This window comes from Talpa europaea (genome assembly GCF_964194135.1).
Source record: "Talpa europaea genome assembly, chromosome: 8".
NCBI lineage: Eukaryota > Metazoa > Chordata > Mammalia > Eulipotyphla > Talpidae > Talpa > Talpa europaea.
This window is the reverse complement of record NC_140075.1, coordinates 46566276-46710454: the sequence shown is the minus strand read 5'-3', so window position 1 is coordinate 46710454 and position 144179 is coordinate 46566276. Positions and strand designations below refer to the sequence as shown.

At 38.7% G+C, this 144179-nt stretch overlaps 2 protein-coding genes across 7 annotated transcripts; both read left to right on the top strand.

Moving 5' to 3' along the window:
* Positions 1–98294: 98294 nt before the first annotated feature.
* On the top strand, positions 98295–111153 carry BNIP2 (BCL2 interacting protein 2; the record flags this gene model as incomplete). Of its 6 annotated transcripts, none has more annotated exons than XM_084240997.1 (10): positions 98295–98362; positions 99575–99642; positions 100123–100299; positions 101936–102112; positions 103862–103964; positions 105275–105406; positions 107332–107418; positions 107535–107633; positions 108333–108368; positions 111102–111153. In XM_084240997.1, the coding sequence occupies 10 exons, from the start codon at positions 98313–98315 to the stop codon at positions 111151–111153; spliced, it is 981 nt and encodes a 326-aa protein (XP_084097123.1). The 6 variants fall into 6 exon arrangements, with proteins under 6 accessions (XP_084097123.1, XP_084097118.1, XP_084097120.1 ...); XM_084240992.1 differs by having other exon boundaries at positions 98313–98362; positions 100132–100299; XM_084240994.1 differs by lacking the exon at positions 105275–105406 and having other exon boundaries at positions 98313–98362.
* A 5465-nt stretch (positions 111154–116618) lies between these two features.
* GTF2A2 (general transcription factor IIA subunit 2) lies at positions 116619–141084 on the top strand (the record flags this gene model as incomplete). The annotated part of the gene is made up of 5 exons (XM_084241277.1): positions 116619–116649; positions 136030–136150; positions 136783–136887; positions 139403–139529; positions 141059–141084. Exons 2-5 carry the CDS (start codon positions 136079–136081, stop codon positions 141082–141084), a joined length of 330 nt encoding a protein of 109 aa, XP_084097403.1. The 5' UTR covers positions 116619–116649; positions 136030–136078.
* Positions 141085–144179: the final 3095 nt, after the last annotated feature.

Below are 144179 nucleotides of genomic sequence, written 5' to 3'. Positions count from 1 at the left end.
AAAAATACCAGCCAGCCAGCCCTACAGGCTTAATTATGGAAGGAGAGTATGATGGGTGCAAAAATCCTGTTTCAAAATTTTACCACATGCAATATAAATAAAAGATTATCTCATCTACTGGTAACCTTACAGATCAAAAGGAAAACAAGAAAGCGACTTCACTGGCATTTATAATTATTTGTCTTGCCTGAACAGTAGGTCTACTTTGTCTATCTTAGACCTAGGTTCAGGAAGTCACACAAATTAAAAGAACACACTTTCAACTGAGAAAGGTTTCCACATGTCAGGTAAGACCACATAGATCTATTCTTCAGCAGACATCTGTTGAGAAGCTACTATGTACAAGTATTATACAGGTGCTTTATTAAAAAGTGTCTTATAATGCCTCCAGCAGAGTTTATATTCCTGATATACCCTCAGTTTTATGCTTATTTTTTCCTCTCCAAAACCAACCACTATTGTAGTGTGTCTGGTTTCACTCTGTATTTTTTTTATTGAGGTAATACTGGTTTACAACACTGTTTCAGTTGTACAGCTTCACACCTCAACAACCATATATGTCACGCCACCACCACCAGAAGTTTAGTTACCATCCACCACCGTCCAATTGACCCCCTCCTCCTGTTCGCACTAGATTTTTTTTTATCTCATCAATACACAAACAAGGAATCAGTTTAGACCTCAACCTTGATGCTCAGTTCCACTGCCCAGCGCTGTTCACCCAAGTAGCTGCCATTAGAAATTCTTCCTTAAATCTTTCATCGTTTTGGATATTGCATGCTATCTCATAGGACGAAGCTGATCAGATGATCTGATCCACCCAGAGATTCTTGATCTCCTCCTATTGTCCCCCATAATTACTAATAATCCTCAACAGTGTCCCATATAACAATAGATTGTCTTTTACCCTACATCTCATGTGCCTTTATTCCTGTTAAAGCTAGGAAGTACTGAATGAGTATGTGTGGCGTGAATGAATATATGTAGACATGTAGATGAAGATTGTTAAGAGAATTAAGACTCTTCGAAATTTTTAGGTTCAGTTCACCTCCTCCCTAAAGTTTGCTGCCAAAGGGAAAATTGACTTGAACTGAGAATAAAATCTCTTTCAGATTAGAGCAACATTGTTTTTTTTTTAAAAAAAGATTTATTTATTTATACAAGAACTGCGTACAGGTCAGATGAGTGGGAGGGTGAGAGAATTCACCAGAGACAGAGCTGGAAACAGAACAGGCAGACTGACTGAAATACACTGCTGAGGGGAGCAGTGGGCAAGACAGGAGAGGTCTGCCCCGCCATGTGGGTATCTCCGTGGCTGGCAGGGATGGAACTGGCACTGCAGAGGTTGCGGACAGCTTCACAGTGCTCCGCTCAACTGCCTGCGCTACCAGGAAGGCCCAAAATTTCTTAATCTCAGACTTGACATTTTGGATCCCATTCTTCTCTGGTGTGAGATTCTTGTTTGTTGTTCTAAACATTGTAGGATGTATAGAAGAATCCCTGGCCTTTGCCCATGAAATGCCCACCAGCATGTCTTTATTCTTTTATAAAATCACTCTACCTCACTGGCTCAAGAATATTGGTGTCTTCGCATTGCTGCCTTGAAGTCCAATAACTTTATTAGGATATGTGGCCGTGTTGGCTCTCTGTGAATCAATTTTCCCTGAAAAATGATATGTTCTCCTTATTTAGATACAAGTTTTCTTTTATTTCAGGAATGTTTTCTTTAATCATATTTTAAGTATTTGGGTATGATTCAGTATTTTCTTCAGCAACCTAAAATATACGTATGTTTAATCCCTTTTGTCAATCCCTTGTGTCTCTTTTTAATCCTTTTAAGTCCTCATTTTTGCTTCATTTGTCTTCCTTCCCTCTTCGACTCCCAGCTCCCATTTCTATTCTGTGTTTTCTCTGTGTTTCAACCATATGTAATCTCCCTGGTGCTTCTTGCAATTTCACTTCAATTTTTATGATGATTTTATTATTTTCCTTTCAACTTTTCCTTTATTTCTGCCATTGTATTTCTCCACTTCTCCCCCCACCCCCACCTACACCCCCCAGTTGCTCTGTGTTCTCTGAGCTCTTGCATTTCTGCCTTGGGCTCTTCCCTCATGGGACAATTGCTTCACCAAGTGTTTAAAACTTTTTGCAGATTTTTCCATCATAGTTTTTATCTACCCAGTGGCAATATTTTTTTGGTGGTTGTGCGCCATTTGTTTAATTCTTTTCTGTACTTCCATTGATCCTCTGATTGTTGCTTTTTGGTTTTCCATCTTTGCAATATGAGTTTTTCTATGTCCAGATATTTGCAAGCATTCACAACATATGTATACTTGGGGTAGCTGAAGAAAATACTGAATCATAACCAAATACTTAAAATATGATTCAAGATTCCCTCTTGCCAGCATCTGTACCCTGTTTCTTGTTGCATATAAGGTATTAACTTTCATGCCTCAGCCTAAACCTCTACCTTTAAAAGTATGTTTGGTCTTCCTCCAAAATCTATACTGCAGCAGTGTCCTCTCTCTGTAGGCTTCCTAAATAATCTCCACTGCTTTTGGTAGCCCTTCCACTTTTTTTAGAGTTTGGGGTCCAAGTTATCTCTTGATTTTGACTCAAGTGAAATTTACCTTTCTCCCATTTTCCTTACGCCCAGGAAGAGATGGAAGAAGTGCTGACTTTATGATACATATATAAACCCCAAGTCTCATACATTGTTTCATTTATTTTATTTATTTTTTTAATAGAGGCATGTTTTATTTATTTGTTTGTTTGTTTGTTTGTTTGTTTTGTTTATACATGCACTGGGTACAGTCAGAAGCGCAGGAGGGTGAGAGAATTCAGCAGAGTCAGAGCGGGGAGCAGAGCAGGCAGAAGGACCGAAGGACACTGCTGAGGGGAGCAGCGGGCGGCAGGAGAGGTCTGCGCGCCATGTGGGACCCTTGCCTGGTGGCCTGGGAGCAGCCGGGGATCAAACCACGGGGCAGAGGCTGTGGGCAGCTTCGCAGCCCAGCGCTCAACCGCTGCGCCACCGGGGAGGCCCTGTTTTAAAACTACTATTATCGGGATATGTTTTATAATGCTTACAATATATAAAATATGTATAAATACATATAAATGTATCACATTTTTCTTTGTGAGATAGCTGACCATAAAGAAAGAATATTAAAGTTAAGAAAATTATGGGTATTAAATGTTATTATAAAGGTAAATGTATATCTGGTCCATAGACATATTGCCTCCCTCCGAAGCATAGATAGACATCACACACAATATGGGCAGTGTGCAATGAGGGAAAAATATTTTGAAGAATAAAATCTGATAGAAATGTAATAATAGTACCTCACTTTTCATAGTTTTGCAGTTTGATAGTGTATTTTGCAACACTCACGTACATTATTTTGTGTGGTCCTCCACCGAAGGTAATATTAGATTTTCCTTTTCACAAGTATGGAAAATGATGCCCACAGAGGTTAAATGACTTATTTAAGCCCACACAACTGAATGCGAACTCTGTTGTCCTCAGTAGTGGTGGGGGAATGATAATGTCCCTTTGTGGGGTATGAATCTATACAAATGAGAGTCCTGTAGTTTAAGAAGTTGCAAGTCACAGAATTTTCCTAACCAAAACACATTAATGAGATTTTTAAAAAAAAATTTTAATGAGATTAAAAACAGAGAGATGATTGTTCTTCTGATGCTTGAAGTAATCTTTTCAAAACATCTTAGGTTTGGCTCCATAGCCCAAAAAAAAAAGGTGAGATATATTCATTCTTCAGTTTGTTCAATCAAGACAGGTAACACAACACAAAAACAAATTCAAAATGAGAGCTGGAAAACAGTCTGATACTCTATTACCTTGGACATTCAATTTTCAATTTATTCAGTGTTCAGATGACCAGTGTCTTGATATCAAGTCAGTTACTATTTGAGAGTACATCAAATAATCATCAGTTAAAATGTCAGAATAGCTTCATTCTTTTGAAATAAACTGCCTCATCCGTAATTTATCCTAATGCTTCATCACCAGATGCTATGCAATCAAATAATTGAAACTTTTATCACTTCTAAATGCAGTTTAGGCACAGCCAAGTATGTGTGGTATTTTATTGATTTATTAGTGCTGTGTGTGTGTGTGTGTGTGTGAATAGATTGGCCAGGCTCAAAGACTTCAAAAGACATATAAATAACATTTTGAGTTAGGCATCATCTAGCGGCCACAACCAATTGCTGTCACAAATTTATGAACTCATAACTCTCTGAGTAAGATTGCCTTTACTATCATTAAAGAAACCATATCACAGATAGCTGAGAAATTTGTCCAATGAACATTTTAAATATAATGTTGAAATTTAGCAAGGACTGATTTTCTAAATAAATTCTAGGCTTTGGAATAGTTGGCAATGTAGCCTTTAAAAAAAAGCTTGTCTGGAAAGTGTTTAGTTTTCACTATTAAAAGATAAACTGCAAAACTACAAAAAGAAAGAAAAGAGGAAATGAAGAGAGGAAGATTTCTTTGGGAGGTATGTATTTACAATTTCATGTGAAACTTAAAGTTGGGAAGAGGCTTTTTTATGGGAAATTAGCACCCTGCTTGCTGCACCTAATTCTACAGGCCCTAAAATGGCTAATTAAAACCTAACCGTATTGCTTAGTTAATTCAGTTGACAGTTAACCCTAGGGAATATTTTGGCAGTTAATTATATACATTGACGATTTTTATACGGTGGGCATAAATTTATAGTGATACAGCTATAAAATCCCACCCCGGCAACCAAATTTTTGTTCATATGAAGGTCCAGATTAATCTTAATCAGACTAAGAAATGTAATTGGGCTAGTTTGACTGGTGATTGTTCCCCTAGTGCCTCAAAGAGGTTGTCATTCTTGTGAATTGTTTCTGTGCTGCAGTGCAAGCTGCAAAGAGCACACCTTGGTGAATAAATAAGAATCAATCTCTCTCTCTCTGTCTCCCGTTCCCCCACCCCCACCTTCTCTCTCTTACACACAGAGACACAACCAAATATATTTCAGTTAGATTTTTACTCGCTTTCACGTTTTGTTCCATTTCAGACATTAATAAATGGCTATTCTGAGTCCAAGAACATGCTAGGTGAAAAATATGATAGCAACTCACAGCAAGGGAATTTGTGATCCACTTAGGAGACAAGACTTTGAAGATACAAAGTAATCAGAGAAATAAGAACAATTGAATACCAAAACACACTGAATTTGGAGGCGCAAAGCACCCCGAGTTCTCGGGTTTTGAGGAGGACATGGAGATAGAGGTAGACACTGAGGGGTTCGCAGGAGTGGTGAAGAGAGCTCAGGCAGCCTTGGGTCCTGAGCGGTGAGGACACAGAGCAGATGAAGTCACCTCATGCTGGGGAAAAGGGAACAGCTTCAAGTAGGAGTATGTCCCAGGTAAGTGCCTAGAAACAAGAGTTTCTTGGGAAAAAGGAGAGCTGAGTACAGAAATAAAAGCAGAGCATGTTAAAAAATGCTAAGCAATTGAGGCTCCACCTATAAGTTGTTGTGGGTCTTGGGAGTTTTAAAGTAGAAAGACATGGTCAGAACTGGGTTTCGGAAAGACTCTGGAATCCAGAGGAGTATGATACAGCTGACTCCAGAGTTGGCACACTTGATAGGACCTGATCAGAAGGAGTTGCTGAGCTGAGGTTGAGGAGAGCAGCTCACCTATGGACCAGTGATTGTTTTGAAAAAAACAAACAAACAAACAAAAAAAAAACCTACTGTTGAAATTGTTTGGGAAGGTATAGTCAAAGACAGATCATAAGTGGTGGTTTTCTTCAGAATTAAAGGTTACTCCCCATCACCACCCACTTGTGGGGTCTGTGGCCTTAAAAATCGACTGATGTTTAAGGAGAAAAATTGTGCTCTGCTCTGGGAAGATTCTTTTCCGTGCTGCAAACGTCTCCCTGCAGCCGACTGAAACGGGGATCAGAAGCTGTTGGTGCCAGTAAGCACCCTGCAGTATGCAAAGCAGTCATTTATGTAGACAGTGTGGGAGAGAAGAAAAAAATTACTGTGTTTTTCATTACCCAGTGAGTTCCATCCATCCGCCCCTTATCAGTGAGTTAAGTGTAAATAAATAAATACAGCCAACTTCACTGGTAACCTTTAGTGCCTTCCATTAATCAGAGTAATAAGGGGTTCTTCCTGGGGTCTTCACTGATGCTGTAGGAAGAAAAATGGTGACATGAGGTCAGTTTAGTGCCAGCACTATGATGCTTCGTCAATACCATATTGGCACTTCAGTTATGGTGAAAAATAAGGGCATTATTTAGCTGTTAGGAGTTAGTAAATAGATTATTTATTATGTTGTCTGTCATCAATCAGAACCCAAAGCCAGCAAGACACCAGCTGCCTGAATAATTTTCCTGCGAAGGCCTAAAACAGTTGACTTGCTCATTCTCTCTCTCTCTCTCCCCCCACTCCCTCCTCCTCCCTCCCCCTCCCCCTCTCTCCCTCCCCACCCTCCTCCCTCCCTCTTCACTGCACTCCTCTCCTACCCCCCCTTCCCTCTCTGCCCCTTTCCTTTCACCCCCTCCCTCCCTTTGCCACTGTGCACATATTAGAAAATGCTATAATATTTGAGGCTGATGAATGTGGAAATTTATTAACAGGAAATGAAAACTGATAGGTATTTAGCATTTAATGTGATATAATCTACTATAACATAAAAAACTCAAAATAATACTAACTGTTCTAATTGTCCATGGCAATTAAACTGTCACTGTGATAATTAAAAAGATAGGTGGATAGTAAGTTATTGACACAAGCTCTTCAAATAAGTGGGTTAATTTGAAAACTAGATTTAACTTAAATTGAGTGATTGCCTGCTTCGCTCTCACTTACTTTCCCCTTTTCTGTTTATTTTTTTAGTGGCAGCAGCAAAATCTGTTTTTATCAGTTTATCAGGGATAAACCCAAAGTACCTGAGGCAGCACATGTTTATAAAATTCCTGGTAATAAGCTCTTCACTTTGACTAAAGAGAAAGGTTTAATTAATAGATAGTGAGAGAGTTGTAGATAATTTGAGAAATGTATGTGATGTGTTTGTATTTCATGTCCCATATCTAAATAAATTCTGGATGCATTCAAATTTTAAATCAAACACAGACAAAATTTTATGAACATAATTATGTATATATCAAATCTCCTAAGAAAAAAAAGTCTGGATTTGAAATTATGTAAAAATCCTATAATCTTTCATTTTCAATCTGCCCTTGTCTTTTTTTGGTATAAGGTTATATTGGTCTTATAAAATTAGTTGGGAAGTATTTCCTCTTTCTGCATTTTCTTTGTTTAGAAAAGCCTGTGTAAAACTGGTTTGGTCTGTTAGAACTCAACTAGTGTTTTCTTTATAGGGAGATTATTAAATGTTGTGATTTCTTTTATAAATAAGGAACAATTCAAGTTTTCTTATTTCTTATTGAGTCAATTTTGCTATTATTTTTCTAGGAATTTCATTACATCTAATTGTTTAAATCAGTTGGCATAATTGTATTTTAAATTTTCAACTGTATATACAGTAATACCCTTTTATTCTTTATATTGATAATTTCTATTTTTCTTGGTTATTATCAAAAATTTCCCTATTTGATTAGTCTTTCAAAAGAAGCAATCTGTTCTATCATATTTTCTTTTTCATTGGTTACTCTTTGACCTCTATTAGCTCCCTCTGTCTGCATGTTGTAGTTATTCTGTTCTACTCTTTAAAATTTTTAATTGGACACTATTCATTAATTTTCATCTTCTATCTTTTTCTAATGTAAGTGCTTAAAGATAGAAAATACTGGTTTCACTGCATCCTAGTGAAAGGTTTGACATGTAAAAATTTCACAATTCATGTAATAGGCATTTTTAAAATATCTAATATAATTTCATCTTTCACCCAGGAGATGCTATTGATCTAACCTGGCCACTTCAGTTCCCCTTGTACAAGTCTGTCCCTAATATGTGTAGTTGCTGTGGGGCAAAAGTAAAACTGGCGTGTCCATTAATTCATGTTTTATGACATAAATTAAAAATTATGAATAAAGTCTACAAACTGATATATAAAATATATTCTATTCCATTCCTTTAATTTAAAAATATGCCTTCACACAACTAAATAGAAAGTTAGGTATTAAAAACTATGGCTTTTGTATGACTGAACATTGGCAAAATAGTAAAAACAACTGAAGTAAATCATTATTGCACATATCTGAGTACTTGTATTATACAAAAGTATTTGTAATCCTAGCGTTCAGTGTCTGTCTAGTTTCTGATGGAAAGAATCAGTAGCTATCACATTTCACACATGGTGTATTAAATCTGCAGATCTGTGAATTTAAGTGCAATATGAATTGTTTAATAGTCAAAATTTTCTCTGCAGTCATGGGCATCTGTTGCAAATCCTGTGCTAATTTGTGAGTCCCTCCAGAACTACAGATTGGACACACAGAAGAAAAATTGTAAAAGGACCCGGAGACTAGAGCAGTACTTTATTATATGAGAACCTGTTGCATTCATTCTGAAAGAAAGGATTTAGCAAGTTGATTTATCTCTTCTTTTATCTAAGGGTCTCCTCCCTGTCTTCCAAAGCTGTATCCATCTCTAGCATCCATCTCCAGCAACCCAAACCTATCACATGTAGACGATCTTCCTCTGCTTAGATAACACCTGACACAAGGGTTTGTTTCCCTGGGCCTGTCATGGAATTAGCATGAGAGTGCTATGCAGGGTACATATGTGCTTTCCCAGTACTGAGCACGGGTCTCTAATACATTTGTTTGTGTTTATTGTGTGAGAATCTAGAAAAGTCTTCTCAAAAGCCTGGGCCAAGGGCAGGGTTGGCGCCAGGTCAGCTTTCCACCCTGCATAGTGCTATAGGGTTGCTGTCAGCAGGTGTCTCGGGTCTCCACTTCCTCCTTGCTGCCCGCCATACTGCTTCATTCCCACCACAGCTTGCATTTGTGTTGCTATTTTCTATGAGAAAGACAGGGATCCTTACAGACCTCTAGCTCTTATAGAACTAGCAATATCTCCACAGGCGTGTCCTTTCTAGGGTTTAGTTCTAGAAACCTGGCTCTGTTCTGCAGTCAAAGGGTTCCTTTGAGTAGCTAGCCAGCCATAATTCCAGAATTAAAAGTCCCCCCAATTCAATATGTTGAAATTTTTTGTGCTGTCATATCCTCATATAGATTGCAAGCTCTTAGAGGCCAGCGTCATGAGTTATTTATATTTAAGTTCACCAGAGTGCCTGGCATATCATTTATGTTAGTATATATTTACTTACTAAGTATTTATTTAAATGACCAAGTAAGTCACAAAAGAGAGGACAGATTTGATTTCATGAGAACAAGAAGTCCTAGACATCAAGAAAATTCACAATATCCTTAGGAAAATATTTGTAGAAAGATTGCAGAGAACTATCACCTTTAGTATGTAAAGAGTTCACAAGTAGAGGAGAAAAACTAAAACCATTTTTGATTAAGTGGGCAAAGTACCTAAAAGTCAATTCTCAGAGGAGGAAGTAGTACAACAAGTAAATTCCAAACCTAACTTAATATTTTGGAGACTATTTGCAAGTCAAAAGCCTCAAAATATTCACTTTATTTGACCTGATGAGTCCACTGCTAAAAAATCTAAGAGAATTATAAATGTTAGAGAAGTGCCTTTTTCTTTGTTTTTTGTTTTTTTTTTAAGATTCATTTTTATTTATTTATGCACATTCACAGGATTTTCTCTAGCATCCTTGCTGGGGCCTACAGTAGAAAGAGGATCAGAACCAGACATTGAGAGTCAACAGGAAACTACTAGAACATTCTAGAACCTTCAATGTTTGCTCACATTGATTGTCATGCTGCTCACTGGGTATAAGTAGCCTGCATCCCTGTAACAGTCATCAAACACCTCTACCTGATTGAAACACAGAAAGAGATGCTCAGGTGATCACACAGGTTGCAATGCAGAAGGTCTTTGTTCTATTATATGTAAATTTAAATTTCTGCCAACCAACTTTGAACAATAGCGTTACAACTCAGAAATAGTTACTCATATAGAGTGTTGGCTCTAAGTGGCCTTGAACCCCTTGGCTATGTGAAATTTCAATTCAAGTGGAATGGCCAAGCTTAATATCAGAAGGGTCAGAACATCTCAGTTTACCCAGCCAGCTGGTCAGGCCACTGTATGGAGCAAAAACTCTCTGCCAGGTAGCCCCTCCTTGATGTAAATTAACTGATAATTATTATGATTTTTCTTGGAACTATGATGACCAGAATTAGAGACTGACAAGGGACCCTAGCTGTCCATCAAGAAGCACTAATTTGCCATGCGGCCACCCACCATTAGGAGAGCCTTTTACCCCCACCAGGCCACTTGTCATTTCTCTGCAGAATGCACTCAGCTGGATCAACCTCTAATACACTAACGTGATTTCAACTAAACGACAGAGCTAAATACCAGAGGAGTAGGGCACTTGGAGCAGAAAAGAAAGGCAATGAAATAACTGTCATTACCTCCCTAAACTTCAACAACCATGAAAGAGCCCTCTTCCCGAGAAGTCCAGATCCCCAATTTCAGACGGTGTAATGGCAGCCAGCTTTGCAGAACAGAAGCTGAAGCACTTGTCTGCTGATAAGCTCTCCTGACTCTCCCATCGAACAGGTGGAGATGATCCTCCAACATCATCCCAGCCCCAGACTTGGGCCTCTGACCTCACAGTCCATTTGATCCTAAAGCAGTGTTTGTGGACTCCATTTAGAATCTTGCTGAAAATCAGTAATAACTATGGATTCCCGTTCTGAGGAATGTGCACACACACACACACATCCTACCTTATATGCAATATTGGGGGAGCATAAGGAACCCCAGAGGCACATCTGTGGAGACCCCTAACTCACTGCCTAGTCCTCTCTGTGTTTGTGCCAGCATGCCCCGTGCCCATCTTTGTAATAGGACTCCTGGTGGAACATAGAGCTCTGCCCTGCTGAACTAGGAAGCAACATTGCAATCTTCCCAGCACAGAGCCCCAGTCAAGACCACCTGGGCCTAATTTTGGGAGGCCCATGGATAAAATACCCCTGTCACTCTGTCTGTAAATGTCCATGGTAAAGAATGTCTGCTCTAAAAGACCCTTCCTAGGCTGGATTCCCTCTCAGTGGATTTATATGTAGTTCTCTAACAATGTGGAAAGCAGTTTGGTACTAAGGAAAAACAAAACCACTTAGGGTAAGATGTTAAGAGCAGAATTACATAAGCCTTTTTTTAAAAATGGTATTCTAGCTGCATTTTTCAACTAAGAGTCATAAAATCATTTCCCAAGCCAGAAGTATCATTATCCTCATTTCACAGGTGGAAAACTGGGAATTACAGAGAGGTTAATGGCTGTGTCTAAGAGCACACAGCACGCCCTCATCAGAAGGAGCTGGAAATACAGGTATAGTCAAGGCTCACACTGTTCTGTGCTAACCCAAACTTTATGAACAAGTTGGGCTTAGCCCTAATTGGCATTCAATTTTAAAAAATGTCCTTCATTAAAAAATATAATTTGAAGAACTGGGTAATTGACTCACATTTGATTAAGGCAGAGTCTATTGGATTAACATGATGAATAGATAAAATTATAATCAAACAGAAAGCGTTACAAAAGGTGACTAAGTCATGGATCATATTCGGACACTAAATTTTTAAAAGATGGATATGCTAGGGTTTTTTTTACGTTAGTAATATTCATTTCACAGTGGATCTCACACTGTTCAGCTCTCACTAGTAGTATAATTAGAATGAAGTTTGTGTTCAGGATTAAAAGAAGAAGTGTTTGGGAGGTGTTTTGATTTCACAGTAAGGAAATCCCCAGCTGTCCTCATTCTGATTCTCCCCAAATCATTTGTTTTGATGGTAATTCCTCAAACTGATAGTGAAGTCGAACTAAATATACTGCCCAGAACTAAATACAGTTAATGCCACATCAGGTTCCAAAGCCCCTTTCAGGGATTGTAATGTCCACCAGCTTGTACTAGAATAACATATTCTACAATTTTTTCTATAAATTCAGAATTGTATCCCTAGTTGAAACTTAGTTTATGAATATGAAACTGCTCCAGCACCAGCCACTTCCAGGCAGCCAGTTCCAAGGAAGTGCAGTGAAAGATCAGATGCTTGGGTTCTTCACTTGTCACACAGTTTTCAATTCTTTTGCCCAAGAACAGGACCTGCTGTGGTATAAATGGAGGGGGATGTGAAAGTAACATTCTTTTCACCACTAAGGCTTTCTCATTTACAGATGGATTGGGTAGCGGCGGCGTTCTTCCCCAAACTTTTATGTCTGCATTAACTGGGAGGAAGGAAGGAACTAGTGGAGATTTTAGCCATCCATATCTTCATCAGTGTCCTACAAGTCAACTCACATTACAAACATTACCGAGAAAAAAATGGCCTCCTTTGCAAACATAACTAGTGTGATCTCCTAGCCAACACCCCACCCCAACTAACTTCAGGATTTTCCTCTATTTTCCAAAAAATCTGCAGCCACCATGGTAGTCTCTGTTCTTACCATGTTTTTCCTTCCAGAAGCAATTCTGATCAAGCAAAGGTCTAGGGATTCAGGTGTGAAAAACAATTTTGCTTTCTTTGCCTGTAAGAATGACAACAAAATATTTAAGAACTGATGATATTTCCTATTGGTAGGCATTTAGAGAACAAGGAATCTCATGTCAATCTACATTGTTAGAATGTAACTGGGAAGGCAATTTGGTAGTATCTATCAAAATATCAATAAAATGTACATCCCCATTGACCAAGCTACCTCATGTATACCCATGAACAATGATATGGATTCAAGGCTGTTCCTGTAGCATTTGTCATATAGCAAAATATTGAAGACAACTGCATTACAAATAGGAAAATGGCCAAACAAGTCTTGGAATGGCTACATGATGGAATACATATCAATCTCTTTTATACAAAGTAGATCCAATCACAATGTCAAGGGGAAAAAATCATGGTATAATTTTGAATGAAAAAAATAAGTGATAGAATTATATATTTATATAATACAATCATATTGCATATTTCTAAATAGTACATATGTATTCTGTGTTTTTAACTAGATTTAAAAAAGATTGGCGTGGAACCTTCCCCAAATGTTACAAGGTGGACCTCTGAAGAGTAGCAGTGAGCTGGGAGATGGAGAGGGGTGAAGAGATGAAGGATAAATTTCACTTTCTGCTCAATAAACCTCAGTAATCTAATCCCATAAGGCATTGGCATCTCCTCGCAAGGCATTAGATAGTCGATTGTGAATACGTGGAAATCCCACCTGATCCATTCAAGCCAAGCAAGTCACTCAAATTCTCTAAAGCCTCAAGTTCTCTAATCTGTAAAATGAGAACAAAAATGCCTGCCTCGTGGTATTCTATAAATTCGATAAAATACTTCTGTTTATATTAAACACAAGTGATTATGAAATGTTCAGTGAAAATCATTCCAAGATCAAGAAGAAAGAGCTGATAGATAGTAAGATGACCATGAACAGGACTCAATTACTCTGTAACTTTGAGAAATAGTGCGTGAATTTGTGATGGTTTTAGGTTGATGACAGAAATCAAAGCCATGCAGGTGGGCATGGAGTCTCCCCTTAGAGGGATGGATACTCCAAGTTACATAATCCTGGGAAGAAGTTGCCCTGGAGCAGGGGCTGAGCATGAAGGGGGTTAGGGTGTAATGCTCTTTCTGAGACTAGGGAGTAGTCTGGAACAGATCCAAGTCCCCAGGAACCCTGAAAGAAGCCCCAGAGGAAAGTGGATTTTCCCCAACCTTGGGGAGGTTGAGAGTAAGTCTGGGGATTAACCCCATCTGACACTCAAGGCAGGTTTGACCTATATTGTGGTTATAAGTGATTTTCTATGTAAAATTTTTCTTCTGTTACCACTAAACCTTCAAGTATTTCTCATTAAAAGTTAGTCTTGTATCAACTGTTTAGTGGAGAAGTAGCGAAGGGCCTGGCCTACTGCTCTGTGACTAAGATTCCTCTCCTGTTGGCTTCTGAAAAATATAGATCTGCCAGACAATCCAGTAACTCCACTCCTGGGTTTCTTACTGAAGAATTGCAAAGACACTAATTTGAAGGGATGTATACAGGCCTGTGTTCATTACAGCACTATTTGCAACAGCCAAGTTATAGAAACAACCTAAAGGCCCAACAGATGAGTAGATTAAGAAGATGTGGTATAATCACACAGTGGAATACTACTACTCAGCTATTATTTTTAAAAAAAAAATTAAATCTTTGTGACAACATGGATGGAATGGAGAAGGGAAGGATTATGTAAAGAAACAAAACAAAGGAACCAACAAAACAAACCAAAAGAAGCCCTAAAAATTCTGTAGAATTGAGGCTACTAGAGGCAGAAAGCACTGGGGGGCTGGGGAGGAGGAGGATTGGGAGCACAGTGGGGAAGGGGCCCAATGGACTATGCTAGAAGTACTCTGGTAGTGGGGGGCATGGTGTGGTAACATATATCTGAAGAGGTATGAACCTATACCCCTAAATATGCTGTATTGTAAACCAATGCCACCTCAATAAAAAAAAATTAATAAAATTAAAAGGAAAAAGATTCCTCTCTTGGAATGAGGATTTTGGGGGACTAGGGGCATCTGAATCTCCCTTCTCTCCATGTCATGGCCTGGAACCCTTTGACTATGGCCACTTTGGAGAATAGATGGGTCCTGTTCAGGATAGGCTGGTGGTCTCATCTCGGTGTACAACGATGAAGGTCCCCAGCTCAGATGCATGGAAGTTCTGCATCCTACCCCTGATTTGGTTCTCTGTCAGACAGCTTGGATTATCATTTTTCATGTTGTCAAGATATAATGTTGTCTCAGGAGGTATGGCTTTCCTTTGGGTGATCTTTTAGCATTTATTGATTCTCCTAATTATCCCTCATAGCGTTAACTCTGTCTAAATACCTAAACCCCAGAAATGGTGGCAGACTCAAAGGAGCAGTTATACAATGTGTAGATTGCTTCTCTGGGGACCAGACTTTCAGATATCAGAACTTAAATAGGCAATAGCTTCCAAGAAATGATCTTATGAGCAGAACCTGGTGTTGCTGAATATTAAGATGTGGGGAAAATACAGGGAGAATGTTTCCCCTATGTTCATTCTAGAGCCCAGAATCATCAATTACATCATAGTAGATTCTTTGTACTTATTTTTGTAAGCTTCCTCAAATCACCTCAGGACTCACAATAGGGACACATGGAAACAAGCAAATAAACAAATAGCATTTTTCTGAGTACCTACTATGTGCCATCTAATAGGCTATGTGCCATCTAATAGAGTGTTTTTCACATAACTGTTTTCTTTAATCCTCACAATGATCTATATCAGAAGTTCTGTACCCTGTGATTTGACATGTATTTGCCCTAAGAGATGGAGAAGCAGCAGGAGAGATGGAACAGCGTTGCCCCAGGAGAACCTCTAAAATGAGGAGAAAGAGGTGCTTACAAGTGCTCTGGACACTCTAGCTTGGGAGCCAAGGCTTGACTTTCTTATTAGAACAGGGTGGGGTGGGGGAGGTGTGGGGGGTGTGTGTGTGTGTGTGTGTGTGTGTTGGCCTGCACATGCAAAGTCAGAGAGCCTAAATAACAACAGAAACAGCCTGACATCTAGTCTTAATGACAGCTTATACCTGAAAAAGCAGGTTGCAACTTACATAAACAGCAGCGTTCTTAGCTGTTCATTGGTCCAATAACCATTAGGAGAGGCCTTTCTGCCTAAACAAAAATTACGCCATTTTTGTGAACATAATATAGTTACATGCAGATGTTGATTCATAAGGCTGGATACCTGAAACCCTTATAATGTTACGAACTAAAATTAAAAAACTAGGCAGACAAGGATTAAATATGCATTGTCCCTAAAAAGCTAGTCCTTTCTATTTGTTCATTGAATTCACTGGAAAAAGGTAGTATAATAATGTGATATATTCTACAGAAAATTTTTTTCAGCCTAATAACATTCATGGTCATTTATGCTATGTCCCATACAATCCCTAGCACTCTAGTATGTGCAACAGGAATGCATGAAATTACCAATTTTAATACATTAATTCACAGTCTTGTGTGACAGGTAATAACTGACATACCTAACAGGTAACTTCTCAAGACAAGAATAAAATTTCCTCGGTACCAAATGGCATTTCCAGGATATTTCAAATTCCACTATTGCCTCCAGTGGTCAATTCCATGGCCTAAGAGATGTCAAGTGTTCTGATTTCTTCTTTTTTGGCAGAGTTTGGCAGCTTCATCCATGCCCCTTACTAGCAAGTCCTTCTGAAGTCAGTCGATAAAGTTGCAGGGCATCAGGACCTGATGTGGAAGAAGGGGTGAGGCAGGCAAGGTAGAAGAGGCCATGTAAATGCCAGGCTCTCTACCACATACAAAGAAGCCTGTTATGAGAAGTTGATTATAAAAAAGAGATTTATTCACAAAAGTAATTATCCTCATTTAATGTGCACCCTCACTTCTGCCCTGCCATATAGAAGGAAAGAAATTACCCTGTATTAGATTTGGGGACATTTTTAGGGACCAGGTAGGTTGGTTGTTGTTTTAAAAGAAGGTAGTCAAGTGTAGACAACTTTTAAACATTGCTACTACATCCGTGCATCTAATTGAGGCACTCCCGGGTCGTCAGGCTCGAGAGTATAAGGATTTGTCAGCACAGGACACAGAGTGGACCAATTTAATACTTGCTGCAGGGGTTAGAATTTCCACAGCCTTTGATCAGATTTCTTTTTTTTTTTTTAGGTCAGTAACACTTAGAGGTAGATAAAAACATCGAATAATTGGTGAGAAACTAGATGGTTTGTGGCTAATTTGCAAAAGCACAGATTACATTGTTATTTGAATTTTAGACACTTAATGAAAAAGTCTTGAGATTTGGGGGAACAACACATTTCTGTTGACACCGTGATTGGCAGCCTGCTCTGTGTGTACAAACACCTGCCATCTCTGTCCCCTGATGACACCCTCTTATTTGCTTGCTCACTGGAGGCTCTGAATCTGCAATGACTGTGTTCTGCCAGATAATAAGATTGTGTGACACCATTTCCTCCTTTACTACCTCGTTTTTAAAAACCCTCTGTTTTTTCTTTAAGGGCAGAGCAGGATAAAGAAAATTCAAGTCTGATATATAATCATTTAAATACCTATCTGTTATTTTTAGAGATTTCTAAGTAAGAGACTTTCCAAGAGAATCTTAGAATCTTAGAGGTGGCAGAGAATGCCAGAGGTGTTATATCCTCAAGACACTGTTCCCTCTCCACCCCATCAGCCCAGATATTGTTTCTAAAAAAGCCTTCACAGACCTAGTTAATCTCCTCTGAATGTGTTCCTGAGTCGCTGACCTACTATTAAAATCAGGTACCAACACAGAACATGAGACTCCAGGAGTCGGGCAGCCACACCCCAGTAGCCCACCTTGGGTTTATGCTCTAGCAGAAGCTTTGGGATTTGTTCCCATGACCTGCAATTCATCACCTGTCAGTCCACTACCCTCCTGTTGTGTTTAGAAACAGGTCAGGGAGGAAGAGATCCACCAGACATTACTCTTTGGAGTGTTTCCTTTCATTTAAAAAAAAAAAAAAAGACTAATTTTTAAATTTTATTATATGTATTTTTCATCATTCTTCATTTTTGTACAGTATTTGCTTTCTCCTCTCAGGTGTAGTCCCGGGAAAATTCCCACCACCAATTCACCTGTGCCCCATCCCCATAGTGCCTTGTGCTCTTCCCTCCCCTGTTGATCCCTCTCCCTCCCACTCCCCTGCAGAATGTCTCTGATTTATATAGTTGCCTCTTAATTTTGTTTTTTTTTATTTATTGTAATTTTTTTCCTGATCCCTTATTTGGTTCCCCTACATGCCTCCTATAAGTGAAACCACCGATATTTTTCTTTTTCCTTCTGGCTTATTTCAATAAGCATAACCCCTTCCAGCTCCATCTAGCTGCCAATAGCATGAGTTTATCTAAAAAAACTAATTATTTAGTTTTTTAGTTTTTAGTTTTTAACTAAAAGGACTAATTATTTTTTAACCTAGTGTATGAGTCTGCTTGGGCTGCCATAGACTCAGTGATTTAAGCAAAAGACATTGATTCTGGAGACTAGAGTCCAAGGTCAAGATCCTGGCCATTTCAGATTCCGCTGAGACCTCTTTCCGTGCCTCGAAGGCGGCCACCTTCCTCAGTGTGTGCTCAGGATAAAAAGAGAAAGAATAAACTCCGGGGTCCTTTCTTATAAGCACACTAATCCTATCAGATCAGGGCCCACCCTCATGACCTCATTTAACTTGAATTACTTTGCTAGAGTCACCATCTTCAGTTGCTGCACAGTAAGGTTTAGGGCTTCACAGTCTGTAATATGGAGTGTACCCCTCATTGCATCTTGTACTTCATCCTTCATCAAGTATAATCTTCCTGTTGCTGCACATCTTCACAACCACCCATTCACTTTTTACAACTATATTATTTCCATGTATTCCTATTTAAAATTTTGGTGGGGCGGGGCCTTCCCGGTAGTGCAGCGGTTGAGCGCTGGGTTGCGAAGCTGCCCGCAGCCTCCGCAGCGCCGGTTTGATCCCTGGCTGCACCGGGCCACGTGGCGCGCAGACCTCTCCTGCCGCCCGCTGCTCCCCTCAGCAGTGTACTTCGGTCCTTCTGCCTGCTCTGCTCCCCGCTCTGGCTCTGGTGAATTCTCTCACCCTCCCGCGCTTCTGACTGTACCCAGTTCTTGTATAAATAAATAAATCTTAATTAAAAAAAAAAAAAGACTCTGCTACACTCTTTAAAAAAAAAAAGAAATAAAAAAAAATAAAATAAAACTTTGGGTAAATTCAGGAAATATAGTAAAGAAAACTGAAAATCACCTAGTGCATTCTCCTTCTGTATTTTTTCAATGCACTTATGTATATTCTATATAGAATATACATTTACAGAATGGATTATATCAATTGTTTTCGCTTAAAACAATAGAAATTCATTGTCTTATTCTTGGGAGGCTCTAAGTCTGAAATCTGGATGTTGGCGGGGCCATGCTCTCTCTTGAAGGTTTTAAGAGAGGCTCCTTCCTTGTCTCTTCCTGCTTTCTAGTTGTTGCTGGCAATTTTGGTCTTCATTGATATAGTACTCCACTCATACCATTTTTCTGTGTGTCTTCAGGTCATCTTCCCTCTGCGTTTGTCTGTTTGTCTTTTCATCTTATAAGTAGACCAGTCATTGGATTAGGACCCACCTAATGGTATATAACTTCATCTTAAACTTGATGGCATTTGTAAAGAACCTATATCCAAACAAGGTGATATTCACAGGTGCCAAGGGTTAAGACTTCAACATGTACTTTGCAGGGACAGAATGAAACCCATAACAGTAGATCTTATATATGTTAAAATTATATATGTTAATTTTCATTCCTGGTTTAGTCTTGACTTTTGAGATGCAGTATAGCTGTGTGCTTTTGACAGGAACCAGAATTAGCTCCATATAACTCAAACTAAATAAATGTTATAGCCTACTTTAGTCTCTCAGCATTATATCATAAATATTTCCCCAGTGTTGTTTAGAATTATTTGACCATATGTTTTAACCACTGCATAATGTTTTATTTATATGACAGTACTGTGATTTTTAAAATCAGACTTATATTGTTGAAATTTTGGATTATTTCCAATTTTCCTCTATTGTAAGTAATATTTTAAGTAATATGATGCTTATAAACACTTCTTTACATTTTATATTTGTTACAGCCAGGTTGCTGACAGAACAAATAATAGAAATGCTTTAATGCTCTTATATTTATCATAAAATTGTTTAGCAGAATCTCAACAATGAATATTCATGGTTTTAAAAAATTCTATTTGAAAAATGGAAATAAGCACAACACAAAAAATAGTTTTATTTGGTCACCTAAAATGGCCATTGCTTCGTTTTCAAAATTAAGTAGAATCATATTGTTTTAAATCTTATTTTTCATTACCATGTGTATGGATTTGTTTTCATGGCATTATGTGTTCTGTAATCTTTTTATTGAAGTAACATCGCCTTATAATATTATATAAGTGTCAGGAGTACATCATTAAAAAGCAACATCTGTATATACTACATAAAATTCACCACTAAAGACTAATTCTGTCCTTCACTGTACAATTGATCCCTTAATATTTTAAAAGCTGCATTGTATTCTATCATATGAACGTATCATAATTTAAAATTTTTCTACTTTTGAATTTTTGTTTGTTTCTTCATTATAAGTGAGACAAAACTGAAATTCCTTTAGCTAAATCTTTAAGCACATAGCAGATGCAGAGTTCTTGTGCCTAAATGTTTACATACGTTTAATGGCTTTAACATGTACTGTTACATTGTACTCTAAAAATTTGTGCTGATTTACTTTTTTATCAACAGTGTATATGCAGTGCCTTTGCTCATGGGGAGAGCAACAGACAATCATTATCTATTTTTTAACAAGTGGAAAATTCCTGTTGCTTCAGTAATAAGAGACAATTTGATGGCTAGATTTGCCCCCTCCTCTTGAATGCTCTGCTTTTCTATAGGTTCTCATACATATGGGCTCGTCTGCTTTATGAGTTAAGATCAGTCTAACTTGTTGATATCTCTATTCAAACTTTCTATTCCAAATAAATGGCAGAGAAAACTTAATTTTGCTGTGGTTAAGTCTGGAAGTCAGTGGGAAATAGTGAATGAGCAAAAGCAGGAGTAGTCAAAGCAGGGTGCTTCATCCCTGTGCGTCTCAGCATTGTCTACATCCAGTTAGAGCAGCCAGGCTACTCCAGCCAGCACCCCAGGTCTCAGGTGGTCCTCATAAATTGTCAGCAGTGCCCAGTATTTGTTCAACTTGTCTAGTTACATCAACTGTAAGAACAGCAATCAAAATAGCTAACATTTTTGAGTGCTTATAATGTGTGAGCCACTGTTCTGACCTAAGTGTAAATTGGGTGTAAACACTACAGAAAGACTTAATGTTTGTGATCTCCTCTTACAGGATGTTTCCCAGAGAAATGACTGAGATTGAGATTTTATCCCTTTACCTCTGGCCAACTAAAGATAGCTAGAGTGACCATATAATTTATCATCTAAACTTTTCAAAGCAAAAAAAAAGGAGATTTATAATTATAAGACAACACGGGTAAAGTAGGACTGTCCCAAATAAACTGGGTTATGTGGTCACAAATTATATCATGCCCTTGTTTTTAGCTGTTGTTGCTGTGAGTTAGATATAATGTGTGTGCTCAGATTGCCCCCTTTACTAGGCAGTCCTCAGCCAATCTTTTTGGTAACTGCCTAATTATCTCTCTCCTTATTGATGGGCAATTAGGTTGCTTCCTAATTGTCATCTATTAAATATAATGCTGAAATGAAGATCTTAATTCATAAAACTATATCCTTAATTTAGATTTTTCTTTTGGATTAGGTTTCAGAATTAAAATTGCCTAGTAATCTCTTCTTTTTCCTATTCTATTATTGTTTTTTTCCTTTCCTTTCCCTCTTCTTTTCCTTTTCTAGAAGCCACCATAGAAATGGGTTATAATAGTTTATCAGCTCCCTCTTTAATAATGTAATTAACAAATTTTGACATAGGATCTTTTTGTATTTATATGTGAGTCTTGACTTTCTTTTTAATTATATTTTAACAGGTTCGAAGTCAAGATGCCCTGACAGAGCCAGGTAAACTGCAATGCCAGAAAGGTACACCTAAGTGGGCTTAGGAACATACAGGTACATCTTTTCTTAACTTCTAACAATAGAACTTGAACTTTTCTGCCTCTGTTTTTGTTTTGATTTCTATGAGGGATCCATCCTTGTATATTTATGTTTTTGAGGAGTGAGAATTAGTTTGAAATCTGAATCTAAAGCACTTTAACAGGGCCTCCCCGGTGGCGCAGCGGTTGAGCGCTGGGTTGCGAAGCTGACTGAAGCCTCTGCAGCGCCTGTTCAATCCCCGGCTGCTCCCCGGCCACCAGAGGAGGGTCCCGCATGGCGCGCAGACCTCTCCTGCCGCCCGCTGCTCCCCTCAGCAGTGTACTTTGGTCCTTCTGCCTGCTCTGCTCCCCGCTCTGGCTCTGGTGAATTCTCTCACCCTCCCGCGCTTCTGACTGTACCCAGTGCATGTATAAACAAAACAAACAAACAAACCAGCAAACAAATAAATAAAACATGCCTCTATAAAAAAAAAAAATAAAGCACTTTAACATGTGCACATACATGGAATCATTCCTGAATTTAGTCCTTCAGGTCAGTTGACCAAATCCTGTTGAGGAAAACCAAGGTCTCTCCACTTTTGGATAAACTTTTCTTGTTTTTGTTTTGTTTTGTTTTGTTTTTTGCCTAATAGCAAGAGGACTACATTGTTGGACTTATATATCTAATTAATGATCAGCTATAGAGAGTATAGTAATTGTATGTAAGTGATAATATGGGTTTATAATTTTATTTTCAAAAAGGGAAAGTTTTGTTCTATATATTGTGGTACTTCCTATAGAATAATAAAAGAATTACATGTTTTTTAAAAAAAAAGATGATGGAGGCATGTCCAAATAACACAAAAATCAACTTGGAATTCCCTACTGGTGAAATCTAGGACAAAATTGAGCAGCAAATTAAGTAATGATGTAATAGATTAAAGCCCATTGAATAAAACAGGAATATGTGAGTTTGTCCTAATCTAAATAAACAAATAATATTACATAAATAGATGAATAAACAAAAAGCTTGATGAGGTATTGGGTATTTATATCATCTCAAAGTTAATAGCTATTAATTATGAAAGGAAATAATAATTTTGCTGTGGGAAAACCTGACGGATACCACCTGGATGAAGTGATTAAAGTACATACAACTAATAATGCAATGAATCAAAATTATATGCCACCTCTTAGAATTCAATGAGGAGAATACTATCACTTCTGTAATATATTTACCAAAGTCAGGTAACCAAATCTGAAGGGAACATAGGACTAACAAAAACTGAGGTATAAAATAACTGGCCTCTAATCTGCCAAAGTGGCATAATGATAAAAAGTCAGGGAGAAAGTAGAACCGTTCCATATGGAAGGAAACTACAGAGCCATGGCAACTCAAAGCAACCAGATTCTGAACTCGATCCCCTTATTATATAGACATTATCGACACCTTCTCAACTAGATCCTTTTACTATGAAAACATTATTGAGACCATGGTGAAACCTGAATAGGGTGTGAGGGCAAGAGGTAGCAAGGTATCAGTGCTAATTTCCTAACTTTGATGGTTGCATTGCTGTTATGTGGGAGAACATATTTGTTTGTAGGAAATTCTCCCTAAAGTATTCAAAGACAATAGTGTATCCTATCAGCAACTTATTCTCAAATGGTACAGAAAAAGTTCTGTGTGCTCCAGTTGCAATTTATGAAAGTTTGGTATTGTTTTAAACTTTAAAAAATTGTGTGGTACAGAAGTGTGAACATTTTAATGATTCTTGATACAAATTGCTAAGTTGCTTTCCAAAGGGTTGTACCTCATCTTATATTCTGCAGTTCCATTTTTTCCTATTAAATTGTTGTCAGGTATGCCAGGCACTAACTGCATTCAAAGACCTATTTTCAGTCCTACCTGTCACACTTTATAATAGAAGTGCTGATTTTCATGAACTCACTTATTATCTCAATGTGGGGGTAATCACTCATTGTATCATTAGCTGATAATGACTAGATGAGTTGATTGAGCTGTAAATGACTATGGTTAGAGATTGCAGCTCTAGCTGATTAGATAAATATGCCACATATTTCATTTTGATCATATCAATTTCACTATCATTTTACTGAAATGTCTTCCTTCAACCTAAAGTTCTCATTAAGGCATGGTAATTTCTCTGAAATATGACTATATGCATGACTTCTATCATCCAAAACCAATAGTTACAGAAAAGGAAGGTTATTTAACATTTTAGCAACTGCCTGGCCCTAAGATTTTACACAACTCTCAAAATCCAAGGATGCTTTATTAGAAAGTGAATAATGTATTGTACTTGAAGTGCTGCATGTGTGTGGTAGGATGGAGACCATTGCTTCATTACTCGAATATGTTGTCTAGCTCAAGAATTTTGGTGAAGGGATTTGTGGGTTTTCCCCAGCAAATACTAAAAAAAAAAAAAAAAGGCTCCCTTTGGCACCTGGTGTCAGGCGTTATTTAAACCTTATAGCACAAAGTTTGCCTTGCACACTTTCAAGTGCATGTGAATCTTACTGAAATGTAAATCTGATTCAGTGGGTCTGTGAATATTGAATGTGGCCCTGAGAGTCTGCATTTCTAACAAGATCTCAGTAATGCCAGAGCAGCTGGTGCAAAAATCACACTCAATGTGAAAGCAAGGGGTGTTCCATCAAGATCAGAACTCAGAGGTTATCTGTGCTCCGAGAATCTGCTTCTCTCTGGAAGCCTAGCTCACCATCCTGCTCCAGAATGGAATTTGTCCATTGGCCAGCTGCATAGTCTGAGACAGTGACCAGAGTGAGCAATTTCATTGGGCCAGGATTGGGTGTTTAAGAAAACAGCCCCCAAATGTGAGTGTTTTGTCCATGTAGTGTTAGCGTCTTTATTGGAATGTGGCCCCTATCTCTTTTATTTTTCTTCTAAAACTTCTTTTATACAATTATGGTGATTTTGAGCCATTGTCATTCCATGAAAAGAAAAGAGAAAAGGAGAATGAGGAAGCACAAGAAGGTCTCATGTCCTTCAGGTAAATAGGAATCTTGTCTGTTCTGGAGTTTCACAAGTCAACCCAAGTTTGAGGATAAAGTTTATTCAGCATTTTCTCTATGTCTGGATGAGAGAGGGGATCCCTTTAAAAGTAGCTTAGTGTTACTGAGACTTTTCTATGAATAACTTGGATTCAAAATTTTTAGAGATAAAATTTGCTCTGTGATGAACAAATATGTTATCATTTCAAAGGCATAGTAAGTCAACACTTTCACATCAAGTAGTCTCTTCACCTTGGGAAATGGGCAGTATTGTCCCCATTATATTGATCTGGAAATTGAGAGTCCAGAAGATTAATGAACATACCCAAGATCACACATCTAATTAAGTGGTAGAGGTGGGTTTTGAATTCTACCTATATCATTTCAAAGCTTAATGACCTTGTAGCATGCCAGGCTTCTCCTCTAAGAACATTTGGATAAAAAAAAGTATTCTATATTAAATTTTGAGGAATTGGCAATATGCTAGGATTGGTTGCTTGCCCAACATTATGCAACTATTAAGTGATGGAGAAAAAATTCAAACCCAGGTCTAATCAGCTGCAAAGACTTTGCATTACACCCAGTTTCTCTAATGATCCAAAAATCAGACTGCTAACAGCAATAACATGAATATCACATCGTATTTGTACAGCACTTTGAAATCCTGAGTTGCCATTTTGGTTCCACAATATCCAGAGAAATGAGGAGGATAAGTGTTCCATGCAGTTTACAGGTTAGGAAAACAACACAGTAAAAGTTAAACCTAAGGGCTCATAACCAAGAAGCACTGACCCAAAAGTTTAGGTCATGGGCAGCAAATTCCATGAATCTACAACTCCAGTGTTATCAAAGAAATTAGCATGTTTCTGAAATATTTTAAAGCTGAATATATAACCAGGTGTGCACAGAGCTTTATCTCCATTTTAAAGCAGTTATTTAGAAGCTAGCCAATGCTGTGATCTGCTTTTAGATTCCTAAAATAACGGCAGCTCTCTCAATAAAAATTCATGCATAAACATGACTGGACCCTGCCTTCAAGGAGCTTACAATCAACCAGACATGCAAAGACTTAAATATAATTGACTTGAACAAAATGAAAAATTCATCTGAGTCTACATATAATGAGGTAGGTAAAAGCTAAGGCAAGGATATAAATGAGTAAGAAATACAACTACCCTTCTGTATGGCATAAAACCTGTAATAGCCTGTATAAGTTTGGCTATGCTGTAATAATAAGCATTTTCCAAATATCAGTGCCTTAAAAAAAAAGCAATAAAGGCATATTGGTAATCATATTATGCATAACTGCAGGATAGTTGGGGATTCTGTTTCATGTCACCCTCCCTCATGATCTAAGGTCAGTGAAGCCTCTACCTTCTGGAACACTACCAGTCACTGTGAAGGAAAGAGGCTCCACCAAGATCTGACTGTTACTATTTCCATTCATAGTTCATTAACCAAAATAAGCCATGCCTAATTTTAAAGAGATGAAAAGGCACAGTTCTACCATAAGCCAAGAAAAGGAACCAGAATCTCATTGAATATCCTTAATAACCAGCACAGAGATTTTCCTTCTTGCTCTGAAATCCCAAACCTGATTATAGCTAGTTTCCTCCACTCTCAACACCAAGCTTCTTAACAGGCCCTTGACCTTTTATATCTAATACCTGCCACAGCATATGGCACACACATATATCCAGTGAAAATAATTTGAATGAAGACAATGCCCTCCTTTTCAAAAAATGCAAGTCTGTATCTTTAAATTTATGATTCAAAATAATTATAATTCAAAATGCTATTTATGTCTTATGTTCCTTAGGAAACATATACATATAGCCTTGAGCTATACTTCTGACTTTGCTTTTGAATGCAAATATTTTAACTAGTATAACACACAGACGCTTGAACTATCAATTATTCCTAGCAATGTACTAAAATATCTTGTTTATCCAGAGATCCTAAATTAGGCTGAAGAAAAGAACTCTAAAAATACATCTCTGAGATTTTGGATGTGTCCTCAACTTGTCTTGAAAATGAATCAAAACTCAGAGCTGCTTAATATTTATGAAAGAAAAGTAATATTTTGTTTTCCTACTTGCAAGTGGACTTTGATGACTAAACAGGACAAATAAATTAAAAAGATGAATTATCCATCACCAGTTTCTATGTTTATAATTAGAAATTAATTTTATAATGTACTTCATGGCTTTAAAAAATAGCAACTGAATTTCTACTGAAATTGGTTTAGAAAATAACCCACCAATGTGTTGTTGAATTCAGTCAAAACAATAAATTCTTTAAAGTATCCAACTACTAATCATGTAACTTGAATAAATTAAGTGGCATAAGTCAGAAGGAGAAAAACAAATACCAGATGGTGTCACTTATAAATGGAATATCGAGAAATCAAAGGTTCAGATAAAAGCAAACTTTAAAACTAACCTTTGAAGACTGATTATAGAAGCGAGGGGCTCAGATGTGGGGGGGAGAGGAGCAAGACCAAAGTTGGGGGAGCACAGTAGACTATGGTGATGGACATAGGTGCTTCGGTGGACGGAGCAGTACGGTTATAACACATGAACAGGGAATTCTCTACTCCCAAAATACAGCCATCAGTGTAAGCCAACATTAACTCAATTTTAAAACTTAAATAAATAATGAAATGGCATATAACCGTAAGGTACTTTTGGAGAAAACATAATATATAGGTTTGTAATGAAAATTAGAGTCCCCTGATATCCCACATTTCCTTAATTATAAATTTGTTTTTAACAAAACCATGTCATTTTTTTTCAGTGCCACTATGTTTTAAGTGTAACTAATAATGTAATTATTAGATTTAGTTCAGTTATTAGATTTAGCATGAAGAATATGCTTACCATGTTTAGCTTCTTTAGTTTGGCAAGCTTTCTATCAGATTTGCCCTAAGAAAAATCTATAGAATATTTTATGTTTATTTGCATGACATTTTTATGTCATAACATTTTCATTTTGATCAACATGATACTTTTTTTGAGGAGGGTGAGTCTCAGATACTTTTGACAGTCTTCCTACTGTAGTTCAGTTACCTCTTCTCAATACACTTTTCAGTAGTTACATTTTAATAGGGAAATTTTCATTACTCCTCTCAGCAAACTGACATTGAGTCAGCTCTCCTCTATTGGGTCAATGAAATCTATTTTTCCTAAAAAGGGCTTCTGTCTATAGAACTTTCTCCTTTTACTGATGACAGAAACCTAACTTGATGACCTTTGAAGTATAGTTGAATGTCAACTAAAGAGAAAGATGATTTCTAATAAACAGATGTTTATTTTTAGGATTATATCACCTTGTTTGTTTTATGTTAAATGGTACTTAAAACCAAAATGGAAATTACTCTTTAAGACCTATAAAGTATGAAATAGATGATATTAACTCTCCCTGAAAATCTATAGCATAGGTAAAGTAGTGAAACGCATTGTTGATCGTGTCACTACTTAACTCTTATTCAGTCTCTCAACAAATATTTACTGAGCACCTACTACATACTAGATCCTGTATTTGTAGTTAATGTTAAGATGTTGGGCAGAACCAAACCTAGAATGTATAGCAGGAGATATACATTAATCAAATAATCTTGTCAGGAATGCATAGTGACAAACTGAGATAACCATTCATTTGGAAACAGACAAAACCAAAGGAACTTGACTTAGGGTGGGAGGCAGGAGGGTCAGGGGAGCCTTGCATGAGATAATCACCTTTGATTTAAGATCTGACAAATGAAAAGATGTAGATAAGGGCCTGGGCCAAAGAAAGAATGAATAGTGTTAAAATACATATGAGTTGAGACTGAGGCCCAGGGACTGAGCTGGTATAAAATGAGGCTAGAAAAGTTGTCAGGGCCCAAACCGTAAGGAACCTTGTTAAGTTATGCTAAAGATTTTAGTCCTCATCACAAGGACTGTGGAAGGACAAGCAATGAACATAACCAGATTCACAGTCTGAAAAAATTCCTCATTGTGGAAATTAATAAGAAACCCAGTAGTAGAGGGAGAATACTGAAAAAGAGGTGATGGGGACTTAGATTTAATGTAGCATCAGTGGAAAAAGTGGGAAAATTTGAGAGATATTTAGGCTGAGACAACTTGGTGATGAACTAGCTCTAGTGAGGAAGAGAAAAACATTGAGGATGAGTCGAAGGTCTCTGGCTTGAATGACACTGGATGCTGGCACTCTTCACCAAGGTAGAAAACATGAAAGCACACCACTTGAGTCAAGGTCTTGGTCGTGCTGTCGCTGAGGTCCCTTGCAGAGAACCAACTGGAGATGTTGAGTAGGTGTCTGCCAGGGCCTGGAGCTCAGAAGAGAGTTCTAGGCAGAGATTTAAATTTGCAAATCACTGGCTTTTAAAACAGTTGACACGATGGAATGAGAGCAGGAAAAGGAGCAGAAAAGCTAAGAGGACAAGGAGGAGCTTCTCCATATGACGATTAGGTTGATTAAATAAGTTGTATGAGAGACTCAGGACAGGATAGCCAGAAGCTTGAGGAAAGACAGGAAAGTGTGGTATCTCAGTGTGAGGGGGGTTGGGGTGAAGCGAAGTTTTAAGAAGGAGGGAATGATCAGTGGGGTCCATTTCTGTTGCGAGTTCAAGAGAATTGTGACTGAAACAGGCCCATTGGACTTAACAACAGAGTAAGTGAAGGCAGAGGTTTGAGTTTGTTTCAGTTTCCATAAGAAACAACTGCCTGGGCGGGCAGGGCCATATATACACAAGAAAGACGAGAAGACTGTCCCCCTGACTCTCCAATGTCACCCTGGTGGGCTGACTGCATGTGTGTTTCTGTGCAGGGTTAGCCAAGTCAGAGCAACTCCCTCAACTGCATTTTATGTTGTACAAAATAGGAATAGTGCTATAGAGCTACTGCTGCATCACGCAGGATTGCTAGGAAGATTAAAATAAGAAAAGTGAACAGAGGCTCTAATGTATAAAAGGAAATAAAAAGGTTAGCAATTATTATTTCTGCTCAATCTCTAGTGCAAAGTGTGCTTTTTCTTAGTCTGTTTCCTTCGGGGCCCTGCAACGTAGGTAACACATCCAGTTCTTATCTGTGCTGGTAAAAGCTTACTCTTGCTACTCCTGGAAGTCAAGGGGGAGGCTCCCATAGTCTCAGTAAGAGGACAGAGAGTCTCAAAATCCCACTGCGTGCCGTCCGACTGCCCAGCAGGCAGAGATCATTGCAGGCAAAGGCCTTTCTCCATAGCATACCGACAGTCCGATCCGTAGGCGTCTCAGAAAGCTCTGATTATTAGGTTAAAAAAAAAAAGTCACTTTCTCCTTCTACTACACCTCCCCCTGGCCCTGCAATCAAAACTCCCAACCCAGTGTGGATTGCAGAGCAGAGCAGTTCATTTTTTGTTTTTGAACCAAAGAAAAATAAGGCAAGAATGCCATCTTGGGGTTTCCGCTGACAGCACAGGCTACCTGAGCAGCAGATGGGAAAATCATTGTTCCTGAAGGTGGTTCAGTGTCGCTGCAGTGATGTGTTTTGACCCATAAGAGCTTTTTCCGGTTGACTAAATTTAACTGTTGGGATCCTACAGTTAAACTATTATAATTTTTAAGGTCTGTCTCATTCACAACTTTAGGGTTTAGGGCTTCGCACATACTGATCTTCTAGCTAGTTCCCTCTCAGCTCTCGCCTACTGTCTGCAGTCTCATCTGTCCATGACCTGCTTGACAAGATGCTCCAAGGTAGCAGGCCTGGTTGAACAACTTTCCTCCTCACCCATATTTCCTGCTTATCTTAGGACAGATGACTAGAAGGGGGTAACAGAATTGCTCTGGTTTGGCATTAGTTTATTTTGACGGGCATGGCTTATGGTTTATAGAACCGATGCCCAAGACTTAACAGGCGGGACTAAAGAGTAACAGATTACTCAAAAGAGAGTTGAGTTTTGTTCCCGAATGAGTCATCCTTTGTGATCTTTTACAAAACACTTGATTTTTTCCTCATAGGTTTATTTTATAAAGACAATATGCTATGATTGGCATGTTGCATTAATCTTTCCACTTCTCACTCTCTTTACTAAAAAGAAGTAAATGCAAGGTTGCAAAACTGCTAGTCAATAGTTTGGAACCTCAAGTTTGTGTGTTTTCCCTTCTCAAGTTCTTCCTGTTTAAAGGGAAATCTTATTTGAATAAGGTTTCCTGTGGGAGTCTGTGCATGAGAGACACGGTACAGGGTCTGAAGAGGGATTGACAAGATGCAGACACTTGTTTCCTTTGTGATCTCTACCATATGACTGCTCCCACCCAAGCCCAGTGGGTTTCTTTTCAGTCCCTAAAAATAAGAACATGGGCCATTATCAGTCTGGCATGGGCTAGAGTTCAGTAAACATTTCTTGCATCCATCACTATCACTGTATACCTGAAGTGTAAGATTTATGCTTTGCTCTTCCTTTCTGTCAAATTTCAGAATCTCTTATTATCTCCCCCAAGAGTTTAGAAATAGTTTTGTGATTATACCTTGGAGACATGGAGATGAAGGTACAAAAGAGAAAGTTGAGCACAAATTAAGGCAAGCATTGGATTTTTTTTTTGAAGTAACTTTTCATTATAACATTATGTAAGTTTCAGGTATACATTATTGAAAATTATTATGTGTCTATCACTATTAAGTCCCCCACTGAAAGTTCAACTCTGTCTTTCACCACACAATTGTCTCCTTTGTCCCAATTTACCCCATCTCTTTCCCTTCAGGTAACAGTATTTTATTCTTGTAGTCAAGGTTTGGTTTGGGTTTATTTAGTATATCTGTTTGTTTGTTTTCTCTATATACCTCATATGAGTGAAACCATTGGTAATTGTCTTTCTCTGTCTAGCTAATATCACTAAGCAATACACCCTCTAGATCTACCTATGCTGTTGCAAAAGGCAAGATTTCACCTTTCTATAATAAAATAGTATTTCATATATTTATATATCATATATATGATACATATATCACATCTTCTTTTCCTCATCAGTTGATGTATTTAGGTTGTTACCAACCAGTTCTTAGTTATTATAAATAACACTGCAATAGCTGTGGGCAGTTGGGGGGGGTATATATGTCCCTTTGAATTAGTGTTGTATGTTTTTTGGGTAACTACCCAGAAATGGGATTGATAACTAGATCATATGAAATGTCTATTTTTAATTTTTGATGAATCTCCTTACTGCTTTCTATAATGGCTGCCCCAATTTACATTCCCGCCAAAAATGTATAGGGGTTCCTTTCTCCCCACATCCTCTCCAATACTTGTTATGTCTTCTCTTTTGGGTAATAGTCATTCTCACAGGTGTCAGGTGATCGCTCATTGTTGTTTTGATTTGCATTTCTCTAGTAATAAGAGATAACATATATTTTCATTTGCCTGTTGGCCATCTATATATTTTCTTTGCAGAATTGACTGTTCAGATCCTCTGCCCATTTTTTAACTGGGCTGTTAGGTTTTTTTTATTGTTGAGGTTTGAGTCTTTTGTATATTTTGGATATTAACCCCTTATGAGACAGGTGATGTGCAAATATCTTCTCCCATTCAGTAGGCTATCTTTTCATTTTGATGCAAGTTTCTTTCACTGTGTGGGAAATTTTAGTTTGATACAGTCCCATTTGTCTATTTTTGCCTCGGTCTCCAAGGCAAGCACTGATTGCTTGTTCCTTTGACTTGTCTACTATAGAGAATCAGGTGATAGTTATTTTGAAACAAAAGAAGAGGGAGAGAAATCTCCCCAAGAAATTATAAGCTTTTCTTTTTCTTTAACCAATGTGGAAGGGAGAAAGTATATCAAGAACTGAGGGGGTGGGAAACTTCAGATGTGACTATCTTGATATTTAGTCAAATCTCCCCTTAAGTTCCCAGAAATAGGTTGGAACTGGACTTTGAGTTTGGGCTATCTGAGCTGTATGACTTTGAGTAAGTTAAACCCTGTGCCTCAAATTTGTTGTCTGTAAAATAGGATTAATAACAGCATCTCCTGCATGTACTGATCAATAGAAAGATAGTGACCGCTACATTATAAAAATATCAGCCAGTGCTATCAAATTCCAAACACCAAACCACCAGACACCCTAGTTAACTCTAGAGACTCCATTCCTGGGGCAACAACCACTCACAGTACTACCTTGGAGGGAACCCCTTCGTAGCACATATATACTCCTGGTTGAGGAAAGAATGACTACATGTAAGTATGATTTATTGAGATTTACTAAAATCTATTAAGCAAGAATGACTAGGTCAGCTTACAAAATTCAACCTCAGACAAATGAACTGAGCAAGGGTTAAAATTCTGGAAAAGTAAGGAGGGCAGGTTAAAATAACTCCAAGGATCTAATGACAATGAGAGGAAAACCAGTGAGAAAGAATTGAAAAAGGGACGAGTCATGATAGGAATTTGAACAGGCAGAGACAAGGTCCCAAAAGAAATAGTTCTGGGAGAGAGAGAGGAAGGCAGGGTTCATTACACGTGATGTCAGGGAAGCTCACTCAAGTGCAGCCCATCCAGATACACTGCAGAGAGGGCCTCCTTTCCTAGCAGTCAGAGTCACTGAGAAACACATTTGTTGATCCACAAAGGAAGAGAAAAGAAACATCAGGAGCCTGCGAGTTTAGTCTTTGGCAGAGAAACCTCTGAATCCAGACAATAAGGATAGACATTTAACCTATGGGCTCAAATTATACAGTATTCTCTATAGACTTCTGTTTTGGTGTAATATTGAGTCCATTTTTTCTTTTCTGAAAATATGTTTCACGATAGTTAATGGCTAAGTTCACTCACTTATAACCTTCATTAAGAATATCAGTCATTTCATATGAAAAAATGTTCAACATCACTTGTAATCAGGGAAATGCAAATCAAAACTACCATGAGATACCATCTCACACCAGTGAGAATGGCACATATTAAAAAAACTAGCAACAACAAATGTTGGCGAGGGTGTGGAGAAAAAGGAACTCTTCTGCACTGTTGGTGGGAGTGCAAACTGGTCCAACCACTATGGAGAGCTGTGTGGAGATTTCTGGACCTACTAAACATAGAGCTTCCATATGATCCAGCAATTCCACTCCTAGGTATTTACCCAAAGGACACAGAAACATCAATTCCAAAGAGCACCTGCACCCCTATGTTTATAGCAGGACTGTTTACAATAGCTAAGCTTTGGAAACAACCCAAATGCCCAAAAATAGATGACTGGATCAAGAAGATGTGGTACATATATACCATGGAATATTACTCAGCATTCAAAAAAGATAAACACATGCAATTTGCAGCAACATGGATGGCGCTGGAAGGGATCATGCTCAGCGAAATAAGCCAAAAAGAAAAAGAAAAATACCGGATGGTCTCACTCATAGCAGGAATCTAGAAAACTTAAACAAGGGACCAGGAAAATGAATATAAGAAAGTAAAAATCAAAATCAGCAAAAAACTATGAACCAGAGACACTTTTGGGGGGTGGGGGGCGGGAGGGGAAAGATTGGGGTCAGAATGGGGTGTTTGCAATTGTATGGGGGAATATAAAAATAAAATTTAATATTTAAAAAAAATATATCAGTCATTTATTAATCTTTTAGAAATAAAAGAAAAAATCAATTTTGTACCTAAGCAGGCACTTGTATACATTGGTGGTGGTTGTGCAGTCTGTGTCAAAGCCAGGCAATATGCCAGTTTATAGCAAAACTGCTAAGCTTGTGTGCTTTGGTGCAACATTTCCTTCTCTAGAAAATTTAACTTGCATATATACTTGCCCACATGAATATTATATTTGTACAAAATTACTCATTGCAGCATACGCAGTGGAATACTATACAGCTATATAAAGCAATGATGACTGTATATATGTTGGGATAGAAAGATCTCAAAGATATAAAGAGTAAGATGCATAAAATATATAGCATCATTTATAGCTGCTAGTTTTAACAAATACAGTTAAAACAGGAAGAAAAATATGTGCATGTATATTGATTTAACTATGCAGAGAAATTCTCTAGAAGAATAAATAAGAAACTAATACTCATGAGGAGAATGAGAACTGGAGGAATGGAAAGCTGGAGAAGGAAGTTTGAACCATGAAACCATTTGATATCAAAAAATTAAATTATAAAAATGTCATATTTTATAAAAAAAATTCCATTTCATGTCAACCCAGCAACTTTGTATCATAGCAAATAAGAAAACACTCCTCAAAAAAAGGTATATAAAGAATTTAAAACAACTCACAAAGCTAGCATCAAACCCAAAAAGTACTCTAGAAAACATTTTCCAATTTCTTAAATCATGCCATGTACCAAATGAATATAAGTCACTAATCTGTGACTCACAGTCTTTGAGGGTGAGCTGTAAATGGCAATGCTAGCTCGTTATGTGACGTTTTAGCCAAGGTTGCCTGATAGCAGTGTCTCATAGGATTTTGTAAATATCAAATACCCCATGATTTTATAACGGCCAAGTAAGAATATTTCTCTTTCTCTGCACTGAGCAAATAGAAATGCAGATTTTCATGATATTATGGATCATAAGACTATGAACCCCATGAAGGTAGAGGTCATATTTGTTTTAATTAATATCATTTCCTCTTAATGATTACAAGTGAGTGAGTTTCCCCCAAAGTAGAGGCTGACAAAACTGTGTATGAGCAGTGAGCGGGGGTTGTGTGGCAGCGGCAGGAAGGCAGGCGCATCCATACAGAGTTGCGTTAGTCAGTGGGCCATTGCTGTAAGGAACAAGAGTGTGTCCCAGTCTTCTGAGAAACTTTGTGAAATACATTCCAGGCCCTTCCACTCAGAGCAAGGCAGAGGGAAGTCATATCCTTCAACCCCTCTCCCATTTTTGGGGGTTGCTCACACAACTTTAACAGCCCACCACCCTGGTCACACAGGCTAAAGTTACAAGTCAATTTTCCTGGGTGTCCAATGACTTCTGAGAAACAAAAGCAGGAACAAAGAGCCCATGATGTGGGCCTGCAGCAAAACCCGGCCAGGCTGCCCCAGCGAGCAGCTGGTTGGAGTCTGTGGAAACCAGGTACCACAGCTGTGGCTGGCACAAGAGGCGAGTCTGAGAAGACCTGAAGTGATGTATGAGAGGCGTTCTCTACGCAACCTGTGTCACACTGTCAGAACCCGATAAATATTTGTTCTGTGAAGACCCCAGATGAGCAGATCACAGAAGAGGAGAGTTGGAAGAGGTCTTGGAAGTCAGCTCATCCAATTGGTATAGGTTTTCCTTCTGAAGTATAATGGCAGATACTTCAAAGCTTCCAGAAAAGGGCAACTCGCCACTGCTTGTAGGAGTCCTTTTCTTGTTTTTGTACTTCTACCTGCTGGGACATGTTCCTCACAGAAGCAGAAATCAGTCCTGCTGGGACTTCACCCATGTATTCTAGTTCAACCCCAAGGGTGCAACACAGTCACTTCTGTTGCCTGTAATGAGGTTTCAAACAAAGGCAGCACTTCAGCGGGAAACTGAGAGGCTTTATCCTCCAAGTTAAGTCTGGTTTAGCCAACAAAGCCTGAGATTGGGCTTAATCCAACCCCAAACCACCTTCCACCCCCAGACACACTTTGCTAGTTTGTCCTGTTGGGGAGGGAGTTGATTTCTATCCAGCTGAGTGGAGTGGCCTTATACCCTTAGAAAGCAACTCCTGATAAATGTTGAAATTGATGCCTGCCCATCATCCTGAGCACCCTGTCATGGCTGACATCCGAGCGGTACATACACACATCACCCCTCTGGGTGTGCATCCTTGAGAAACTGAATTGCAGCCAGAATCAGCCAATCCTGCACAGTCTCTCGGATTTTTGAAAACAGTGACCAATTTGGAAACATTCCAGCTCCTTTATCATTTCCCCACCATGAGATGGTACCTTGCTGTACCAGCCACTTTCCTCTGATGCCTCCTGGTTTATCAAGTATAGACTCAAACTCTTTAAATATGGAGAACATCCTGGAAACGCCACATGGGGCCTGAGCAGCTCTGGGCACAGTGGGGCTCTGATTCACACCACACACATTTCTACATGTTAAATGAAGAAGGAGGAGAAATCTTGCATGCAATTAATCTTAGAAAACTTGACAATGAAATAAAGTGTAAAGAGACATGAAGCACCATTCCTGTGTTAATACAAACATTCTCCAAAAAAAAAAAAAAACAGAAAAGAATTAGGTCTGTGTTAATACTGGAATAAAAAGAGATCAGGGTTTCTTTTCTCACACTGCGTATTCTCAGTTGAACCTGGTTGGGAAAAACCACCTAAATTGCTGATTTAGCCTCCGTATGAGTTCACTGCCCGCAAGCCCTAGTTTAGAAGTACTAAAAATCCATTCATTCCTCCAGCTCCCATCCACTGCTTCATAGATTCCATTTTCTCTCCTCCAGCTTCCAAGACCTCCCCACCCACTCTTGGCTGATGACCTTGCTTCCTATGTCTGTAAAAGCATAGTAGTACTCACAGGAGAATATCCACCAATTCCTATCACTACATCCATCAAACCACCAATATCTGTGTCCACATCAGCTGACTTCCTTCCTGTGGTGGTTTAACAAATATACCCACAAATTATTTGTGGAGATACTCAAAGAATTTTTAAGGAGTAGAATCTAAATTCCCTACCTGTGGTAGGAACTTAATGACTCATTTCTAACAATAATAGCTAGCACACACTGGTTCTCACCAACCCCAAATATTATTCAAGTGAAGTATCCCCTTCCACGCTGCTTCACCACCCCCTTTAATAGATCATTCCCATCTGTACACTGACATGTTATAATAGCCCCTATCTAAAGAGCAAACATACACCTCTGGGTCTCACACCCCTTCTAGTTACAGTCCAACTTCTCTCTTCCCCTTTATGGCAAAAATTCTTTGAAAGTGAGTCTATACACTGTCTCTATTTTGATTTTTTTCCTCTACTGAGCCCCTGTGGATCTGCTAATCCTAAGTGTCCTGTTCAGCTACCATTTTTGCTACCTACGGTTCTGCATTCCTATACAATGTTAGAACTGCCTGGTCAATCAGTTATAGGAACCCAACCCTACAAGGTGCCTTTCAAATTAATCAAGAGCAGAAAGTTTGATCACCCTGTGAAGAGTACACATCAGGAGGTATGGTTGGTAACACCCTGGGGGCCATTGACCTATAGATGACAAGGGACCCCAGAAGCTGATCAGTGGAATGCCTTGATGAGTTTGAAACCATGGCTGGGGGTCTAGGGCTTGATTTCAATCTCAATACTGAGTCATCAAGCAGATGAGAAGTGCCTGGAGGGCAGACTCATGACCCCTAATACTATAGATGACCAAGCACATTTTTCTAGTCTCACCCCTCCCTTTTCTCTTTGTCCTTCTTCCCCACACAACTGATGCTGTATGATTATTCTAAGAATAAAAAGGGCAGGATCTTGCTCTTTCAGCAGCATCCTGCAATGGACAGCTTGCTCCACCACTCCCATTCGTCAGTGTGGTGTTCTCATTGCAACAAGCCCCCTCAAGTCATTTGTCCCCCTCCACCCCACTGAAAAGGTCTTGGCAGGGTCTTCAGTGATCCCAGCGCTAAAATCCAATGTTTGCATGTGGGTTGACCTCTCAGCAGTATTGCTCAGCCCTCTCTCTTAGCTCTCCTTCCGGTCTACTGACCACTTTCCACGTTTTTCTGCTGATTCTTCCTTAGCCTCCTGACCCCACCATGTCTGAGATCCCAGGGCTCAGTCTTTGCTCAAGTTTCCTCCCTGAGAAATCTGCCATTATCTGCACTCATCCTGAGACCTGCTTGACTCTGTATTGTCTGTGAACACTACTTGTTGTGAGACAAAGATTCGGGAAGCTCTCGATGCCTGCTTTAATCCATTGACAGCTCTTTACACTGTGCCTCCACCAATTCACATCAAAATAACTCACCAAGAAAGTATACTAAACTCAGAGTCACAACAGATGTGGGATTACTTTAATTAACCTTCAACTGTTTGGGTTGATGTTATCTAGACTACCATAGACCACATTTGGCGGCGGGGGTGTTGGGGGTGGGGGGCTGTCCTGTACATTGCGAGACATTTAACAAGATCCCTGACTTTTCCCCACTAGATGCCAGTAGTTATCCCAGCCCAACTGTGATAATCAAAATGTCTTTGGATGTTGTCAAATGTCCTTTTATTATAGGGCAACCCCAATGTGAAATGGGTTGCCTGACTGGGGGTCCTCACCCACGTGCATTATTTTTTATAAGATTTTTTAAATTTTATTTATACAAGAGCTGGGGTACACAGGCCAGAGGTGTGGGAGGGTGAGAGGATTCACCAGAGACAGAGTGGGGAACAAAACAGGCAGATTGACTGAAATACACTGCTGAGGGGAACAGCAGGCAAGACAAGAGAGGTCTGCTCGCCATGGGGGTAGCTCCCTGGCCGGCTGGGATCAAACCCACACTGCAGAGGCTGAGGACAGCTCCATAACACTGTGCTCAAATGCGCCACCAGGGATGCCCCTCCCACATGCTTAAGACTCAATTGCAGGCACACACAAAAAAGGTTTATTTACGAAAGAAGGGGAAATGAAGAAATGAATAACTCGGGCAGAAAGAGAGAGAGATAAATTGGTGAATGTGTCCTACCAGTTCCACTGAGCTGGGACTCCAATAGCATGCTGAAAGCCGGTGAAAAACCAAGGACCCCCCAAGGCCCACCTGTCTGGTTATATGCCAAGCCTGGCTGCTTTACTCCACCCTCAGTTCCCAGCAATCCTCCCTTCAGTAGTGAGGACATTATGGGATTTGTAGTCCTTGGTGTCTTGGATCTCTGCTCTGGGATGGGTGTGGGGCCCATAAAACCTATTTGTGGCATTTCTTCAGGACATCCTTGCCCCTGCCAACACTTTCAGGAAGAAAGTGACCCCCTGTTGAGACCTACTGCCTTGGACACATGTGATATGTGGGGGTAGGTTGAGGGATTCATTCAATATGGGTTCAGGGACTGTGGTGAATTAAGGCTTGAGGTGTTCAGGCCTTCATGGGAGGGGGCACTGTTGCAAACTCCAGTCAACCAGCACATACTCATAAAGCCTGCTGTTAGTGGGGGACTAATAAAAAGCCCCACCCAGATCAGCTCTGCCTTATGGTATCTGTATTACTGCACTAGGACAGTAGTTGTGAGATGATGCCAATTGAGGGTAGGTTCCCAGTGCCTGGTAGGTGCTCACTAGCTTTTAACTGAAACTGACAGTGGGTACCACTCCACCCCAGACCCTAAGAACAGGGTTGAGTTCACCCCTTTTTTTCTTCTACTCACCACTCTCAGATAGCATGTGTCCCAGCTCTTTAAACTTGCTGTAACAAGGGCAGGGAGAAGGGCACCCCAGACTCCCCAAATCTGTCTTCTCTAAAGAGGTTCTGCCATCCACCACATCAAGACAAAACATGTAAGACCTTTAATGGAAAGGAGCTTTAATACAATTAGTGAACAATACAGAAAAGACAAAGAATATAGTTTCTAAATCAATTACACAAAGTTACCCATCCCCTTGTGGGTAAAAGTCCACCCAAACAGGATTGGCCCAGAGCAAGGCCCAAAAGCCTGCCACAAGTCTAAAGCACCTTCCGATAGGGACCCATAGAACAGGGTCAGAAACAGCTAGACAAGTCTGGAAGGAAAAGAACAAAATCAAAATCAAGATAAAAGGGGCCTCCCTGGTGGCGCAGAGGTTAAGACGCAACCTATGAAGCTATCCACAGCCACTGCAGCGCGAGTTCAATCCCCAGCCAGGGAGCTAACCCACGTGGCGCAGCAGACCTCTCCTGCCTCGCGGGCTGCTCCCCTCAGCAGTGTATTTCAGTGGATCTGCCTGTTCTGCTCCCCACTCTGTCTCTAGTGAGTCCTCTCACCGCCCACACCTCTGGCCTATACCCCATTTCTTGTATGCGTAAATAAATCTTTACAAAAAATCAAGATAAAAGCTGCCATTGTTAACCTCCCCACAGGTCTCTCATCCACACTTGTGTCACCCAGTCCAGGACCAAGAGGCAAGCACGGTTTCTTCACATGTCTCACTGCTCCACGTGCCTCCTCCAGGTCTCCTTACTTGCCCTCCTGCTTCCTTCCTCCTCCAGTCTCCCCTGCAGCTTCTTCTCTTCCCTACTCAGCTCCACCCTCCTTTGGGTGGGACAGGGAACCTGGAACCTCCCCTTTTCCTGGGGACCACCCTGTTACATTGCTTTTGATTTTTGTTGTTTGCAAAGAATTTTCATTTCCCGAGCTCTTCCACTTGAGATTAACCCTTCACTTGGCAAGGAGAGGAGCACCACAGTCCACCAAGGAACATGACTTTTGAGATGGCGACAGAGGACGTCACTTCTCTGTGGAATAGAGAGAGATCCGAGAGAGGATCAGACAAAGACAAACTTTAAAACTGACCCTTGAAAGTTGACCAAAGATCTGAGGCATCCAGGAGGGGAACAAACAAGGAGGGGAGCACAGTGGACTGTGATGGAGGACTGTGGGGGCTTTGATGGTGGCAAAACTAGGGTGACCACACCTGAGGGGAGAAAACCTATTTGTGAAAAAACAAAGATGTAAAATTACTGTACGCCATAAAAGAGAGAGAGAAAGTGGCTGCAACCCCATTCACCCACTCTCCCCACCCAGGACCCCTGATGTTTGAGAAACCTGATTGCTTACCAGATGGTTTCTAAAGACTGGCTGGGAGAGGAGGGGTAGCAGGGAGGGGATCAGATATGCTGTTGCTGGGAAAGAGGGGCAGCTAACACGTTTCTCTCATGCAACTTAGCAGAAAGAATGATGGATAGACTCAAAACCAATAGCAAACCCTAGAAATATGACTGTAGAATTGTGGCTACCATATGGGGAGGGTGGAGAGCAGACTGTGGAGGGGGGCCAGTGGATGGTTGGAGTGTGATGTGATGACCACATACACCTGAAGAGGTGTGATGGTATAGCTCTCTATCATATAAAGATGTATAAACCAGTATTACCTCGATTTAAAATATATGGATAGTGTGCACACCCACACAAAAAATAATGGTTGAATACTAGGGCTAGGAAGAACTGTGGAAAATGTGTTTTTGTCTTTCTGTAGACAGCAGCCTATAGGTGCTCTATAGACAGCACTCTGCAGAGTCACCTCCAGGGAAAAGTGACTCATCTGAGGTCAAACAGCAAAATATTTGGACCAGACAATAGCCTCTGGCTCCCCTTTCACTACTGTGTCCCCCTCACTGTGCTGTCCAGGTTGACAGACACAGAAACTTTAGAAGACACCCCAGTCCCAGAAGGATGCACTCAACGCTGCTCTGCTCCACCCCAGTCACCAGGCCCCACCCCCAGCCTTGACTCCAGCTCCAGGCTCTTTGCATCCTTGGACAGTTTCTACTTGCATCTGCATCGATTAAACCTTGATCTCATTTATTATCTCAGGAAATGGTCTCAAGGTCACAGGGCTGGAAATTTAATTATGGTAGCAGTATATTAAGTGGCACATTTAAAGATGCTGAATTGTAGTAATTAATTTTTTGGACGGTGGTCTCGGAGGAGCGGGTTTTCTCCACACGGGATGTTGGGCATCCATCATGGCCATTGAGCTTGGCAGCTGTCTTTTAGCTTTAAACTGCCTCGTTATTCATCTTTTATGACTAGCCTTTAAAAACACCAGGCGCCGATATCCCCTTTTATTGTAATATATGTGTGTGGTGGGAAGGGAGCCATACTTCACCTTTGCTATAAAACATGAACCAAGGGTGCCAGCAGCTACCTGAGCTGGCCTCTAAATTGAGACAACAATTACCCTTCGCTGACATCTAGTGTCAAGGCGTGAGATATAGCCAGCGCGCTGGATCCATTGGCCTGGAAAACTTATGCTTCCCCGGTGATAAAGCCCGCCTCCCCCACAAGGCTCCCGCCCCAGCTGTAAGATGGAAGCAGAGGGATGAACTTGGCACTGGCTGTTGACTTTGCCGGGGCGCTAGGTTATCGAATGGGACACCCGTCTGCCAAGGCCTTAAAGAGCTTGTAATGTTTAATGAAGGGACAGTCATTAAATGTGTTGGGTTCAAATATTAGGCTCGATGAGCCTGGGAGGTACTTAATAGAGAGGTGGGAAAATATGAATTAAATTAGAGGGATTCATTAGAGAAATTGGCCTGGAGCCTGAGAATGACTGGTTGTCAGACAGAGCTGCCAGGAACTCATCCAGCAAGGGAGACTCAAACAAGTTTTAGATTTTGAATTTCCAAATATCACTGAAACAGGCTAAAATGCTGGTCAGTCATTACTTGTGGAGAAGGCAATATCCATAAAAACTAACTTGTGGAGAGAATATCTCCCTTCTGGAAAATCTGCAGAAGAGTGCACAGTATCAGTACTCCAAGCAGAGATCTCAGTTTCTCCCCATTTCAGGCAGGATTTTTCCATCTGGACACTGCTAATATTCTGGGCTGGGTAACTGCCTGTAGTCCTGTGCCGCACTGAGCAGCATTTCTCACCGCTGCCCATTCAATGCCACTCCTCCTCCTTCCCCTCATGGTGACAACTGAAAATGCCTCCAGACCTCGCCAGAGAGCCCCGGGAAAGCAACAGTGCCCTCCTTGAGAACCACTGATCTGAGTTCCTCAGGATGCAGGTTCCACCCCCACGCTGGTCTGTGGAGTGGTTAGACGCTGGCGGGAGCATGAGCTGCAGGCCCAGCCCACCGCGTTGCCCTGGGAGCTGGGCAATGACACTCATGCTTCATTTTGCCCATGACTGTTTCCTGGCTGGCATGTGGAATTTCTACCTGGTGAATGCTTTGCTTTGGCCACAGTCCTGAGTCTTTACCAGGAACCTGACTTGTTCTGCAGACCTTATGTTGGTAACATCTGTCTTACAACAGAATCTTAACACCTACATATTTCTGCCTCAACCATCAGATGATCAGCATTTCTCCTGCTGGGGATTCAAAACAAAATGATCAAAAACACTGCCATCCCAGGATTTACATTCTACTGGTGAGAGAAAGCCAATATGTCCGTTAATAAATACGCTATAGTCACACGATGATAAGTGAAGGAAGAAAGCCAGGGACTTACATAGAGTGTAGAAGGAGGGTGGACTGCTCTATCTATGGTTATTGAAGGCTTCCGTGAGGAAGTGAAGATAGGCAAGAGCAAGCAATAAGGTGACCCAGAGATAGGGTCCTTTCCATCATAAGAGGCTAAATTTTAAGAAATTTCATGAGATTATAGCATATATGGAATCAAGGGCATAACTCTAAAGGGTTCATCCCAATGAACTGTTATATTCAATTCAATGTTTTATATCTATGTATATGTAAATGCACACACATATATGTTTGTTTAACTATTACCCAGATCAAAATGCAAAACCTTTTCATAGTTGTAGATTTATTCCTGCCTACCAATACACACGCCAAAGAAAGCTATTGTCTTCTATCACCATTGATTCATCCTGCCAACAGTCTGTATTATATAATTTTTTTTCTAAGAGAGCTAGTGAGGTCTTACATATCAGTAACTTTTCATAAATTCATGTGAGCCCCCAGTTACTTATAAAACTAAAGGAAGCCACTATAATTCCCCTAAGAAACTATAGGAACCAGTTGTGACGGGAGCCACACCACCACACCCGTCAGGTTAATCCAGCCCTGGCTGATTCCGCAATGCCCAGAGCAGAGGGGACACATGGGAAGCAGAATCCCTGCGCTTTCATCCCTACCCCCTTCCTCCTTGTTTGCTGAACAAACATTCCTGCCAGAGAGAACAGCAGAAAAACACTGGACTCTGTCAGCCTCCCTGTTAATCAATGAGGCCATAACAAATCACAGGATGAAGCCTATGACACATCAATTACACTAAAAACTGAGGGCATCTACGGGAATTGGCAATCAGGCACAGGACCTTCGGGGTCACCTCCACCCAGTCTGATGAGGTTCTGGTACTTATTGACTCAGCTATGGGTTGATGACGTGGAGACGAGCAGGTGGCTGCAGTGTGAGAAATGGTTCAGGCAGGCAGTGGTTGGAATGGAGAGAGTCTATGGCCTAACTCAGTCATTCCTGGCGTATACTACTTCTTCAAGCCAGGTCTGGGTGATGATTTTTCACAGAATTCAGAGATGTTAGAGAGAAATTGTCTACTAATTGGAAACTTGCTTCTATGCTTGCCATTAACTAACTAGAAACTTGAACAACTAAGCTGACCACTTAGTGTCTCACTCTCTTCTGCTACATGTAGTAGAAGCATTGCCTTGAGGATATAGATAGATAGAGATAAATATTTAGATTATAGACATATAAGAAGTCAAGAGAGCTATAAATTTATGGGTGATTATATTAATGTATGAACTGGTATTTACTCATCCTCAACCTGATGACATAACATATCCACTATGGTCAGTTCTTCATTTCCTTCAAGGAACTCACAACAGAGAAGACAGGTTGAACCAGAATTGAGACATCTGCAGCTTCCAGCAACAGCTACCTACATTATAGCTCATCAAGGTGTGACTCCCCCAGTGAGAAGGCCTTGGAGGCAGCAGGCACCTGAGCATTGGAGCAGTCAGGTCTCATAGGCTTGTCTGAACTCTCTTGAGAGGATGTGGTGGAGTCCTTACCCCATCCTACTCCCTCTCCCCTTTCACACTCCCCTGGCTTCCTGAATGGGAAAAGAGGAAAATGAGGAAAAGAAAGACATAAATGTGGAAAGTCACAGAATGGAATGAGGTGGGTAGGAGCACAGGGTGGGCTGAATTCAGGTCAGTACTGGGGCCTGCTTCTATCAGAGCCACCCTTGGGGCAACGCACTTCAAAAGTCACACAGTCAATGAGCCAATATGAGCTCTTTGATCTTTGATTTCACACTGTTTCTTACTAATAAGAAGTGGCTTACTAAGAGTTCTTAAATACAAAAAATACAGACTAGTTTGGGCCTCCAGCCCTAACAAGGAATGCAAGAAGAGAAAGGCATAATTTAAATACCACTAAGGGGAAATGATTAGACTCACCAGGAACGTGGTCTATGATACAGTTGTCAATAAGTTCAAAAAGTTGATGTCATGAATAGACTTTCAAAAGTCAGATGTTGCAGACTAAAAGGGACTAAAGAGATATAAACACCTGTTATCAATACAATATTGAACCTAGGCTGAATTGATTTTGCAAAAAAAAAAATTGATATTGAAGATAGTCTCTGATTGGATGAATCTAAATATGATTTATATGGTGGTATTATGATAGATAGTATTATGAGGTTAACATTAATGTTCTTGGGTTGATAGCGGTATGGGAGGTTATACATATGCTTAGGAGATGCACTCAGAAGTATTTAGGAGTAAAAGGGCACAAAAACATTAAAAGGAAATCTGAACTCCTGTGTTCATTGAAGCACTATTTGCTATAGCCAAGATACGGAAACAACCCAAATGCCCCAAAACAGAAATATGGAGCAAAAAGTTGTGGTATATTACACAATGGAATATTACTTGATGATCAAAAAGGACAAACTCATGCCATTTGCAGCAGTATGGATGGGGCTGGAAGGGATTATGCTAGACCAAATACGTCAGAAGGAAAAAGATAAAATATCAAATGGTCTCACTTATATGTGGAATATAAAGAAACAAAACAAAAGGTCAAGAAAAGTCAAAACTAGCAATCTGACCATAGATCTGAGGCATACAGCAAAGAAGGGGACTCAAAAGAGGGGAGGGAAGAACTCAGGGGACTATGGTGATGTTCACAGGTGACATGGTAGCTGGAGAACTGTGGGGACTACAAACAGAAAAAAAAATTAAAATATTTTCTAAAAAAACAAAGTGTTTAGGAGTAAAATGTTAGCAAGTTGACAACTTTCAACTAGACAGCTTTTAAGTTGCAGAGTAAGAAATAAAAAGGAAATTTAAAAATACATACAGGCACAGAGAGAGGATTAAAGCCGATATAGAAAAGGTGACTGTTGTCAGAGCAAGGTGGATTATTACAGGTGTTCAACATCAGAGAGGAGAGGACACCCCTTAATTATTAGCAGGGTTGGTGAAAGGGCTGGAGCTCCAGGTTGGGCTTCCTGGACCCACACCTAAATCACCTCAGGCTATTACCAGAATTCACCAAATGCTCAGCCTCACTCACCACCAGAGGGCACTGCTTCTCCCTGCTTCCATTGCCTGTTTTAGCACCAGAAATTTACCATTGAGACCATCTGAGAAATCTTCCTTTGCTTCTGCTGCACCAGAGCTAGTGTCACCTGTCACCCCAGAAAAAGTGGAAATGCTGGTGTTTTCTGGGATGGCTCCGCTGAAGCAAAGTCTCCTATTGATGCACTGTAGGAGCCTAACTCTCTGGCCCATATCCTTGCTGCAAGGTAGGCCAGAAACTGGCATAATTGATGTTTCTCTTGGAGGCTATCAAAGATGATAAGCAGTGTTCAATCCAGTGGGTGTCAGCTACATAGAACAGTAATGTATCTTTTTTTTTTAAGATTTCTTTATGCATACAAGAACTGGGGTATAGGCCAGAGGTGCGGAGGGTGAGAGGATTCACCAGAGACAGAGTGGGGAACAGAACAGGCAGACTGACTAAAATACACTGCTGAGAGGAGCAGCAGGTGAGACAGGTCTGCTGCACCATGTGGGTATCTCCCTGGGCAGCCAGGGATGGAACTCATGCTTCAGAGGCTGCAGATAGCTTCACAGTACTGTGCTTAACCCCTTGTGCTATCAGGGAGGCCCAAACAGTAATGTATGTTAAATAATCAAGGGTCCAGGCTCTATCATATGACTGCAGCATATTTCCAGGGAAGAAGAATTTCGACATTTAACCTTTGCCAGTTTCACATATTGCATTTCTTTAATGTTGAGTCCTGGGTATAAGGTTTATTTATGGACTGATATTGGAATTTATTTATTTGGGAATATTGCCTTGTTTGGTTACACGTTACTCTCTTAGTTGTTTTTTTATAAAATGCCAAGAGGCCTTCAAGCATGGATTACCCATAAATTAAAATGTATTATGACTATTATTGTTCATGATGGCTCAAAAATATATTCTCTCTCATCATAATGCATAATGAAGAGATTGAATAGGAAAAAAATTTTATAAAAACTTTACATATAATCCATGAAAAATCTAAGAGGATGATAGTGAAGCTTTTCCTGGCAGTTGGTGATAGATTCAAATACAACTGGATTCGTATTTACCATGACCTGATATTAATATCCATTAACGCAATTTATATTGATAAATTCAGAAGGGGAATTCGCGGTGCTTTCTTGGAGACTGCTGGGAAGTAGCTTCAACCCCTTCATTTGTCATCATTATGGGGAAGAGCTATGGTCTACAACGTATCATTTGTTTATGGCAGTAAGTACAGCAAGGACGGCGTACGGGGAGGCCCAGTAAGGCGGCTGCTGCTCCTTCACCTTCCCTGTCCAGGAATTTGGCAGTGTCACACATCACATTACAAACCTAGGAAGCATCCCCCATATCTTCTTCTCCCTCACTGCCTCCCAACACCCTGTTGATTTTAACTCTTAATTACCTCTCCATTCCATTCACTTCTATCTGTCTCCTTCATCGGCAGTCCTTCCCAGAGCTGCCACTGTATCTCACCTGCACTGCAATGGCTTTCAAACTGACCTCCCTACTCTGCTTTTTTTTTTTTTAAGATCTATTTATTTATTTATTTATACAAGCACTGGGTACAGTCAGAAGCGTGGGAGGGTGAGAGAATTCACCAGAGCCAGAGCGGGGAGCAGAACAGGCAGAAGGACCGAAGTACACTGCTGAGGGGAGCAGCGGGCGGCAGGAGAGGTCTGCGCGCCATGTGGGACCCTCCTCCGGTGGCCAGGGAGCAGCCGGGGATCGAACCAGCGCTACAGAGGCTGCGGGCAGCAGCGCTACAGAGGCTGCGGGCAGCTTCTCAACCCAGCGCTCAACTGCTGCGCCACCGGGGAGGCCCCTTATTCTGCTTTTCATCTGTTCCTGGAGGATCTTTTTTATGCAAAACAGAAGTATTCTTCACCTCTCATCTCCCACCCTTCCCCCCACCCCACACCCCATCCTTCCAACCTACATTTTTCTTCAGTAGTTTCCCATTGCATTTACAACACAATCCAAAATCCTTAAGGCCTGTATTACAGCTTTGCAGTCCCTGTCCACCTCTCCAGCTTCCCAGCTTGCCTGGCATGCCCTCTCCTTGTTCACTTGGCTCCAGCTTCACCAGTCTCCTCTAGTGTTTGTGCTCCAAGCCCATGTTTTTATTTGGCTGTCCCCTCTGCCTGGCATCTGTTCTGTGCCCCCTCCACCCCTTTGTTAACAGTCCCCCAAACGTGATCTGTTCTACTCTCATAGCACCTTCTATCTTTTCCTTTTTTGCATCTGTCACAGTTTGAAATTACATGTTGTAGTGAGGGTTTGCTTGCTTCTGTTATTCCCACCAGACTGGCATTGTCCTGAAGGCAGGGAGAGTGTTTCAACCTCTTTGCATCCTCAGCTCATAGCACAAAGCCTAGGCTTTAAAGTACTAAGGATATACTTCTCTGATTGAGAAGTAAATGATAAATAAATGAGTGTAAATGACCACATTCAGGTCTGGAGTGGGGAGAACTCCCTGGAAACATTTAAATAGTGCTGTGGGTTGAACACTGTCCTCTAACAAAAATTTATTTTTTTTTTAAATTATTTTTTTATGTATACAAGAACTGGGGCACAGGCTAAAGGTGCAAGGGGTGAGAGGATTCACCAGAAACAGAATGAGGAACAGAACAGGCAGATCCACTGAAACACACTCCTAAGGGGCGCCGCAGGTGAGACAGAGGTCTGCTGTGCCATGTGGGTAGCTCCTTGGGTGACCAGGGATAGAACTCATGCTGCAGAGGCTGTGGACACCTTCACAGGTGGTGCTTAACCCCTTGCACCACCAGGGAGGCCCATAACAAAAATTTAGAAACTCATGAATGTTCATTGGTCCCAGGTCTACTCCCCAGGTGAGAGGCTCCACCACAGATTGGAAAGGTCCATCTGAGTTGCCGCAGAAGCTGCTTTGCAGACCTTCCTGAGAGCTCAATCCAACTTAGATTTCATGATTGAAATTCTCAGAACCACCTCCCCTGAATTGCACTCAACTTCCCTAAATGAGATTTTATGGGAACTGATTGTGATTAGATAAATGGGCGACTCCACTAATGTATAATACAATTTTCAATTACAGCCTATGTACAATAATTTACATTTCTTGTTTGATGGTGTGATATTTATGTGACATATTCTGGATGAGACCTGGCTGCTGTTTACATAATGATCTTGCTTTTCTCTTTGGGAAGGCCTGGTTTTCAATTTTCTTTCTGTGCTGCAAGGTATTGTCATTCCAAGATAAACATTGTGTATTATAGGATATACAGGTGAGAAACATCAATAAAGTAATAATCTAGATGGGTTTTAATAATTCTTATTTATGCCACTGGATTAGGTAATAGAATGGTTCACCTTTCATAAAATGTTGGAATAAAAATGTCCCTAAAATTACAGTAAATTTTTTCTGATCTGCTCGCTCTGTCATCACTCCTGTGGCAAAGTGCCATTGAGTAGCAAAAATGAATGTTTCGTTGAATATATTTGACCATTAATAACATACTGTTCATTGCCAGAACACTGCTCTGAAGTTGGAATCATATCAAGAGAAAGTGTCTTTTTCTGACCTTTTGGACTAAATCTGCATGAAACAAATACTTTTATGCATTTAACCCCAACTACTCCTCCCCTCTTAGCTAGAGATGATTGACAGACAGGGTGAAAAATAACTCCCAAAAGCCTTCCAGACAGAAAACTCTCCTTAACATAGCAGAGGGGTGAGAAGAAGAGCACAAAGGAGACACATAAAATGAATCTAATTTAGGGTGCAAGACCCAGGCAAGTGTCAGGAGATGGAGACTCAGGTACAAGAAGGTCCCTGCAGCTCCCCACCCTACTTCAGCCCCTGCAACGCTCCTCCAATCAAGTTACGGAGTGGTTACCCCAGTAATAGTTCATTCAAAAAGGAGAACTCAGCCATTTTTAAAACTTTACAAAAACATTGAATAGTGAAAACAGTTCTGGAAATCAGCTCTGAACCACATTTCCTCATTTAGAAAGCGAGGAGTTGCATTTAACTGTCTCTAGCATTCCTCTGCTCCACAGTATGTGCTCTTTTATATTCTAAGCCCAAACACTAGTATGGATGTGGCTATTATTTGATATAACAATCTAATTAGGCCATGTTATCCAACAGCATGCTTGCCTCCCTTTTAACCTAACAAGGAAAGTAAAAACATCCAGGCACGGAACCAGCACTATATCAACATGCTGGTTTCAAATATAAAATGCTCACTTTAACATGGGTCACTGGAAAGAAGTCCAATAGCCCTTACAATTTCAAGAGCACAGAGGGAAATACCATACATTCTTCCAGATTTATTTTGTGTTCAAATGAGCTCAACACTCAGTTAAGTTGCAAATTTATTTTACTGTAAATATGAGATCTTCATCATTTTGGGTAATGTTCTTGTAGTCATAACTTATTCTAGCAGCTAGCAATTTGCTGCTTCTCCTCCTTCTACAGAACAAAAATCCACAGGCCAAATGAACTATGGCAAAATCATAAAACTCAACACTATGTGGTTATTAAAAAGATGATGCAAATATATATTTGTTGGTATGGAAAAATTTCTAAAATAGATTAAGTGAAAACTCAAATAACAAGGCAGCATATATACTGTTTCATTTTTGAAAAAAAAAATCACATGAATACATATACACACGGAGAAAAAAAAATTGAAGGTTATCACTGGGTAGCAAGATTTTAAGGAATCATTATCTCTGTTACCTTCTAGTGTTGTGAAACGAGGCAAAGTTCATACTAATATGGAAATGGGGTGGGGGAAACCAAGTTAGAAAAAAAGAAAACCTCCCTAGTTTCTTATTTCCATAGATTATTCAGAAAATATAAAAATGAAAGCTTCTTAGAAATAGTGGACTATCAAAAAGTGGTAAACTTTCTCTGGAAAGGGTCAAATAGTAACTATCATAGACTGTAGACCACATGTTGATTTTGCAAACCACACATTGATTTTACAAACCACACATTGATTTTGCAACCATTCGTGTTTTCCAGTCCAGGGCAGAAGCATCCCAGACAGAGGGTGAGGAAATACTCATGGCTCTGTTCGATGTAACTACACAGACAGGTGCCAAAGTTCGCCCTGGTATGGCAGAAAGCACCTGGGATTTGGGGGACAGACAAATGCGGGTGTGGCTTCTTGTCCTGCTGCACAGAGCTGACAGCCCTTGTGACACTTGGTTTCCTGGTGTGTAAAATGGGAAGAATAACACCTCCCTTGAAGACCTGTGTGAGAAAGTTCATTGTCCATTAAGTGGTTGTTTCCTGCTTTCTCTCAGTTTCTAGCATAACTGGAGAAAAATTAATTGTATTAAATAAACTGTGATGTAAAAAGCAAGCTAATGCTAATACAAACATTTATTCACAACAAAGTCATTTTATAGCTAAAAGTAGAATTTATAGGGCAGGCTATGAAATGGGGTGAAGAGGCAAAATGACCCAGTGGAAGGCCTTTAATTTCCACTTCATTGCTCCAGGGATAATAGTGCCGACAGGATGCTTTGAAAGCACATGCTTTATCTTTAATTTAAAACAAACATAATATATCTAATATTCATGGATACACCCTAGGATGAGAAGTCATTCTAAACTGGAGGCATGAAGCCCTGGCCCCGATAGCATGTTGACACATTTGCTGGGCATAGGCCTTGTAGGTTGCTTCACACGCCCTTTCTACCAAAAGGGGGCATGTGGTGTACATGTGAAACGTGCGTGCATCATTGTGTTTTCCTGTTAATGATCATGGAGACACCTTAGATTTCTTCTTTCTTTCCTTGATGTTCATAATGATGTCTGTTTGTCCTACATCCCATTTCTAATAATGGGAGAAGCATTTCACAAAAGGTCAAAACCAATCAGCCCCTCATTTATTTATTTCCATAGGCATAGTTCTTATCAATAATGTTAAGTTTGGGGCCTCCCTGGTGGTGCAAGAGGTGAAGATGCAACCTGTAAAGCTGTCAGCAGTCACTGCAGCCCGAGTTCGATCTCCTCTAGGAAGATACTCACATGGCACAGCAGACCTCTCCTGGCTCACCCGCTGCTCCCCTCAGTAGTATATTTCAGTCAGTCTGTCTGTTCTGCTCCCCATTTTGTCTCTTGTAATCCTCTCATCCCTCACACCTCTGGCCTGTACCCCAGTTCTTGTGTGTATAAATAAATAAATCTTTTAAAAAAATAATGTTAAGTTTGAAATGCAATCAAACTTTCAATGTTAAGTTTGAAGTCCCATAGGACTTCACTAGTATTTGTCTCCATGACTAAGAAACATGTGTTTTTTGTTTGGCTTTGGTTTTGATGTGTTTTCTACTCAGGGCCTTTACTGAGGAGGTAACATTGAATAGATTCAAAATGTTACAGCATTTCAGAAGTGCCCAGCTGCATTCCACTGTGTGTTCTCATGGCCCTACTGTGCCAAAGTCCTATCATGTGAATGCCAGGGAAGGACATACATGGAACTGAAGAGAAATCTCCTTATGAATCAGATCCCACTCCTGTAAGGTGATCATGGAAATTTAGCAATTTCCCCCTAAAAAAAAACCCCTGAAAACATGATAAAATGTCAGTGTTGATGTAAAAACACAATCATGTGACATAAACGGTGGTGGCCAGTAGGCAATCTGAAAGAGAAGCCATTAGGACTCAGTGCTTATTTTAGCACTAATTTTAACACAGAGTGGTGGTGAAGGGAGAGTTTCTACAGTATTTGCCTAAGAACTTTCTCTTTCCCTAAGACTAAGAGAAGGAATTATAGGTACTGATTAATATAGGTGTCAGGGACCACTCTCATGTTCTTTACCTAAATATATTTCTTAAATATATCATCCAAATCTAGTCTAAAATATAGTCAGTTGTGCTTATTCCTTTTTATTTCTAAGGAAGTGAAGTCTGCAGCAGGCAGAAAGCCTTCAAAGAAATGCTCGTAGGACCACAAAGTGGAGGACCACATTGTGCGTTGCTCTAGCATGTCTGGGCCAGATGGGCAAGAGAGGCTGGGCTCCAGCACAAGTGCAGGCCCTGGCCCCTCAGAATTAGCAGGAAGGAGATGTGGGGGCTGGCAACAGGGTGGGAGCTTGGGCAAATTCACATGATCCCAGATAGATACTAGAAAACCTAAGCTGCTCTGGGAGATCAAAACCTAGGATGGGAGTAGTTTAAGTTGGCAGCTGGGGCTGCATTGAAAAACAATACTAGGTAGTAAGGAATTATTAACAACTTTCATACAACAAATATTTATTTACCAAATGTTTGGAGAAACAGGTGACCTCTAATCATATCATCTTGTGCTGTACCTAATATAATGATATATGTTTCAGTAAGAGGATGGCTGTGGCAATGGATAATTCATCAGAGGGTGATGCTAGGGGAGGGGCACAAGCAAAGAGGGGGTGACAAGGGAAGTGTTGTTAGAGGAGGAGACTTTTGAACTAGGACTTGATAGGGTTTACCAGCAAGATAATGAAGAAAGAGTATTTCAGGTTGCAGAACAAGCATTTGCAAAGGTTGGAAGCATGGACCCTGCCAGATTTGGGAAAGAGCAAATTGTTTTGTGTATCTGAAATGTAGAGTCTTGACTGTAAGGTTCAGGAACTGGAGGAGTAGAGAGAGGGTTGTAAAAGGAGTCTGAATACAATTGAGTATGCAGTGAGATCGACTAAAACTCACCTGCCATTTTAAAAGATAACTTCATATATGTGGAGACAGGAGACAGACTTCATTGCAGACTTGAAGGCAATTGGAGAAGCCTGGGCTACCCCTGTGCTGAGTGATATTCTTTTATAAATAAATTGTGTCAAATACCATCCTAAGTGTTTTACTGTTAAACTCATTTAATCCCTACAACAACTCTCTGAGGTAGATTGATATTCTTGCTCTATTACAGATGAAGGAACTGAGACAAGGAGGTAAAGTAACCCATCCCAGGGCGCACAGTATGTGTGACAGTATGATACCGCAAGCGGTCAGGCTCCAGAGTTTGTGCTCAAAGCCATTCTTCTGTCTCCTGGAGCTGTGCCCAAGAAGCAGCTGATGGTGGGTCCTCAGTAAAAGCTGGTGCTGACTGAACTTCCCACTGCTGTCTTATCTCTCAGTGACTGGGCTGCCTTTTTGTTATCATCCCATCATCTGGCTACCTTGAAGTCACCTGCTGCAGGTCAGGGAGGAAAGCAAGTAGCACCCACCTTTCATTTATTCTCTGTAGTGTGCGGTCACCTTCCTCTCAGTGTGACATGGTCGACAAGGCAGAATTTGGGGTAGCTGGGAAGATGTTTTAATATACATATCTGTATATTTATATGTAGTTTTGGTCAATGAATTTTGTTAAGTGTTGTGAGCTGCCCTTTGAAAGAAACCTCTTCAACTACTCTAGAACATTTTTGACATGAGTCTGTAAAATTGATTCAGATGGTTTGCCAAAGCCACCAATCTTAATTAATGACTTACTATAACCTCCAGTTTTATTAGGTCTATATTTCTAGTATATTGGCACATATATTAATGACTGACCCATGAATAAACTGACAGTTTAAAATGATACGAGATAATGTGTTTTCTTAGGGGAATTCACTATTGTCTTGAACTTAGAGTAAAAGGATTATTAGTTCAATAAATTATGACTCAATATTCTTCTGATCAACTTAACAATAGAAGCCTGTCTGAATTTCATTTCTTTTTTTTTTTTATTTTATTTATTTTTGTGTAGAGGAACTGGGGTGCAGCCAGAGGGGTAGAAAGAATTCACCAGAGACAGAGTGGAGAGCAGAACAGGCAGATCTACTGAAATACACTGCTGAGGGGAGCAGCAGGTGAGACAGCAGAGATCTGCTGTACCATGTGGGGTTGTTTTCCTGGCCAGGGATCAAACTCAGGCTGTCGTGGCGATAGCACTGAGACTTAACCCCTAGGCCACCATGGAGGACCTGAATTTCATTTCTTTAAAAAAAAAAAGATTTAGTTTTTATTTATACAATAGCTGGGGTACAGGCCAGAGGCATGGGAGGGTGAGAGGATTCACCAGAGGCAGAGTGGGGAACAGAACAGGCAGACGGACCGAAAGCACTGCTGAGGGGAGCAGCGGGCGCCACAGGCGATGTCTGCTGCGTCATGTGGGAATCTCCCTGGCCGGCCAGGAATCGAACCTGCGCTGCAGAGGCTGCAGACAGCTTCACAGCCCTGTGCTCAACCCACTGTGCCCTGAATTTCATTTCTTGATGAAACTCCATTGTGGGTAGTTGGTTCTCTTTGGTTGACCTCATGCTGAGCAAGTAGCACCGCTGACTTTATCACCACAAACTTTCCAAGCAGAAAAACATTAGGAAGGATCTGCTGGTTTCCTGTATTAGTAATATCCACCTGGTTTAACAATTCTCCACAGTATTTTCCAATATCTCAAAGGATGTGTGAATTCTCTTTAACTTTCAAAATAATGCGTATAGAACATTTTGGAGTGAAAACAGCTATTAATAAAATAAACAACAATATAACAATAATAAAACAACAACAATAACAAAAAGTAGATAGACAGGCTACTGTCCAATTTAAAACTATTTCCATTATTCCTCCAAAAGGGGGTCACCAGATGCACCATGGTATTTATTTGTGGATTTAACAGAAAGTCTGATCAAGAAGTGGCGATAGAAGCAGAAAGTACTGAGTTGCTACAGAATTACTTTATTTTCCAATCCTTTCTTTTCAAATTCAAAGCCTTTTTGAAAGGTAAACTTTGAAATTAATGTGACAATTCAAAGTACCAGTGAAGATACTATACAGAACTGTAGTATTTCATTTGAAATTAATCCAGACAGTCTGGGCCGGATGTAGAGTGAGTCAAATTTGTGGGGTCTGCATGTATTTAAGGGGTATTCCCAAAGGTCTGCCACAATTCAAGGCTAATATTCCCATAGAACTGATGAAGAATAGAGGGTATTTGTTTCCTAATTGGAGTTGCGCCACCATGTGGAGATAGTACCACCATGTATGATGTGGTACTATCATAAATACATTTTACAAGTCGCTCTACCAGGTCAGTTCAAAATAAGTTGATCCTTGACACTTTTGTGGGGAGGAAGGGAATATTTGCATTATTTAAATATTTTTCTACGTAAGGAGAGATTCAACTTTTATTTTTGTATTATATAATTTTAAATTTAGTATATTTCAAATTCACATAAAATGTGAATGTGTGTCTTTTATACAGCTGTATAGAGTGATTATAAGAATGCATGTTGGAGCAGTTAGCCTGAGTTCAAGTCCCAGCTATGCTACTTGTCTCATCTTGGGTAAATTACTGAGCCCTTCCAAGTTTCACTTTTCTCATCTATAAAATGGGGATAGTACTGCAACCTATTCTAATGTGTTGCTATGAGGATTAAATGAGTCATCACATATAAAACACTGCCTATCATAGTCTAGGGCATCCCAAAGTTTTTCATTATTGTTTATTAGTATTATTAATATTGAAGAGACTTGAATAAGTCATCTTTTTCAACTTGCTAAATCCAATCACAATGTATCCTATAGCTTAAACCAACTCTTAGGAGATCATCAGTGATCAAGCCAAGGGCATAGAGTACAGGTACTTTTTGTAATTGAAAAACCAGTACCGTATTTTGAGATGATTGTTTTAAAAAGAATAAAAGTAACTTAAATGTCTTTTGTCCGGTTTTATCAGTTAAATGCACTATCACAAATGACTGAGCTTCAACATTTTAGCTATTAGACAAGTGCCCCTAAAACTTCAGTGTACATGCAAATAACCAGGGACTCTTGTGCAAATGCAGATTCTGATGCAGTCTAGTCTGGGTGGTTCCTGAAATGTGTGCATTTCTCACCTTCTCCCAAGTGGTGCCAGTGCTGTCAGCCTGCAGAGCACATGTGGAGTAACAACTCCCTAAATCACTGAAATTCATTTCCACTTCCACTTTATTATTATCTTCCCCTGTCACTCAGCAGAACATGCTAAGTTAATTACAATCCAGAGAAAAGCCATAGGAACAAGGTATTATTCTGTGTAGTCTTCACTTTCTCACGCCAGCTTCACCTTCACCTTTCATGATGACATTGACTATAAATGCAAGGGAAGGATAAGTGCCTAGACAGAGGTGGGAGCTGTGGACAAGCTAGGTTTCCTCAGTCATTGAGTTCTGCCAGGCCACAATTTCCAGAGAAGTGGAAATAATATTGTAACTCATATTGATAGAGAAATGTCTCGCATGAAAGGCAGAGGGGCCATGCAAAGGGTGCGAGTGTCCTGGGGACCTCACAGGGTGTGACACTTTCTTGTTAGATGCACAGGAAAGTGCTTTCTGAACGCCTCAAAAGGAAATTAGGATGTTGTCATTTGGAAAGCAGTACTGAAAATACTGTAACTTTCAAGGTTATTTAGAGATTTGTTTATCTAAAATTAATTATGACCCAGGCAACCCAGATGCCAATTTATAGGGAGAGTCCGAGATTAGAAAATTACAGATCAGGAAGTGTAGTCTCCTGGTAAAGATCTGAGAAATAGAGCTTTGTGGGGGAGCCACGGGGAGGTTCTGACGGTATTGGCTTAAACCAGATAAACAGTTTCTAGAAGCAGTCTTAATGGTATCTATGTGCTTTAGTTTTTACTACATATAAGAAATACTACAACATTTTAGATCCAGTAAAATCACATCTTAATAAAAGAAAAAAATATGTATAGAAAAAGCTAAAAAGATACGTGACAAAATTTTGAGAACAGTTAACTTTGATAGGTGATTTTTATTTTCTTTTTGCTTAATTTGTTCCCATTTCATAATCAATGTGTACTATTTTTGTAATATGGGGGGAAAACAAAACCAAGTTGATGATTCTTTAAAAAAAGAGAGAGAGAGAATCATCTTCTGAATTTGAATAAAACACTTTCAAAGTTTACTTTATATGAAAACTTTATATAATATGGCTATTGCTCAGGTACACCTTCCTACACTTACTACCCATGGGCTAATTTCTGGAAAAAATAGTGTTCATTTATTTAAAACGAACACCAATGGGCCAAAATAGTGCTTTCACGTATTGAGAATTTTCCCTGCTAATAGTTAATTCCATGGCTTATTTGGAGTCTAAATTACTCTAAGGAAAATCTGAAATACAGAAGAACCCATTTTTGTTCACATCAGGTTCCACATGGCTTTTGACCATGCTTCTCTTTCAAGTGCACTTGGGCTTCCATAACGGTATTTCTTAACTTTTCGAACTCCAAGGGGCACTTGCAAGGAAACTGCCTCAAATTGGAATCCTTCCACTCGGGTACAATCATGCAAACAGCCGGCAGAATTTATTTAACCTTCAGCCAACTGCTCAACCAACTTGAAATTATTGATAGCCCATCAGCAATGATCAAGATGGAGAGGCTAAATGAAGAGGTGCCTTTTTTTTTTTTTTATACAAGAGAACCATTGAGCTGGTAACAGGACTTGAAATGCCGTGTCAGCTCAGCTCGCATGGTCAGGGAGCTCAGCTGCTGGAGGGAAATAAAACTGTTCAGTTACGGCCGCCCTCCAATCAGTCACAGGGGTAATGGTGTTTGGCTTCAGTCAGGTTGTATGTCAGCAAATATACATCTCTTAGACAGCCCCTAAGAGTGCCTTAAGATCATGCTTATTGTTTTATATAGATAGGGGTCGGATGCTGATAGATGGTGGTCATAGGCCACCGAAATAAATTTTACCATGTTTAGCAGGTAAAGTTAATCTCAATACTGAAGAATGAGAGACGCACTTTGATAGAATATTCACTCCATTGACAGTGATGGGACATTCTTCCTCTGGTAATGTCTGGTACAGATCATATAAAAGTAGAAGTCCACTCCCCTCCACTCCCCAGCCCCCACTGTGTGAAAGTTCATGTGCAGAAAAGGGGCCTCAGATACAATCTGGGAGACTGCCTGAGACAGAACAGTTTGGTTGAAGGAGTTCCCACGGAACTGAACGCACCACAGGGCTGTCCTACTGTGACCAGGATGGTGCAGGAATCAGCCAGAACTGAAGAACCAGTGAATATGCCTATGACCTGTCCTTAGTCCAGAAATGGACTGGAAGCGGCATTAAGGGGTCACTAAGCCACAGATGGGAGATGTGTGGCACAAGGATGGCCCTTCTCCGTCAAGTCGCTGCCCAACATGGCAGTCAGCCATGTTTCCCTTCCCCCACTGAGCCTGGATGAAGCTCAGACTCTCCATCCAGTGTATCAGGTTCTCATATCAAAAGGAGTTTGCCACCATCCCACTAAGTCTTTAAAATCTAAAAATCTGACTTCAACCATTCAAGGAAATAAAGTGAATCCTCTAACCGTTTCCTGAAGGACAAATTGAAGGTGGCTTCGGTCTCAGAACCTATTGTGAAAAACAGAGAATATTACAGAGTCCCTCAAAGGCAGCATGAGAAAAATGAGAGATTTTTCTTGGGAATGATAAATGAGGCCCAGCAGGCACAGGACACCATGTTAGTCACTGGAGTAATGAGATGACTTTTCCAAAGGACAGGAGCCTCTCCTCCCCAGGCTAAGAGTCCACGAGGCACAGTGTGTCTTCCAGAGCCCCTTGGAGCTGATCTTGGTTAGAAAGTTTGAAGGGGTAAAGGGGAAAGAAGCGTTAGAAGAATGCTCATCTCAATGTGACGTCACGCTTGTGTGATGGCAGATACTTACAGCAACCAACCCCATCACCAGTGACTTGAACCCACGGAAGGTCTGCTAGGACATAACTCACCTCCCTGCCTGTTGCTCCATTTATCAGACTAGGAAACACTGAACTAGATTCCTCTGACATTATGACTTAGAACTTGCTTAAAGATGAAAAAAATTAAGTTTCCTAACCCCAGAAAACTGATTCTAGAACTCAGGTGTTGGCTGTGGGGGTCTTGGGTGCCGTGTGGTAACAACACCTGAGGGAGGAGATCCTCTATTTCTTTAAATTTTATTTATTTATGCATACAAGAGCTGGGGTATAGGCCAGAGGTGCGGGGTGGTGAGAGGATTCACTAGAGACAGAGTAGGGAGTAGAACAGGCAGACTGACTGAAGCACACTGCTGAGGGGAGCAGCGGGCAAGTCAGGAGAGGTCTGCTGCGCCATATGGATTGCTCCCTGGCCGGGGATCGAACTCATGCAGCAGAGGCTGCAGATTGCTTCATAGTGCGGTGCTTAACCCCAGGGATGCCCAGATCCTCTATTTCCAACCCACAAACGATGTCAACTGATGTTACTTCAATGAAAATAAATCTAAAAATTAAAAATTAAAAAAATAAAGTTCTGAAAAAAATGAGTGTTTGTATCTTAATTTAGTGAGAGAAGGTCTTTTGTTTTATTAACTTATTCACCTTCTTGTTTTCACCCTCTTGTGTAGCATGAGGCTCACACCGCTCAATACCTCAGATGCAGGGGGCAGCCAGTCTAGTCAAGCCAGTGCAGACATTGTTCAGCATCTCTGAGGAAGCTGTAATTTAGGTATCTGTCTTGATTATTTTTGTAAGCATAGTGTACCTTAGAGCACGCCAATTTCTACATTTAGGCCAAAGTATTAATACTAAGATAATGTTCCCTAAAAAAATAAAACAAAAACCCAAGTGAATAGGCTGGCTTAAAGTTTAAAAAACTCAATTTTTAAAAGCTCAATTCACCATTATTCTGTAAGCACAAATCACTCTTAATAATAAAAATGAACTTATCTGGTGTTCCAGTAAGAATGATGTGTAGGATATAAAGAAAAGGCTGGTCTGAATTAGCCCCAACTATAGACTTTTAAAGAATTCCCTTAACATTTTTATTAAAATAATGAAAATTAAACCTTAATGAAAAGCTGCCAAAATGGGTCTTAGAGGACCTTCCTTTGATGAATAAAGTTTTATAATTCACTAATTTTTGGATTCCTGCTACTTTCTGAGAAAGGAATTGGTATCTAATGCAAACTGTATCACCCTTTGGTGCTCAACCAGCTTTCTGAATAACTGACAGGCAGGAACTAGCGAATGAGTAGATAAATGTGCTTGTAAGTGGTTGGAAAGTTATTTGCTCTCGTGAATAAATATTTCTTGCATATTTTTCATTTTATGTTGTAATTTCTACTTTTTCAGCTAGTATGATGTTCAGTTTTAGCCCAAACCATGAGAGCAATTACAGATTCCATAAAGTGAGTCCAAATTCATATAGTTTCACTTGACTTTAAAATGTTTTTTTTTTTAAAGATTGATTTATACAAGAACCGGGGTACAGGCCAGATGCGTGGGAGGGTGAGCGGATTCACCAGAGACAGAGTGGGGAAAAGAACAGGCAGACTGAAGAAATACACTGCTGAGGGGAGCAGCAGGCAAGACAGGAGAGGTCTGCTGTGCCATGTGGGATCCTCGCCGGCCGGCCGGGATCAAACCCGCGCTGCAGAGGCTGCGGACAGCTTCACAATGCAGCACTCAACCGCCTGTGCCACCAGGGAGGGACTTTAAAATTTGTGGCCTTATAAACTGAGAACCTTAAAACTGTGCATGCCTTTCACACAGCAGTTTCATTTTTAGGAAACAGTAAATACAGGTTGTGTAAAGATTCAGATAAAAGGGGCTTTCCCAGTGGCGCAGCTGGTTGAGTGCAGTGCTATGAAGCTGTCCACAGCCTCTGCAGTGCGGGTTTGATTCCCAGCCGGCAGGGGAGATACCCATATGGCGCGGCAGACCTCTCCTGTCTCGCCCGCTGCTCCCCTCAGCAGTGTTTTCAATCATCTACCTGTTCTGTTCCCCTTCTGTCACTGTTGAATTCTCTCACCCTCCTGTGCCTCTGGCCTGTACCCCAGTTCTTGTATAAATCTTTAAAAAAAAAGATTTAGGTAAAAGAATGTTTATTACTTGGATCATCCTAAATATCCATGATTACTTCAGTAGAATAATATTCAGCTTTTAAAAATGGTCTTGTAGATAATTAGACTTGGGTAGTTAATAGTATATTATTAAGCTGTTCAAAAAGCAGGTTAAAGATGAGCCAGCAGGAGTTGGGAGATTGAAAAAAATGGAGGCAATGGATTAAGAAAAGGAGGTTTCTCACTATAGGAGAAGAGAGTTACAAATATGAAAAGATAGAATTAACCCCACAGTATTGAATTGGATTTGGAGATATTGTTGTGAACCCCTGGTTTGAAATATATATAAACATAAAAGCAAATATAAATGTCAATATGTATGTATCATGCACAGGGATCATGTCCGGACTCTGTCTTGGAGGCCTGGGAGCATCAGCACTCTAGAAGCAATAAGCAGGTTTTTCATCTGTATATCACTTGTCATTATGAAGAACCAGAGTTCCTTGGAGAAATGGGAGATTTGGGGGTTACAGCAGGGAAAATACACTCAAGGCAGCAATCAGAGAACAACAGGACATATCAAAAAGACATGGAAGCTAGTTTGCAGATTTAAATGGTCTCAGACAATTTAATCAGAATAAGTAATACTCATAATAGAGTACATCCTATTGAAAACAATACAAATCCATGAATCCACACTGAGAATGAATGAATGAATGAATGAATGAATGAATGAATGAATGAAGAAAGGAAGAGAAAGCTCTTCCTTACAGTAAAATATCTACTAACAAATGCAGAAGTAAAGGATTTAGAAAATCACCATTTGGTAACTATCATAGTAGTAATAAATGTTGTTAAGAAATATCCCGGGATGCTAAAATTGGTGGAAGAGTGTTGGTTGAAGGATAGCATAGATGCACAGTCTTATAGTATCTCCACCCAAAATATTTATTAATTATAGAGGAAAAGCAAGTAATTTTGTGGTGGAACAATCTAACAGACACCACCTTACCCAAGTGACAAAAGTTACTGCTACCAGTAGTGAACAAATCAAATAATGTGCTGTCTGATAGACGTTAGTGGAAGAGGACTCTGTTCTTTGTAATATTCCTGCCAAAACTGCATAAAGTGAATCTAAGAATAAGGCAGCATCAGACAAAACCAAATAGAGGGACGTCTACAAACTACTAACCTGTAATCTTCAGTGCTTCGAGGTCATTAAAGTTACGTTAGGACTGAGAAACTGTCCCAGAATGAAGGCGACTAAAAAGATGTAACAGTTACAAGCTGCACCTATTTCTATTCAAAAGGATTCATTCAATCCTTTTGAATAAAGAACATTATTGGTACAATTACCAAAACTTGAGGAGTAACTTTGAATGGTGGTTTTAGGGAATTCCTTACACTGTATTTTAGAATTAAAAATCAGAAGGAAATTCTATGGGGACTACACCTGAGGGGATCGAGGGAAGCAAATATTGTTTAAAAATGAACAATGATGTAAAAAATTTTAAAATTTAAATAATTTAAAAATTTTTAAAAAACAGAACTTAAAACTATATGTAAACTATAATCTCATTTCATAGAAGTTGTATATCATAATATACATGATACATAAAGGTCAAAGAATGTGTATCATAATGTGGTTATCTCTACTGGGACTATGTTTATATTTCAGTCTGCATTTCTGTCTGCACTTTCTTCTTTTTTTTTTTTGTCTGCACTTTCTAATTATTAAAAATAAATATGCATTATCTTTGCCAGGCAAAAAATTATTTTTGTTTCTTAATGTTATTTATGTTTTTGGTAATCTCCAATCTTAAAATGGTAAAATTATAAAGCATAATTGTTTCATCTATTAATATAATTGAGTTAGCCTCCACAATATATAATGTACTTCTGAGTCACTGCAAGATTGCCTTCCATTTCTAAAATGTAGAAAATAGTCATATTAAAAATGCTGTTTACCTTTTCATATTATTGTATTACCTGTTGTTCCATCATACACTGAAAAATCATACACCGTAGTTGAATCACTTCTTAAAATAGATTAGCTCTTCTAATTACTATTTATTTGGATATAAAAATGCTAAAATATATAATGGTCTTTGCTATTGAGTTTCAACATCTTTGTATTGATTTTAATTCTTTTAGATCATGTTATGATTTAAACTTCATTTTAGGGCCTCCCCGGTGGCGCAGCGGTTGAGCGCTGGGTTGCGAAACCGCGCGGCCTCTGCGGCGCCGGTTCGATCCCCGGCTGCTCCCCGGCCACCGGAGGAGGGTGCCACATGGCGCGCAGACCTCTCCTGCCGCCCGCTGCTCCCCTCAGCAGTGTACTTCGGTCCTTCTGCCTGCTCTGCTCCCCGCTCTGGCTCTGGTGAATTCTCTCACCCTCCCGCACTTCTGACTGTACCCAGTGCATGTATAAACAAAACAAGCAAACAAAACCAGCAAACAAATAAATAAAGCATGCCTCTATTAAAAAAAAAAAAAAAAAGAAAAAAAAAAAAGAAATTAAACTTCATTTTAAAGAATAATTAGAAATACTAACAAGACTGAAATTAAGTCATATTGCACTGGCAATACAATTGCACTGACATACAACATCTCTTGTCTAGCAAACACTAAAAGAATATGGGACCCTTGTTGAGTTGTATTTATTGAAATGAAATGTGTTCAACATTCTTATTTGCCAAGACAAAACACTTAGTATTGGCTCTCAAAACGAGAACCTTGAAAATGAAATCTCAAATCATACCTACAAAATTAATCAGGTTCAAGTAAATTTATAATTATGGTCATTGTGCACTTAATTTCTAGAAGGTAGCATTGAAACTATGTACTAAGTAGAGCTTTTCACATAAAAACGGTTTTTAAAAACTCTTGGGTCAGTTTAACTGAAAAAGAAAATGAATAGTGGACCTTTGCACTGTTAGTGGAAATGCACACATATTTCCAGCAAACTGAAACAGAAAATCCAGCATGCTTTCAGTGCAGAGGCTACTTCTTAATCATGTTATTGTCATTGTATTTTGGTATTTCTAACTACATAAGTCAGAATATTCTATCATATGACCAGAAATTTTTATAGAACTTAGAGACATAGAATTCTGGTCAGCTTTAACACCCTCTGTAGGTTTCCACAGCACACTCTACCTTGCTAATCAAACCTAAAAAAAACAGTATCAATATTCTCTTGTATGGTAAGAGAATCAATTGACCTTGGATTATAAGATGTAAGTCATATAAATATTCCACATGTGAGTGAAATTATCTGATATTTTCCTTTCTCCTTCTGATTTAGATTGCTTGACATAACCCCCTCCAGTTCTACCCATGTTGTCACAAATGGCACTATTACATCTTTTTTTTTTCTTTTAATTAGCTGAATAGTATTCCATTGTATATATATATATAGCACATCTTTATCCACTCATCTGTTTTGGTCACTAGGTTGTTTACATAGTTTGGCTATTATAAATAATGCTGCAATGAACACAGCAGTGCATATACCCCTGTGAATCAATGTTTTTATATTCTTTGTATATATATCTAGGAGTGAAATTGCTAAATCATATGGCAGATCTATTTTTAATATTTTGAGAAATCTTCATATTGTTTTCCATAGTGACTGAACAGATCTACATTCCCACCAGCAGTGTACAAGGGCTCCTTTTTCTCCACACCTTTGTCAACACTTGTTATTTCTAGTCTTTTTTTTTTTTAAGGTTTATTTATTTATACAAGAGCCGGGGTACAGGCCAGATGTGCGGGAGGGTGAGAGGATTCACCTGAGACACAGCAGGGAACAGAACAGGCAGACTGACGAAATACACTGCTGAGGGGAACAACAGGTGAGACAGGAGAGGTCTGCTGTACCATGTGGGACCCTTGCCGGCCAGCCAGGATGGAACCCGTGCTGCCGAGGCAGCGGACAGCTTCACAGTACTGCGTTCAACCGCCTGTGCCACCAGGGGAGGCCCTAGTCTTTTTTTTTTTTTTTTTTTAAATAGAGACCATTCTCAGGGTTTCAAGTAATACCCCATCATGATTTTGATTTGCATTTCCTCTATGATAAGTGGTAATAAGCATTTTTTCATTTGCCTGTTGGCGATCTATGTCTTGTTTGGAGAAGTGTCTACTTAGCACTTCTGCCTTATTTGTTTGCTAGTTGAGTTGTATGAGTTCTTCACCTATTTTAGAAATTAGTCCCTTGTCAGATTATGATGTGTAAATATTTTCTCCAATTCAGTAAGGTGTCTTTTCATTGTAATGATAGTTTCTTTTGTTTTTTTTTAAAGGATTTATTTATTTATGATTACAAGAACTGGGGTACAGGCCAGAGGTGTGGGGGGTGAGAGCATTCACCAGAAACAGAGTGGAGAACAGAACAGGCAGACTGACTGAAATACACTGCTGAGGGGAGCAGCAGGTGAGTTAGGAGAGCTCTGCTGCGCCATGTGGGTAGCTCCCGGGCCTGGGATCGAACTCGCGCTGCAGAAGCTGTGGACAGCTTCACAGTACTGCGCTCAACCCCTTGCACCACCAGGGAGGCCCCTTTAAGAGTTTTTTTAATGTAACAGTCTTTAGGGTTTCCTATGTGTATCATAATGTCATCTGCAAATAGTGATAATTTTACTTCTTTTCCAGTTCAGATTCATTTTATGTCTTTCTCTTTCGGATTGCTCTAGCTGTGACTTCAAATACTATGTTAAATAGTAGCGGTGAGAATAGACATCCCTGTCTTGTGCCTGACCTTAGAAGAAAAGCTTTGGTTTGTCACCATTGAATATGATGTTAACTATGGAGTTGGCACATATGGACTTTATTACATTGTTTTAATTGAGGTGACATTGGTTTGCATCATTGTGTTTGAGAGTTATAGGATCTCTCCCTTCAGGTGTTGTTACTATGTCACACAGACTACCAGGACACACAGAGTTCATCCCCATAGTCCATTTGTTCCCTCCCTACATTGTTCTGACCCTTCATCCTAGCCCCTCCCTTGGTAGCTTCAACTCTATAGTCAGATTTCTAATTTGGCTTTATTTGACCCCTTGTTTGGTTTCTCTGTATTCACATACACGTCAATGATGCCATCCGGTATTTGTCTTTCTTCTTCTGACTTTTTGCATTTAGTATAATCCCCTCCAGCTCCGCACATGTTGTTACAAATGGTAAAAGTTTACCTTTTTTGATAACTGAGTAGTATTCCATTGTGTGTGTATGTATGAGTATATATATGCCATACATACACGTATATATATGCCACATCTTCCTGATTCACGGATCTGTACGTGGGTAATTAGGTTGTTTCCAGAGCTTGGCTATTGCAAATAGTGCTGTAATGAATATAAGAGTGCATGTTTCCCTTCAAATTAGTGCTTTTGTGTTCCTTGAATTGTTGCCTAGGAGTAGAATTGGTGGGTCATGTAGATCCATTTTTAATATTTTGGGATACCTCCATACTGGTTTTCATAGGATCTGGACGTCTGCGTACCCACCAATAGTGTAAGAAGGTTCCATTTTCTCCACCCCCTTGGCAGCACTTACTGTTCCTAGTCTTTTTGATATGGGCCATTCTCACAAGTGTGGTTTTGACTTGCATTTTCATGATAAGAAGTGATGAGGAGCATTTTTTCATGTGCCTGCTAGCCCTCTGTATGTCTTATTTGGAGAAGTGTCTACTTAGCTCTCCTACCCCATTTTTTGATTGGATTATTTGTTTTCTTATTGTTGAGGCCTTTATTATATTGAAACAAAAAAAAATTTTTTTAAGATTTATTTATTTATTCATTTATAAAAGCGCTGGGTACAGTCAGAGGTGTGGGAGGGTGAGAGAATTCACCAGAGCCAGAGCGGAGAGTAGAACAGGCAGAGTAAGGAAGTACACTGATGAGGGGAGCAGCGGGCGGCAGGAGAGGTCTGCACGCCATGTGGGACCCTCACTGGTGGCCGGGGATCAAACTGGTGCTGCAGAAGCTGCGGGCAGCTTCGCAACCAGCGCTCAACCGCTGCGCCACCGGGGAGGCCCTGAAACAAAATATTTTAAATAATCCTTTTGTCATTTGTCCATCAATAAACAATTGATTGAATAAATTTCAGTACATGCATGCAATGACATGATAAAGACCATGAAAGATCTTTTTGTATTGATAAGGAACAATCTCTTAGATAAGTCATTAAACTCAGAGCCAGTTACATAGGATACTACCATTTGTCTCTTAAAAGGTAGAGAAGAAATATGTTCATTAAGATATATGTATAAATTAGCTCTAAAGAAACTGATAATATTAAATATCTGTGGAACAAAATATCACAAACTGGTAACATTAGCTCCCTGTGGGAAGGGCAGCTGAGAAGCTGAGGGACAGCAGTAACAGGGAGTTTTTACTATATCCTCTTGTGCATTTGCACATTTTCTTAACTTGTCAGTATATTTTCTATTCAAAACTAAGTAATATAACATAACCTTAAGGGATTAGAAATAAATAAATAACATTGTAAGGTGCCTAGCATGAGGCTGGTACTTGAGTATGAGCCTGGATAATGTATCTATCAGTACTGCAAGTAGAGATGTAAGACTACGTGGGTTTTTCCTCCACATATTAACCTGGCTCCCTCTGGTGGAAATTCCTAAGACCTGCACTAGGTGAATAAAAATTTAAACAAGAAACTCTTGAGTGAAAGAAGATTGGTTTTCCACCTTCATCTTTCCTTCCAGTTCATGCCTTTTCAAGGTACCTCCCAACTTAGGCAGACAGTCACTTGAGTGCTTTCCCAAGACATATAGAGAATTAATAATATAGGTGATCACAGTGGTCAGGGGATGTGGGTGCATCTTATTAAACTACAGGGCAATATATTTCTTAATAGATGACCGATAAATAAATGTCCAAATATTGCTCACTGACCACAGCAATTCAACAGCTGTCATTTAGTTACATATATAATTTTTAATAAAAACAATTCATTCTAGTAGCAGTTGTGCTTTTCTGTATTAGTTGATATTTGTGCTGCCGAAACAGGGATATTCTGCATCAGAATTTTTCCCACTATGGGCCTCAGTGAAACTTCAAGAACATTGAAATCCTATTAGCACTACCCCAGTGAAGGGAAAACTGATGTAATTGGGAGTCAACACACATTTTACACCTCTTTGGGAAAAAAATCTCAAGCTTAATCTTGGGTGTGATTAACAGAAAAGTCTCTGTATCGCACCACGAGGAATAATTAAGCTATAAATTTCATCTTTGTTTGCCAAATGAGAAATGCCTTTAAAAAAAAAAATATGATTCACTGCCCCCCCCTTATCTGTCTAGGTAAATATAATTAGGTAATGGATGATGATTTGTTAGCATTTTATTTCCTGTGTTTGCAAGGGCATTAACAGTGATCATAAAGCTCACAACAAATTTGGTCAGTTTCTGATTTTCAGAAGCAAGAACGTGACTTTTGCAAATCAGATGGGGCAGAAGCAGGCATTCTTGCAAATTAACTCTTCCTGTATTCTGAACAGGATCAGAGACTTTTGTCTTAGCTGATTTGCATGCACTAATTGCTAATTCTGAGTAAATTTGGAGTGATCACCTACACAATTACATTCATAAATTAATATTTTTACTTCACAGTTATTTATACACAGAAGAAACAGTACAAATAACATTAAGGCTGTGTCTACACTTACATAATAAAGTGGTTAATTAAAGTAATGAGCTAGTTAATGACAGGCCCCCAAATATTTCATGAAATAATCCATATAAGGGAGAAAGGAATATCTTTGCCTGAATGATTCTCATAATTGCCTCAACATTTGATTCCACTTTCTACTCACAGCACTATGCCCTAAATCACACTTGGGTTATGCATCAGACATTCTTTGATTTTTCATGGGCAATTCAGATGCCAAGGCTAACAGCCAGAGGAATAGGGTTAACCCTCCGGTATCACATGGAAAGGAAATAGCCTCATGCCACTTAGACTGGACACAGGTTGATTCAGGCAAGTAGGTGGCACTGAAAATACAGAAACAGGCTGAAGCTGGGTCTAGAGTAAGGCAGTCATTAACTGGTACTACCAAGGGAGTCCTTTATCACCCCAGCCAGGGTGACCCATTCCAATCACAGAGACACCATCCTTTTAGGAGCTGATTCTTTGGTCTGATGTACCTGACCTTGGTGTTGGAGATCAAATTTCTTCTGACTGCTTGCTTCACATCCATAGGTGGCCTGCGAAAAGCCATAGTCACCTGGGTTTGGGCCACCACTCATTTGGAGAAAGATTTAGGTTCTTTCAGTGGATAGTGCCCCCATCTGCCCAGCTGTTCAAAGAGAATCTCTAGAAATCATCCTTGACTCTTCACCTTCCCTTGTGTTGGTCTGAACCACACCGTTTCTGGCTTAGGTCATTACAACAGCCTCATCCCTGGTCTCTTTGCCTCCACTCTTGCCTCCTGCCCAACCCTACCATTGATCCACAAAACCTATTCTCATTGCAGCAGCCCGAATGTTTCTTTAAAATTTATATCATATACTACCTCAAACATGTGAGAATGGCCTGTACTCCTTTAAAAAGACCAGAAACAACAGGTTTTAAGGAAGGGATAAAGATAAAGGAGCCCTTGTTCACTGCTTTTGGGAATGTGCATTGGTATAGCCACTATGGAAAACAATGGGAAGGTTCCAGAAAAAAATAAAAATAGATCTACCCTATGATCCAGCAGTTCCACTTCTATGTATCTATGCAAAAAAATATAAAAATATTAATTCAAAAAGATATGTGCATCCATATGCTCAATGCTGCACTACTCACAGTGGACAAGCTAAGAGCCCATCAACAGATGAGTGGGTAAAGATACTGTGACAGATACACACAATGGAGTACTATTCAGCTATTAGAAAAAAGGATAAAATCTTGCCATTTACAACAATATGGGTGGAACTTGAGGAGATTATGCTTAAGTGAAATAAGTGAGGAAAAAAAATAACCCAAATACCGGGCCTCCCCGGTGGCGCAGCGGTTGAGCGCTGGGTTGCGAAGCTGCCCAAGGCCTCTGCGGCGCTGGTTCAATCCCCGGCTGTTCCCCGGCCACCAGAGGAGGGTCCCACATGGCGCGCAGACCTCTCCTGCCGCCTGCTGCTCCCCTCAGCAGTGTACTTCGGTCCTTCTGCCTGCTCTGCTCCCCGCTCTGGCTCTGGTGAATTCTCTCACCCTCCCGCGCTTCTGACTGTACCCAGTGCTTGTATAAATAAATAAATCTTCCCAAAAAAAAATTACTTCACATGGAATGCAAAGAAACAGATAAAACAAAAATAAGCCCTTGGATTCTGACCACAGAACTGAGACTTTGGGGAGATTTTGGGTGGGAGCAAAGGGTAGAAGGAGCCCAATGGACTTGGACCGCGGTGGAGGGTTACTAGTTCATTTGAAGAAGTGTGTGAACCTGTACTCCTAAGACACATATTGTTGGGCCTCCCCTGGTGGCGCAGGCGGTTGAGCGCAGCCTCTGTAGCACCTTTTCGATCCCAGCCGGGCAGGGAGAATCCCACGTAGCGCGACAGACCTCTCCTATCTCGCCGGCTCCTCTCCTCAGCAGTGTATTTTAGTCAGTCTGCCTGTTCTGTTCCCCACTCTGTCTCTAGTGAATCCTCTCAGCCTCCCACACCTCTGGCCTGTACCCCAGTTCTTGTATGTATGAATAAATAAAATCTTTAAAAAAAAAAAAAGAAAAAGACACAGTGTTGAATGAAAACCAATGTTATCACGCCAAAATAAACATATGTCATGTCATATCAACCCTCTGCCCAAAACTTTGCAATGCTGGGACTGAATCTATTATACTCTGATTTTGAAAGCATAGAGAGGAGATCAGGAATTCAACTTTCATGCAATAACAGGGACCCAAGAAGAAGTGGACGTTAGCTCCTCTCTCTGGCATGAGCCATAAGCATGAGTGCAGCACCTCTACTCAAGGTCAAGTGTGCTTTGGCCCAAGGATATTTATAAGACAATCTAGAGAGGGAAAAGGAAACACACACAGCTTCTTGATCTGGACCTGAGCCAATATTGTCTTGTGTATCATTATCCTCTAGGAAGGGAGCTGAGAGCAGTGGGCATAAGACTGGGTTCTAGACTGAGGCCTCTAGAGAGCAAATGAAGATTACTGTAAAAACACTAGAAAGCAGGACGTAAGCACAGAAAAAGAGAAAAATAAAATCTCCCACTCTAGATGCATCTGAGAACCTAATTTCTAAAACATAAGAAGAAAACTAATTCTGAGAAAGAGAACCAAATAAAAGTATGGTTAAAATACAAATTTACTGGAGATGAAAGAAAATAATTTTTTAAAAGTTTGACAAATACATTTCATTTCCATGAATAAATACTAGCAAGGATAATATTCATTTGAAATAAAAGGAAAGTTATGAAATAGGTAACATTTAAACAAAATGTATGGTTAGTAAAGCAAACTAATTAGAAAGTGTGCAAATGAAATGTTATACTGATTGGATTTTAAAAAAATCAGTAGAAGGGACAAACTCTGGATAAATGAATTGAAGAGAAAAATTATTGAATTTGAAAGGTAGAACTGGGGCATTCTCTCAGCATGTAACTCAAATACAAAGATATGAAGTATTAAAAAAAACCAGCTCATCTACAAGGAGTATAACTTGTTTTGAATATATTAAAAAGTCGGGGGGGGGAATGAAGTGAGGCAATATTAGAAGAAAAAAAAATTTTTGCAAATTTTACGAAAGAGAGGAGTCCATAAAATGAAAATATACTCTATAGAGAAAATTAGTAAGTCCACACCAAGGCTTGTTCTGGTGGAACTGGAAAATAACTCTGTTAAAGAGAACCTTTTAAATACTATCAAGGAGAAAAAGGCCATAACTTTTAAAGGAAGTACAATTACTAATAGCCAACTTCAGTCTTCATGTGCCAGAAGCCAATGGAGCAGGAGCCCAAAAAGTCAATTAGAATCGCACGCATCTTAACTGTATTTTAAGAGTGAGAATCAAATAGACATTTTCTAATACTGAAAGTGTTTATTGCTGACCCTCAATAAAGTTATTACTTAGCATATGGAGTAACTTGTCAAAGAGGAAAACAAACCCAAAGAAAAAAAGTAAAATGCAGTGATCATTAAAATTAGGGATTTTTATGTTGCTAAATTTTTTTTCAAAGATTTATTTATTTGTTTGTTTGTTTATTTATTTATTTATAGAAGCACTGGGTAGTCAGAAGCACAGGAGGGTGAGAGAATTCACCAGAGCCAGAACGGGGAACAGAACAGGCAGACTGACGAAGAAATACACTGCTGAGGGGAGCAGCGGGTATGGCAGGAGAGGTCTGTCGCGCCATGTGGGATCCTCACCAGCGGCCAGGGATCCAACCGGTGCTGCAGAGGCTGCGGGCAGCTTCGCAGCCCAGAGCTCACCACTGTGCCACCAGGGGAGGCCCTATGTTGCTAAATTTAGATAACTATTTGCTACATATGATAGACAAAATTATGAGATGGACCCCCAAGAAACTCTTCACCAGTACCCCCTGCCCCCATACAATCACCATAGTGTGAGTGTGATTGGGATATCACACCCACTACTAGGTTACGTTGTACAGAATAGCTGACTCTTTATGAAATGTTGATCAGCCTGGGTAGACCTGACCTAATCAGTGAGGTCTTAAATGGGGCTGGACTCTCTTTAGAAAGACGTGAAGAGTGAGAAGAATTTGGTGGGAAGGGCCTTTCCATCACTGCCTGTGAAGACGAATCCTCCCACCCCCACCTGCCCTAGCCCCCTGCAAAGGATGAGAATGACATTGAGTAACCAGGAGCATCTCCCAGGTAACAATGACAAAGAAATCAGACTTGAGTCCTCCAAGCACAAGAAATTAAATTCTGCCACAACCACATAAGCTTGAAAGGGAGTCTCAGATGGGAATGCAACTCAGCCAACACCTTGGACATAGTCTTGTGAGACTTAAGCAGAGAATCCAGTCACACTATGTCCAGACTTTTGACTTACGAAACTATGAACAAATAAATGAGTGTTGTTTTAAGTCACTGCATTTGGGCCATTTGTTATGCAGCAAGAGCAAACTGTTTTAGTGGTAGATTCATTTAATGGCTACCATTAGGATTGATTGTAGTAGAAAGAATATGGAGGCACACAAAACCATCTAAAAATTGCTGTAATAATTTAAGATGAGATAAGACAGACCAGCATTGAGGTGCTGACAATAAAAAGAAAAACCTAGTAACAGATTGTGAAGTGTCCAGTAGACTTGGTGTCCATAAAAACATGCAGTTTAGCAAACTGCTCTAGCAATGATTAGCTGAACAATTCACTGGAAATCAATCATGAACTTTCACCAGGTAACTTTCCTGCTACCATCTTGGACTACTAGTGATATATTCCATTTGATTTTTGTGTGTATTTGCATTAGCCTCTCAACCAGATGATAAGCTTTTTGAAGGCAAAATTATTTAAACCTCACTGAATTCCCCATGGAATCAAATGTTATAGATTTGAATGATTTAATTAAATAACAATGTGCTCCAGTGCATACCTATTAGACTGGCTCTAATCAGGGCAAATCCGCAGATGTCATCCAGGGATGACACGAATGCAGAGCACTGGAACTCTCATGCATTGCAGTGGGGATGCACTCTCTGTTTTGGAGCACTTAGGTTGTTTCCATATCTTACTTATTGTAAATAGTGCTGCAATGAACACAGGAGTGTAGGTTTCCTTTTGAATTAGAGTTCTTGTGTTCTTTGGGTTGATACCTAGGAGTGGAATTGCTGGGTTATACGTCAAGTCCAATTTCAGTCTTTTGAGAAACTCCCATACAGCTTTCAACAGAGGTTGGACCAGTCTACATTCCCATCAACGGCATAAGAGGGTTTCATTTTCTCCACACCCTCACCAGCACTTGTTGTTCTAGTCTTTTTGATATGGGTAATTTACCCTATTACCCTATTTGCCATCCTCACAAGTGTGAGCTGGTATCTCATTGTGGTTTTAACTTACATTTCCCTGATAAGTGATGATGACCATTTTTTCATATGCCTGTTGGCCAGCTGTGTATCTTGTTTGGAGAAATGCCTGTTTATTTCTTCTGCCCATTTTTGCTTGGATTCATTGTTTTTTGTTGAGTAGTGTGAGCTCTTAGTAGTTCTTTGATATCAGTCCCTTGCCAGATGCAATGTGTGCAAATATTTTCTCCCATTCAGTAGGGTGTGTCTTTCACTGTGTGGCTTTTTAGTTTAATGTAGATGTAGTCCCAATTGTTTATATACTCTTTGGTTTTCCATGCTATTGGAGATGGATACCCAAAGATATCCCTAAGGCTTATATCCTGGAGTGTTTTACCTATGTTTTCTTCTATTTATTTCATGGGTTAATGTCTTCCAGCCAAGTCTTTTTTCCATTTTGAGAGTTGATATTTTTGTGTTCATCCAAATAATTAAAGCTTTTCAAAGCTAAGAGCAAAACATCATATGCAATATGGTCCTTACCTCCACCTCACAATCCCCACCTCTGTAAGAAAGATATATATATATATATATATATATATATGTATATATAATTAAGTTAAATAATTTATTTTTACACATAAAAATCTGTTGAAACAATAGTTGTATTCAAAGGAGAAAAAAAGAGAAGAAATTATTTCAATAGGTGATGTTCAAGATGATGAAGAGGTCTAAAAGCTAGGAGGGCCTGCCAAGCCCAGATACCCTACTTATGCAAATGTGGACCAGGCCTTCAATCTGTTTTTAGCACCAGCTAGTAGCATCCCTTCATCCTCCACTCTTTGGCACCAGGTAGCAACAGTTGCTTAAATCCTGAAAGAGTTTGAACTGCTCCAAAGACTCCGGGCAGTGTACCCCTGCTTTCCATATCTTAGAGAAGTCCCTGCCTGGAGGCACACACAGCCACGTGACAAGTGCATGTGAAGGACCGGTGATAGCATTCCCACATTCATGCTTCTGATATAAATTGCAGATATAACTGGCAATTTCGTATTTTTATTTAATCCTACAAATTTCTGTATCAACAGGAGAGTAGACAATGGTAAAATCTGTTGACTCTTGAGGAAAAGGAGAATGATTTACCCTATTCTCTTCACGCGGTTTCATATCCAAGACACTTAGGAAATAGTTTAGGAAAGCTGGTGAAACAAGAAGTTGGTGTCATGGTGGAGCAGGGAGGAACACTGACAGAAATACTAGTGCTGGTGAAAGTGTTAATACTAAGAGGACATTAGAGAGGAAAAGCAAGAAAGTTCCATTTTACTGGGGGGTACCTTCGAGGCTCAGGGAGGTAGGCATTTGTATTTTCCTCTATCAGTGGTCTTTCTTGAGTTTTATATGTTCAATTTTAAGATAGGAGTATCTATTTTTCAAAATAATTAGATGTCCCTCCTTTTGAGAAGAGAGGAATTTGACTTTTAAATTAGTAATATTTCCAATATGTTAAAAGTTAACGACATCCCATGTTCAATATTTTCTTAAATAACGATTGTATATAATAGGCCATTCTGACATATACTAAATGATGTCTTCTGAATTCTAATAATGGCTGGCATTACTTATGACCCCTTTTTTAGCAATAGCCAATAAAAAAGATCATATTTTCAGTATATACATATCATTTTGAAGACCCTAACATTCAGAAGTAAGTCAATTTACTTAATTTATAGGAATATGAAAACCATTCAAGGAATAGCATTTTATGATTCAACTCATCAATTTCTGATACTCTAAATTTTCTTTTTAAGCATCTCCATTTTCTATTGTCATGTTTGAAATACTTTCATTATTGTATTTTACCTATTTCAATGTCTGCTTCTTTTCTTTTATAAATGAATTCGCCAGTTGAAGTTAAAATGAACATAGAAACCCTTATAATTTAATACATTTTAATTTCCATATATCATGTCATTAAGACAAATCAGATATAGCTTTCTGTCTGATAAGAATTATGTTTACAAATATATCATTAAATTAGATTTATTAAAATAATCTTTAATAGCAGTAAAGTGAAAATAATATTCTGAAAATTAACTACATTCTTATTATTTTAAAAACTTTAAACAACTATTTCTGTCATTCCTTCAACTGATTTTACTTAAGAAAAAAATGTTACCTATTGAAAGATATGCATGTGATAGAACCTATACATAAATAAATATGTATAAAATGATTATACCTACATATGTATCAGCAGGCACTACTGTAAAATAACCCTAAAACATATAGTACTAAAGATATTTCAAATATAAGACATTAGAAAATTATTCTCAATTTCTTTTGAGAACAACATAATTTATATCAGATAAGTCCCATCCACTCAGTTAAGTCCATGAAAACTTTCTTCTAGTTTTTCATTTGTCATTTAGGTTTCCCCACTAGGCATTTCATAAAAAATCAGAAGGATAGATCCAATTGGCTGAGCACTGTGTGTGTTTGCAGTGTCTTATTGAGTACCTGTATCTAGCATCCCCCATTAAAAAAAAAAAAAAACCCTTCCATTTGCATGGAAAATTTTAAAAATGAAAGAAAGAAAAACATGGCTTTATCTCATAAAAACTATCATCTAAGAAGTTAGTTTCTTATTTAGGGTTAAATATTTGATCTTCATATAGAAATTTCACATTATGCTTTTGAATCACTTTATATTCTTACTTGCATTAAACCTTCAAGTTTTCATTCCCATAATTATTTACAATTCCCACTCATTTCAGAATTTTACTGAACATTTTTTTGTGATACTATACTGTGATGCCAATTTATGGTTTAGAAACATGAAGTAAAATGACTCAATGTACCTATCAACAAATAATCAAGCCAGACATAGACGCCTTATTTCTTATGAACTCATCTCCCCTGTTAAATGACAACCTTTGCAGGACAGAGCTAAAGCAAAGCCCCCAGGATCTAATAGATGCCTAGTAAATATTAGCAAAAAAAGTGTTTGAGTTAGATTTTTAAAATCAATGAATCTTTGCCATGCATATATATGTCAAAATGTAATGTTATGTCATTTAAGATGTACAGCCACTCTATTATTTGTAGATCTTACTGGTTCTGCATGAATCTTACAAATCAATTAACTTCATTTTCTATTGTAAATTTCTATGTTTACATTCCTTCAATATACCAGTCATGGGGGGTGGGGTAGCTTTTGTTATCCTTTTTTAGATCACATATCAATCTTCAAAAGACTGCACAAAGCAGAACATTTCTTTGAGAAAATAGTTTTTGTTCCTGATATACCCTTTTTGCTCTTGACTTTGTATGACATTTCGTGCTGGTAGAAAAAAAGAAAATTCTTTTAAAAATGTGCAAATGAAATAAAGGCCAATCAAAAAAACTGTTCTCTGAATTGGATAATAGAGTTTTAATATATTTCTGCTGTCGGGTTGGTGTATTTGTGTGATAATTTTATGTGACAGTGTAATTAAATTGTAAAACAATTCCCATTTCCTATGTGTTTTATCTATTTATCATCATTTATTTCTTTACCTTCTTTTTCTGCAATAAATATTATTGTAAGGAGAGTTAAATAAGTTAAACCAATGCAATTACTTTTACAGATTGAAATTAACTTCATATATCAATTTGTATGCATTTATACGAAGTACCTACAACTTGCCCAGTATAAATAAATGTGTTTATTGCAGTATATTTATGATGTCACTGTGGTTTCCATGTTTGCCTTCCTTTTGAGTAATGGTCTATATGTTTAAACTTGACATTTTAACAGTATTTTCAAACAATTTCATTCATTATCAAATAACCATTTATTACACTATGGCAATTTCGTACCATTTACTGAACCCTTTAGACACTCCTAAACAATGATTTATCAACCAATATACAGATTGTAATGCTTATCACAGCAAATATAGAAAGTAGCATTAAATAGTGACTTGACAAGAAAGAGATAACTAAATTAGCTTTTTTAAAAATCCTGATGAGTCATGTTTAGTAATAGCCAATATGCATTTATAGCAGAACTAGAAATTAACAGTGTATTAGATTATTATATTCTTCATTTCTAAGATGGTGAATCATGAAGCCTAGATGGACATCAACCACATAGCCTGAAATGTTTGTTTTAACTGAAAGAAAGGAGGGGGATTGTAAATGTTTCAAATGCTAACCTGCTTGAAAGCTTTTTGTGCCCAGGGACAACATTTGTGCTCAGAAAGCTCATCTCTGGGTGACAAATCTGGGATGATCCAGATGGATTGTGTTGTGTGAAGCCAATCTTACCAGCTTGCCGCACACAAGACGTGTCTAGATCATCTTCATGAGGTCTGACCAGGTCACCCTCCCTGGGACACCCCATAGAAGGTAAACAGTTGTGAACTTTACTTGGGGAGCAAATTAAATTTCTCCACCCAAAAGAGTCAAATTAGCAGTAGAATGTTATCTTTTATTGGGTCACAGAATCAATCCAGTAAAGACTATAGGTTGGTGAGAAAAGTTTAGGTTTAAAAACAAATTATTAACAAGAACAGAAAAGAGGACAAGCTTCCTTTCAAGCTGGATCATTTCCATAAAACATTAAACCTGATAAAGGTTTCTGTTAGTGTGAGGGAGGGTCTTTCTTTAGTTATCCACATCCAGAATGAATTAATTTGACACTAATTGCAGAAGGGTTAAATTTATTCATTCTCTATAGACTACCCTTTGACTATTAAAATTAAATGAAGATAAAAATGAGTTATTCTTTCCTAGATCAAAATTAAACACCAAACCAGTTTACGAGAATGTTGGGGAAGATAAGCAGTGAAGCCTACAACCTGTGACCTTTTTTTTTTTTTCTAAAATGGATTAAAATAAGAAACTTATTTTTTGAAAGATTTACTTATTTAATATAAAAACTTTTATTTAGGAGCCTGCTGGGACATCTTTAGAAAATATATCCTAGGGGCCTCCCTGGTGGCTCAAGGGGTTAAAACGAAACCTACAAATAATAGAGTGGCTGTACATCTTAGTGTCCCCAGGCACTGCAGCACAAGTTCTATAGCTGGCCAGGAAGCTACCCACATGGCACAGCAGACCTCTCCTGTCTCTCCCACTGCTCCCCTCAGTAATGTATTTCAGTCCATCTGCCTGTTCTGTTCCCTACTCTGTCTCTAGTGAATCCTCTCTCACACACACACCCCACCTCTGGCCTGTACTCTAGTTCTTGCATGCATAAATAAAAACATCTTAAAAAAAAAAGAAAATATAGCTTAGACATGAAAACATAAAATTATATACATTTTTATTAATACTTTAAAAATATATAGTGAAAGCCAAAAATATATAGCTAAAACTAGGAAATTGGTTTGCTAGAGAATGACTTTCTTAATAGTCAAAACACAAAAAGAATTATTAAAATAAAATTAATAAAATAAAAAAGAGGAACAAGTCTCAAATACTTTCATCTCAGCTATGTATCCTCTATACCCACCAGAAGACAATTACTTCATGAAACTTTAAAAGAACATCTTGTTTTCACAATGGTCTTTCAACAAAAGTGATCAATTCAAAGTAACACCTGAAACTAAAGGACTAAAAGATGAGATTCCATCCCTTTCTTCATCTGCTATTGCCTGTGTCCTGGTCTTACAGAATGTACATTGTTGGGCCCTCGAGGATGGGAGTGGAGACATGCACATTTTATTGGTCCAGTTGGAATTTCAAAGGAAATTATTTGATTCTGAGTCAGGGTTCTATTGTGTAAACACACATATTGTGTAAACTCACAAACTGTAAATACCAATATCCTGATAAATATTCAGATTCTTTAGTGTCTTTCTTTTTAGCTGGCATGGAATTGATGTATGTATTTGGATTGTCTTTTTTTAGAATGCCATTTTTTAAAGAAAAGTGATAACATGTAAGAACTCTTATTTTCAGATATTTGTACTTTAAAATTCCATGTAACATTTTAGTGAATTCTTAAAATGGAGGAAATGATAAAGCCAGCTTAGGCAAAATACTAAATGAAGTAAATTGAGTCTTTGGTTCCTCATAAATTACTGATAAGGAAACTAAAGGCCTGAGGAAGTTAAGTAATTTGCCCAATGTCACAGCTACTGTAGCTGAAGGAGGGTTAGAATGCCTCTCTGCGGTTCATGTCCAGTCCTCAGACTTCCATTTTTTAAGGGTATTTTGTTAAACCTTTCTATGAAAAATAATTGCATTTTAAATACTTGAAACTGGGAAGTATTCTTTTTCTTAGTAAGTTTAACTTGGTACTTTTGCAATTTTATTAGAAGAGAGCAGTTCTCTTTAAGTATCATAAGAGAACCATGTAAATGAAAAATAATGCTACAATATTAATACTTTTTCTTCAGTTGCACTGAAATTCATTGAAAAGAATTGTTTCTACATTTTACATATTTACAGAGTTCCAGGGTTTTCACCTAGATTCTCTCAGTTGAGGTAGTTACTTTTAAGAAGTAAATAGTATTTTTAGATACACATTTGCAAAACATGTAGCCCATTACAATAACAAATTAGATAATATAACCTCTTAATGTTTATATTTGTATTAATTAAAAGTGTATTTGCCATATATGCTGGCACATTAGTGCTTTGTTTTGTTAAACTGAATGAGATTCCCAACTGACAACAATTACTTGTATATTTTGAAATGTACTTATTTCTCTAAACTAAGATTTTACTTGATGAATAATTAATGCTTTGGTGAGTGATAGCATTGTATATAACTCTGTATTAATCTCAAGGAGGGCTCTATAATTGACAGCAAAATAAGTCTGACCCTAGTTAATCAATTCATGCTAGTATTTACCCAGTCCAAAAAAACTTTTAAGAAGGCATTATTACTGAAATTTCATCATCATCATTATCATAATTAATAATAGTATTCTATTTACTAATTAGTGACTATAACTTATTTGTATGTTTGTAAATATTAATGGTCATAGCACTAGCAACATTTCACATCTTAAAAGAAGCAAGGTAGGGCCTCCCCTGGTGGCGCGATTGAGTGCTGCGCTATGAAGCTGTCCGCAGCTTCCACTGCCTCTTTCATAAGCTGTCCGCAGCTGGCCACTGCCTCTGCAGTGCCTGTTAGATCCCGGCCGTCTGGCGAGGGTCCCACATGGTGCGGCAGACCTCTCCTGTCGCGCCCACTGCTTCCCTTAGCAGTGTATTTCGTCAGTCTGCCTATTCTGTTCCCCACTCTGTCTCTGGTGAATCCTCTCACCCTCCTGCACATCTGGCCTGTACCCCGGTTCTTGTTAAATAAATAAATAAATAAATAAATAAATAAATAAATAAATAAATAAATCTTTAAAGAAAAAAGAAGAAAAGAACAAGGTATCCTTCCTTCTTCAGAATTAATCTTTAGTAATAGACAAAACATGGTGATTTTATGTGTCATTACTCTTATAAGAGAATTAATTAATAAGTGCAGTGATTTCTTTGTAATGACCCCTGTTCAGGGTATATATAATGTCCATAGTCTTTCCAAATGGCAACCATGATCTCTAACCATTTTGTTGCTTATGATTTTGTCAAGTTTTATGTTTTTATATTGTAAAATATGTACCCTGAAATAGTTTTAATTCACAGTTCTCATTTGCTTATGACATTTTGAAAACATTTGCATAGAGGACTTAAATATGGATTGTAAGCTTTGTTCACACTATTAGTTTTGATGAGCAATCTAAGGTATTTTTAGTCTTTCCCAACTTCTGTTGGGTGAAATGCATATCCTCTCATCTTCAACAAACATGACCACTCTTGTTCTTGTTTTCACATGACTTCAAACTATAACCTAGTTATTCCCTTGAATAAGTTGAATACTTAATCTCCTGTGCACTAAAATTCTCAGGCAAATATGACTAGTTTTCCTCTTGAATGGCCACAGTTTAACTCTGCATGTGGAAATATTTCTTAGAAATGTCTGCTTCCTTTAATACATTCTGGAATGCAACACATCACACAACAGTAATGTTGAATATCACGTGTGCAGACCAATTTTACTTTCTGAAATGAAGAAGTACAAATTCTCCCTGGAACAAATTCTTTTACTGGTTAATTATAGAAAAGAAACTTGTCACCATGCCAAAGACAAAACTGCTGCTGGGTTTTGTTTTGGATTTTATAAAGTGAATAAGTGAAAAATATATACACATTCATTCCAGACTCAAGTTATGAATAATTAAACGAATATGTAATTGTACCCAGCTTTACCCTGAAGCTCAAGCAGCAGAGACATCTCAACCCATGTAAAAAGGATACTTCATAGTTTTTTTGAAAATTATGAGTGAGCTGCCAGACATCACTGAATGTATATGCTCACAAGCAAGAATAATAATCTGTCGATAAAATTATACAGTAGAGAGTGCAGCTGCATTCAGGAGTTCTGCTTAATGTACATTATGCCTGAAATTTAAGGTGCATCTGAATTTTCAATTTACACAAGCATTTTCTTAGTGTTATCGCAAATGTCTCATTCTTCATCATCTCTTATCTTCTCTCTGATCTAAGGTTGGGGTGAGGGTGGAGAGTAGGCACAGAAGTAGTGCCTCTTCAAATCGATGTGGATGAGCACTTTTATTTTGATGTGTGAAGTGTGATAAACTAACATGGTTGATTTTAACACACATACAAAAACATATATTTAAATGAGTGTTGTCCCTCAAAGTTCTTCTCTTATAACTTATATTAATGATGCTGTCATGGTGTAAGACATGTTTAATTTCTTCTTTTGAAACACAGATATAAAGTAATGACTAATTTTTTCCATATTGCTCATTGTATGACTGAATAAATCCCTAGCATTAAAATATCCCTTTTTAAATCTGTGCTTTGACTACTTATGAAACTGCACAAAACCAAGGGGTACCCAGAGACCTCAAACTGGGAAAAATCCATTTTGTCTGTTCTAAGGGTTCAACCATCCATACACGCAAAGATAGAGAAAGCTGACTCTTGGTGTGCTCAAATATCTTTTACTGGTGCATACATAGTGAGAAGAAAAGGAGGGGGACAGGAGAGGAGACGGAGGAGAAGAAGAAAGGCTTTCAAATAACAGACTTCGATTCAGATTCTGAAAATTACTTATCCTCTTGTGTACGAAGGCCCAGCCAAATAAATCAGGCCCAGAACAGGGCAACTGAGGCCCAAAAGCACCAGAACAAGTCCAAATCTCATAATGGCAGGAACCACAAGAAATGTACCATGTAATCCAGCAGGAGGTCAAGGTAATGATTGTCATTGTCTCTACCAAAACACTAATGCAGCAAGGACCAAGGATGGAAGCAGCCTCTTTATGTGTCTCTCTCTTCTCCTTCATTCCACCTCAGTTTATAAACCCACCACTATCCTTCTTGCTTCCCAGCTGCCCCCCATTCAGAAGTCTGGTTCAGGGCATGCTGGGAGTTGCAGTCCACAGTGGCTACATGTAAGCGAGGGCAAGGAAATGGTACCTGTTCCTGGGCCACTGCACTGCGGTGATCCTTCCCCTCTCATAGGATGTATTCTGTAACATTTACTTTTCTTACCAGCTGGTCTCACCCACTTACCCTCCCACTGCTTGTGTTCCAATCCTGCTGAGCCTTCAGAAGTTTTTCACTTAATGTCCCCACCTCCCACCCACCAATATGTTTAGCATCTTTCTATTTAACTGTACCTTGGAAGTATCAAGGTCTCCTCAACCCACCACACTGTGTTTTTCTTCGCTTGCCCCTCTTCCTGACTAGTCTGTGAGCTTCTTGAGGACGGGAATCGTAATCTTTATCTGTACCCTGAGGTTCCAACATTATTAACTTATAATATTGTTCAATAAAAAGTTGGTCAAACAATGTTTTATAAATGGATGTAAGGCTTGTATAAAAATTTTGTGAATGGATACATAAATGAAGTGATAACCTAAGATGACAAGTGTGGAGGTCAACATTCATTTGATTGAGTCCTACTCAAATTCAAGAATTAGCCGATTATTCAATAAATGATGTTACTGATGTCGTTTTTGGAGTCTGTGGTTTTGGAGTGCAAGGTCCTTGGGTTCACTCTGGGAAAGGTGTCACCAGAGCATCCCTTTCAGCGGCACGAAGCGAGTTTCCCAGGCGAGTTTCTCCACGAGGCAGAGACATTAGTTATACTTAAAGAGCAGGTTTATTAGAAAAGGGATAGGATAGTAAAAGACACTTGAATAGACACAGGTGGGCAGGAAGAGCTGCCCCGAAAGGGACAGGTCTGCTGAGAGAGGCCTGCATGGTTGCAGGCGTGCGGCCTTAAGGAGAGCTGCCTCCGCTGAGGGAGGTCAATGAAGAGAAGGCCCGGCCTGGTACAGGGCACAGGCAGGCAGGAGGCTGCTGCCTGCAGAGGAGAGAGTTGGTGAAAGGAAACACCTGCATAGTCACAGGTGGGCAGAAAGACTGCTGCCCCATTGTTGGTAGCCTGCTGCCCTAAAGGAGCTGGAGTTTTTGGAGAATCCCTGTTTACTCTGCATACGGAGTTCCAGGACGTTAGAAGTTCTGCAAACAGAACTTCTTCCCAGAATTGACTCCTGTTCTGAGGATGTGCTGGCTTCTGCACATGTTCCCTAGTAACTAGGACAACTTGTTTTCAGCAGTAACTTATTAATCTGTATAAGCAAAAACACAACTGCATGCTATTTTCTTGTTCCTTTGTTCATATCTGCAATAAAAGCGTGGGCTGGGAGAGCGAGAGGCAGAGCTGCTCTCGATGGCGCTCTTCCCAGCCTCCCCCCACTGCAAATTCATTTAGACCCTGAGTCTTTGTTAATGGCAGAAAACTTCATCGGGCTATCCTGTCTGCGGTACCCCATTGTGAGGGCAGCATTAGGTTTTATCATCTTCAGGAGGGGGCTCATCTTTTTAGGTGGATGGTTTGTGCTCCTGACACTCCCTATAGTAGTCTGATAGTTTTTTTTTAATTTAAATTTTATTTTTATATTCCCCATATAATTCAACCCCCTTATTTTGACCCCAAGCCCTCCTTTCCCCGCTCCCCACCCCCCATAGAGTGTCTCTGTTTCATAGTTGTTTGTTGATTTCAATATTTTCTTTCTTATAGTTATTCTTTTTCCTGGTCCCTTATTTAAGTTTTCTAGATTCCTGCTATGAGTGAGACCATCCGGTATTTTTCTTTTTCTTTCTGGCCTATTTTGCTGAGCATGATCCCTTCCAGTACCATCCATGTTGCTGCAAATTGCATGTGTTTCTCTTTTTTGAATGCTGAGTAATATTCCATGGTGTATATGTACCACATCTTCTTGATCCAGTCATCTGTTTTTGGGCATTTGGGTTGTTTCCAAAGCCTAGCTATTGTAAATAGTGCTGCTATAAACATAGGGGTGCAGGTGCTCTTTGGAATTTATGTTTCTGTGTCCTCTGGGTAAATACTTAGGAGTGGAATTGCTGGATCATATGGAAGCTCTATGTTGAGTAGGTCAAGAAATCTCCACACAGCTCTCCATAGTGGTTGGACCAGTTTGCACTCCCACCAACAGTGCAGAAGAGTTCCTTTTTCTCCACAACCTCGCCAACATTTGTTGTTGCTAGTTTCTTTAATATGTGCCATTCTCACTGGTGTAAGATGGTATCTCATGGTAGTTTTGATTTGCATTTCCCTGATGACAAGTGATGTTGAACATTTTTTCATATGCCTGTTGGCCATTTGCTTTTCCTCTTCAGAGAAGTTTCTTTTTAGCTCTTCTGCCCATTTTTTGACAGGATTATTTTCTTTGTTTTTGTTGAGTCTCATCAGCTCTTTGTAGATTTTTGTGATCAGTCCTTTATCATCAGTGTTGTGTGCAAAAATGTTCTCCCAGTCAGTGGGGTTTCTCTTTGTTTTTGTTATTGTCTCTTTTGCTGTGCGGAAGCTCTTTAATTTGATGTAGTCCCAGCTGTTTATCTTTGCCTTCACTATCACTGCTTTGGGTGATGTGTCTGTAAAGATGTCTTTGATGTGCAAATCACGTAGTGTTTCGCCTATATTTCCTTCTATGTATTTTATGGTTTCAGGTCTTATGTCTAGTTCTTTAATCCATTTTGAGTTGATTTTTGTGCATGGTGTTAGGTAGTAGTCAAGCTTCATTCTTTTGCATGTAGCGACCCAGTTTTCCCAGCACCGTTCTGATACTTTCTGATAGTTGCGCCTCCTGATCTGGGCATTGATGCCTAAAACGGTCTTGGTTTCTATAACTGGGTTAAGGGCTTATGCTAATCTCTTCTACCCCTATCTCCTTGTGTGAGTTCCATTCTTGACCTTGAATCTCCTTTCCAGTTTTTCTATTCTTATCCTCCATCACTATGAGGTGTTTGGCAATTTATTAAGATCACATTCTCTACTTCATATCATAGGACTACACACAAAATTTCCGTTCAGTTTAATATCCATATTTTTTAAAGATAAAACTATAGACAACTCTTAAGTGCTTGTGTCATTTTAGGGTGTTCAATAAAACACCAAGGCCAAAATCACAAACAAAACAGTTTAATGGTGGCTGAGTTAATGCATCGCTTTCCAAATGATACCTTCTACGTAGGGTCTGGAAGTCACGCTTTTTACCCACTAAATTCTTTTCCAATTTTTAAGAGTCTAAATGTCTGCCTTTCCAAGGAGGAACATAGAAAAACAAGTGATTATATGAATACACTACTGATTGTTCACAAAGTTCAGAAACACAGAGAAAACAATGCCTTTTTTATACTTTTTCAGATTAACAATTGACCCATTGCTTTAGAGCTATTTCATCGAGAAGCTGAAGGAAAATTTGTAAAATTTTCAAATATTATTTGAAAGTGTAGGTAGTTTAAAGCATGAAAATAAGTTAGCCCTATGTTTCTGCCTTTTTTAGACAGTCTATGAAATGTTTTTAATATAAAAAATGGAGTAACTTAAATGTTCAATAAGAATTTGTTAGTACATAACGATCTGTAATAAAAATGACAGTGTAGAAAAATACTTTGTGACTTGAAAAGTTCATTATATATATTTAATGAGAGGGAAAATTAGATTATAAACCCGTAGGTACATGATTTCATTTTTATAAAAATATACATATGCTATTTATACAGTGAGATATATATATAAATCTGAAAGGTTATGCATAAATGTATCAGTAGTGATTACCTTTTTTGCCTTGTCTGTATTTTTTAGAGTTTTAAAATTATGAATAATTCATGAGAGAGATAAAAATAGAATGGCTTACTCAAAACCAAAACACTGCTGAAGCTTTTTCAACAAAGTTACTAAAATGAAGAAACTAAAGATTGCAATACAATTTCATATGATTTTCTGCCCCCCTGTGGTGAATACTTCTCATTGCAGGCCTGAAATAAGCAAAATATGGAACTCAGAAAATCTGCAACTGAAGATGAAATTTTTTACGGAACATGGCCCAAGACGTGTTTAGCCAAAGCCCCATTGATCAGTTTTGCTTGTTTTCTCTTCCGGGCATCTAACAAAACTGCTAGAACGGGAGGAAACTAACAATACTTGTTACATACCCCGTTTTGTATCGGGGTTGCTCTACAACAATATGACTATAATATGGCAAGCACTGTTCTAATGACTTTAACTCAAAAAAACCCTTATCAAATAGATATTTCCCCCCTATTTTACAGACGGACCAGAGCGTAAACCACCTGCCACAGTGAGGAAATGTTGCCAAAGTCAAGTTCACTGGGATACTTTTCGAATCACGGACTCAACTTCTGAGCTCTTCTGTTCCCCTTAAGCGCCACTTTCCGTACTACCTCGCAGGGATTTAATGAGTGCATTTTCTGAGGATTTTTTTTTTTTAAAGTAAACCAGATTGCAAATTCTTGTTTTGTTTTTTTGGTTTTTTTTTTAAGATTTATTCATTTATTTATACAAGCACTGGGTACAGTCGGAAGCGCGGGAGGGTGAGAGAATTCACCAGAGCCAGAGCAGGGAGCAGAACAGGCAGACTTGAAGTACACTGCTGAGGGGAGCAGCGGGCGGCAGGAGAGGTCTGCGCGCCATGCGGGACCCTCGCCCGGCGGCCGGGGATCGAACCGGCGCTGCCGAGGCTGCGGGCAGCCTCTGGAAGCCGCGGAGCCCCGTCACTCCCTCGGGCCGCAGACCCGGGCCCGCCTCACCACAGCTTCCTGCAGCTGCGTAAGGTCCGTGGCGAGACAAGCACAGAAAATGGGATCCACATTGGAATTTTAAAGTAGTCGTTTTAACTGGAGATTAAAAAAATAATTAATTGATCGCTCCCTACACAGCAACACAATTGGACAAGTATTGTGGAAAAGCTGTTCACATTAGAAAACTTTCGAAAACTCTTAAGGTCCTAGCCTCCCCAGAGGAGGGCTCGGATGTTGTCCCCCCAGGCATTTCTTCCATTCTATAACACGCAGCTCCGGGAGGATCAACAAAGCCAACATAACGCACAGAAGCCCCCGAAGCCGCGTCCCCAGCGCGAGGAAAGGGCGGGACGCGCCAGCCCCGGCCCGGGCGCCGCGGGGGAGGCGCGCACGCGACGCGCCGCCCTGGGGACGCTGGGCCGCCGCGGGGCGCATGCGCGCGAAGGCTAAAGGCGCTGGGAGGGATCCCGGGGCTTCCAGACCGCCGGCCTCCGCCTCCCCGCTCGCCGCGCCTGGGAACGGCTGGATGTTGTCACTTCCGCCGGGGTCGCGCTCTGCGTCCGGGTCAGGTGCTGCCGCCGCCGCCTCCGCTGCCGCTGTGGCTGGGGCGCTGGGCCCGGGTCTCCACCGCCGGCCGAGGGGAGCGGGCTCCGCTCGGCGCCGCCTTCTGCGACCTGGCCGTCAGCCCCACGTCGCCGGCCTGGAGGGGCGAAGGAGACGAGGGAGCCAAGGCTTCCTCCGGGGTGAGTGCGGCCCGAGACGGCTGGGCTCGGCGGAGTGGGCTGGGACGCGCCTGGGGGCGGGCCGCGGGGGGCGCGGGCCCGTGGGCGGCGGCCGGGGGAAGCTCGCGGGGTTCTCCGCCGTGGCGGGCGCCATTGAACCTGCCCGGGGCACTTCCCGGATCCCCGCCCAGACCGGGCCCCCGCCCTTGGCGCGGCTCCTCTTTGCCTCCCCGGGCTCCCCCCCCCTCACCCCCCGCGACGCCACCCCTTTTCCGTTCGTGGCGGCTGTGCTCGCGCGGCCCCTGTGCCTTTCTCGGCGCCCTGCACGCGCCCGGGCTGGGGGCGGTGTCCGACCGTCCGGCATTTGTGGCCAGCGTCCGTCCTGCTGCAGAACAAAGAAACTTGGACTTGAGATGTGCCTCCCTCTGCCCTCGGGGAAAAGACGCGGAAGCGGTTTTTGTAATCGGCCCTTAGCAGACCTTCCTGCGCGAAAGGCCTAGTTCCAGCGAAGAATCACACCCTACTTTTGCTGAGATGCCTGGCAAGAGTGGTGTGGGTTTCCTGGGTGCAGGCGACGCTCCTGGAGGGCTCTCAGTCTGTGAAGTCGGAATTAAGTAGGGGACTGTTGCGGTGCTTTGACTTCCCTTGACTGCCTGTTTGGGGAACTGGAGAGGACAGCTTTCGCTGTGGGAGCGCCTTCCATGCAATTAATTGAACATGCACTCTGCGTTTTAGAGGTGCTTTTTTCAGTCATCGCATTTTTTGGATTAGGCTCTCTATCCCATTGATTGGCTTCTTAAATTTAAAAAATAGTTACCCGTGTTCTTTTTTTATATGAATTTCTGAAATTAGTAAACGCATATGTTTCCTCAAAACTATAGCTGAAGTTACCCAATTTAATTACCGTGCCAGAGAAATTTCTTGATGGTCTTACACATCATTTCTTTAGTTGTCATTTTACGTTCTGTCGAAAGTAGTGTTGGTCTTCATGATCTCTATTGCAGCCTCGTCGTGTTGAGTGTAGACAGGAAAAAGGAAGGGTCCACTTCTGCAAACATGGGGCTCGAATGAGATCACCATAAGTACTATTGCAGGTTTTACAATAATGTGGACATGGCAGTACTGTGTGTAACCAAATCTGGCTTTATAGGCTTATTCTGTATACAGTTGCTAATAAACCGGAGACTCTGCTGTTTTAGAAACAGTTAGGTCTAGGTCTGGGAACCATAGTGTAGTGTTACTTGACTTAGATAAAGTGGGGATAATAACACCAGTGATTTATATTTCACAGAATTGTTCGTTGAAACATAAAGATGGTGAATGTACACGTGATTAGTAAATGTGAAAAGCACTCTTTGGGGAAAGCGATTCTGTTCTTTTTATCTAGAGTAATGCTGGGTAGCACCTCTGAGAGAGACTGGCACTTAAGAAAGGAAGTTTATATAGCCTGATCCAGTTTTTTTCTTTTTTTTACGTTTTGAAAGGACAGGTTTATTAAGAAAGGGAGAAAGAAAAAAGAGAGGCACCTGCATAGCCACAGGCTGGCAGAAGAGCTACCCAGATCGAATAAGTTAACCTTGACTAACAGTGATGGAAAGGATGTCTTGTTAAACTGACGTTCTGTAAAGCAGAATACTAGCAGAACTGATGATAGTAATAGTCCAAAATTATTTTATATTACAAGTAATATTTGTAATTCTGCAACAAAGTGTTAGATATCATTTATTAGACTTAACTTTTTTTTATTTTTTAGATTTATTTTTATTTATACAAGCACTGGGTACAGTCAGAAGCGCGGGAGGGTGAGAGAATTCACCAGAGCCAGAGCGGGTTGCAGAACAGGCAGAAGGACCGAAGTACACTGCTGAGGGGAGCAGCGGGCGGCAGGAGAGGTCTGCGCGCCATGTGGGACCCTCCTCTGGTGGCCGGGGAGCAGCCGGGGATCGAACCGGCGCTGCAGAGGCCACGGGCAGCTTCGCAACCCAGCGCTCAACCGCTGCACCACTTAGACTTACTCTTTTTAAAGGACAGAGCATCTCCAGTATGTTCTGTTTAGTGATAATTTAATAAATATACCTTTTATAGATGACATAATTTATTCTTTGCTTTATTTTCACAAGTTTGAGGAAAGTTAACACCTTTGTAGTTTTTCTTTGAATTTTGTGTTAATGTTTCTGATAGAGTGTTTCATCTCATTCTTAGTAACTGACATGACTGTTCTCAAGGAAGCAGTGACGAGGCATATAGGATCTCTCCAGTGGTGTTTGTTGATACTTAGACAGGCCTAAAGTATTTTCCTATAGTGCTAACAACATTGCCAGCCTCAGGAAAAAGTGATCATAAATCTTGAGAATAAAGCCCTTTCGTTAAAATAGGAAAGTGAAATGCTTGCCTGGGCACTTCCTTCTGCCAGTTGTAATTAATCTCAGCATAGATGGTGATTACTAGCACCTTATTCTAGCAGCATTGTTAAATAACATAATAGTAAAGTTGCCATGTAAAATTAAAAGTTAAAATTAAGGCGGTTTAAATTAGACATTGTTTTTTCTTATATTGTTAAGCTGATTAGAAAAAAATACCTTTCTTCCTCTTGATTGAATTTTCCACCCCATCTCCCCTCAGAAGTTGCCAGGAAAAAAAATCCTTATTCAGACCATCCCTTTTGTTATTGAAACAAAAAAAATCAAATATTTGGGAATAAATCTAACAAAAGAGGTAAAGGACCTATACAAAGAAAACTATAAAACACTGTTAAAAGAAATAGAAGAAGACACAAAGAAATGGAGAGACATCCCCTGCTCATGGATTGGAAGAATAAACATTATTAAAATGGCCATCCTTCCAAAAGCAATATACAGATTCAATGCTATTCCAATCAAAATTTCAATGTCATTCTTCAAAGAAATAGAACAATTATTGATGAAATTCATATGGAATCACAAAAAACCCCGAATAGCCAAAGCTCTCCTGAAAAAAAAAGAAGGGAATGGAGGCATCAGACTCCCAGACTTCAAACTATACTACAAAGCCATAATCATCAAAACTGCATGGTATTGGAACAAGAACAGACATACAGACCAATGGAATCGAATAGAAAATCCAGAAATAAACCCACAGATTTATGGTCAACTAATCTTTGACAAAGGAGCAAAGACTATGCATTGGAGCAAAGAAAGTTTGTTCAATAAATGGTGCTGGGAAAACTGGGTCGCTACATGCAAAAGAATGAAGCTTGACCACCACCTCACACCATACACAAAAATCAACTCAAAATGGATTAAAGAACTAGACATAAGACCTGAAACCATAAAATATATAGAAGGAAATATAGGCAAAACACTACGTGATTTGCACATCAAAGACATCTTTACAGACACATCACCCAAAGCAGTGATAGTGAAGGCAAAGATAAACAGCTGGGACTATATCAAATTAAAGAGCTTTTGCACAGCAAAAGAGACAATAACAAAAACAAAGAGAAACCCCACCAACTGGGAGAACATTTTTGCACCCAACACTAATGATAAAGGACTGATCACAAAAATCTGCAAAGAGCTGATGAGACTCAACAACAACAAAGAAAATAATCCAGTCAAAAAATGGGCAGAAGAGCTTAAAAGAAACTTCTCTGAAGAGGAAATGCAAATGGCCAACAGGCATATGAAAAAATGTTCAACATCACTTGTCATCAGGGAAATGCAAATCAAAACTACCATGAGATACCATCTTACACCAGTGAGAATGGCACATATTAAAAAAACTAGCAACAACAAATGTTGGCGAGGGTGTGGAGAAAAAGGAACTCTTCTGCACTGTTGGTGGGAGTGCAAACTGGTCCAACCACTGTGGAAAGCTGTGTGGAGATTTCTGGACCTACTAAACATAGAGCTTCCATATGACCCAGCAATTCCACTCCTAGGTATGTACCCAAAGGACACAGAAACATCAATTCCAAAGAACACCTGCACCCCTATGTTTATAGCAGCACTGTTTACAATAGCTAAGCTTTGGAAACAACCCAAATGCCCAAAAATAGATGACTGGATCAAGAAGATGTGGTACATATATACCATGGAATATTACTCAGCATTCAAAAAAGATAAACACATGCAATTTGCTGCAACATGGATGGCGCTGGAAGGGATCATGCTCAGCGAAATAAGCCAAAAAGAAAAAGAAAAATACCGGATGGTCTCACTCATAGCAGGAATCTAGAAAACTTAAATAATGGACCAGGAAAATGAATAACTATAAGAAAGTGAAAATCAAAATCAACAAAAAACTATGAACCAGAGACACTTTTAGGGGGGCGGGGGCGGGAGGGGAGGGATTGGGGTCAGAATGGGGGGCTGCAATTGTATGGGGAATATAACAATAAAATTTATTAAAAAAAAAAAAAAAAAAAAAAAAAAAAAAAAAAAAAAAATCCTTATTCACCTTAATTTTTAACATCACTGAGGTCAGTGACTATTTTGAAGTTGTTCTTATCACTCACACTGATAATGGGCATAAGTAAGGATGTGTTACCTCTACTACAAGTTGGTTGAGAAATCAAGTTATTCCTGTTTCATTAAGTTAATTTAACAAATAGCATCTTAAAGTGTTATTTCCCCATTCTAATTTACAAAATCTGTGGGCAAAAAAATGGGAATTTTAACCACAGTTAACCTGTGTCAGCAATATCCCTATTTCCTTTAAAGTGGTTGTGCTTATGTTGCTCCTTTCTTGTTTGTTCCTGTTCTTAGAGCTGCTAGTGAGTAAGAGCTTCCAAGAACAGTATTCTCATTTTACACTGTTTTCATCATCTTCGTGTCCTTTTCCTTGAAAATTCTTTTTTTTTTTTTTAAAGATTTATTTATTTATTTATTTATTTATTTATTTATTTATTTATTTATTTATTTATTTTATACAAGCACTGGGTACAGTCAGAAGCGTGGGAGGGTGAGAGAATTCACCAGAGCCAGAGCGGGGAGCAGAGCAGGCAGAAGGACTGAAGTACACTGCTGAGGGGAGCAGCGGGCGGCAGGAGAGGTCTGCGCGCCATGTGGGACCCTCCTCCAGTGGCCGAGGAGCAGCCGGGGATCAAACTGGCGCTTCAGAGCTGCGGGTAGCTTTGCAACCCAGCGCTCAACCGCTGCGCCACCGGGGAGGCCATCCTTGAAAATTCTTGATGAAGTGGGTTGTGACTCTGCATGTCTCCTCTGAAGTTCTGTTTAACTAGCTTAGTTATCCACAAACTAGTACCCATGTCCATATGTTGTGGTGTTGACATCACACAATTCAGTATATTAAAATTAAAAATTGAATAGGCTGGCAGCTGAAAGACTTGGGTTTTCTGTTAGAGGCACTTTTTTTGAGTGAGAGACTTGTTCAAGTGGTAAAGCAGCTAAAAGATGTGGCTTGTCTTCTAGCATTTCACAGGATATGTATATTTACAAGTATATAATATAGACTCCAGCAAAAATTGATGTTGCATGTATGTAAGTTGCCCCAAATATTTTTGTTACACTTTTTGAATGGTAAAGCATAACAGGAAGCCTATTTGCATAGTTTACTAAGAAAAATAAGCCTAAAAGTTTGAACAAAACAAGGCTTGCTATCCAGCGCCATACCTTATAATTATATATTCATTTAACTAATATTGATACTTAATATATGTCAGGCATTGTGCAGTCACTGCTTGCATTTTTGAAATATAAAATATTTTTCTGAGTATGTGGGATATTTGAGAAACACAGAACATCCTGGTATTTTTCCAACACCCAGTAAAAAGGTGAGGTGAAATCATGGAAAACTTTTCCAATTGTTGATTTAGGAAAATATGTTAATTCACTTAGAGTACCAAAGACTTGAGAAACAATTAAGAAGTATACCAGTGAGGGCCTCCCTGGTGGCGCAGCGGTTGAGCGCTGGGTTGCGAAGCTGCCCGCAGCCACTGCAGCGCCGGTTCGATCCCCGGCCACCAGAGGAGGGTCCCACATGGCGCGCAGACCTCTCCTGCCGCCCGCTGCTCCCCTCAGCAGTGTACTTCGGTCCTTCTGCCTGCTCTGCTCCCTGCTCTGGCTCTGGTGAATTCTCTTACCCTCCTGTGCTTCTGACTGTATCCAGTGCTTGTATGTATAAATAAATAAACCTTAAAAAAAGAAGAAGAAGAAGTATACCAGTGAATTAAAAATTGGGAAGAGAATATTAGTTTTCAACCTTGAGTAGTAGAAGACTTCTAGAGTAATAAGTATTAAAGTATTCAGGCTTGTCTGTAATTTTGGGGTCTTTTCTACTAGTTCTGTCTTCTAAATTGATGAGATTAGTAAGGTAGATAACCCTTTCTTGTTTATATTCCTCTCTACAGAGAAAAAAATTGTCAGAGGAGAACAATTTATAAAGTGATCATTGAAGATGTGTGTTAATTGAAGTGTAGGCTATATTTTAGAAATAGAAACTGCTAAAAAAAAAAGTCAAATGTATTTTAAGTGTGTTTTTCATTAATCTTTCAAAATTGCCTTTGTCATTTGCTTAGAGAATTAAAAATGACTTGCTCTAATACATAAATTCATTGCTTTTTGCCCAGCAAATATGTTAGTGAAGAAAAGATAGCATTTGCTTTTATTTCTATGGTAACTAGTGGGTGCTCAAAAATTTAAATCTTTTGAGAATGTTTGAAACTTTCCCTTGAGCATAAGAATTTAAACTGGCAAGAGAGCCTCCCATTCTTGGCAGAGAGTTTAATTTATTTACTATATGAAATCTAGCACTTAAGGTAATTCCCAGTGTAATTTTATTCTTGTTCTGGAACATAATGCTTTTTCTGAACCACTTTGCCCATCCTTTGAGTGTTATGTTATAATGCTGTAGCAAATAAGGTCATCATGAAACTTTGACCATGTCTTAATTTAGAGGATTTTTTGGAGTGCATGTGAAATACTGACACCATTTGTTTTATTTGATAAGTATTTTTAAGTTATACATACATGGTTTTAAAAGTCATATAGTTTAGAAGGACTGAAAAACAACATTCTCCTCATTCCACCCTCCTTTTCCACAGGTGTGAACCACTTTTACTTTGTTTTTACTATTATTACTGAATTTAGTGATACTTCCTGCCCCTTCAATATGTTTTACTGCCTTTTGATTCTCATGTAAGTGAACTAAAAACTCATTTGTACCTGTTGCCACTTAGTCACAGTTTTTGTTGCACTGTTGACCTGGTCCTCATGACTTTTTTGATAGTATACTGAAGACTCTATTTACTACTCCATCAACCAAACCAGTCTCTAGACTCCTCCTACTAAGTGAGGATATTGGTACTCATAACCTCCCTTGGAAAAACTAAAATTAAAATTCATCACCTAGTTTAAAATATAATTGCATGAATAAAATTATTCACCAACTTCAGTGCCTGAAAACTCATGCTGAACTTTGTGAGAAAAGCTTGGTGTGGATAGGAAACAAATCAAAATGTAACACAATTCATTTACTGGACAGTTAACTGAAAAACCTTTGAGTAGCTCAGTAATGGTCATGTTGAAACTATATATGGTTGCCTGGGTGGAGTATGAACTGACAGATGAAAGTAAAGTGGAAAATAAATTTTATTTATAAATTATAAATTTCATATATAAATTTATCTCTCTTCACAGGACATTGGCTCTCTGGATTACCAGGAGCTGGCAGTTGACATTGAGTCCAAATTGAGGATGGAAGGTGTGGAACTTAAAGAAGAATGGCAAGATGAAGATTTTCCAATGTGAGCAATACTTTAAATGAAAACAAATTTAGAATAAAACTTCAAAATTTCTTTACTTAGTTGTCATTTACAAAATGAATATTGGCTTTTTTTTTTTTAAGATTTATTTATTTATGCATATAAGAACTGGGGTACAGACCAGAGGTGCAGGTTGAGAGGATTCACCAGAGACAGAGTGGGGAGCAGAACAGGCAGATCTACTAGGTCTACTGAAATAGACTGCTGGGGGGAGCAGCAGGCGAGAAACAGGAGAGGTCTGCTGCACCATGTGGGTTAGCTCCCTGAGCTTGTGCTGCAGTAGCTGTGAATAGCTTTATAGTGCTAAGACTTAATTTAACCCCTTGCATCACCAGGGAGTCCCAATATTGGCTTCTTAGAGAAACCGGTACTGAAAGTAGCTTTTCAACAATTATGTTCATTCTCTTATAGCTTACTTTCCAGCCAAAATATATAGTCTTCTATGATCTTTTGTTTTAAACATTTAATTAACTTTCTGCTGTTATAAACAATGTTTGATGCAGTTTTTCTTAAACTAGAATCTGAGGGATTTCTGGGAGGGGCGGGTCTTTATCTGTAAAAGTTTTTAAATATTGCGTTTTTATTTTAAGAGGAAAAAAAGCAAGGGTTTTCTGGACCTACTGGCCAACTGCCTTAACACATTTGCATTTGTATTTACAATTGTATTGGTACCAGTTTGGCTAACAGAAAGTGTATTTAAATGATGCTTCCATGGCATCTTGGTCAGAAGTGCATCCCACTGCACTCATTAAGTTCCCTTGGCAGATGGAACATAGACATCTGGGGAAGATCTGAGTCATTACATGGTACATGATGTTAATAGTAATATAGAAACGCTGAACTCAAGAATTGTAGCTGTCATCACCTTACTCCTATTGTAAGGTTCATCATACATCACATTAAATTCATGCCTTTGAATTACATTTGTTTGCTAGCACTTGGCTTCTCATTTACAGTTATATTTAAGAGCAGTCGCATAAGGAATTTATGCTGTTTTTGTATTACTTATAAATATGTAAGTCAACTCTGACAGTCTGAAAACTTTTTCCTTAAAAATGGTTTGTAAATTACTGAAGCTTAAACACTGCTTTATTCCATCTTCCATGTAATTGTTTCCATAAAGTATTTTTAATAGCTTTTTAAACTTGGGGGGGGGGTTATTTTTGGATTTCAAAGTACATCTGTGTCTTCTAGACCTTTACCAGAAGATGATAGTATTGAAGCTGACATACTGGCTGTGACTGGACCAGAGAGCGAGCCTGGTAAGAACCTGATACTTTTGCTTTCAGAGCAGTGATTGACTTCAACGGTGCTATTTTAAACACATTCCTTTGTCAAAGAGAAAAAAATATTCACTTTTTGTTCTATCATAGGTGACCCAAGAATAAGTTGAATGTTGAGGAAAGCGTTTGGAATGCTTTGGAAATTTAACTTTCCAAAAATATACCCTTGGTTTTTGGACATTTCTGAAATAAAGGGGTGAGAGGAGATCATTTTTAGTATTAAGAGGTAATTATAAGATCTGCCTCTGTTATTAAAGACATAGCCTCGCTGGGCTATGTCATCTTGCCATTATATAGAAGCAATAGGAATCAAAATCCAAAGTTTATAAATTGGTATTTTGGAATTATGTTTAGGTAATGTTTTTTCACAAATGAAATGATTAACTTTTTTCTCTGTATCCAACTTGAGCATCTAAGTATCCATTCTAATATTTCTTTGACTTTGTTTACCCATTCCAGCCTCACTAGAAGTTAATGGAAATAAAGTAAGAAAGAAACTAATGGCTCCGGACATTAGCCTGACCCTGGATCCTAGTGATGGCTCTGTGTTGTCAGATGAATTGGATGAAAGTGGGGAAATTGACTTAGATGGCTTAGACACACCATCAGAGAACAGTAATGAATTTGAGTGGGAAGGTAAATGTTTCAGTGTTTTTATCTGACTTTTCTTTATGAATGTTCGTCATATATACATAAATATTTTTACAATGACATTCTCATATTAGAAAAATTAGGATAATGGAAGAAACTTAAAACTTTATCATTAAACCAACTAAAATCATTGTTTCAAGGGATTTTGTCAACATGTTATTTCTAAAGTTCATATATTTGTTACTAGGATAGGAAATTCTGCCAACACTGGATATTCTCATGGCTTTCAAAGCCATTTATGGTAGGTGAACAGCTTAATTTTTCCCTAAATCACCAATGCTATGAAGTTATTTTTTCATGGTTGCTTCCCAGATACTGCTTGATAATTATGGCATACTCTTTAATTCAGTCCATCCACTAAGGGAAAAAAACCTGAAGAGACATGTAACTGGAAGTGTGCTAAAGGGATTGACAGGGAGTTCTGAAGGGAGTTTTTTTGAGTGCAGTTTTTTTTTTCAGTAGGTTTGCCTGATAGTGCTACACTTGTAAATGACCAACTTGAATTAATGTATATTCTTCACCTCCAAACCTTGTTCTTTACCATTAGATATTTGGAGTTAAAAGGAGTTGGCATGTCTTTTGTTTTACATGATTCCTTTAATTAGGTAATTGGTGTCTACACTCTTTTTATATAGTTGTAATATATTCTATCTTTGAAATGATTTTTACTTCAAAATAGTATTTAGTACTAGGTATCAGATCTTCAGTAAAGAGTAAGGATCCTCGGTATGCACTATCTTTTGTTACTTCTTCCTTCCCTGTTTTACTGGTTCAATAAGCAGTCCAGTAATAAGTCATATTTTATAAAGATACTGAAATAGTTTTCTGCCTATGTGTTTTGTCTCTTCTTTCTTTAATGCTGCTGTAGTCATTTCCTGGAAGGATATTTTCCGTTAACAACTTTGTCTTGGAAACAAACAACTAACATGCAGTAGGTTCCCCTTCCCCCATCTTTTGGTAAGGACTATGATACTAAAATTTTGAAATCATTACTTCATTAAAAATAATCTAAAATGCCATCTTGAAATATAAATTACATCTGATCATTGGTGCTTATGCTTTGGCTAATGTTAATTTACAATTAGACTTTTGCATGTATACTTCAGAATATTATAAATAAATTTCTGCCTTATGAAACTGATCAAATGAGGAATAATCATTGATTAGTTAACCACTTTCTATCTGGTATTATAATGTTTGGGGAATAATTTTTGTGCTCAATAACAAGAGCAATTGGCTCCCTGATAGTTACTTTAAGTAACCTATAGCAGTAACTGTCAAGGGCTGTGTTATTATACATAAAATCTTGAATCGAAAGATATTATAGGTTATGATTGTATGAATTATACTTTCTGAACTTAATTATATACCTTGTGTTGTGATTCGGTTCTTTTCTAAGTACAAGAAGGTAAAGAACCATGATTTCCAAAAACACTAAATATAGTCACATATGAAGAGCAAACCTTTTCTTCTATTATGGAAAAAATATTTAAAATTCATCAAAGGTATAATGAAAAATTCTCTGAACAATCTAATTAGATAGTAAAGTGGTTAACATGTAATTTGATTTATATATATATAAATAACAATTTGTGATTCAAAAATCTTTTTATTTTGACAGATGATCTTCCAAAACCCAAAACTACTGAAGTTATTAGGAAAGATTCAATTACTGAATACACAGCAACAGAAGAAAAAGAAGATGGAAGGCGCTGGCGTATGTTCAGAATTGGAGAACAGGACCACAGGGTTGATATGAAAGCAATTGAACCTTATAAAAAAGTTATCAGCCATGGAGGTAAGAGTTTAGGATGGTTGAGATTTATTCATGCAATGTCAGAACTCTAAAAGCTTGCATAAATTCTCCCTAAGGTATTACATAATTTTTAAGATATAATAAACATTCGTCATAGAATTTTAAATATACAGGTTTGAAGTAAAAGGTAAACCAATATTTAATAACAATAACCCTCCCCCCCAAACTGGGACTTTTCTTTCTCCCCTTTTTATCTTTGTATAACATATACAGTGAAATGCTATAATCCTTCTTAATTGCAGAGTAGTGTTCCATTGAATGAATAATGCAGTTTACTCATCCATCCTCCTTTTGATGGAGATGTGCTTTTTTTCCAGTTTGGACTATTACTGTTCAGTTTGCTGTGCAAACATTCTTGTACAAGTCTTTTGTGGATATAAGTAAAACCTAACTTTTTTACACTATGACTCTTAATTCACCTTAAAATTCTGAAAAAAATCATTCCACTTTACCACAACATAGAGAACTAAGTTCGTTCCACATTTTACAGCATGCCTACTTTGCATGTTTGTGGTGTATACGAAAATACAAAACTTTTTCCCACCTCTTAAGAAATTTTTAAATCAAACAGGGAAGGTATAAAGTATAATTGTAATTTATCAATTATAATTTATCAATTGTAATTTATCTGACTGTGCCTGTATAGAAGTTTACCTACTCATTGTGTAAACAGTGTGAGAATGTTAGTGAGAGTCAAAATGTAACTTACTATTTGGAGTCTGTCACATTACCCGAAAATCTAATGCAGGCGAGGGAGCCACATAGGTCAAGCAGATTGGTTTTTCATGTAGAGTTATTTACACTTCATTTGCTTTCTGTCAAATGCATTCCCCTGCTTATTTCTATAGTCTTCATTGGTCTGAAAGCAGATCACTTGAATATTTGCAGTTACATTATTCTGCCTAATTTAATCTTATTCAAATGAAGAAAATGGGATAATCTGGATCTGGAAGTCCTCAGACACGCATTAGTTTAGGTAGTTCCTAGAAAGCAAGTTGTGCAACCTGCCTCATGGTTTGAACCTAATATCTTTCAGAAATAACTATTTTTCTTAAGGGAAAATAATAAGTAAGGCCCTTTATTCCTATTGAATTATTACAACATGTTTGATGATTAAGGGATTGAAAAAGGTAGTGAAGATTCTAATATACTTGAAATGTTCAAACCTTTCAATGCGTATTTATAAACAATAGAAATGAAAGTTAAAGCAGAAATATTTGCTGTGGATACAGCTTAATATCTAGAGTTTATAATTGAAATACATACATTTTAACACTATTTATCTTCAGTTAGAATTATGTCAGAGAAGTAATCTTTTCTTAGGTTTTTTAATGTCCTAAAATCTACAAGGTGCTAGATACTATTGAATTTTAAGAAGCACCATGTTTAATCATAAATTGAATATAATTGTTTTATTGTAGATGATGTTGTTGTCTCCTTGAATTACATCACTTTGTCTACTTGCTAAAATAAGACTGGGCTTTCTGATTATGCTACTTTAACTGAGATTCTGGTTTTTTTAACTGCCCTTCTAATTTTATTGCTCTCTTTCTGAAAAGAGGGGATTTAAGGATCTTTACGAAAGTGTATGTATGAGGTTAAGGGAAAAAAACATGCTCTTTGATTCAGAAATTTGGTCAACCACTATAATATATCAGACATACACAGTTGTCCTCTCAAAAATCTTGAGTAAAATCATGCTACTGATTTTATCCTTGGTTTCTTTTTTAGGATATTATGGGGATGGATTAAATGCCATTGTTGTGTTTGCTGTCTGTTTTATGCCTGAAAGTGGTCAACCTAACTATAGATATCTGATGGACAATCTCTTTAAGTGAGTATATCGTCACAAAAATGTTTAGGCAGAAATATGAATAATTAGATCTCCAGTTTAAGGAAGTAAACTTTAGTTGGGTGAAAATTATAAATATCTTAGACCTGGGTTGTTTTTTTTTTTTTTAAGATTTATTTATTCATACAAGCACTGGGGTGCAGGCCAGAGGCACGGGAGGGTGAGAGAATTCACCAGAGACAGAGCAGGGAGCAGAACAGGCAGAAGGACCAAAATAAACTGCTGAGGGGAGCAGTGGTCGAGACAGGAGAGGTCTGCCACACCATGTGGGAATCTCCCTGGCTGGCCAGGAATCAAACCGGCACCGTGGAGACTGCATACAGCCTCACGGCGCTGTCCTCAACCCACTGCGCCACCAGGGAGGCCCTTACACCTGATTCTTTAAGTCTATATTTAGCATTTTAAAACTGTTTTTTGACTCAACAAACAAGTCACTTTAAAACTGGAAGAGACATTTCAAATTACATGTTTCAGATTATGTTCCAGTTTCTTTTTCTTTTTTCTTTCTTTCTTTATTTATTTATACAAGCACTGGGGTACAGTCAGAAGCACGGGAGAGTGAGAGAATTCACCAGAGCCAGAGCAGAGAGCAGAACAGGCAGAGTGACAAAGTACACTGCTGAGGGAGCAGCAGGCGGCAGGAGAGGTCTGCGCGCCATGTGGGACCCTCGCCTGGTGGCCGGGGATCGAACCGGCACTGCAAAGGCTGCTGGCAGCTTCGCAACCCAGCGCTCAACCGCTGCGCCACCAGGGAGGCCCTATTCCAGTTTCTTTTTTTTTTTTTTTTGCATTATTTAAGGACACCTCAAAAAAATATAAATATCACATAGACATTACATTTACCACCCCCAGACCCCCTAAAGCCAAATATAACCAAGCTGACTTAGCTCTGTTATTTTTCCAAAGTCTGTTTTTCAAGTTAGTACGGTGTTTAGAATCTTGATTTTGGAATATTTCAAACATAAAAAGGCAGAGAGTATATTGAATATTGTTATGCCAAGCATTCACTTCCACAATTACCAGTTTATACTTCATTCCTACAGTTTATACTCCCCCTCACAGTTTAATTTGAAGCAAATCCCAGTCTGTCATTTTATCTGTAGCTATTTCAATATGTATTTCTGAAAGATAAGAACTCTTATTCTTTTTTAAATAATACTAACTGTAACATTTAACTTTTAATTGTTTTGCTTGTTTTGCTTAAGTGTGTTGAGGGAAGAGAATTTGTATAGTTTGATTAGCTTCATTTGGTTCTGCAAAGCAATGTTAACACTTAAACCTAATTTTTACAGGTATGTTATTGGCACTTTGGAGCTGTTAGTAGCAGAAAACTACATGATAGTTTATTTAAATGGTGCAACAACTCGAAGAAAAATGCCCAGTCTGGGATGGCTCAGGAAATGCTATCAGCAGATTGATAGAAGGTATACATACAACTTGGAAGCTAGTCTGAATAATTTGTATAATGGGTTATTGAATTTTTTTTACCATTGCCATTTAAAGATACCATGTATCTCCTATTACATTTATTAATTTTGTAGCAAGTTCCTGTGTTTTCAAAATTTCTTAAATATCTTCAAGGAAATCAGTTTTGCTCTCTTGAAAGAATAGCGTTAATTTCTCAAAATAAACATAAAATAGCTTTTTATTTCTCCTTATTTATATCCCAGTGATCATTATCCTATAATGTACATTTTGGGAAGGGATGAAGAACTTGCTATAGTTCCTATTTTATTAAATTCTGTATTTTGCCTGTTTTATAGTTTTATGTTTCTTAAGATGCTTGGTTAGCTGTAATAGTTCTTTCCAATGAGCTTTAGAATTGTATTATCCTAGGGATGAGTTAGTCATCTACAGTAATGGAAGAAACTTTGATTCTACATAGCCAGTTAGAACTATTTCAATCAGCTAAGACCCATTCATAGATTTTTCTTCATACCTAGAGGACCATTGGCTAGTTGTTGTGGTTATTTTGTTTAAATCCTTAGTGATCACTTTATGTGTGGAAATATGGATGATAAAAACACCCTTTTTTAAAGGTTTGTTTATTTACACATACAAGAGTTAGGGTGCAGACCAGAGATGTGGGGTGAGATGACTCACCAGAGACAGAGTGGGGAACAGAACAGGCAGATCTACTTAAATACACTGCTGAGGGGAGCAGTGGGTGAGATAGGAGAGGTCTGCTGCACCATGTGGGTCACCTCCCTGGCTAGAGATCGAACTTGCGCTGCAGTAGCTGCGGACAGCTTCACAGTGCTGACACTAAACCACTTGCACTATCAGGGAGGCCCCAAAACACCATGTTTTAACTTGGTTGTTTTAAAGGTCTAGGATAATGCCTTTAATTTTTAATCAGAATTTTGCATTCCGTAAAAAATAAGAGTTGATTGTTCCTGTGGCAATTTTCCACTCCCATTTTTCTGCCTGTATAATGCCTACCATCCATTAAAGATATTGGTTCACTTTTTCCTCTCAATCTTGAAAAATGAAAACTTTTTATTTCCCTATTCAGTATTGATCACTACCCCTGGTTGACAGAGTCCTAACCTAAAGACCTGAGAATGTATGCTAGGAGATAGTTAATAGCAGGCTAGTCTATGGATATAAATCTAGCCAAATGAAGTGAAGTACGTGTCATAGAAGTAGGAGAGACCTTCAGAACTCACCAGTGTATTTCCTTTTCTTTTAAGGGTATCACCATCTAAATGAGAATGCTTGAATTGGGCATTTTCAAATCATTTTTTGTGTAAAACTGCACATACTCTACCTTTAGAATTTGTAAAGCTTCTAAAATTTTATTTATTTTCTGGAGAAATTACATTGGAGCCAGATTAAGAAGGATCCTGAAACTTAGTTCTCTTCCAACTGTCTTCTCCATCCTTGTTTATTTGACTTCTGCTAGTGACATTACTTTAGCTGTTTTATGTAGGTTTTAAACGTAACTAAAAAAAAAATGTTAAAGACCTACACTTTGGAAGAAAATTACCTTGAAAGGTATTCCTTTACATTCTCTTGCTATTGTTTCCTGTTGCCCTGTTACTTTCATTGTCTCTTACGGGCCATTTAGTATCAGTCTGTATTCATGTTCTGTAAGTCTTCTAGCAGCTTGAACTGCAGGATTTCATGCAGAGGACTGAATAAGACCTGTAAGCTCTTTGTTCTTGCTTTGGACAGTAACATGAAAGAAGAGGCATCACACAAGCCAGTGAATCTATAAGCCTGGTAGTGATGATTGCCCACCTCTCAAAAGATGTGGAAGGGAAAATGACACATTGAGTTAGCAGAGATATACCTGGATAGCTAGGTCTTTTTCTAATCCAGGTCTATTATTATTTTTTAACTCCAGGTTACGGAAAAACCTAAAATCTCTAATCATCGTACATCCTTCTTGGTTTATCAGAACTCTTCTGGCTGTCACAAGACCATTTATTAGGTAATTTATTGAGCATCATAGACTTTAAAAACAAAAGTTCAAATGCTTTGTATGAATTTCTTGTCAGTTCTGTTGGTCAGAAATGATGAGGTAATTATTTTTATTTTCTTCCATAGCTCAAAATTCAGCCAAAAAATTAGATACGTCTTTAATTTGGCAGAACTAGCGGAACTTGTCCCCATGGAGTACGTTGGCATACCAGAATGCATAAAACAGTATGTTTTGTTTTATTTCTTTGTCTTGGGTCTTTGTGTTTTTCTGTGCAAAAGGTAAATTTTTTTAATGCTCATTCCTTCTCACTTCATGTATTACAGATATTTTGTAACTGTTCTTGTTTTTTGTAACAAAGAACGGGGGAAAAACCATTTTTTAACAATTTCCCCATAATTCAACACCATAGCAGTGGAAGAGATAGGAGGAATTGTTTTATTTGTATTCTTAAAGACTGGTTTAAGAATAGTCTGTAATATACTTTCCTGATTGATCAGTTCTAAAGAACAGTCTCCAAACTTGAACATGCTGCTCTCCACATCTGAGTAAGCTTCTCATTGCATTGAATAGTTGTAATACTAGAGAAATTTTATTTATTAGCCTAACCATAATACTTTCCAGTGGCAGGAATTTATTTACCAAATTATTTACTTTCATCTAACATTTAAAAGGACTTGGTAGACAGCTGTTAACATCCATAATTGAACATCACAATGCTATAATATAGAAAGAAAATTCTTTGTTCTGTTAATCTGAGATTTTAGTCTGCTTAATGTGTCAAAGCCAGATTTCTAAAATCAGTTTTGACTTTCTAGAGTGTATTAAATATTTTTTATTTTGCCTACAAAAGTGCCTCTTTTTTTTTGAGTTTTTGTGCATCTTCGTGACATGTATATTTACTGAAATAACTCTTCCCTACCAAGGTATGAAGAAGAAAAGTTTAAAAAGAAACAAAAAAGGTATATGCACACCTTGACTGGGTTGCATCTAGACTAGTCCATTTGCATTGCACAGACTAACTCTTCCTTACTCGTTGGTTAGCTCATAAGACAAAGATAATTGCATTTGTAAATATTAATATACCCCAGAACACAACAGGGTGAATGTAAGTTCCTGATGCTGAATACAGCTTGAAATGACCCTGTTTTAACACCATCTATAATGCCAATTAGAAATTAAAAGACAGCCTCTCCCCTTCTTTTTGGTATAGTGGTGATAAAACTGGAGAAATTATTAAGAATATTATTGAAAAACCAGTTGCTTTTAAGACTATCTGTTTCATCATATTTTTTGAATTTCTAACTTGTGCTTTTGAAGTATTGTTGAAATTTTGTGAGGAATCAACTTATTTTCCTGGGGTTGATGACTATATTTGCAATGCATGTGTTCTTTGGCTAACCAACATTGATTTTCCTTGTATGCTTAAGTGGCCTGCTAACCAGTCAAATTCTACATGTGATAAAATACCTAAAAGTTCAATGTACCATTTAATAGTGAACACTCTGCTTTCCATCTTAAATTTAATTTTAAATACTTCTGCTTTGAGCATAACAAACTATTACCTATTAATGTCTGCATAGGAGATGAAAGGCAAGGTTTAAAATAGTTATTTAAATATATGTAGGGTTTGGATCTCACTTGTTCATGGATTTTGAAAGTATCGATTAAATTGCACACAATTTAATTCAGGCTTCATAGTTAAGGTGAGAAATTTATATGTAGTTACTATTTTGACCGTTCCATGGAACAGGCACATTCTTAATTTTATACCCGTTTTGACTGATAATGAGGAAGATTTCAGTTGACCACATGATAGCTTTACAATTCTATATGACACCTTACAGTTTAACAAACATTTTAACATAGGCATATGGACAATGATTTTAGATCTTGCTAATGTCTTATTCCTTTCTAGGTATTGGTATTCATTTGTCAGAGAAGTGACAATATGGAAATATACACTCTAAGTATAGAATATTTTGAAGCCAGCTGCTTTATGGATTTCAAAATGAACTGCCTTTGTCGATGAAATTTGCTGTTTTGTGTCTTTTAAAAAGTTGATAATAGTTAATTGCATGTTAAAATAATTTAGGCATCAAAAATGTAGAGCTGTACTTTTTATTTATATTACTTGAACTGCTACTGTTTTATTTTTTTCAACTTTTGCTAAAATAGAGTCTTATTAATTAGAATCATTACATATATCTTTCAGGCACTTGTTTTTTATACAAAGTTTATTTAACCCTAAAAAATGAACTCTTCGTCAGCTTGAAAATGGTAACATTCAAGTTCCTTTAATAGAGGGGAATCCTTATAAGACCAAAACTTACCAGAGGCTACATGAGGGTGAGCTGCTTGAGGGGAAATCTCTGATTGTTGAGTACTATTGATAATAGGATACAAAACTGAGTGAAGTACAGAAGTTTTAAATGTTTTTGGTGTTTCTTTTCAATAACTCAGTGCAAGTGTGGCCACCAGATACCCATTTTTAAAATGTTTTAACATAGTTTAAAATATTAGTTCATGAAGATATTTCAGATGTTGAAAAGATCAGGTATACATTGCATGCCTTACCAAGAATACATACCTTTCAAAGTTTTTATACCAATATGAGAAATTTTTTTTAAAGGTTTATTTATTTATGCATACAAGAATTGGGGTACAGGCCAGAGGTGTGGGGGGGGGAGAAGATTCACCAGAGACAGAGTGAGGAACAGAACAGGCAGATAGACTGAAGTACATGGCTGAGGGGAGCAGCAGACAAGTCAGGAGAGATCTGCTGCGCCATGTGGGTTGCTCCCTGGCTGTCCCGGGAATCAAACTCGTGCTGCAGAGGCTGCGGACAGCTTCACAGTGCTGTGCTTAACTCCTTGTGTCACCAGGGAGGCCCCAAATGAAGAAATATTTTAAGGTGTTGTTCATTTGGCTGATTTACTAATGTTCACGTGACCATAATCATTGATGTAATGATCATAATAATGGAAACAAGTGTGAAAAGTATCTTCATGTATCATACCAAAAGCATCGTCTGTAGTTGTGTGTAATTAGGTACTTCTAATCTCAGTTTGCCTGAATTTTAATATGATCTCTGTGCAACCCACTGCCAATTCATTCAGAATTTTAATATACATCTAGATGTTTTTGATTAAGCTCTCATGACTTCTCACTATCAAGTAAGTAAATGCATTCACATTCTGAGTTTACCAATAAATATTGGAGAACAGTTATGATTTCTTTAAATACTCATTTTTATCACTGAATTTAAAAAATATTAATTGATTAGTAGGTAGCAGTAGTAGCATTTTAATACTTCAGGTAACAACCAGTTTTGAGGGAGTTGTTTTTCCTGTCACTCTCGCCACTTAGATCCTTGCCCTAGTAAAGCTACAATTCAACACTTTGATATGCCTGTTTTAATTTGAATTTTCAATAAAGTTTATGTGCATTTGTATGTAAAGTATTTGATAATCTTTAAAGAATGAGCAGGCACATTTCTTGTCAGTGTCCTCTTGCCTTTAAAAATTATCCTGGTGGTTGGGGAAGTGTTTGGTAACCTTTTTACTATGTCTGCTTCTTTGCAAAGCTTGTTTTTAACAGAATAATATTCAATGCTAAAAACAGTCAATTGTTTTTAGAAAGAAAATTATGCATTTCCTCATGTCTTATTACCTGTATTGTTTTTCATTAAACAGAGTTGATCAAGAGCTTAATGGAAAACAAGATGAACCGAAGAATGAACAGTAAGTTTGGCATCTAGTCCAAGCAAGACTGAAGAATGTGCTGATGAAGCAGTGCTCTTTTTTTGCATTTATAATGCATTTATTGACCCTGATTTTTATGTAACCTGTTAAAAAATTGACTTGACTTTTTCTTAATGGACTTTTGTATAAAGAACTGTTCACTGCTGTATTGGCTTGCAAATCTCTTGAATTTAGCTCTTTACTAGTAATTATGTTATAATCATTTTATATTTTATATTGCTAATTAGCAGAGAACCACACTTTATATAAAGCCATTTTTGCATTTGTTTATTGAATGATGCATCTTCTTCAGTAAAATATTTATATGCCTAAATGGTAAAGGAAAGAGATAATATATATTTTTATGTTTTTGAGCAATATTTTTTAATGTATACCTGTCTTGTAGAAGAATATGCAGGTAAATAAGACCATGATTTTGTACAGTGCATGTTAGAATTTTTGTTTTTGTGAATGGTTAAATACATTTCCTGGGTAACTTAGAAAATAAAGTTGCCCATAAGGTGAGGGACAGTTAAACTGCCTCTCATGAATGCCCAAAGGTTATGTACACACAATCTAAGTACATTAGTTCATCCTAAGCTTTTTTTCCTCAATGTATGTATTTCTTAATTCAGAAGTGCAAATAGAAGTGCATTGCACACTTTTTTCTCTTTAAAGACAAGTCAGAAAGCCATTTTAGAACTAGAGGATTTAAGAGGCCAAGACTTAGGGTTTTGTATATATATATATATATATATATATGTGGGGACATTTTATCTCCTGGCCAAAAGTCAGAACTTATAAAAATATTAAGGTTTGTTCACTAATGTGAAGTAAGCTATATGTCCAGGGTATTGCTGTCCTGAATTTGTGTGAGTACAGTGTAGTATTCAGAGAATGTTATGAGTTATTCACTGTCACAACTTTTCTGTGGAAAACAGCAGCTGCTTTTTTTAGCCACTCTCAAGGTGGCACTTCCAAAATACTGTCATATCAGTTGAAATTGATAGGTGTTTGACTTAGATATGGTATGTTTTCACATTTCCTATTGAATAATTTTGATCACATTGTAAATCAAGCTAATTTTATAAGTCTTAGAGCATCTTTATATTAAGTTGTTTTGGATGACACATTTCAAATAGGCACATAAACTCCTCTTTTAATTCAGTAAGTACCTTGACTGCATTGAAATAAATTGTACTTGTGCTCTGAACAGGACCTAATTACCTACAAAAATCATTCTGAAACAACAGAGTGGTCTACTATTGTATCATACATTTAATAACCTTAGTACCCTTTTGATGATAAGGGTTATACCATACTCCAGCCCTTCCTGTAAGAAAATTTTACAAGAATACCCTAGGGTAGCAAAATTGAAATGGATGAGAGCTAAGCTTTTAAGATTATTCTACTTTAGATTAAACACATGTAGCTTTCACCAGTGCCATTTTTATGTAAAGTTTCTATTATAAAAGAATTTTCCGCATTCATAAACTTGACATGCTAACATAAGTCCAATTGTGGGAGATGCTGGAGAATTCCTGGGATAGATGTTCCTCAGTACCCTCCTATCTTAACTTGGATCCAGTACATATAGGCAGATCTTGAACTAATATTTGTAGTGGGTAAAGAAAGCTATAACCATTATTGTTTGCTCAAAGCTTAGAAGCTTTGAAAAAGCAAGCTAATGATAACAACTTAGGCATTCTTTTTGAAGTTACCATATGAGGATTATAAATAGAGCATCATTGAATTTAGTGTGATTAGATTCTGTATTTGTAGGATGCTTTATATAAGCTTTTGTATATAGTCATTAGCTCACTTAAAGTGTTCTGAGTGTCTTAAGTGGTTTTCCTCCATGTTAAGTACCCAGATTTCCAGCTTAAAAAATACAAAGAATAATTTCAGTGTTTTATCGTGTTTACTGACTTTATTTTGCAAGCATTAGTTCTCACAACTACAACTTGCTGCAGAAGTGGTGCTTTTTACTAAATAGCTTTTTAACATAGAAACAGCCTGTTTTCTCTTAGAATATTAAAATTCTGAGGGAACAGTGATAACAATTTGGTTATAGTAAAAGGAATGTGCTATGAGTCACTGGATTCAAAGGACACCTCTGCTAACCTACATCTTAATGGAATCTGGTATAAGGACATGCCTTGTATTTCATAATTGTAAGACTTACCTAGTAGACTAGAGGAAAAGCATTTATTAAGTTTAATTTGATGCTTCTGCCAGTATTTTTTGTTATGGGCTTTGAGTGACTCTTGAGTCAAAAGGTTCTTTTATAAAATAATTTGATTGTGTTCTGCTTGGTCATATTACTAAGGCTCGCCAAGGAAGGATGTTATGGTGACCCTACAGTTTAAGCTTAATAAACTGGGCAAGTTTTTAACTGGGGGAAGAGAAGGTTAATAAATATGAATCTAAGTAGGGCCTAGAGGGTAGTTGGAATGGAAGATGACAAAACAAGGAAGAGAAAGAAAACATAAAGGTATACAGACTTATCTAAGATGCTACTGAATGTGTTTGCTGTCAGGGAAGTTGGGCATACCATTTTTTGTATCCAGCAGGAAAACCTGCAGGCTACCCACAGAATGTGTGACTAAGGAGACTGAGGAGTTAAGAGAAGGAAGGGTAGAGACTGATAATAACCTATGATAAGGGTTCATATTTTCCTCTGCTTTGTCTTTTTGTACAGAAGCAAGTTAGAACAGAGGGTCAGCGATTATAATGCCCGGATTAAAGTTTAGGACTAAGTTATTTCTCATATTTTGTGATTCATAAACATTAATGTAGACTTCAAAAATATCACTATTTAGTAACTTCACTGAATGCTGAAATTTGCTGATTGACAAGTTATATTGATAGCTAGAATTGCTTCAACTGCAGTCCAGAAATTAAGGGATCTGTTTTTTGGTAGACACCTCTTATAAATGACCATTTAGCATTACTATTTGATGTTTTATGTGAATGCTCAGGGAATTTGGGGGTGTTTGACCTAATGTTGAAGTGGCTTTTTAGGTTTCCTCAATTGATAAATTAGCACTAGGATATATCAAATGGATCGGTTTGGTGACTGGATTGTAAGGGTGTGTAGAAAGTGACAGGTGCATCATCCTTCCTTTTTCCATGTTTTATGTGGAAAATTGCTAACATTACTGTCAGAAAGCAAGAGGAAATACGCCGAAAGTAGAGATTGCTACCCTATTTTGTTTTGTTTTCATCACAACTTATGCAGATACTTGAGAAATGGATCACAAATCTCAAAAAAAATGAGATGGTTTCAGGAATTAATGTAAATTACAGAAATATTCTGTTAGTCTTTATCTTGTCATAGAGAATAGGAATTGTTTGAGTTGCTGGGAGAAAAGTGAAGAACTTAGACTTACACGAAAAGATTAGCTGGTAAGGGAAGTAGATGTTTATCTTCTCACTATTTTAACCAGTACAAAAGAATTACCTCAGGAACCTTTTTATCTCCCTTTTTCCATCCCAAGATTCTGTATTGATTAGAATCAGATCAATGGTGAATTCAGTAATGGAACTTTCCTTTAAAATTCTAAATTGTAATTTAAAATAAAATGATTCAGTTGAATGGCAAGAAATGAACTAAAATTTGAACAGACCTATTGCCTTGTAACTATATGTGATAGATTACTTAATTTCTTACATTTTTAAGAACTAAATAAACAACATGAAAAGTTTACATAAAGCTTGTAATAACTCAAACACCAGATGAAAATTAAGGGTTTGGTACTTTTAAATTAGTAAGGAATTACTATCTTTCAGATAGCTGTCTGAATATGACATTCTACAAAAGGTTAAACCATTTGCATTTAAAAATTTTTATGCATGTTCACATTCAGTATGGCTCTGAAGGAACTTAGAAAATAATATTAGCTATTATTCCACTGCATTTTTTGTATATGAATGTTCTAAAATTATGCCCTTTTAATGGTTTATTTACATAAACCTAGGTAATATTGGTGGTGTTCAAGGGCCACTAATTTGCATAGCCCTTGGGGCATCATTCACAAAGAACACAGTTCAGGGTTTATTAGACACTAATGCACTTTGATACATATTTCAAAAATACATCTCTTAACTATAATTTCACATGCTGCCATTTAGGTGAAATTAATGTACTCTGGTCATTTTTCTATTCCAATGAAATTGCCTAACCTAGTGCTGTCATTTATAGTGTGAGAATTCAGTTCTGATGACGCTGTGCAAGATGTTGATGTGGTCCCTGTAAGAAAGACTAGGGTGTATCTTGATATACTAAGGAGAGGTATTTGACTTGTTAGGAATACAGTAACTTGTGTCCTGATTTGTTGCACTGGTATTTTTGCAACATTAATGAATTTAAATAAATTAATTGGAAAGTGTGTTTTTGACTCATCACATTTTTCTTTTTTCCCTCCTGGCTTCCTGGTATGATACATTCTTGTGTAATCCACTGTCCTCTGGGGAATTTATCACATTTTTCTCTTTCATCGCGTAGCTAATTGTTTTTCACTGAGTTATCTTGGAAATCTTTCAGATTCGGTTCTATACTATTGTCTCGTTGTGCTTACTATACTCCAAGGAGGTGACGAGTACTTTTACATTTAATTTTAGACAATAAGGTATTTTGTATTACATACTTTAGAATTATTCTAGTTAGTGGTGACCCCAAGAATGAAATCAGTTCAATAAGTGGCTGAAAGCATGGCATAAATGAGAACTTGTCTAAGTTATAGGCCTGTTCTGAGTTCCGGTTGATAGCAAGTGTTTTTACATTTACTCCTTAATCACTGTTCAACAACTTAATAGACAGCTGTGTACATTACAGCTGCTTTTAATCCAGTTAGGTTACCATTGGGATTTTGTAAATTCAAAATACATGTTGAAGTATTTGTTTTGCATTAGAAATTTTAAATGCAGTCACTTGCAGATTCTCCCAAATTAAAATTCTTCATGAAATCACAAACTGAAAGCTTGCGGAGTTAAATGAATCGCGGCCCTGTTTTGAATGGTAAAGAAATACCTGCTTATAATAAAAAAAAAAAAAATTGTCTTTAGTGTTCGGGGAGGCGTCTTCAACAGTACTGCACTGAATACGCCTTGGCGTAAAATGTGACTGCCCTGCATTTCTTAATTGTGCACATCTGACAGTGGAGAAGGTAGTTTCTAACAATTACATCATTATGAACGATTCAGTAAACCCGGGGAATTACTTGAAAAGCCGATCCTCGGGTCTCGGGCTTGAAAGCGCCGGCCCCGCGCCTCCCGCCCTCCCCTCGCAAGGTTTGATTGGCCCGCGGGCGCCCGGGGTGGGCGGGGCCTCCGGCGCGCCGGCGTGGTGTCACTTCCAGGTACCGCGAACACTTCCGGGTCGCCGGCGCGGCCCTGCGGTTTCTGTGGCGGCCGAAGCGGTGGTCCGGGAAGCGGGCACCTCCTGCCGGGCTCCGGGCGACTGCTGTCCGCTCCGCGGCGGGAAGCGCCTTCCTCAAAGGTACCGGGTGAACCGGGCTCGCCCTCCCTGCCCTCAGGGCTGGGGCTGCGGTCGGTTGGGTCTCTTTCGAGGGCGGGGCGGAGGGGGCCCTGCCCCCGGGTGTCGGCCCGTTACCCACTCGGCTGGCGCGGCGGCCCCGCGGCGGTACCCGGGGGGGAGACGCGGGGGGCGGCGGGAGCCTGGCGCGGGCGCGGGCGGACGGGCTTGCGGGAGGGCTCAGCCCAGCCGGGTGCGTGTCTTAAAAGCTCCGCGCTGGTTGCTTGGTTTTTGCCGAATATCGGGGCAGCGCTCCCTTCAGTGTCCCACTCCCGTGCCGCTGGCGGGGTGTGAAGCCTGCGCCCGAAGTGTGTTACCGTGAGCTCCACTGAGGCGCGACTTCAAGCTGGTTGGGTTGATGTAGAACTAGGGCTTCTGCCCTAGTTTAATGTTCGAAACTGCAAAACGTACTAAGTTTATGTAGCTGGTAATAAATTCCAAAGATTTGAACATTTCACAAGGAAGTTTTAAGAATGTAAACATTACTAAAGCACGTCGACGATGTTTAAATAGCATAGCTGTTTTCTTGATAACTCAGACTTTCGTTAAATGGGCATGACACAAGATTCTTGGCTGCTCCTGGCACTTTTCGTTTCGCTTTTTAACCTCCCGCTCGACTCACACATTTTGCTTGTTTACTGATGATTTTCGTTCGTCATTGATCAATTTGTTTGGCTCCTATTATGTGTTGGGTGCTGTTTGTTCTAGATAATTGGTTTGCCAAAGTCCCTGCCTTCACTGAGCTTACCTTTTTTTTAAAGGACGCAGAAAAGAACATAAGTAAATTATATAACGTGTTAGAAAGTGCTCGCGCCATCAAACAGCAAGCTGAGATTAATTGAGGTTTTCTGAGTGGCGGTGTGCGTTGATATTTTAAATATGAGGCTGCTTTAGCCCTACAAGGTGCTATACTTGAAGGAATTAAGAGGACTTGTAGGTATCTGGGGGCAGAGTATTTCTGGTCGAAAGAACAGCCTGTGCAAAAACTTCCATAGGCAGGTATGTCTGTCCTATTCAGAGAATAACAGGGACGCTGGTGTGATTGGTGTGCCGGTGAGAAGGGTGAGAGCAAGGGGGCAGTGAATGGTGGTAAGGTTGGAGATTTAACAGTAGCCAGGTTATTGTAAGGACTCAATAGAAATCAAGCCTTTGTGGTTTTGAACAGAAAAGGGGCGTGTTCTAACCTATGTTTAAAAGCTCACTTGACTGCCCATTTGGGTCAGAGTGTAGGTGGCATTGTGGAAGCAGGGATATTAGTTAGAAAACTATTTCAATAATCCAAATGACAGGCGATAGCGGCACAGATCAGAGTGGTAGCCATGGAAATAGTGAGAACTGGTTGGATTCCGAATGCACCCAGAAGGTAGAGTTTACAGGATGTGCTTTGAATTGGATGTGGAGGTGAGATGAAGGGGAAGATAACGCAAAGGTTTATTATGCCTAATCCATGGAAGTTACTTCAACTAAGTTACTTCAACTAAGATGGGAAAGAACAATTAATGATGTTATGTATGCAATTGGATTTAGAAGTGTTCAGGGAAGAAGTATGCAAGTATATGAATTTGGACATCATCAGCAGTGCCATTCGAAGCTATGAGATTGAATGTTATCACTAAGGAGTAAGCGTAGATGGAGGAAAGCAGCGGAGGATCAAAGATGGTGGCTTATGACATTGTTTTGAAAGAAAAGGATCAACCAATAAATGATGTGGAGAAGGATGAACTAGGGATTTTAAGAGAAAAATCCAAAAAGTGTGATGTCCCAGAAGCTAATTCAAGATCCTTCATCAAGTAGGAGGGAGTAATCACCTGTTTCAAATACTTAAGTCTCCTTGAGGAAGGGACTCAACAGTGCCATCTAATTTCATTGTAGTGCTGGAGGCAAAAACCTGTGAAGAGTGAACTTTTTAAAATTTGTATAAATATCCATATTTTATATTGTTCCTCTCAGGTGTAATCCCCATAGAATTCCCACCACTGAATCAACCATGAAGAGTGAATTTTTAAGAGAAAAGGGGAGAAAAGGAATGGGATAGTGAGTTCAGACTACTCTTAGGAATTTTGCTGCAACAAAGAACAGAAAATAGCTGGCAAGGAAAGTGGGTCTTTTCTTAAAGATGGTAGAACTAGCCACCCATTCGCTGGTGGAAATGATGCACAAAGATGGGAAATTTAAAGGTAAGGAGAGAGGGAATAACTATTGGAATAGTATCTTTTAGTATACTATTGGAGATAATACAGATAGAAAGTTTTGGCTACAGTGACTGGCAGGGAGGCTGAGTATATGTGATAGATATTGTTAGGTGATTAGATGTAGAAGTGTTGAAATTTAGAATCTGGAAGTTTTCGTTGCTTCAGTTTCCTCAATAAAATAGGAAACTTTGTAGCACACTGAAATACAGTAATAATAGCTGATATGTAAAATATATTTGACATGTAACAGTATTTTGACATACCACCAAGTTAGTTATTCACTAACAAGTACATATTGAAAAGTACAACATGCTAGACATTTTTCTAGATGGTAAATACATAATGGAGCAAAAGTATCTTTATGAATCATTTTAGCAGATGGAAACAAAATAAGCAAGTATGTGTCAGCTTCAATTAATGGTATGAATGAAAATAAGGTGTAAGAGGAAGGGAGGGAGTTTTTTTTTAATGGGTTGGTAACAATACTCTTTGGAGATAGGATTCTGCTATTTGGGGGGTTTGAATAAACGAGAGAGATGGTTTGACTTAAGTTTTAAAAAGCATAGTATGTCTGCTCTGGGGACGGGGTGGGGTAGGCAAGGATAGAAATAAGGAGACTACCTTTTTTAAAAAAAGATTTATTCATTTATGCACGCAAGAGCTGGGGCACAGACCAGAGGGGTGGGGGGGGGGTGAGAGGACTCAACAGAGACAGAGTGGGGAACAGAACAGGCAGACTGGCTGAAATACACTGCTTGAGGGGAGCAGCGGGTGAGGCAGGAGAGGTCTGCTATGCCATGTGGGTTGCTCCCTGGCCAGGGATCGAACTCGTGCTGCAGTGGCTGCAGATAGCTTCATAGGTTGCATCTTCTTTTTTTTTTTTTTTTTTAATAATAAATTTTATTTTTCTATTCCCCATACAATTGCAAGCCCCCCATTCTGATCCCAATCCCTCCCCTCCCGCCCCCCACCCCCTCAAAAGTGTCTCTGTTTCATAGTTTTTTGTTGATTTTGATTTTCACTTATAGTTATTCATTTTCCTGGTCCCTTATTTAAGTTTTCTAGATTCCTGCTATGAGTGAGACCATCCGGTATTTTTCTTTTTAGCTTATTTTGCTGAGCATGATCCCTTCCAGCGCCATCCATGTTGCTGCAAATTGCATGTGTTTATCTTTTTTGAATGCTGAGTAATATTCCATGGTGTATATGTACCACATCTTCTTGATCCAGTCATCTATATTTGGGCATTTGGGCTGTTTCCAAAGCTTAGCTATTGTAAATAGTGCTGCTATAAACATACGGGTGCAGGTGTTCTTTGGAATTGATGTTTCTGTGTCCTTTGGGTAAATACACAGGTTGCATCTTAACCCTTTGCACCACCAGGGAGGCCCAGGGAAACTACTTAATGGGTTGTTATAGTAATCTCAGTGACAGGTAATGAATGCTGCCTTTTAGTGCTAGCAGTGGTGGTGGTAAAAGTTGTAGGATTCTGGCAATAGTTTAGAAGGAAGAGCTGATAGGATTAACTGACAGATTAGATGTAAAGTAAAAAAGTTAATACTGAGTATAAGGTTTTTAAGCTATCTTATTGGAAGATGAGATCTAACTGTTTAATGAGGTGGGCAAATTGAGGGCAGAACAGGTTTGAAGGGATAGTATCAGGAATTTGGTTTCCAACAAATTTGAGCTACCTACTTAATATTTCCATCCATTGTCAAGGAGACAATTTTATATATGACTATATGGAAGGAAGTCAGAACTGAACATATAAATTGGTAAGTCCTCAGCATAATGTATTTAAAGCCATAAGCCTGGATGAAGTAACTAGACTAAAGCATATATAGAGAAGACATGAGAAGCCTTAGGTACTCAAGTACTTAGAAGTCAAGTTGTTGAGGAGGAAACCAACAAAGGAAAACCTGGATACAGTAGTATCCAGGGAAGTGGAAGGAAACACTGAGGGTAAGATCCCAAAAGCCAAAGAAAAGGTTTTAAAAATGCAGACATGATCTCCTGTATCCAGTGCTCACGTGGTATGTAATAAAGACTGAATATTGACCATTATTTTGGCTGAATTTTACCTTATGACCACTCTTTGAATTTATCTCCTCTGTCCATCTCTAAACTGAAAGTGCCTTGAGATCAGGAATCTTATACCTGACATATAGTAGAAGCTTGGAAATATTTATCACATCTGCTACTGCCACCCTCTTTGAGCCCTCACCTTTCATCTCTTTCTAATAATGCTTTTAAGAACGTTCTTCATATTGCTGTCATTTATCTGACCTTCCCTCGCCGAGAATGTTTCAGGTGCTCCCCATTTGTACTGTAAATCCTTGACACCTCTCCTGATGGACCCAAGCAAGCCATGCATTTCATGGTTTTCAGCCTTATCTCCTACACCTCCAATTCATACTTACCTCGTAATTCAGAACAATATAAAGTTCTCTCCACAGACCAGTCTAGCACGATTGCCCTCCTTTGCTTGATTAAAGTCTACCTTGAATAATCAGAAGCTTTTGTCAGCCAAACTCATGTAATCCACAGGCAGCCCCCATATAGAATGTGTCTCTATGATAGTTCTTGTTCTCAGTTGAATTTAACTTATTTCTAGGCCTGTTGCCCTCTGCAGAATATAAATTCTGTAGTGTCAGGAGTGTATTTTTATTCATCTTCCTCTGCCTGCTACCTGTCACAGTGCTGTTTTCTGTTTGTATATAAACACCCAATTTTAGTACAGGACAATGAAAGGGAAGGCGAGCAGAAGTGAACTGGCTTACAGTGAGTGGTAAGGCTAGCAAATGGCAGGTTCTGCACTAAGTCAAAAGGCAGACTTTTGGAAAAAATGGTAAAGATGTACTTTTTTTTTTTTTTTTACATTTTTTTGGTTGTTGCTTTACCAGAGATTTAGAATACTATGTGTGTTTCAGTCGTATAGCTTCACGCCTTGAGACGTGTAGAGACTACTCTGTACCCACTACCAACGTTCTAGTACTAGAACTATTCTACTATTCACCAGGAGCCCAGCTACCCTTTCCTGTCACCTCCCTTCCCCTTCCTCTCTAGTTACACCATTTTGTTTTGAGTCTCAGTTATTGTTGTATTTTGTGTTCATTTGCTTTATAATCCACATACCAGTGAAACCATTCAATATTTGTCTTTCAGGTTCTGACTTATTTCACTTAGCATTATCATCTCAAGTTTTATCCATGTTGAAAAAACAAGGTTTCATCTTTTTACTAGCTACAGAGTATTCCACAGCTTCTTTGTCCAGTCATCTGTTGATGGGCATTTAGGTTGTTTCCATGTCTTGGCTATTGTGAATTAGTGTTGCAGTCAACATAGAAGTGCATAAATCTTTTCAAATTAGTTTTTTCATATTCATCAAATACAAGTAGACTACCTACAAATGGAGTAGCTGGATCATATGATATTTCTGTTTTTAATTTTTTGAATATGCTTTAATCCCAAAGCATATTCACAGTCCTTTGCTCATCCTAGCTTGATTGATGGATTGATGGCAAGAGCTATTTCATACCTAAGGCATATGAAAAAGAAAAAAAAAGTAAAAAGCTTCTTATGGTGATAGAAATCACACAAATTTATAAAGAATTCATATAACTCAACAACAAAAACAACCCAATCAAGAAATAAGATATGAGCACACTTCTCCAAAGAAGATATACAGATAGCCAACAGGCACATGAAAAATGCATAAAATCACTTATTACTATGGAAATGCACAATAAAACCACAATGAGGTATCACCTCACACCTGTGAGACTAGCCTGTAAAAAAAAGACTGGACACAAGTGTTGTGAGGGTCTGGAGAAACAGGAACTCTTGTAAACTGCTGGTAGGAATGCAAATTAGTACTGCCTCTTTGGAAAAACTGAATAAAGGAAATAAAAGACACAAGAAATGGAAAGATATTCTGTGTTCATGGATTGGAAGAATTGACATAGTTAAAATGGTAATCATGCTCAAAGCAATATATAGATTCAATGCAATCCCTGCCAAAATCCCATGCCAGTTTTCAAGGAAACAGAACAAAGAATGCTAAAATTTGTTTGGAACCATAAAAGACCCCAAACAGTCAAAACAATCCTGAATCAAAGAAAAATGAAGGCATGATTCCTGCTCTTAGGGGGAAAGCTTTTAGTTTGTCACCATTGAATATAATGTTAGCTGGGGGTTTGTCATAAATGGAGTTTATTATGTTGAGGTATGTTCCTTCTATTCCTAATTTGTTGAGAGTTTTTATCATAAATGGGTGTTAAATATCGTGTCTGTAATGTGATCTTGTGAGCTCGCCCCCATCACCATATCTTATGTCCCCTTAGCCTCCTTCCCTCTGAATCTCAGAGTCCTCACATTGATCCCCACTGTTTTTTTTAAATTGTTTCAAGTCGGAAGATTGCTCTGTAAATGTTTGGTATTGGTTTTCATCATTGACTTGCTTTACTAAACATAATCCCCTCAGATGTCCTCCATTTTGTTGAAAGTGGATGTGTGTCATCCTTATGACTGAACAGTACTGCATAGTGTGAATATCACACATCCTGATGATCCATTCAGCTGTCAGTGGGCAGTCTGACTGTGTCCATGTCCTTGCTATTGTAATATTGCCGCTCTGAACCCTGTGTGATGTATGGATTTCTGTTTTAATGGCTTCATACTTTTTGGGTATATGTGTAAGATATATGGGATCTCTAGATTGTATGGTATTTCCATGTTTAGAATTTTAAGGTAAATCCAGATAGCTCTTTCCATAATGGTTGCACCAATTTACATTCCCACTAACAGTGTAATGGGGTGCCTTTTTTCTCTGCATCCTTTCCAGTATTTGTAATTGAAGGTCTTTTTAATATGTACTATTCTCACAGGTGTGAGATCATATCTTCTTGTGGTTTTAACGTGCATCCCTCTAATTGGAAGCAAAAATGAACGTTTTCATGTGTCTTTTGCCCTTCTAAATAACCTTTCTGATTGTCTTTTCATATCTTCTATCTATTTATTAATTGGGTTGTTTAGTTCTTATTGTTGCATTCTGTGAGTTTTTTATATATCTTGGATATTTATCCATTATCAGCTATATATTGAATATTTCTCATTAAATAAGGTGCCTTTTAAATCATCCTGTATTTTTTTTGAAAGATTTCTTTATTTATACAAGCACTGGGTACAGTCAGAAGCGTGGGAGGGTGAGAGAATTCACCAGAGCCAGAGCGGGGAACAGAACAGGCAGACTGACGAAATACACTGCTGAGGGGAGCAGCGGGCCTGGCAGGAGAGGTCTGTCGTGCCATGTGGGACCCTTTCCGATGGCCAGGGATGGAACCGGCGCTGCAGAGGCTGCGGGCAGCTTTGCTGCCCAGCACTCAACCACTGCGCCACCAGGGGAGGCCCTAAATCATCCTGTATTTTATTTCACTGTATGAAAGCTTTTTAACTTGAGATAATCCCAGTTTATTTTTGTTTTTAATACCTTAGCTAGAGATATTACCAAATACCTTACCAAATATCTCTTTATTACTGATGTCATGGAATTATCAATGTTTTCTTCTGTGTATTTTATTGTTGCAGGTATTATATCTAAATCTTTATCCATATGGAGTTTTTGTGTGGGGGGTTATTAGCAAGTGTTCCAACTTCATTCTTCTCATGTATGATTCCATTTGCATTTTTTCCCTCTTAGAGGTTTGTCTATTCTTTTTTTTTTTTTTTTAATAACCAGCTTTTGGTTTCATTGATCTTTTAGACTTTTTAATTCTATTTCATTTGTTTCTGCTCTGATTTTTATTATTTCCTTCCCTCACTAGTTTCGGATTCTTTTGTCATTCAATTTCCATTTCCTTTAGTTTGGAGACAAGGTTGTTTATTTGGGCTCTTTCTTGATGCAGGCCTATATTGCTATATGTTTCCCTTGGTATTGCTTTTGCTCTGTCTCATGTGTTTTTGATAGTTATATCCTCATTATCATTTGAATACAGGTTTTTTTTTTATTTCTGCTTCTATTTCTTCATTAACCCAGTGGTCTATCAGTAGTGAGTTATTCACTCTCCACTTATTAGAAGATGCCCTGGTTTCCTTTTTGTAGTTTATGTATTGTTTGTTTCCTTTATAGTTAGAGAAGATACTTTTTGTATTTCAATCTAAATGAATTTATTGATACAAAATGAAATGAATTTGTGACCCAGTATGTGGTCAGTCCTGGAGAATAACCTGTGCGCATTGAGCATTTTGGGAGTGCCGTGCCCTATTAAATTTATAAAGTCTAGCTCTTTAGGGTAATTGTGTCCTCATTTATTTTTTTGTTTCATTGATCTGTCCATTGGTGAGAGTGGGGTGTTGAAGTTTCCAACTACCTATGTAATTTCTCCAATGAATGTTTTCAAATTCAAAAGGAATTGATGTATTTTGGTACTTTGTTCAGTGAGTATATATTGATGAGTTTTGTATGTTTACCTGTTTTATTGTTTCCTTAATCATCATATAGTATTCATTCCGGTTTCTTGTCACCTTTTAAGCTGACAAGAGTCTATTTTATCTGATGAAAGTATGACTGCCCTTGCCTTCTTTGACAGCCATTTGCTTGTAGAATTGTTTTCAATCCCTTTCAGTCTGTCTTCATCCTTAGAACTTAGGTGTTTCCTGGAGGCAGCAACAGATTGAATTCTGTTTCCTAATCCAACTAAATTTATTCTTGTCTTTAATTGGTGAGTTCAGTTCATTGACACAGTGATTATTGATAAATGAAGGTCTTCTGCTGCCATTTTGTCCTAAGTGTTGTACTTCTGTTTAATTGCTTGTTCAGTTCTTTGTGTTTTTTCCACCTCTGATTGAAATACTAAAGCTCCTTTTAAATCTATCTTGGTGGTGGGAGGCTAGTGATTGCAAAGTCACTCTGTTTGCCTGAGAAGGCCTTTATTTCTCCCTCATACCTGAAGGAGAGCTTTGCAGGATAGAGGACACTTGGCTGGAAGTTTTTACCTTGGAGTCTTTTAATCCCTTCTTCCGCACAGTCTTTTTTCAAATAAGTCTGACGTTAGCCTAATTGAGGTTCCTTTATAGGTTCTCTGTTTTTTTTTCCTCCTCATCAGCTTCATTATTTTTTGTCTTCAACTCTGTTAAGTTTTATTATGATATGTCTTGCTGTAAGTCTCCTTTTGTATAGATAGCTTGGTGCTCTTTTAGCTTCCTGTATTTGTATGTTCAGGTACTTCAAGTTAGAGAAGTTTTCTTCCATCATTTCTATAAATATTTTTTTCAGTTCATTCTCTCCTCTTCTAGGATGCCTATGAATCTTATATTTCCTTTCTTCACGGTGTCAGATAATTATTGGTGTTCTTTTTTTGTCTTTCATTTTTTTCCCCCTTTGAATCTCTGTTTTTGTTTTTTGTTGGTTTATTCTATTTCCTTGGCTTTCCCTGCACATTTTTGTGTCCACTGACTTTTACATATCCTGCAATTCCATTATTTTCTTATTTGAAGTCTCAACATTGTTCTACTGCTCATTGATTGTGTTTCTCATAACATTCATTTGCTTTTCTGAGTTTTCTTGCTTATCTCAGTTGTTTTTCTGAGTTTTCTTTGTATTGTTTAATTTCTTTGATTTTCCTGATTATGGCAATTTTGAATTCTGTATCTAATTCTGTATCTGATACGACTAAAAGCTCTTCCATATCCGTGATTGGAGATTTGTGTACTCTGTGTGGTGTATTGTTCCCCTGAGGACTTACTTGGCCGATTCTATTTTTCTTTCTACCTATTGTTTTCTTTCGGTTTGCTCAGTAGTTGGAACTTAGTGTGTGGATCCTTCTCGGTGTTCTGGGTGTTTAGTTGGTGTTGGGCACAGCTCCTGGGGCCTTATGGGATCTAGGGTAGTGCTGGGCCTCCCCCGAAGCGCTTCCTGACTTGGGTCCAGTGGCCTGGTCAGCTGGGAGAGCACATGCTCGAGAGGGCATGTCACTGGGACCTCACCCCACCCCAGAATGTAAGCTCTGGGCTTGGTTCCGTGTCCTGGTTGGCTGGGAGGGCTATGGGGGGCCTCATCCCATCCTGAAGCAGCAGCAGCTCCAGACTTGGTTCCAGTTACTATCTCTTACTATTTTTTTTAAATTGTAGTCTTTTTATTATTATTTAAATAAAGCTTTTCCTGGTTTTGGAGGGGAGGGGCAGTTCACCATTTGCTTGACTGTCTTACAGTCTTCAAGACTATGATTTTCTTAGTTGGTAAGATTTTTTTTTTAAGATTTATTTATACATACACAAACTGGGGAACAGGCCAGAGGTGTGGGGGGTGAGAGGATTCACCAGAGACAGTAGGGAAGGGAACAGGCAGACTGAAATACCCTGCTGGGGGGGGCAGCGGGCGCGACAGTAGAGGTCTGCCGCGCCATGTGGGACCCTTGCATGCCGGCCGGGATCAAACCCGCGCCGCAGAGGCTGTGGACAGCTTCACAGCGCTCTGCTTAACCGCCTGCGCCACCAGGGAGGCCCTGGTAAGATGGTTTCTGGCTTTGTTTTGAAATCAACTCAACAACTCTACATCTTTTGACTGTTGAATTCAGGCTGTTTCCATTTAAAGTGATTTTTGAGACTTGAGTGCTCACTGCAGTTTTGGTATCTTTTTTGTGGATTTCTTTAGTTTTATGTTGATTTCTTAAAGTCTTTCATGTTTTGTCCAGGTTTTATTTCAGTTGTCTTAAGTATTATCCCAGTAAATTTTTAGTTTTCTACTCCAGTTAGTTCTACATGGGCTATTTTTGTAACAAATGAGAGGATCTGTTTTCTGAATCATTCTGATGGGCCACATTGTTACTCTTTGCCTTCTCCATGTTAAATGGTTTTAGGTGTCTGTTAACTCTGTATTGTTTTGTTGCTTTATAATGTCAAGATTTTTTTTCATGTAGGGCTTGGTGTTGATAAATTCCTTTAGTTTTTGGTTTTCAGTGAAGCTTCTTACTCTTCTGTCGTGAATGTTAATCTTGCTGAGTAAAGGATTTGGAGGTTTGGGGGTTATTTTTTTTCTTTAAGTGCTTTAAATATCTCCTGCCAATCCATTTGTACTTGTAATGTTTCTACTGGAAAGTTTGCTAACAGTATGACTGGCTTTCTCTTATAGATTACTTTTTTCTCCCAATATTTTTAATATTCTGACCTTGTTAATTTTCAACAGCTTTGTTTTGTTTCTTGTTGTATGTCTGTCTGGTGTTATTTTGTTTGGAACTCTTTGGGCCTGATGGATCACAGCGTCTGATTCATTTCCCAGGTTGAGATGATTTGCACTACTTAATTGTTTAAAATAAAAAAAAAAATGAATTGCCATAGTTTTGCATCCTTGTTAATTTTTTCACTTATTTAAATGTTCTACGTCTTTTTTCCTTCATTTTCTGGGACACCCCTCCCCCCCATGACTCAAATGCTGTTTCTCTTTTTTAAGTTTTTCCAAAGGACTCAGAGTATTTTCATTTTTTTGTAATGTTCTATTGTTCCACTTGTGTTCTCCAACATTGTTTTCAAGCTCATTAATTCTCTCCCTGCTTCTGTTTGTCTACTGTTGAAGCCTTTAATTGTATTGTTTTTATTTCAGTTATAGTGTTTCTTAGCTCCATTATCTCTAATTGTAGCTGCTTTTTATTTTTATTTTTTTGCTGTTTTGTATTCTCCATCATTTTATTTATTTTGAGTTCCATAAGCATTGTTATGTTACCTTGAGACGCAAATAACCTCGGTTATTTTGCTCCAGCATTTATTGTGGCAAATTCTGTCTCATTTTTATAATTTTAATGCATTATGTGTTACAGATAGAATTTCATACTGTTGCCTTTGCATCCCTTTCTGCTGATCTGTTGCTACTAATATGTGATGTGGTGATCCATTTCTCCCTTGGGAGTGCTGGGGCTTTATTCTACTGTAGTCTAGCTGTGAGTATATGGAGGAGGTGAGCCCAGCATATTCACTCAGTGGCCATCTTGCCAGACTCCATCATGTGATTTTTATCCTTTGTTGATGTAATAGATCATTTGAACAGTATTACATTAACTGATTTGCGTATGTTGAACTATCCTTGCATCCCTAAAATAAATCCCACTTGGTCATGATATTTGAGTCTCTTAATGTAGCATCAAATTTGATTTGCCAGGATTTTTTGAGAATTTTTACATCAATGTTCATCAAAAATATCTTTGTGTACCCAAATGCCCAAAAATAGATGACTGGATCAAGAAGATGTGGTACATATACACCATGGAATATTACTCAGCATTCAAAAAAGATAAACACATGCAATTTGCAGCAACATGGATGGCGCTGGAAGGGATCATGCTCAGCGAAATAAGCCAAAAAGAAAAAGAAAAATACCGGATGGTCTCACTCATAGCAGGAATCTAGAAAACTTAAATAAGGGACCAGGAAAATGAATAACTATAAGAAAGTGAAAATCAAAATCAACAAAAAACTATGAACCAGAGACACTTTTAGGGGGGCGGGGGCGGGAGGGGAGGGATTGGGGCCAGAATGGGGGGGCTGCAATTGTATGGGGAATATAAAAATAAAATTTATTATTTAAATAAATAAATCAGTAAAGAAGAAAAAAAATATCTTTGTGTGCGTGTGTGCGTGCACATGCATGTGCATGTTGTATGCATGCATGCCTGTGCTGTCCTTGTCTGATCATGAGTCAGTAATGCTTCATACAATATGTATGGGAGTGTTCACTGTTCAGTTTTTTTTGGAAGATATTTTAGATAGGTATTAGGTACTGTCCTTGAAAGTTTGATAGAATTCACTGGTGAAACCATCTGACCTTGGATTTTTGTTCTTTGGGAGACTTTTAATAATCATTTTTAATTTCTGTAGTTGTTGTTAGTCTGTTCAGTTCAAATGATCTAATTCTTCCTAATTAGTTGTGGAAGGTTGTATGACCCTGAATTTGTGGATTTCTCCTACACTGTCCAATTTGTTTGCATAAAGATGTTCATTTTAGTCTCTTATGATCCTTTTTATTGTGGTATCTGTTGTAACTTCTTTCATTTCTGTTTTTTGGGTTTGTTTTTTTTTTTTAAAATACAAGTGCTGCGGTACAGGCCAGATGCACGGGAGGGTGAGAGGATTTACCAGCGACAGAGCAGGGAACAGAACAGGCAGACTGATGAAATACACTGCTGAGGGGAGCAGCGGGTGAGACAGGAGAGGTCTGCCACGCCATGTAGGATTCTCGCCGGCCGGGATCAAACCCGCGCTGCGGAGGCTGGAACAGCTTCACAGTGCGGCACTCAACCGCCTGCACCACCAGGGAGACCCCATTTCTGGTTCTTTTTATTAGTGTTCTTTTTCTTAGTGAGCCTTTGCAAAGGTTTATCAGTTTTGTTTTGTTTTGTTTTGTTTTCAAGGAACTAACTCTTGCTTTCAGTGATCTTTTGTATTGTCTTTTTGATTTGTTAATTTCCTCTCCTATTTTTATTTCCTTCCTTTAAACTTTTGGTTTTGTTTATCCTAACTCCTTTAGATGTGTGGTTAGGTTATATATTTGAGATCTTTCTTATTAATCAATACAGGCATATGTAACTATGAATGTCTCTCATAATGCCACCTTTGCTGCACCCTGCTGGTTCTGATAGTGTCTCTCCATTTTCATGTGAGTCCATGTGGTTTTTTATTTCTCCTTTGATTTACTTGTTGACCAGTTGTTCTGAGCTATGTTTAGTTTGCACTTTTTAGATTACCAGTTTTCATTTTGTGGTTGATTTCTAGCTGCATGCCACCATGATCAGAAAAGATGCATGATAGTATAACAGGGTGGTCCCCAGGAAAGGGCGGGGTTCCAGGTTTCCTGCCCCACCCAAAAGGAGGGTGGAGTTGAGCAGGGAAAGAAGCAGCTGCAGAGGAGACTGGGGAAGGAAGGAAGGAAGCAGGATGGAGCCAGGAGACCTGGAGGAGACACATGAAGAAACTGCGCTTGCCTTTTGGTCGTGGACTGGGTGACGCAGACGTGGGTGAGAGGCCCGTGGGGAGGTGGCAGTGACGGTTTTTGTCTTGATGTTGATTTTGCTCTTTTCCTTCCAGACTTGTCTGGTTGTTTCTGACCCTTTTCTGTGGGTCCCCACTGGAAGATGCCTTAGACTTGGGGCAGGCTTTGGGGCCTTGCTCTGGGCCAATCCCATTTGGATGGACTTTTGCCCACGAGGGGACGGCTAACTTTGGGTGCTTCATTTAGAAACTAGATTCTTTGCCTTTCCTGTATTGTTTCCTAATTGTATTAAAGTCCCTTCCCATTAAAGTCTCATATGTTTTGTGTTTATGCGGCGGGTGGCAGAACCGGTTTAGAGCAGGCAGGTTTGGGGGGTCTGGAGTGCCCCTCTCCCTGCCCTGTAACAAATAGGGCTTCAGTCATCATGTGTTTATTGATACTTATTTTATGTCCTACATGATACATCCTTTAGACTTTTCCATGTGCACTTGACAATAATGTGTGTTTCTTTTAGGATGGACTATTTATTATATGTATGTTAAATCCATCTAATTTATTATGTCATGTAAGGCCATTATTTTTTTGTTAACCTACCGGCTGGATGATTTATCCACTGATGTAAGGGGGCTATTAAAATTGTGCACTTTTGTTTTGCCATCAGACTCTACCTTCAGTCAGTTATTGTATTAAAAGCTTAGGTGATTGTGTGTTGGATACGTAATTATTAGTTAGTTGTGTCTTCTCCATGGTTGACAAGAATGGTCATTATATGATATCCATCTTGGTTACTGCTTTTTTGCTGACAGTCTAACTTATCCGATGGGCGTACAGCAGCTCCTGCCTTCCTCATTATCAGTTTGATACACTTATTCTAGCGGTCCACTTTGAGGTTATATATGGTTTTCTTTAGAATTAATGTCGGTTTCTTGAAAACAATGTAAATTGGTCCTTTTTTTTTTTTTTAAATCCATCCAACCACTTTGTTTCTATTGATGAGTTCAGTCCATTCACATGAAGGGTAATTACTGATATATCGGACTTCATTGCTGCCTTTTTATCTTTAGTGTCCTGTTTGTATATTTCTGTTGTTTCTTTTCCATGTGTTTCCATCTGCCTTTTCATTTGTGTCTGTTTTCCATATTAATTCTGTTCTTTATCTCTGCTGTGTGTGTCTTCTCCAGATTTTTTAGTGCTTATATTAACGTGAGGATTTTGTGTCCCAACATTTGTGTGTGTGTGTGTGTGTGTGTGTGCTGGTTTCAACTAGTCATTAGCCTAGACAGATTCTTTTTCATATTTTCTTTTCTCATTATTCCTGTCTGTGCTTCTGATTCTGTTTTTCTACATAACAGCCATTCTCAAGGTTTTGTGTACTTTTCTTTTTTCTTTTCACGTTGAACTCCTTTCAACATTTCTTCTAGGACAGGTCTGTTGGTTGTGAAGTGCATTAGCGTTTGTCTGGGAAAACCTGTATTTCTCCATGGTATTTTAACAATAACTGTGCAAGGTATTCTTGAATGGTAATTTTTATCTTTTAGGTTTTTTAAATTTTTTTTAGATAAATTTTTTACATCATTGTTCGTATGGGGGGGGTGTAACACTCCCCCACCCCCTTCAAGTGTTATTACCATAGTGCACCCACCGCCAAAGTACACGTGGTCCACCGCCTTATTCTGTCTTGCCCCCGCCCCACCTTTCTCTTAATACTGTCTTCCCACCCAGCTCTGGACTCCGCAGCTCTATCATCAGTTTTCCAGGATCAGTTTTTAAATCTGACTATCTTTTCCTTTGGTTAGTTTCTCTATATTCCACTTATATGTGACACCATCTAGTATTTGACTCTCTTCTGACTTACTTCGTTTGTCATAATTGCTTTTCCAGCTCCATTTGTGTTGCCATGATAGCGTGAGTTTGTTGTCTTTGCTCCCTGAGTGGTGCTCCACTGTGTCTAAGTGCCAAGTCATCTTGAGCCATCCTCCCTTTGGGGGCATTTAGATTGTTTCCATATTTTGGCTGTTGTAAATGATGGTGCTGCCAACATGGGTGTGCAAGGTTGCCCTTGGAATTGGTGTTTTTGTGTTCTTTGGGTAGATACCTACGAATGTGATTGTTGGGTCATACAGGAGATGCATTTTTCATCTTCTAAGGAACTTCCGTACTGTTTTAAAGGACTGAAGCCCTCCAGCAGTGTGAGTGTTCCTCTTCCTCCACGGCATTTGTTATTTCTGGTTTTTTTTTTTAAATAATAAATTTTATTTTTATATTCCCCATACAATTGCAACCCCCCCATTCTGACCCCAATCCCTCCCCTCCCACCCCTCCACCCCCCAAAAAGTGTCTCTGGTTCATAGTTTTTTGTTGATTTTCTTTCTGAATGGGTTGGTCTCAGGATAGTGAGGGCGTATCTTCTTGTGGTTTTGATTTGCATTTCTCTAACAAGTGATAATGAACATTTTTTCATGTGTCTGTTGGCCCTCTGTTTATCTTCCTTGGAGACATGTCTGTTAAGCACTTTTGACCACTTTTTTTTGACTGGGTTCTTTCTTTTTTGTTGAGTCGTAGGATTTTTTTTTTTTTTTTTTTTTTTTTGTAGATCTTTGCTGTGAGCCCCTTATGAGATGCATGGTGTGCAAAAGTTTCCTCTCACTAGGGTGTCTTCATTTTTAATCATGGTTTCTTTTGCTATGCAAAAACTTTGTAGTTTGATGTAGTTCCAGTTGTTTAAATTCTCTTTTGCTTTCCTTGCTGTTGGGGATGAATTCACAAAGACATCACTGCAAGGCATTTTAGTTGTTTTCTCTGTATTCTAAGGTTTCAGGTTTTACCTCAAAATCTTACCCATTTTGAATTGTATTTTGTGCATGGTGTGAGATAGTGGTCCGTCTGTCCAGGGAGCTGGAACAAAAACAGACACACAGACCAATGGAATAGAACTGAGACGCCAGAAATCCTCATGTGGACAGACAGTAAATGTTTGACAAAGGAGCCAAGGGTATGTACGCTTGAGCGCTGAGCCCCTGGCCGTTCAGTGGTGCTGGGGAAACTGGACAGTCACACATTCCCACCACAGTGGATGAAAGTACCCCTGTCACCACAACCTTGCCAACACTTTTTAAATTCCATTTTTTTTTTAATAGGGACCATTCTCACAGGAGTTAGGTGGTATCTCAGTGTGGTTGTAATGTGATTTCCCTTACAATCCGTGATGCTGAGCATTTTTTCATATGTGTGTAGGCCGGCTGAGTGCCTTTCTCTTCATTGCCTCCACCAAGCCACCTATGCCCATTCCCCATGTGCCTCTCTGCCCCGTCTCTTCCACCCTTTCCCTGTTCCCTCTGCTAACCCTTCTTTTTCGCCAAGTTCAAATTTTTATTTCTTCTGTTGTTTGCATTTTTTTTTTTTTTTTGGTGTTTTTAACTCAGATGAGTGAAAATATCTGCTGTCTTTCACTCTGTGGCTGATTTCTCTCAACATAATCACCTCAAGGGCTGTCCCATTTTGTGCCAGATGCCACCACTTCATCTTCCTTCACGCCTGTGTAATACTCCATTACTCCACAGTTTATAAGGGAGAGCAGGATTCCAGCTTCTCTAGTCCACATGTCGTGGGTGGGTGTTTATGGTTGGGTCTTAAATTTGGGAAGGTCTGTTCTTTCTTTCAGTGAGCTCTGTTCCCTGCTCCCTCTCTGCTTGGCTACCCATTAACTTTATGTTTTCTTTTCTCATGGAGGTGATGTTTTTGATGGCATTTCATTTTTCTTAAATCCTAATTCTCTTTCCTGCTCCATTTGAGCCGTTACATTTTCATCTTCAATTTCACAATTCTTTCCTCTGAGATCCAGGCTGCTTGCTACGCCTTCCCTGGCCGTCATTGCGTTCTGTACGCTCAACAGCTCTCTTTGGATTTTTTTTTTTAACAGCAGCAGTCACTCTTGCGCCTGCATTTCCTTTCTTATTTCATTATTATTTAGTCCTGTTTCAGAATGCATTTTATGTATTTGATTTTCTCCGTGATAGTTTACATTCACTCAGACTCCCCAATTCTGTGGCTGAAGTCTGATTTCTGACCATGTATCATTCTCTTTCCTTCTGCGCTAATTCATAAACTCTCTAGGTATCTAATTGCCTTCTTCTCTTTTCCCAGCAGGTGGTACTGGAGCTCAAATTTTGGGATTCTCTTGTTTATTAGTTTTGTTTCTTTTTCCAGATAGTATTTTTTTTTTTAAGATTTATTTATTTATACAAGCACTGGGTACAGTCAGAAGCGCGGGAGGGTGAGAGAATTCACCAGAGCCAGAGCGGGGAGCAGAGCAGGCAGAAGGACCGAAGTACACTGCTGAGGGGAGCAGCAGGCGAAACAGGAGAGGTCTGCGCGCCATGTGGGACCCTCCTCTGGTGGCCCGGAGCAGCTGGGGATCGAACCGGCGCAGCTTTGCAACCCAGCGCTCAACCGCTGCGCCACCGGGGAGGCCCCTCTTGTTAGCTTTTGTGTGGCGAGGAAGGGGGCGACAGGAAGCAAGTTCCTTCGGCCTCTCCTCTGGGGAGCGAGGGAGGCCACCTTAGGCATAAAGACCCGGACTGGCCCGTCTCCTGTGACTGGACTCGTTCCCCACCTGAGCACAGAGCCTGTGTGTCCCGTTCCCATCTCCAGCCCAGCCCTCGGGACTCTGCTTTAGCTCCGTTCTCAGCTTCCTTCAGTCCCCGGGGGAGGGGTGGGGGGAGGGGGCTCCCCGCTCGGGTCTAGCAGCTGCCTGGGCTCGCCTGGCCCTCCCCCTGCCTGGTTTGCCGATGAGCTGGGCCATAGCTCACTGCAGCTCTCACTCCCCTCCGCTCCGTCACCTGCACCAGCGCTTTCCACCCGCCTTCACCACTGCAGGTGCGCGGTCGGGCTGGCACCCTCTCACACATGCAGCTGATTCTAGTTGTGCTACGAGGGGAGAGTTTCCTGCAACTGCTTATTCCGCCACGTCTGTGATGGCAGAAGGATGTTCTCTTTAATAAATTATTTCTATTTTTGTACAACGGACTATAAATATATTAATGAAAAATAGAAAATAATCTTTACTCTTAGTAATGATTCCTATAGTTCTAGAATTAAAGAATTCTGATGGCGTATGTTAGACTTTCTCAGGTAGTCTGCATTACATACACACTTAATACTTCCCTATTAAATTTTTAGGACCTCAATGCAAGCCTGAATAAGGAAAACAATTTCTTCGTCCTACATCATGGCATATCAGTTATACAGAAATACCACTTTGGGTAACAGTCTTCAGGAGAGCCTTGATGAATTGATACAGGTGGGAGACTAAAAAAAATTGATTTTTATTTAGAAGTTTCTATAATAATTCTTGTTAAGTCCCCTTTTTTGGGCAAAAAGATATAAAGTTAATTATCTTAGACTCTTTGACCAATATTCACATGAACACTCTCAAGTTCCTATGCATTAGGCCACCCCGACTTCAGGACACAATGTATGATGATGGGATGATATAATTTTGTTCAACATAAAAATTGAAAATTTTCTTCTCATAGTATAAGCCAGGCACATTTTATGTATCTTTACATTAATTCTGCACAAGGTTAGAATTTTGAATTATATATTTTAGGAGAATAAAATGTTTATATACTCTCTTGTTTAAGAACTTATTAAATATTTCCAATTTTTTGTTCTATGAAATTGGAGATTCATAGATTTCTTAAGCTTTATTATTGATCCTGTGTTTTGTTCTAGTGTTGTAACATCAGTGGATGTTTTAAATTTTTATCAAAATAGCACAAGAAAATACTGTCATGCTTTGCCTCTTAATTGTCGGGAAAATCAGGCCATTCTAGTTTATGGGCTCTGGTTAGTGAGTTATATTTTAGATGGTTTATTTTTTTATCTTTAACATTCTTGTGTAAGAGGATTTATGACCTTACTTTTTCTCAGTCTCAACAGATCACCCCCCAACTTGCCCTTCAAGTTCTACTTCAGTTTGATAAGGCTATAAATTCAGCTTTGGCTCAGAGGGTCAGGAACAGAGTCAACTTCAGGGTAAGGATATTTTCTTCAAACTACAAAATTGCACCAAATGTCATTGAAAGTGTTTTTTAGGACACCTACAAATTTTGCAACTTGTTTTTTGAATAACTAAATTATGTTAAGTTACACAAAACAATCTACGTAACAGTAGTTTTTAGATTTTTATTCCATTGTTTCACAAATCAACTTACCTATGTTTGACTACCTTTCCCTAAAGTTACTGAGAATTCAAACCCCTGAAACATCTTCAGGATTGAAGGTAAATGCTGGCATAATCCCTAGGGTTCAGTTATGGTTTCCAAACTTTCACCCATTTCAGGGAAATAGTTACTTCTAGAAACTTTATGTTCCCCTCCCATCTGCTTTTATATATCATGCCTTATCAAGACCTGAACTAGCGGTAAATAATGGTCTGTTCTTGTTGCGTGGTCTCGTTTAGAGGCATTCATTATACTGTGAACACAAACCCCAAAGTGAATATGGCATTGTGAAAGAATCATACCACATTATGACATTCACAGCATCATATTGCTTACAATATTTGGGTATTATCAACTAATACACTTGTTAGAAGGCATCACCATAAAGAAGAAATTGGAAGGTTAAAATATGTGGAAATCAATGTAGGTAAAGACCATGGATTAATTTATTCAACTGACATTTCAGTGTTTTACATACAAGGCCCCAATTGGCAGTCTTATTTCACATATCTGAAATTCATCTGGAGTAAAAAGTTTATCAGTGAATTCTTGATTCTTAGAACATTAGTTTGCTTTTGTTTGTAGAAAACCATGTGTTGAAATCTGATCCTTTAATTGTTCAGCTAAAATGGAACATAATTTGACAAATGCATTTTTTTGCATAGCGCCTCGTAAGTTTTTCTACTTTTCAAAAGCTATACTTACTTTTGGCCAGATTTTTTTTATTCTTGCTATTTCCCATTACTTATCCTTCTTTATTACAGCAAACTTGATCAGTTTTAAGTCCCAGAATGTTTACAAATAATTTTTGCCAAACTAAGCAAAGTTAAGTGAGGCAAAAAATACAATGGTAATAGATCTAATTTTCAAAGCCGTTATTACCACACCGCATTTATGTATTTATTAATTTATAATAATTTTAAATTTATATCTAGAATAACGTGTAACTTAGATCATGTAGTAGAGCTAAAGTTGGTAACTATGTTGTTTTTTAACTAATAAATTTCAACATAAATTACTAAGACCTTGGAACTTAATTTTTAATGAGAAAATACAGATTGAACGAATATGTGTAACTAGTCTTAAAAAGCCATTGTACATTTTTGAGAGCTGTGATTACTTTAATACTTGCTTACTGTTTGAAGTTTAACAGTCAAGAAAGAGTTCTTCTAAACTTTTTTGGATGTTCTTTTTACTACCATTTGGCCAAATGACTGAAAGTCAGTTACTTTACCAAAGCCAGATATTACCATAAGAAGGAACTTTTGGAATACAACATAAAAAACAAATCTAAAATTTTATTCTTTGTCACTAGTGGCTAAATTCAAACTGAAAAATAAAAAAGGTTATTTACTATTAAGGGTTCACCAATAAAGTCAAAAACGATAGATATGAAGCAAATACATTTATACTATAGTAGAATTTCAAAATATTTTTGAAAGTGAATATTCACACACTAGCCATTAATCCCAATGACATGCATTGTTCAAATTTACACAGCTGCTTCTACCCATTAGATCATACTCACTCACAGGATCATTGATTACACATAAATTTAAGGATGTCAGAAATGAACATTGAGTTCGGCCTTATAAAGACCCAGATTTTATCCAAGGAGCAGATGGCATTTTTAAAAAATATTTTTACATTTATGACTGCCCTTTTTCAATGCATTAATCTCACCATTCCACTAAAACTTCTCTTGCCAGGTTTGTTAAACCTGATGCATAATTTGTGATATTACTGAGTAGTTCCTTTGGAAACCTGTAGTTCCCTAATTTTTCCTTCTGTTCTGAGGTGCCTCTGTCCCTCCACCACCTCATCCAATTAGTTGTCAAGTCCTGCTAGTAACACTTTTTAAAACCTTCACGAGCAGACCCCTTGCCCTTGCTGCTACTATTGCAGAGCCACTTTCACCCCTGGGGTTCAGTCCTCTAAGAGGAAAATAAACTTACTCATTAGAAGAATGTTGCATAGGACCATCATGTAGTCTTAATCGCGCATACAGTAATTTATCGTAACTAAGTCACAGGATACATAATACGTTGTCTTTAAAAAATATTTAAGTAAATATTCAAATGTACTTTCATAATTTAGCCACATGAGGGTAGCAGGAACACAGGTTTCAATTTTCATTCAGCCCTCTTCAGAGCCAGGTAGGTTGCAGACACTAACCAGTTTGTTAGGGTTTAAATAAAGGGGAGGGGGATTCTATGGTATGTTAAATAATCGTGCTCTTAAGAATTATGTATTGATAGCTGACTTCTCTTAAATGGCTTTGGGGGGAAAAGATTTCTCACGGTGTGTCTAAATGTTTTGTTTTCAAGGGCTCTCTAAATACATACAGATTCTGCGATAATGTGTGGACTTTTGTATTGAATGATGTTGAATTCAGAGAGGTGACAGAGCTGATTAAAGTGGATAAAGTGAAAATTGTAGCCTGTGATGGTAAAAGTAAGTGTTCACCTCATTACTGTGAAAGCAAAAAACTACTTGAAATCTTGTTTTTCTAAGTCTTTAGAAACTCTTCATTTGAAATTAAGGTGGGGGGATAAAATTGGCCAATTATTCATTCCAAGGGAGAGACAGATCTCAAAAACAATACTGACTTTAGGTGTAAACCTGCAGTCTCTCTCAGACTTTTAAGAGTGACTTAGAATATTTTATTGGGTTGTTGGAAAAAACAAAATGTCATCACTTTTCCGACATCCCAGTAATTAACCATAAGAACCTTATCACCCTTACATCTGGGCAAGTATATTTTTCACAACAGACTTAGAATCTTGTTTTTAAAACATTTAAGGACCTGAACAATGACACATCTTGGCTGCCTGTTCCACGATTAGTTATTTCCTTTGTGCTAATTGTCGCTTAAACATAGACTTTAAGATCTGACCCGTGTTTAAGGCAGCTGGCTAGTCCTAATAGTAGATAAAGCTTGTCATTGTCCAAGGGGAGGTCTGAAAAGCAAGAGGAAAATACAGTTACTTTGAGATTTTTGCATATGTGTTTTCAAACCCAGTTTACTCACTAAAAAAAAGAGGAGCTAAAACCTATCGTTTATAAAAGCATCTGGAGACAAATTTCTTTTGTATAGCCCCTTACTGTAAAAGAAAACATACCTAATATGCATATATATACACATCTGCAAAGATGTCATTGACTATTCATTTAAACCTGATTTTTCATGACTATATTAGGACTTTTTCTAAAAAAGCCTTTTCCAGATAGACGTCAAAAGGTGCATGAAACTAGTCAACTTTTAAGCAGAGGCGGCCTTTTAATTGGTCATCAAATACTACCCTCTTTGTCATTATAGTTCCTGGATCACAAAATGATAGTATTTCAGACAACTCTTTCATATTATTCTTATAAGAGGCATCCTTAAAGATCCTTTAGATCTTTAAGACTTTAGTTCACTATATAGAATTTGAACATTTGCTCATTTTCATGGATTAGAGGTTAACAATATAGACCACTACTGTTCAGCAAAACTTTTTTACTGATACAAATGTTCCAGTTGTACTTTCCAATAATTACAGATGACTATTAGCATTGAAATATGCTAACTAACATGTCGCTAGCAATAGGCTACCATATTTTATAGCACAGACTGGCAATTTTGATCACTTGACACCATGGTAAGAACCAAAAAGCCAGTAAAGAAAGCCTCTGAGCAAACAATGTAAAAAGCCTTCATGTAAACATGTATTTCTAGCAAGTCCTCAGAGTGTATTACTCGTGTGAAGATACTGAATTTTAATCATCAGATATCAGCCAAATATTTCTCTTGGTATAACTATGGAAACGTGTCTTTTTACCTCTGCCTTTAACTATAATTTAAGGCATTTCTGTGGTCAGCTTACCTGTTCTTCAAAACATCATCTCCATTAGTTCCTGTTATCTTTTTAAAATAGTCTTAAAATATTTACATTTAAAATTACATTGCTACTTGAATTTACTTTTTCTCTTCTGTTTCCTAGATACTGGCTCCAATACTACAGAATGAATAGGAAAAAAGCTTTTTTTATGCCACCTTCTGTTAGTATGCATCACTTTTTGAAGAGAAGCACAGAAGAGACTTTATTTATTCTAGCATTGCAGAAATGACTACACTGTGCTATACTATCAGAGAATTCCAGTAGAAAGAAGCTTATAACTCTGTAACCTCTCATATAACCTTTATTATACAGCATGGAGAAATAGAATTTTTTTTAATAACAAATCAATTGTTGCCTTCCTAAGAACATTCTTTAATAAATTCATTTTAAAACGCAATGTGAGCAGTAACTGGTAGAGCTATATAAATCCTAGGAAATACATTCATTTGAATTAAACCAGCTTAGTTTTTACCAGTTGTAACTTTAGCTAATGAAAGCATCAGCAGGGCCAAGCCAAATTCCGGATTGGAATTTTTACAAACCCAACAGGTAATCATAGATGTCAAAACCAAGACAAGCTTTAGACAGCTTCCCATAATAAAAACAAAACTATAAAACTGCATGACATACAAATGATTTATTGAGATGACCATGTTAGTCCAGTGTTGTACCTCTTACCGGTTCCTGCACGTTAAGTAAAAAATCCTCCTAAATGATAAATGAATGCCGTATGTCTCTGCCTGAAGGGAAAAGGCTTCCCTTCTAGGAATATATAATAAGACTGTAGCATTTCTAAGATAACACACAGAGAGAATGTCAAACATTAGGCAGCTGAGTAATTAGAATTTAGCAACTAACTGTAGATGAACGTGGACCAGCTATTTTTTAAATTAAGGACCTGGCCCTGCTCACTAGTAAGAACAGTCTCTTGACAGCCCCTTCCTGTGGTCAAACTCAATTCAACCCTATTTTAATGGGTTGAAGCTACCACATAACACATGAAAAATCACTTTTCCTGTCTGCTGAGGTTGGCAGTAAACTTCAGTGAAATATTCATAAACCTATTAAAATGTCAAATAGTTCTTTATACTGGACATAATCCCCCACTTCATTGTAGAAGCATGTTCTAGAGTATCATTTTTATGCAGGCAATGCTCAAGTCTGATCTATTTAGCAGTATAATGAGACTTCTGTTTGTAAGATAATTGCCAGCATTGCTTACCTTCATTTTATTGGTGAGACCAAGTTCTTCTATAAAACCCTCAGCAACCCTGGAAGAATTCTGTTCCCTTTATTACATACTAAGAAATAGAAACTTAACCTCTTTAACTTACCAAAGGTTACATAGTTCAATTTTTTTCTTATTAGTCAAGGTCAAGGCCTTTTTACGTCAGCAGCTCAGTATAACGGTGAGACATGTTCATAGCATAAATTTAACAAGGGTCATAGAAATTTCTGTTTCTAACAGAAGAAATTATGGCCTAAACTGTTTCCCGATAATATTACTGAGATCTTAAAGAAGTATTAAACTGAGTTGTATACTATTTAGGAATTTAAAATCCTACAAATGATGTCAGTAGATTTTGCTCACAAAAGGTAAAGAAGCTGCACATCATCCCTCAGGGATGAGTTTCTAACAAGATAGACTTAACTGCCTTGACTTAGAGTAATGACAGGCCATTTTCTAAGTGCGCCTGCACTCGCCACAGCGTGGCCATGTGGTCCTCCACAGAAACCTTTGACCCTTGCAGCCCGTTCTGTGTAGTGTGTTCGATTCCCCATCTTCCCTACTCACCATCACGTCGGCTGCTGCCCTTAAATTTGAGAAGCAAGTCAGAGCTAAGATTTCCCTTTTGTCATCGCTTGTACTCTTTCCTCTGCCATGCCTTCCCTTTCAAAATCATCTTACCCATCCTTCAAAAACAAGCCCAGTTGCATGTGAGCGTAACCCCTATTGACTGCGTCTGATCTTTTACAAATGAGTCAGCCAGTTGTCCGATTGAGAACCCAAATGATCAAAAGCCATGCAGGCCACTAAGATTTTTTTTTTTACTTCAATGAGTCATGAAAAAACAGCAGGAAGAACGTGGGCCAGTTCCAGTATTCATTGAGGTCATCTGGGTAACTGGTATGGAATGTTAGTCGTTTACGGTTTACATTCTGTCAGTCAAAACCAATTTTGTACTTAAATTAGGCACCATCTACACCTCTGCTTGGTCTGGGCCTGAGTCCTAGCCTGGCATTTCCTTCATCAGATCTGATTACTTACGTATCCATCCCGTGACTGACACTTGGTTGTGGAGCAGGTGTTCTTCCCACAGTGGGACGCGGATGGTACTGGAAGAACAGAACAGGGTCATGGAGATCACACCACTTTGTGCTCTCCCGCCTGACCACAGGCTCCACTGATAACCTTACTTCCCTGCTTATGGGGAAGAAGAAAAAAATCCATTAACTCTTCTACAGTACTTAGCAGTGAGAGCTACACTTTATGTTATCATATAGTCAGTCCTCTCTAGATGCCTGAATAAATGCTATTTTAACCCTTTGCACTCCGAACCATTTTATGATATTTTGATTTAATTTCTTGTGCCATTTCAAGATAAAACTTCAGGGAAACATGCATGTCTCAAAAAGTTGCGTTGAAATAACCTCAATTCCCCGTAATCACAAATAAATTGCAATTTATTTGTGAGAGGGGACATCCGAGTGATATGCTAGAATTCCGATGTCCCCTGAGAGGGGATAGCGGAGTACAAAGGGTTAATACCCAAATAGTCAACAAAAAAGAGCCTCTGTAATTGATCTTTAGCTAATTTGGGGAGGAGAGAAAGGCGAATATTTTATCCCTTGGAAGACATCAAAGAAGCTTAGTGCTTTGCCTTCAGTTTTCAGTGGTCATAATTAAATTTCTATGAAGTAGAATTTTGACTTTTTTAAATATGCACATAAATTTAAATATTACACCATATGTCTTGATTGGGGAAACAATTATTTTCAGCCAAGTTATGAAACTTGGACTCAATAAAACGGTGCACTGTCAGGCAAAGTGGAAAACAGAACTGACATGGTCAAATGAGAGTATGTTACAGGATCCTTAACAGCAGGGCAGGGAATTTTTTATGGGGAATTTGTTATGGGAATTTTTTAATGGTCATGATGAGGAGAGACACATGAAGCGACACTGAAATACATGCAGGCAAGACAAAAGAGAATCCATGCA